The sequence below is a fragment of the Perca fluviatilis genome, chromosome 18 (assembly GCF_010015445.1).
Source record: "Perca fluviatilis chromosome 18, GENO_Pfluv_1.0, whole genome shotgun sequence".
Lineage (NCBI taxonomy): Eukaryota > Metazoa > Chordata > Actinopteri > Perciformes > Percidae > Perca > Perca fluviatilis.
Window position 1 is genome coordinate 22,872,295 of NC_053129.1, and position 144,179 is coordinate 23,016,473.

General features: G+C 38.5%; 9 protein-coding genes and 2 long non-coding RNA genes across 17 annotated transcripts in view; 4 read left to right on the forward strand and 7 right to left on the reverse strand.

Moving 5' to 3' along the window:
- The window catches only part of znf106b (zinc finger protein 106b), a 14,407-nt gene extending 11,487 nt beyond the window's left edge, over positions 1–2,920 (forward strand). For both annotated transcript variants that reach the window (XM_039781478.1, XM_039781479.1), the window contains exon 20: positions 637–2,920. In XM_039781478.1, the coding sequence (XP_039637412.1) occupies positions 637–693 (57 nt within the window). In that variant the 3' untranslated portion in view covers positions 694–2,920. The remainder of the gene's footprint in view (positions 1–636) is intronic.
- Positions 2,921–18,514, reverse strand: capn3b (calpain 3b). Of its 3 annotated transcripts, XM_039781480.1 has the most exons (23): positions 17,970–18,514; positions 15,676–15,745; positions 14,758–14,876; positions 13,764–13,897; positions 13,014–13,182; positions 12,512–12,595; positions 12,324–12,415; positions 12,112–12,189; positions 10,909–11,069; positions 10,596–10,765; positions 10,492–10,503; positions 9,841–10,049; positions 9,662–9,698; positions 8,985–9,008; positions 8,655–8,741; positions 6,226–6,303; positions 6,067–6,124; positions 5,917–5,981; positions 5,033–5,101; positions 4,877–4,955; positions 4,451–4,567; positions 4,127–4,185; positions 2,921–3,546 (listed from the first exon to the last, which is right to left on the reverse strand). In XM_039781480.1, the coding sequence occupies exons 1-23, from the start codon at positions 18,276–18,278 to the stop codon at positions 3,520–3,522; spliced, it is 2,307 nt and encodes a 768-aa protein (XP_039637414.1). In that variant the 5' UTR covers positions 18,279–18,514; the 3' UTR covers positions 2,921–3,519. The 3 variants fall into 3 exon arrangements, with proteins under 3 accessions (XP_039637414.1, XP_039637415.1, XP_039637416.1); XM_039781481.1 differs by lacking the exon at positions 8,985–9,008; XM_039781482.1 differs by lacking the exons at positions 9,662–9,698; positions 9,841–10,049; positions 10,492–10,503; ... (8 more) ...; positions 15,676–15,745; positions 17,970–18,514 and having other exon boundaries at positions 8,655–8,722; positions 8,985–9,003.
- A 1,363-nt stretch (positions 18,515–19,877) lies between these two features.
- nrbp1 (nuclear receptor binding protein 1) lies at positions 19,878–30,195 on the forward strand. 2 transcript variants are annotated; one of them, XM_039782422.1, is made up of 18 exons: positions 19,878–20,293; positions 20,793–21,051; positions 21,143–21,265; positions 22,266–22,367; positions 22,475–22,564; positions 22,720–22,760; positions 23,001–23,095; positions 23,254–23,337; positions 23,661–23,719; positions 24,114–24,212; positions 24,294–24,426; positions 24,742–24,832; positions 25,490–25,540; positions 26,555–26,690; positions 27,109–27,162; positions 27,298–27,361; positions 28,342–28,397; positions 28,508–30,195. In XM_039782422.1, exons 2-18 carry the CDS (start codon positions 20,821–20,823, stop codon positions 28,601–28,603), a joined length of 1,605 nt encoding a protein of 534 aa, XP_039638356.1. In that variant the 5' UTR covers positions 19,878–20,293; positions 20,793–20,820; the 3' UTR covers positions 28,604–30,195. The 2 variants fall into 2 exon arrangements, with proteins under 2 accessions (XP_039638356.1, XP_039638355.1); XM_039782421.1 differs by lacking the exon at positions 19,878–20,293 and adding an exon at positions 20,569–20,685.
- An 11,056-nt stretch (positions 30,196–41,251) lies between these two features.
- On the reverse strand, positions 41,252–53,400 carry si:dkey-12h9.6 (macoilin-1). Its single transcript, XM_039782727.1, has 11 exons — positions 53,071–53,400; positions 51,415–51,556; positions 51,175–51,301; positions 50,382–50,505; positions 49,918–50,096; positions 48,545–49,007; positions 48,278–48,436; positions 47,015–47,185; positions 46,255–46,381; positions 45,293–45,467; positions 41,252–43,400 (listed from the first exon to the last, which is right to left on the reverse strand). Exons 1-11 carry the CDS (start codon positions 53,145–53,147, stop codon positions 43,210–43,212), a joined length of 1,935 nt encoding a protein of 644 aa, XP_039638661.1. The 5' UTR covers positions 53,148–53,400; the 3' UTR covers positions 41,252–43,209.
- Positions 53,401–73,214: 19,814 nt separating this feature from the next.
- On the forward strand, positions 73,215–86,965 carry rhag (Rh associated glycoprotein). Its single transcript, XM_039781441.1, has 10 exons — positions 73,215–73,471; positions 80,536–80,719; positions 80,972–81,122; positions 81,232–81,379; positions 81,661–81,827; positions 81,923–82,060; positions 83,949–84,070; positions 84,228–84,301; positions 84,449–84,522; positions 84,889–86,965. Exons 1-10 carry the CDS (start codon positions 73,294–73,296, stop codon positions 84,961–84,963), a joined length of 1,311 nt encoding a protein of 436 aa, XP_039637375.1. The 5' UTR covers positions 73,215–73,293; the 3' UTR covers positions 84,964–86,965.
- On the reverse strand, positions 86,626–90,335 carry LOC120546504. Of its 2 annotated transcripts, none has more exons than XR_005636878.1 (4): positions 90,097–90,335; positions 89,088–89,185; positions 88,329–88,481; positions 86,626–87,089 (listed from the first exon to the last, which is right to left on the reverse strand). It is a non-coding gene; the product is annotated as an uncharacterized LOC120546504 (long non-coding RNA). The 2 variants fall into 2 exon arrangements; XR_005636879.1 differs by having other exon boundaries at positions 89,088–89,188.
- On the forward strand, positions 89,739–93,702 carry si:ch211-22i13.2 (uncharacterized protein LOC553945 homolog). The gene is made up of 7 exons (XM_039781445.1): positions 89,739–89,899; positions 90,257–90,329; positions 91,258–91,410; positions 91,576–91,637; positions 91,734–91,826; positions 92,165–92,254; positions 92,348–93,702. Exons 1-7 carry the CDS (start codon positions 89,897–89,899, stop codon positions 92,396–92,398), a joined length of 525 nt encoding a protein of 174 aa, XP_039637379.1. The 5' UTR covers positions 89,739–89,896; the 3' UTR covers positions 92,399–93,702.
- rd3 (retinal degeneration 3, GUCY2D regulator) lies at positions 93,679–101,463 on the reverse strand. Of its 2 annotated transcripts, XM_039781444.1 has the most exons (4): positions 101,346–101,463; positions 99,721–99,832; positions 97,221–97,528; positions 93,679–94,713 (listed from the first exon to the last, which is right to left on the reverse strand). In XM_039781444.1, the coding sequence occupies exons 3-4, from the start codon at positions 97,508–97,510 to the stop codon at positions 94,359–94,361; spliced, it is 645 nt and encodes a 214-aa protein (XP_039637378.1). In that variant the 5' UTR covers positions 97,511–97,528; positions 99,721–99,832; positions 101,346–101,463; the 3' UTR covers positions 93,679–94,358. The 2 variants fall into 2 exon arrangements, with proteins under 2 accessions (XP_039637378.1, XP_039637376.1); XM_039781442.1 differs by lacking the exon at positions 101,346–101,463 and having other exon boundaries at positions 99,721–99,931.
- Positions 101,464–104,433: 2,970 nt separating this feature from the next.
- LOC120546503 lies at positions 104,434–105,245 on the reverse strand. Its single transcript, XR_005636877.1, has 2 exons — positions 105,071–105,245; positions 104,434–104,865 (listed from the first exon to the last, which is right to left on the reverse strand). It is a non-coding gene; the product is annotated as an uncharacterized LOC120546503 (long non-coding RNA).
- Positions 105,246–127,624: 22,379 nt separating this feature from the next.
- Positions 127,625–133,300, reverse strand: slc30a1a (solute carrier family 30 member 1a). Its single transcript, XM_039782449.1, has 2 exons — positions 132,338–133,300; positions 127,625–130,652 (listed from the first exon to the last, which is right to left on the reverse strand). The coding sequence occupies exons 1-2, from the start codon at positions 132,909–132,911 to the stop codon at positions 129,745–129,747; spliced, it is 1,482 nt and encodes a 493-aa protein (XP_039638383.1). The 5' UTR covers positions 132,912–133,300; the 3' UTR covers positions 127,625–129,744.
- A 454-nt stretch (positions 133,301–133,754) lies between these two features.
- Positions 133,755–139,379, reverse strand: nek2 (NIMA-related kinase 2). Its single transcript, XM_039781255.1, has 9 exons — positions 139,098–139,379; positions 137,870–138,087; positions 137,517–137,757; positions 136,254–136,336; positions 136,033–136,159; positions 135,697–135,931; positions 135,144–135,198; positions 134,954–135,030; positions 133,755–134,671 (listed from the first exon to the last, which is right to left on the reverse strand). The coding sequence occupies exons 1-9, from the start codon at positions 139,191–139,193 to the stop codon at positions 134,460–134,462; spliced, it is 1,344 nt and encodes a 447-aa protein (XP_039637189.1). The 5' UTR covers positions 139,194–139,379; the 3' UTR covers positions 133,755–134,459.
- Positions 139,380–144,179: the final 4,800 nt, after the last annotated feature.

The window sequence follows — 144,179 nt, forward strand, 5'->3', positions numbered from 1 at the left end:
TACATTGCATACATGACATATTTATACACAGACACATATTTATATGATGACAGACATATGTGACATATTTTACAAGTATTGCATGCACAAAAAGCACACACATATTTGCACATACACATACACAAGAGACATGCACATGCATGTGCATTATTACACAGACATTATTATTATTTATTATTATTATTATTGACATGACATGCACATTATTGCATTACACAGTATTACACATTATTATTATTGCAGACAGTATTGAAGACACATACATGCAAAAAATACATATTATATTTATTATGGCATACATACCATTATTACATGCATTACGCAGGACATTGACACACATATTATACATACATGTGATGACATGGCCATGCATTACACATTGCATACACAGACACATTTATTACATATATATATATATATATATATATATATATATATATATATATATATATTATATTGCTATATGTGTATATATATGTGTATATATATATGTGTATATATATATATGTATATATATAAGAACATCTACTTTTAATCCCAGGTGTTTTGTTGAATCCTTTTAATATAATATGTGCTGCTCTCAGCAGTAAACAGGATGAGAACAGTTGCTTAGTCTTGTTTGTATTTTTCCTGCAGAAATTGCCTGAACACATGCAGAGACACGTGGAGAATGACAGTACAATACAGCCTTGACAGCAGGGGTGGTGAAGTGATGCAGCAGATTAAGTTGGAGTCGTGTTCATTATAATACATCAGCTGATTTCTTTTTGTTTCAAAGTTCTTTTCAGGGTGTTGTTTTCCGTTAGGAGATCATTCATTTATTTTCTAGCTATTGAGGTGCTGATTACATCTCGTTGGTCTCGTGCATATTGTATAGTCTCTGTGATGGTGAGACGAGACAAGCTACTGAAGCTGTTGTGACATGACTGAGACATTCAATCTTACACACTCAATCAGTCCTGCTCTATATATCTATTTATATATATATATATATATATATATATATATATATATATATATATATATATATATATATATATATATATATATAATTTTTGTTGTCACAGTGAATGCATGCCATGGCTGTATACACCATCAAATATATTATACAGTAACCCTCTTCAGATATGTCATAAGTATATGTGAAACTAATTATTCAGAACATTTCTACAACGATGCTGCACTGGCATACACAGCTCGGAGTAGCTTTTGTGTTAACTGCCTTCAGAATCGATCTTGTTTAAATTTGTTTTGGCTATTGACTCTGAAGTGGAGGTAACAGGTTTTAATAATGTTTAAATCTGTCAAAGAAGAGCAAAGTAGAAATGTCAGTGTCTAAACCTAAACAAAATTAACTTGGTTATACATCAAATCTTAACACCCAGTTTGCTTGTCCTGCTGCACTCAATAGTTATTTCATATATTTAAGATTTAGCATTACGCTCCTGTCACTGTCACGTTGTCGGACTCACGATGGACAATTCCATCAGTCGTCAAAATCGATGCAGCAGATGCAGAGATATTCTCTTTATTCCATCCGTTGGTCTTCCTCGTAAAAACCTGGTACCTACAATACCCATAATGCAACTCAACCACCGCAGATTTAGGTGTGTTGTGCTAGTAGTGGCTAATGTAGCCTCGAGGCGCTAGCCTCATGCAGAGATGAGGAGCTGCTACAGAGGTCTGGTAAGCTCACCTTTTTCTAGTCTCGCATTGCGAGACCTATCTCCACAGCGCTGTGTCAGAGCTGGAGTATGGTCTGGCTATACGCTTATCTATTCTGGGATAGGGGGAAAAATGCTCTGCCTTGTTTGTATTGTTTTAAACCAATCACAACCTTCCTGGGCAGCACTAAGCCCCGGGTGCAGTGACGGTGTCCTTGCAAAATAGATAGCAGAGATCGGGAAAGGGAAGGACGTCAGGCTTTATCCCAGCACTGTACATCCGGTGAGCCAGACTAACCTCTAACTCCTCACCCTTTCCACCCCCAGCTAAAACCGACTCAAGTGACATCACTTTCACGCAGCTCTCTGGAGACATACACGTTTTATGCAACTTGTCTTTACATAAACAGGAGTACACCCCAAGACCTGTAAACAGACTGATGTACATTGGTGGAGTTCGCCTTTCAAAGATGATGTAAAAGTTTCTGAAATTTCCATAACCTCAGACATTAAGGATCATTCTTGGTAATTTTAGAAGGGGTGGGCTCTGAGGATTTTCAAATCCTTTCTAGTTTTTCAAAAGTTTTGTTCTAAGATTGTCCTCACTTCAGTGTGGAAAGGGACGATGGCTCAGATGTAAAAATAAACAAGCTTAACTTGCTTGTATACTATATTATTTATAGAAGGTGCAGTTTGGGAAGTAACTGCAGGGTTTAAAAGCCATAGGCTAATATTTAGCAATCTGTACCTTCCGTATAAAGAATAAAATTTGTATCTTTACCCGCCTGCTTTTAAGTCAGATTTTATTTTTTTTTTATTGGAAAATAGTTATTTTTCCTGATATCACAGTGTAAAGACAATGTATCTTCAATTACGTCCTGGCTTTGTTACACTTGATAACTATAAAATGAATTCTTTATGTCGACAGAGGTTTGGTTATAAAAGGAGTACGTTTTGCATCATTACATATATAAACCATCTGTTAAATTATAACTTTTACATTTTCACATTTCCCAGAGAGTTATTCTCGGCAATGTGCTTTCCCCCTGTACAACATGTATTTGAGAAAACTTATTTTGTTCAATGGATAAAGTACTGTAGTAGTGAAAGTTGTCAGATCAAACTGGCCAGAGAGTAACTTCTAAGAGTGCTGTATTTAAGTCATGCCTTAATTTTTGTATGTTCTACTGTACAGTGTGCATTTGATTTGTGTTTAATACCTACTGTATGTGTACAGCAATAAAAAATACAAATAATTACATTATTCACCTCTGCTATATTTAAAAAACAATATGTAGTACATTCAGTATCTCTCTGAAGATTTGTCAAACAAAATGTTCATTCATGCAGTTCTCATATTTAAACATTTCTCTTTTAACACTGATACTTCCAGCTTTGTATTACTAGGTACAAATTCTTTGTAACGTATGAACTTAGCAAGAAAGGTCAACTCTCTACGTGCCTGCTAGCATTACCGCCTATCACTGCTTCATGCCAAACACTGATGTAACATGATTATCAGGTTACACTGACTTCAGCATGCATCAAATGTTGCTCTCGTCAGCACTGCAGAGTCTAGAAAACTGATGACATTTCAGGAAAATGCTTAATACTGATATGTTATTTAAAAATAAGCTAAGAACTTAAATCTAACCCATCATAGTTTGAATGATGAGAGAAATCTAAATTCCACATAAAAACTGGCGAAATCATCGAACCTGACACTAAGACTTAGATCTTGTTGTAATCACAAAATCTGTGCAAAAATATTCCAATTAAGAGGCTTTCGGGGAGAGTTGAGTCATGAACGTGAGCTCCAACTGTCTGCAGCTACATCAGTGGTCAAGAAGGAGACTTAAGAATACAGGGTCAGCTGAAGCCACTGAAAGAGGGACAAAAAAACCAAAATGAGCATAAAGGGATTTATTTTGAAAGTATACTTACAGTACACACTGAGTGACCAGAAAACTTCAAGACACAGTAATACTTAAGGCTGTAGTTTGTGCCGCTGTATTAGAATGCACCATATAGTGAGTTTTTTTCTGATATTTTTTGGTCGATATATAAAGATTAAGTGGCAAAAATATTGGAAACACCTGTCAGTGTAATGTAATCCAACATAGCAGTACTTCGAAATGCAATCTCAAAAAAGCAAAATAAAAAATAATCAAGTAAGGTAGTGAGAAGCAACTGGTGTTTCTCTTTTTTTGGTTACTCAGACTGTAAGCAAGTTTGAAGCTCTGGACAAACTTGGTAAATTGGGAATGTTTAGCCAAACTACTACTTTCAAACTCTTATAATTTCTAAGGTGAAGAATGAATTTTAATGCCCTTTATCACAATCATGTCTTAATAGTCTTCTCACAAAGACAATGTAGGTAATACTGTTTGCGACAACATATATACAGTATAGCAAAAGGCTTAGAATATCATATTGTGAAAACAATGTTAAAAGGGGCTTACCTCCAGGACATTGAGCTTGATTATTCCATCTCCATCTTTGTCAAAGGCATTAAAAGCTCCTGCAAGAGACACAATAAATGAGTCTTCATCCATGTCTATATAAATCTTGAACTGGTGCAGGGCAAGGCTGCAATTAGTGGGCCCTCCAGGTAAACGTTGGCCCCTTGAAAGATTTATAAAAAGTGTTAAACATTCTGTATTTGTATTAGCAGTGATTCTTTTAAAAACAGTAGGTAAAAGCATGAGGTAAATCAATAAAAAAAAGCTCAGGTAAAAGCATGAGGTAAATCAATAAAAAAAAGCTCAGGCGTGGTGTGTACTTACTGAACATGCCCTCTAGTCTCACAAAACAGCAGATATAACTGTCAAAATCGATGTTTAGGTGTTCGTCTGCGTAGCGCATGGCTATGATGTCATACAGCTGTCTGTTGAGTTGAAACCCTTCATGTGAAGAAGACACAGATTAGGTTCATGGTCGACAGTTTATATCACGTTACAGGTTTCTAACAACAGGCTGGAAAGTATGGGATGTGATTTCTGACAAAACTGGGAATTTAACCCTCATATGATTTTATTATAATGTATTGTGACTGTAGTCTATTACAAATAACATTTAATGTATGCTTTATTAGAGTTTTAAATGATCAGCTCTGGAAAAGCATTCAATCTAAAACTTGAAATATAAATTATGCATGGAGAAACATCCTGTGAGTGGTTAATTCTCGCTGGTGTTTCTTTCCTGCTGCTCACCTGCATCATTAACAGCGTTCCTCATCTCAAAACTACTGATGGAGCTGGATTTGTCTTTATCGTATTGTTTGAAGATCCGCTGCAAACACATGAGATGAACAGTCAGATGTTTGTTAAACATGAGCAGAAGCTCTAGAGTGGTTACAATGGTCATACCTGCCACTCCTTTATCTTTTTCCACAAGTGTTTGAACTCCTGTAGGTTCAGCTTTCCTGTCCCATCAGTCTGAGAGACAGTCAGTCAGTTATGGAAATCAACACAGCCAGTGAAGCCATTTTTAAAGGTGCATTTGATTTTTTTGTATTACTTTCCTTCATGGTTTATTTCATTAATATTAAGTGATTTAAATATAGTAGCACAGTCCATAAAAATAATACACTTGTTTTGTAAGTAATATTGGAATTGCTAATGAAATAAAAGATGCGTTACCCCTTTAACTTTGGGTTGCAACAGTAGAGTATTTAGGAAAAATAGTTTTAGTGCCCATTCAATTGCCTCAGTCACTGGAGGGACAATATTGGAACCCATTGGCCTTCGATTTGACGACGATTTAGACTCTGGGGGCAACAGCAAATGTTTCGGGGGTTATGGTGTAACCAGCCGATATCTTCCTGAGATGCGACAATAGAGTTGGAGTTGAGAGACTGCGTCTCTATAAGCAGATATGTGCATATGAATGCAGATACGTTTTTTAAAAAGCTAAATTGTCATAGATGATTACTGATGAGTTCTGAGATTGCATTTCAACCAATGCATTCTTCCTCTTTTGATCTCCACACAGACTGCATGCAACCAAAGCCAACTCAAACATGATTGGTCAATACTGCTCGGACTACAAATAGATACCAGAACGCTTCCAATACCAAAATCTTGTCCCATTGCCTACAGAATCTGCACTCATATGCAGATACCTGTTTATAGAGATTTCTAGAGGGATTGAAACTAACAACCTGCTGATGCCACCTTCCTAGGCAACATGAGGCTTCTCTCTTGTCATCTCCATATAAACTCCTGTAATTTTAAGCTTACTGAAAGGATACATCCATCAAGGCGATCATACTCCGACATGTCTCAAGGCTGAAACCCTCTGTCTTTATTTCATTATCTGTGGAAAGGGACAGCTCTGTATGATTGATCACATCATGGCACCAACTGTATCATGATGATCTAAATCTTTCCAGTGTACTCACGTTTGGCAAGTACGTTCTTCATGATCATCATGAGTTCGTTAGCACAGATCTGCATGTCCTGATGGAGGGAGGAACAATTTGTTGCATATACTGTATATTACATTCAGACATCCACACCTGTCCTATGTTGTCCTCATCCTCTCCTCTCTGTGTACTCACCTCACCAGCAATCTGTTTGTAAATGGCTCTGAACTGTTTTTCCTCTTCAGTCTCCTCCTCAGGTTGGAGTTGTTTTTTCTGGACAACACGTAAGAAAGAAGTCATTTATAAAAAATAAAATGTGTGACAGCTTTAAGTTGTAAAACCTTAATTTTATGTATTTTAGGAGTATTATTTTATGTTTGGACAAGGTAAGAGACATCTTAGCTTCACTAGTAGATCTTACTTCACTGATAATGAAATGTTTTTAGCTATAGTTCAAGCAATTCTTGATAGATAAAGTGCAAAACCAGCTTGACCTGATGCAATTTGCTTATCGGCCATTTAGATGAGTGGATTATACTACCACTCCTCCACTGAACTTGAATCTTTACAAGCATTTGGGTACGAAAACCCATGCTAGACTCTTATTTGTTGAATTCTCCTTAGCTTTTAATACAATCCAGCCTCCCATTTTATCCAGTAAAATATTGTCAAATTTCAATCTTGATGTTGGCATGGTGAAATGGCTTATGGATTTTTTAACATGCAGGCCCCAGTCAGGGCAAATTGCACCACAAGGGTGTGTAGTGTCCTTGTGTTGTGAACAACTGTAGGAGTTGCCACACAAAGAGGCATCTCTTTAAATTTGCCGACGACACGGTTATATGCGGTCTGCTCCAGGATTGAGAGGTCGATCATGGGCCAGTCTTTACATATTTTGTGGAGTGGTGGGTCAGCCATTTACTTAAGTGAAATGTTCAAAAAACTAAGGACATGGTTATTGATTTTAGAAAAAAACTATATCCACCTCTCCCTACCACAATTAAGGGCACAATTAAGGGCACAGTGGTGGAGATTCTCAAGTCATATAGGTACATGGGAACAGTGATTGATAAAAACTTGATCCATCAATGTATCCAAAATCTGCAAAAACGCCTGCAGAGATTGTATTTCCTGCGCAGACTAAACTCTTTTAATGTAGATAAGATTTTGATGGTTTTATTCTACAGATCTTATTTTGAGTCCATTTTAACTTTCTATTTGATTTCATTTTATGGGAACCTTACAATACAAAACAAAAGTTGAAGATAATTGGCAGGCAGCGGTTCTCTCTAACAAAGATCATTGACAGACAGGTTTTGCAAAAGACACGGCCAATCTTCCCACCCATTTTTGGAGGAATTTATTCCTCCTCCCTCTGGGTGGAGATATAGGCTACCTAGATCAAAAGCAAATTTTCTTTTGTTCCTTGTGCAATTAAAGCTGTTAACTTGCACAACTCTTGAATGCACAGTTTTTTTTATTGGTGTCACTTGGGCTTTCTCAGTGAGACTTTTAGTAATCACTTTTCCAGACAATCTCAAAGGATTTTATTTGACACTGTTCACTTTTTAAGTGCTGAAATTGTTCTTAATCAATCTGTTGATTGTGTGCTGCTAAGATGGACAATAAAGAACTCTGAACTGAATTGAACTCTGAACTAGCTTGCTTTAGCTTTTAGCTTGTCTGATGTTTTTTTGTCAATTATAATTACATTTAGCGTAATGTTATATAATAAACTAAATTACTAAGATGTTAGTAATTAGAGGAAACAAGTAGAATAAGTTGGTAAATTAGCTTAAGCCAAGGCTAGCTGTGACTGCACACCAGCTTAAAGTGCAGTCACTGTGGATGGTTCAATTACCAGCCGCGATAGACCACTGGTATTATTGTTGTTGTCACAAAACTTTACAGGCGTGTAGTTGAGATCAGAATGAAGGCTGAGTTGGAAGATGGGTGTGATCCGAGCAAGCCCAGTTTAAGCTCCTGGCCCGAGAACATTGCAAAATTCAGTCACAAACTTTAAAGGTGTGTAGTTAAGATTAAAATGAAGGCCGAGGAAGTTGGGAGTGGGACATTGGTCCCCCAACTTTACAACCCTGGCCCAATTTGGCGTCAAGACTGGTGTGATCCCATCACAAGATGATCTCTAGTTGTGTCTGTTTTACATGTTGCTGGTTTATTGTTTTGTTTAAAATCATGTTTGCGTGATAAAATTGCACAAATGAGAGGGTGTGACTGCTTTTCTTATCAATAAATCTTTATTTGGTGATCAGGGATCAAAATATTAGAATTGTTCTCTTGTTCTCTTCTTTGTTCCTGCTGCACTATACTGTATATAACACTATATTAGTGATTGATGCATTTCCTTATAGTACCACAGGAGAGCAGCACATTAGAGAAACACAAACAACTAGGCTTGTATACACTGAGGCTTTACAGAAAAACAGGTGCAGCTGAGACACTTGAGATCAGTTGGCTTCAAACTCAATTGTTTTATTCCCAGCGGTGTTATTTGACCTGGTCAAGATTGCATTTTAGAGCCGTCAGTGTCCAGAAATGATGACAGGTCAAAGGTCACTATGAACTATTTGCTGCAGTGTCAGAGTTTGTCATAGAAAGATTACCTTTGGTTTCTTCCTCTTTTCCCCCTGAATCCCGTCATGCTCGATTTCTTTGTTGGCCCGTGCTCTGTCTGACACAAATACAATAGGCTGGCATGTGGGTAATGGCAGTTAGTAAGAGGAGAGACGGGTTATAAAAGACAAACAGAAAAAGAGAGTTCATTTATAGTCATTCCACTGATCATAAATAATCTATATATGCAATGATGTGGAATGATGACACAAACTATAACTGCCAACACTGATAACAGCTGACATATAATGTAGAGAAGCAGTGGGAAAAGCAGAGTTTAAAAGCAATCTAACGATGCTACTGACACATGCACTTATTACCTTTTCTTTCTTTTTCTTGTCTTGCTGATGGCCAATAAGACAAGGAAGGACAGAAGGATGAAATGAGATGAAAAGGAGGCAAACACTTTTCAAGTCTGTTAGTTACTATTGTGGGAAAAACAGTACAGTATGAATTAAGACAAGACAATGAGATTTCAAAAACAAGGTTGATGTATGTGACACAATCAGGGTTTTACAAAAAATCAAATCCCAACTGATATTGCAGTGCGAAAGAAGGTTGCAGTATGCAGGTAAATGTATATTCAGCCTCTTAAAAAGGGAGTGGGAAGCCTAATGTCAAGCATACTTGATATTACTATTAATGTCTTATGTCTCTCTGTATATTGGGTGTGCCTAAATGTTTGTGTAAATGTATAATCTACTTCCTGAGGAGTGTTATGGTTGAAAGACTATCCTGGCTTTAAAGAAATGTCCCTTTTTATAGACAAGGGTGAAAAATACTTGATAAAAATGAATGATCTTAGTCATAATGTTTTTGTTTTACATCCCAGTATGTCTGTTTAATCTGAAATGTTATAAAATAACTTTTTGAATACCTTGTTTGAGAAATAATGTTGTAGACATAAAAAGTAAACCTCTGTTTTAGTCATTTCACCACTGAAATATCTGTCATAAATATATTTTGGTCCCATTTCTTCTTTTAATATGTTGCAAACCTGCATTTGGTCAGATCCAATCGTGTTCTCTGCCTCCCTGCGAGGAAAAACAGACCCATTAGGATTCCTGCTATTCATTGATAATGGCCTTTGCTATATTTTGCAATTTTACTGTCAACAGTCCCCAAAATAACTTCACCACCAAATATGGCCGGTGCCCAACCCCCAGTGATCCTTACTCAGACATGTTCTGCTTCTCAGAGAAGACCCTGAGAATGAACTCTCCCTCTTGATGAGCTTCAAAGGTCGTTGGGATGATGACGTACTCTCCTGGAGGCAGCTGGAAACGCTCCGTCACCTCCCGCAGGTTAATGTAGGTCTTGCATTTAGCTTTGGAGGCTGTGTACAGGAAGAAGTCCTTCTGCATGTGTTGATCCTGTCCGCACATCTATGGGTGGAAAGAAATCAGTTGGTGAGATGGGAATGATCTCTTCAAATAAAGAAAGTAGTCTATAAAGAAAAAAAGTATTGAAAGCAAAGGAATAGTTCAAAATTGGGACTCTCTTGCAGTGTGATGTGTGAGGATTTGCCAGTTTTCTCTGCATTATATGAGTGGAAATGAAATATCTTTGGGTTTTACACTGTTGATGGGATGAAACAAGCATTTTGGCTTGTGTTGTAAGTTGTAGATAGAGGTTTCACAAGAGCATGAACCACTACACTACTACTACTACTACTACTACTACTACTACTACTACTACTACTACTACCACATGTACTGCTAAATCAAACACAACACACAAACATGACTCATTGGAGATAGGCTTCAGGTCAATACTGTGGAAACGCTGACTTCATCAAATTAACATCCTTCTCCAAGACTGGCATACCTCCTTCGGCACCTGCCGAGACAAAGAGGAAGGTAAAGAAGAAGGTCAACTCCAGTGAATGTACATTAGCCTATCCAGTGATTTAGCTTTCCTGTGATCGGTACCTCGTAGATGGAAAATCCGATGGTGAGGAATTTGGCCCCTTGATGGCGCTGCATCCTTCGCCCTTTCTGCATCAGAGCCACGACAACAGTGCAGGTCGCCTGCCCGTCCTCTGGGTCGTCATCCTCCTCGTACAGTTTCAGCCGATACTGTGGGTTCGTCCAGAATGTGTCTGTAAAACACAAAAGAGAAATCTGCAACAAAGGGTACATCATAGCAGTGAAGACACATGAACCATGTGGGACTTAAATAATTTGATTACTATTGGCTTTAAGAGGAATAAAAGCTGATATAAAAAAAGAATCCAAGGCCTACGTGGGAAGTTCCTGCAGCCGCCAGCAGAGCTGCCTCTCACCCAGCGACCCTCATTGACCGACACTGTCCAACTGTGCCTTTCATCACCCTGCAGGGTGTCGGGGGTCAAGTTACACATCTCCAACTTTGTGAAGTTCCTCTGGAAATCATCAAAAGACATCCTGGAGGGGAACATCAAACAAGAAGTTCTTTACTGTTAATTTGGTGAGACAACTTTGCTCTTTTTTTTTTTACCATTAATGGGGCAAAAAATGTAAAGCGGCTGAGGGTGAGCCGCAGATGTATGGGTTCAGCTGTACTTTAAGCTAAATGCTTACATGCTGTGGTGGAATTTCCAAAAACACCATGTTGTGGTATGATGAGACCAAGGGAAAGCTTACATGACATCATCAGGTCATTCAGGTCAAGGGACGAGAACGTTCGGCCAGTCTCTAATAACCAAACCTGTACATGTATAATTATGTTTGTCTCTACAGATTCAGGGAGTCTAGGCAGTTGTATGATAAGGGAATGTTTTGTCTCAAGACTGTCTCCTTTTGGAGGTCGGTGGGCCAGCCACACTTTAGCATACTTCCCAGAGAGAGAGCTAGGCTGAACTAGGCTTTAGCATCTGTGTTTAGGCAACTGCAATATCTTTGTTTACCTTAAAGGTTCAGCTAAACGTAACGCCTCCAGCATGAGTTTAAATACACCTTCAGGAAGACAGGAACTTCAGAGAGTTGGGACGGCACTGCACAATAACACATTGTGGTTAAACCGTACTGCCTGTTTAATTGTCTCCTCAATTTGGTGTTCATTAAATGCTTCTGTGTAAGTCATAAGTCTCCTGAACCTTTGTCACGTACGTGAAATGAGTTGTGCTGCTCCTGAGTTTTTCCTTAACACATGCTAATGGTAACCACAATTAACACATTAATTTATTTCCACATGTAAAGTTATGATGTTAACATACATTTGAATACCGTGGCAGAAACGTTTGTGCTACCTTTTGCTTGAAGGTTACACTGGATCAAGAAACAAATCACCTCTTGGGCAGCTTTACAATTTTGTGCCTATGTAGTATCAAGTACAGTACGTCATCAGAAGAGACCATTGAGTCTTAAGCAAAAACAGAGCTACAAAACTGGTGAAAATATAAAATTAATATTTAATTTTATGAACAAGCCAAAATAATACATTTGATGCAGAGTATGTTTTACTCACCAGAACTCACTCTCCTCTACAGTCTGTTTTTTTAGGTTGTCCTTGTCTGCTGTGGAAATGGTCGACCATTCCTTTGAACTACGGAAAGACCAAATCATATTAATACAAGACATCAAGAAAGAATTAGCCATAGTACAGCACCTGGCTCATATAAGCAGAATTATTGTAAATGTTATCAATTTTATAATAATATAAAAGGTCTCAGATTTTACTTTGCACTCCATGGTCCCTTCCACAGCACCCAACCCCAGGGATTTCGCAGGCGAATCAGGCGAATTCTGGTGTCCTTTGCAACCTCGTCACACTAGAAACAACAACCAACCTGTCAGCATCACTTTAGCAGGCCCTCTTACAACGAATACCGAATATGCATTTATAGTAAGTGGACATTTTACTCTACCTCTGCCAGACCTATGATGGAGTAGGCATGACCCCTGACCAGCCCCTGTTCAGTCCGAGTCTCCACATCAGTGGCTGAAAGAATCTGAAAGATACAACCAACATTCATGCAACACACATGTCAACGCAAAAGACATACTGATCTTTGAGGCAATACATGTTGCTAAAACATCATTTTAATTCAGTAACTTTTTCTGGATTTGATGGTTAAAATCTAGTTTTTTTTAAGATGTAAAAGTGGGGATAATAAATCAAACTTTGCACATTAATTCAGCTTCTCAGAGTGTGACAAAAATTTTGAAACAGGCTGATTTGCATGAGGAAAAGAAATGTATTTCCTGTTTATTGATAGGGTTGTTGTTTTTTACAGTGTCCCTAATATCCACCTCCTCCTTAAAGTTGAATTTTACTTTCATATTCCAGGCAGTTGTGTTGCTGCATGGCTCATCTAATGTGCATTTCTCTTCTGTGCACTTCATTTCACTGCTTTCATCACCACTCACATCTATGGAGCAGCCCATTAGCGAGCCTCTCTCCAGCGCCTTCCTCATGATGTTATAGAGGTCTTTGGGCGCCTCAGACAACTCAAAGAATTCGGTAAGTCCTCCTGTGAAATCCTCCATGGCTTCCAAAGTGTTGCCCCCTTTAAGTGCCTCATAAGACCCGTGCAACCTGAGAGAGAGAGACAGAGAGAGAGAGAGGTCAATCATTCTGGTCAATGCGCTGACATGTGTGTTATCTCTGAGGCTTGGATTTTTCACAGTGTCTGCAGCCAATTTAGGAAACATGAGGAGTGGTGTGCCCATTTAGTGTCTCTACACTACAAAAGAAAATACACCTTAATAAGACATTTAGCTCAAAATTGGATTTTAAAACTTGTTTCACTTGAAATAAGTTGAAGTAATTAAATCTCAGCGAGGTGAGAGGTCAGTGGTTTCAGGTGTCAATCATCTTGTTTGACAGATTTTCTTAAATTATGTGGTATTACTTTAAAGCTAATGGAGTAATTGTCCCTTTTTCTCAAATACTGTCACTGATACTGATAAAAAAAAAACATTTAATAAAATTTGCATTTAAAAGACCCGAAATGATTTCATGATCCCCAGGCTTTAACTTCTTTAAGCGAGAAAACAAAAACTGAAGACTTTTTTCAGTAAATCTGAACTCTACTGAATGAATTAACATCATGGAGGTGACGATGTGGAGATCTGCACGACTTCAATTTGCAGTGAACATTGATAGACTGGGCTCACTTGGCATAAGCCTTTTCCAAAAGAGCACTCCAGAACTCGTTCTTTCTGAAAGATTTGGTGAAAACCAGCTGGTTCTTGCAGGTGGGGATGCGGTCGTCCACAACCACATCGATCCATTCGCCATAACGCCAGAACTGAGTGTAAGAAGACAGAAAAGATTTAAAACCGTAGTGAGAGAGAAAAATCATTTATAGACGGGCAAAGAAAAGCTCATATCATCTTCTAGATTATTAGTAGATTCATATCTGTTAAACAAAGTGTCCATGTTTCAATCAATTACCTTTTTTTCTTTCTTAAAAATTATGAATGCCTGACCAATACTAGATTTTTGAGGCCATTATTGATATTGATATTTGAGAGTTCATGGCAATCTGATAATAATATATGTGCTGCTTTTAAAGTAATAGTTTGACATTTTGGAAAAAAACACTTTTTTTGCTTTCTTCCCAATGATTAGAAGTTTGCATGGCATTTACATGTTTCTTTAAGAATGATCAAATCCGTACAAAAACTAAAGTAAAAACTACAGTTTGCTAGTTTGCCACGTTGAAAAATAGACAGTGCTCTGTGGTGGACAAACTAAATTATGTGACACTGTTTCTAAATTACCTGTAACTTATCTTTATCTTCTGTACTGCATTTGTTAGTTCCTTATTTAAAACCAATAAATAACACCACCCCAAAAACATGGTTTAACGCCACTACACATATAGGCATGTCCATACATTTCACATGCATAGGTCTGGCAATGCGAGATTATCACAATTAAGAACTTATTTCACATGTGCTTTATCATGTGAAACTGTATTTCACATGTGATGAATTTGTATAAAAGCATCTTTCATATGTGAAATAGCATATTATACATGTAAAAACATGAACATAAAACATTTGGAGTGCCTTTGTAGCTGAATGGTTACAGCACATGCCACATAACCACAGCAAAAGAAAAAAAGTTGCTTATTGCACAATGTGCCCAATATCCATTTAAAACCTGGAAGTGGAAGATGCCTGCATAGTTGTCAGTGAAGCTCTGGTCCGGTGGAATCACTCTGTACAGCAGCTTCTCGTTCACTGTCAGACAGGCGATGGCAGCCAGCAGCCAGCAGTCACCTGTCAACAGCAGATTGATGAGCTATGAAAACACTCCAAACATACCACTTCATAAAGCAGTTGTCACAGATTGAAGTCACATTGCTGCAGGTGTCAGTCGCCAACATCAGTAAGGTAACTAAGTTAAGACTGATTCTCACGATCATTTCAGCTGCCAGGCATATTCCAGGCTCTGGTTTCTCCACCCCACGTCTTGGTTGTACTCTATGATGTTATATATGTTTTGTTTTATTGCCATATCCCCTACAAGGACTGTTTATGCTTGCACAGAATGTACACGCTGTCTTTAGCTGAGACACATTTGACTTTTTGCAACATCTATCCGGAACATCCATCCAGCACCAAAGAGTTTCTACACTTTATCATGCTCTTGCTGTCATATACTTTTTGTTTTTGTTGTTGTTGTATTTGCATATTGTAATTTGGCTATTGTTTTAGGATCACAATATTTATTGGACTGTAATTTCTTGAGATTGTTTTTATTTTATTTTATTTGTGCTGTAATCAGCACAAATAAAAAAAAGAGCTTGCTCTCAATGGCCCTCCCTTAATATAAATTAAAAAAATAAAGGTTATATACTTATTTGTTTTATTATAGTTATGAACATGCAGACTTTAGTAAGACAAAACAAATACTAATGTAAAAAAAGGGTCTGTGTGTGCAAAGGTGGACATCAGTGAAAGTAGATTGGTATCAAGACACCAAATCATACTTAGTCCGTCAGTTCCTAGGCAGCATGGTGGACTTGAACCAGCTGTTGAACCACTTGTTTGAAAGCAGAAACGGTTTAAATGTTACCCAATTCTCCCTGACAGATGTCTGTCCTGTTGGCTCCATCTATGATGAACTGGGGGTTTTCACAAATTTCCTGTCAAAGAAAAAAAAGTGAGGAGGAGTTAGGAGGTTTTTCTGAGCATGCTGCGCAAATATCAGTGCCAGGGTTCAAATCTTTTTTTCTCATTATGAAATACCATGTAACATGCAATGATAGATGCATTATAAAACCCTACATTTTAAATAAATTAATCCAATACTTTTATTTAAGTATATTTTCAGTTTGAAGTCCTGCATGATAACATGTGTAAGTGTAATTTTTCAAAATGTTGCCAATTTTAGATATAATATAAGATAGATTTTTCTAGACATTTAAAAACTTCTTATGTTTAATGAAATATTTATATTTCACACATTTATATTTCTCAAAGTAAGGTAATAATCATATTGGTATTGGTCAACATTTTGCGACCCCTCAACAATTCAAAATATGTATTTACAAATCTACACCTGACATGATTGACAATATGACAACTAAACCCTGAAACTGTAAGCGAGTTGGAGAAATTTCTGCATTCACTACATATGAGGCATATGAGGCAGCAGCTGTTGGAAGTTGTCTGGTCATGACCCTTTAGTCATCTTTACAAGTGATAACGTTGTGCCGAATGCAGAGAATCCCATAGCTCATACGCAGCTTTGACATGGCAGAGTTGACTGTGTCTGTGATCCTACAGGAAAATTACCAATTATCATCTAGATTTTATGGTTTATCTTTCCTGATATTTGCCTCTGGTAAGGTATTAATGCGTTAATGCTCATGCTGTCGAGCACATATTGCTTGTTGTTGTGAAATAGGTTTTAAATTGAAGTATAGTGTGCATAAAAGTGGTTTACAACTTGTGGATTTGGACCCCCTAAAGCAGTGGTTCTCAACCTTTTTGGGACCAGCGCGCCAAGTAGTTTAAAGTGTAAACTCGTATTGTGGTGAACCGTTGGTGTAAACTCGCCTTAAAACAAATGCCCCCCAAAGGCACCTCAACGCCCCCCCCTTTACACAAAATTGCTTCCAGCGCCCCCCGTCATCCTCTGAACGCCCCCAGGGAGGCTGTACCACTCCCGTTGAGAAACACTTCCCTAAAGGGTCACAAGATAAAACTGACTGAGTCACAAGATGATGAAAGGAATAAGAATGAAAACATATATTTCTGTTATACAAATTATGTTTATTTTTTCAGATTTGTTTCTTGTGAAATATTGGAAAATTTGGGCCTTTACAAATCCTTTAAATAAAGTTATCAGATAAGAAGCCAACAAGTTTGGGATCCATTGCTTTTTAAAACCTTTTAAAACTGCTTTGGATAGACAAAAACATATTCAGGATAATCAAGAAAACAAGAACATCACATTCAAAATGCGCTTGGTTTAGAAAACAAGGATAACGATAGGATAAAAAATATCAGGAATCAAATTTTATTCAGGAGCTTTCCAGCAGTGACTCTGTTCCCCTCATCCCACGATTGACCATAACTAATAAATGCAACCTCATGTTCCAAATTTAGAGCGTGCTCAACTGCTGACCCCCTGCTGGGACTCATGTATCACTAATCTCAGCTGCGAGGCAAAAGTGACATTCATCATCAGCCATTAAGCAGCAATCAAGCTGCAGATTCATGTTACACTGGAGTTTGTTATACGAAGCAGAAATTTCAAATTAAAATAATCTCTATTTTCAGTTTGTCCTTTGTGTTTACTGGCAATGTATTAGAGAGATAATTATAAATAATAATTAATAATAATAATATATATAGCCTAATGTGTATATATATATTGTATGTATTGATAATATTGCTGGATAAGTGTTGGGTCTTAGTTGAAGGTTTGTGTCATTTGTCGTGTCTGCATTTATTTTAGTGTTTAGATGTGTCAGTGTCAGGACTTTTGGCAAAAGATAGGTTAATCTGAACCATTTGGTGTCAAAGGCAGGGCGTTGGAAGACTATCAAACCCTCTTGCATGTGTATATCAGAAAAATATGAAACTCTGAAGCCAACACTGAGTTGCCACTATGTTTCCCAGCACTGGCAGAGGGTGTCCTCCTGTGTGAGAGTCAGCTGTCTGTGATTGTAGAAGGTGATAACCCAGAGCTATGCATCCACAACCATGCAGCCACTTGACACCCCAGGAAGCCATGTGTTGTGTAGGAAGTGATGAGATACATGGGGATTTTAGAGAAGAGCTCTTGTAAACACGTTAGAGACACTTTTGCTTATGAGAAACTTGGCCTAAAGGATGTAATGGCTAAAGACTGGCACTCACCGAGGGACGTTTCCACTCAATCTTCATGGACGGTTTTTGACTGTAGAAGAGTGAGGAGTCATCTGCAGGGAACAGGGGGTCTTCAAACACCACCTTCTTCGTTACATATTTGTCTCGCAATTCCAAAAAAGTCTTAAGACGCTTGGCATCCTTGACAGTCTCGTTTCTGCTTAGAATCGCAGAGTAGATGGAGTTAGTCCCAGCAGGAGGGTAATCAGCTTTGTCAACGGGCCCAGATGCTTCAGTTTCATAAAGCACCCTCACCTTTGTATCCTCAACAAGAGGCACTTTACATTTCTTGTCCCCCATTTTATCAGTGAACGCCTCAGCCTTTGGTGTTCTTGTTTCAAAGTGCAAAATAAAGAAACACCTTATTTGCAGAAACAAAGCCTGAACTTGCAAAACAGCCCAAAGAAACTTCCTGTGTCCTCCCTGACAATAAGTACTTTTAGTTCCTTTATTTGCTGGAAATGCTGTCAGCGCCCATGGACAGTCACCAGCCAACAGCTTGTCACACCAGCACTCACACAGTCAGTGCTGTTTCCCTGCTGCTGGCTGCACCTAAATATAGGACTCTTTAGTGGAGGGGAGGAGGCTCCTCGAAGAGAGACCCTAACCCAGACAACATTTTCAGGTCCCTGCGTCCTGTTCATGGGGGACTGTCCAAGATCTGTGCATCTAACTGAAGATATGGCAGTTTATTACAGGAGAAATTTAACTGTGAAATATGCTGTAGGGTCAGGTCATGTACCCAGGGCATGTATACTATGCACTGTACAAAAAAGCCTATGGGATATAATGTATAAAGCTTATAAGTAGCACATATAATTAGCAACAAATCTGACATTTACTCATATCAGGTTAGTTTATCTTATTTTAATGCACAAAACAAGTACCACCATGTGACTGATTGGATTATAATTAATCCAAACCTCTGTTTAACATCCATATTACCTAGTTATATTGACACCTAGTGGCAAAGAAATTCCTGGACACTTTTCAATGGTCTGTTGTGGCTGACTAAACCCACCATTCATCATAATTCAGTATTCAGTTGGCCTGATTCTTTGTCAATCCATGCCCATATCAAATAAACAGAGGGAGGCTGTTGAGCGCAGGGTTGCCACGTTTGAGAGAATCCTGCAATGTTGTTTCAGTATAAACCAGGATGAATGGACCCCTTGACTTGACAAAATTGTGCAGTTAGACTAACAGTGTTTTATGTTACATGTTAATACTCACGGTATGGCTTCTTAAATCAAAATTATGAGATAATAAGATGAATCTCTATCTCACAATTGATTTGACTACCATGAATAATTATATTTTTGTCATTCCAAACATTTCTGCTATTTCTTTCCTGTCAGAAATGGGTTTCACTATTACCACAACGCAAAGTTATTTTCGATAAAAAAATTTTTGGGAGATTTCTCTCTGTATTATCTTTAATATATGCTTTTTTGGTTTAGTGCAAAATGTTTGACTTTAAAAAAATCTGTGTTTAAAAAATAAATGTGTTTAGATCATTTATGACCACGTTCGAGGACCTGGGAGAAAACGTGCTCTTGTGCCCCCACTGACAAACACACCCCACAAGTACTACCACTTGATGCCCATTAAGTACAGCGTGCACAGCGGCTATATCATATGCACAGAGACCCACCAATTAACCAGCACTCCTATGCTGGAATAATACGACCTGACTCCAGGTTGTCTGTTTGTCAACAAAATTGTGTCACCTATGTGTAGAATATAAACTACAATAATTAAGTTAATAGGATTAAACATATACTCCTGAGTTCTGTAACGTTAGATAATTTACCAAAGTAAGACAAAACTCTAATCAGTATTCTCAGTAATAAAACGTCTTATACACCCATGTCAGTGACGTATGACGCTTCGGGCGCCATGAGTCACGTGGTATTCCTCATTTGATACAAGCTCCGGCAATGTATTGAAACTGTGCGCGTCACAAGAGTGATACAAGCTTCGATATCATCCGCCCATCTCTACTGTGAACTGTTGTAATGTTATTAATCGGTGAACGCGTCTGGCGCTGTTGTAATATTGTGTAGTTAACTCACATTAGCAGAGGCTAATTTTAAGAGCACACATTAGCTGGAGTCTTGAGAAGCAGCAAGGGGCGGTGGGCTGCTAAAACTGCTGCTAGCTAGCAGCGTCACAAAGCTAGCTAGCTGCAACTCTGCTGAGAAACGAAGATTTGTAGCTAACAAAGCTAAATAAATTAGAAGCTGGGATTGGTCTACGACGGTGGGAGTCTGCTACACTGGAGCTGGCATCGTCACATTTTCCGTCTTTAAAACGTAAGCTGTGTGCTACTTCTACTCATATTTGTGATACGGTTTATTATGGCCTTTACTGTATGTAGGTGAGTATTTTTTAGCCAGGATGGCGAAGGCTTGTCCCGCCCCACTCTGCCTCTGATTGGCTTACCCTGACATTCTCCCTCTAACCCTAACCAACCCCACTCCTCTTGCCTAAACCTAACGAATCCAACCAGAGCAGGCAACGAGTAATAGCCAATCACAGGGAGAGTAGGGCGGGTCATGCCTTCGCCGTCCACGGAAAGAAAATTGGCTTCCTGTAGAGTGCTAGCTAAGCTAACTTCTTTTGCAAACTCTCAATAGCTGATGTTATTCTCTGCTGCAACTATGCTAGACAGCTCAGCCACCAAGTACATACCGGTGCTGTCAAGGTAGTTTGAAATGTGATATTATTGCCAGGTTTTGGATTTGACTTTCTCAACAGTGTTATGGAGTATGATGTTTTTATTGTGTTTGGGCATCTCTGTGTGTCTCACAGCTGGCTGTTGGGCCTGACAACCAAGACGATGTCTGAGGGAGAGAACAAGCAGGCCTCAGATACTGCCCAGGAAGTGAAAACGGAGTCCATGGCATCTGCACCCACAGGTCAAGCAGTGTCATCTGTTTCTCCCCCCGTGTCCATGGTGACCCAGCCTCCAGCCACTGCTGCCACAGAGGATGAGGAAGAGGAGAGCGAGGATGAGTCAGAGATTTTGGAGGAAAGCCCGTGTGGACGCTGGCAGAAACGCAGAGAAGAGGTATGGGATATGTCTTCGGCAGAGGGGTCAAGATTACCTTTTACTAAGGTATAACTAAAGCGTGATGTAATATTTTGTTTTCCTCCCGTAGGTGAATCAGCGCAACGTCCCCGGAATCGATAATGCTTACTTGGCCATGGACACTGAGGAAGGAGTTGAGGTGGTGTGGAATGAGGTCATGTTCTCAGAAAGGAAGAATTTCAAACTACAGGAGGTGGGTGCAGTGCTACTAGGTTGATGTAGTTAGTTGTGTGTGAAGAAGTTACGTGTTTTACAACATGAATGAAACGTTTTTAATAATGATCATTATAATGATTATGTCAGGAAGAGGACAACGTTTATACCTGCAAGGAATGAAATGTTTCGACAAGGTTTCAGGGATTATGTTTTTTTGTGTTAGGCTGCATTCTTTACTGTGATCTCAACAACAATGTAGAAGCCTTCTGGTTTTCATCCCCCCCCCCCACCCCTTTGGCTCTAAGCTCCTTTGGAAAGTGGTCAGATGTGTTGCTGCCAGCTCCATAGCAAAGTATGCAATGTACCTGAGTAGTTACAGAAACAATTTTCAGAAATTTGAAGGGGAGGGAGTAAGCCCACTAGAAGAAGTTGGATTTAAGGCTCTTGTTTGGTTTCATCAGGTCCAGTCTGTTGCTTACTTTTTAAAATAAAAACACAAAAATGAAATTCTGTGTTAGATAGCTACTGGGTGCCATTGAGCAAGGCTTGTAAGCAGCAACCAATTAGTGCAAGACTGTTTGCAACAGGCAGTTTTTAGTTTAATATGCAAATGACTGTGAGAAAATGGCATTTTCAGTCTAATTGAGCTTTTAATATATATTTGTTGTTAAAATGATAGTCTGATGAATAAATAAATAGTCTGCATGGAGTGAAGAGCAAAACCCAGAGCTGCTTGTAATGGATGCCCATTTACAGCTTTTGAGTTTGCATTTGACCTTGCACTCAACAGCAACAGCATTTGACCTCGGACTTACTGACCAGTAGTCCGACCTGCTGGCCAAGAGAAAGCCAGGCCATTAAAAATTAATATGAGCTTACTTGGCCTGAATTGTTAAAATATTCTTTGCAATTAAACAGTAAATCCAACTTAATTTGACAACATGGATGGAAGATGTAACATTCAGTGATATGCTGCAGTTAAGACTATCTGACATTATGTATACATTAAAATTGAATCTTTTCTATTTTTTCCACAGGAAAAAGTCAAAGCTGTTTTTGACAATTTGATCCAGCTGGAGCATTTGAACATTGTGAAATTTCACAAGTACTGGGCGGATGTCAAAGAAAACAGAGCGAGGGTAGGAGGTCATTTTAAAAAATCCCCTTTTTTTTATCAAATGTATAAAAAGTGTGAGCATAATGGCTTTTATGATGAACTGTTTGCATTTGTTTTCTTTGTATGCAGGTCATTTTTATCACCGAGTACATGTCCTCTGGAAGTCTCAAACAGTTTTTGAAAAAAACAAAGAAAAACCACAAGACCATGAATGAAAAGGTGTGAAAGGTCTTCTGTAACTCATCAACAGATTTGGAAAAGAAGTTACTTGGAAATGACGCTGACAAGTCAACAACAGTTGATTTAAAAAATTAAAAAAAACTGTTAAGTCGGGTTTTCTTTTTTTACAATAATTTAATTTTCTTGTTTGACAGGCCTGGAAGCGCTGGTGCACACAAATACTATCTGCTCTCAGGTAAGTAAAACAAAAAGGTTCATTTCTGTGAGACACTTAGTGTTAAAGAATAAATTGTGGTATGGGGCATTTACACAATTTACCGTCCAAATACAAAGGTATTTTTTACTACAACTGTACTTTGACTTGAAAGTGGCTTGTAAATTTTAGAATTCACCAACTGCAAACAAAAAAAGTAATTTGTTCCCTGGTGAGGTATCCGTTGTTTTCTTGACTTTACCCTCGTTCGAATGTCTCTAGCTACCTGCACTCCTGTGAACCTCCCATCATTCATGGCAACTTGACCTGTGACACAATCTTCATCCAGCACAATGGCCTCATCAAGATTGGCTCAGGTAAAGATAATTCAAAGCAACAGATCTTTTAGAAGATATCGGAACATTGTAAAGCCAGTGTTATGTCCATCTTTTGCCAAATCCTTTTCTATACTACAGATGCCCTCCACTATTATTTTTAGTACTATTACTATTAAGGCTTTTCTCCACTATTTCAGTTGCTCCAGACACCATCAATAACCATGTGAAAACCTGTCGGGAAGAGCAGAAGAGCCTTCACTTCTTTGCTCCAGAATATGGAGGTAAGATCTTGTCATTTGTCATCAAAGGTCCTGTAATTTCGGAGCGCCTGGTTACGGCGCATGCCACGTAGCCACAACGTATCAGGTTTTATTCCGGCTGTGGTACCTTTGTTGCATGTCATACCCATCTCTATCTCTCTGTTTCCAGTCTGCCTCTTACTTTCATCTGTCCAATAAAGGCAAAAAATGGCTAAAAAAAGATACTGTAATTTATCTCAGATAGCCCTGCATTGTGAAGTAGATTTTCTGTGATACAGGATTACGTTTCCCTGGAATTGTACCTTGATTGAGATTGATATTGACCACCTCATTTCTGCTTTCAGCTGTTGCCAATGTTACCACAGCCGTGGATATCTATTCCTTTGGAATGTGCGCCTTAGAGGTGAGAGGATACCTTGTTCTGCTCTGAGCTAGTGGCATACTGACAAGCCGATTCTTTTGTTTATGGAAAATGTGCTTGATTGATAATGCACTGATGTATCAAAGCATTCTTAACAAAAATGTCACCCCAGCTTTCACCATGCTTAGTGTTGTTTGCTTTGAAAGTTAGTGTTAGTGTGCTTTTTATGGCAGTCACAGAAATAAAAATCAGGATGTCAGTTGTTTAACAAAACTGTTTTTAATGATTTTTGTCTGTGAAATACATCAGGTCTTCATTGATGACCAATGTCTTCAAAATGAGTTATGTAACATGAGAGTGGCTGCTGTTGACCTTTGTGCTTTTATTTATGAATCATTTCCAATCAACACCCTTCTTTGTCCATTCACTTCCTTAGATGGCTGTGTTGGAAATCCAGAGTAATGGAGATTCATCTTATGTGTCCCAAGAAGCCATAAACAGTGCCATACAGTCCCTAGAGGACCCATTGCAACGGGTGAGTGAGGGAGAGACAACCATTTAAAGCCTATATGGTGGTTTGGAAGATAAATCCATAACATAAAGTCTGTTTTCTCAGGAATTTATACAGAAGTGTCTTGAGGTGGACCCCAGTAAGCGACCCACAGCTAAGGAGCTTTTGTTTCACCAGGCCTTGTTTGAGGTGCCCTTACTCAAGCTGCTGGCTGCACACTGCATCGTCAGCCACCAGCGTGAGTGAAAGTAAACACAATGTTTTGTATGAATGTATGATTACTGGTAATTAGTATCTTCAGTTTAAATATACAGTTATTGGACCATTGTTTAATCCAAATATACAGACACACAGCACACCTAAGACTGGAACTTACTCAGTTAGCCTAACATGTTTTCTTAAAAAGATCAAATTGGTGACTTTTCTTTATTTTACTTTTATAAGACTCTGACAAGAAGCCCCCGAACCCACCATGCACAACATTAATTGTGGAAAAATAACCATCAGGGGTGAATGCTCGTATCTGATTGCTGTCTCCTCTGTTTCTGTTTAGATATGATTCCAGAAAATGCTTTAGAAGAGATGACAAAGAACATGGACCCTAACTTGGTGATTGTTGAGGCCAAGGAGGGAGTTCAGATGAAGTAAGTCACACAACCACATCATACTGACATATAGAGATAATTGGATGAAAACCATGGAAAGGAAGGAAATCTTTGGTGGCATTCCTGTGGTTTTCTGTCTTCATATTATCACGCTCTGTTCATCCGCACCTTACTCATCTGTATATCTGTGTTTATATACTGTCTGTTTATATAAGGGTGTTTGTTGTGTAAATGTTTTATTACTATTATTATTATTATAACTAATTCTGTTTTTTCTATTTCTTATACTTTATGTATATTTTTTCTCCTATGTCTACTTAATGTTATTTGTGTTATTCTGATGTGTGTAAAAAAAAAAAAAATTCTTTGAGCTGCTGTAGCACAGGAATTTCTCCAGTGTGAGATTAATAAAGTCTATCTTATCTTATCTTAAACCAACAGAATATTTATATTTACATATGTTTATATTTCATATCACAAAACACAGAGATTTTGTCTGGACTTTTGGTTATCCTACTATTCTGATTAACTCTCAATGTTATTTTTTCCTGGTCCAAAGGGTTGCATTACAGTTAAATGATACAACACCTGAACTTACCTGCTAAATTGTTAGTAATTGAGTTGAAGATTTAGTCACACTCTTGTCCTGATTGGCTGAATATTCAGCATGAGTAACAGTTTTTCCTTCTGCTTTAGGCTCTCTCAGTTTCCTGCCCTTGAGCTGGACAAGTTCCTGGAAGATGTAAGGTAAGAAAGCAGTTATTACAGCTGGGAGCGTATTTGGGCACAAATATGATGTTGATTTGCCTATGATTTGATGATTCTGGCTTGGATGCCTGAATCTGCTAATAAGATTTGGTGGAGAAAATTAAATGAGAATTGCTCACTATGGCTGTCAAAATTGGCCAAAAATGACATTGAATCAATGAATATTCTTTCTAAAAAAATCAGAGGTTTGAATATATTCGAATATCTATTTTTGTGCATTATGTCCATAAGAGGGCAAACCAATACAACGGGAGACATAACTACTTGTGTAACGTTAGTCCTCTCTCCCTCCCTCTCTCTGGAGCGTGCAGGAGACAGGACATGCCGGGAATTACACCGCCGTCAGGAAGCCGTTCGAGTCTCTTGCCAGTCCATAAATTTGTCCGTCGAAATTGGCGTTTGCTCTTAACGAAAGAAGTATTTGTTGTCTCTGCGGTCAAAGATTTACGTTCGCTTCTTTGTACCGTCTTCTTCTTCACCCTCGTTGTTTGTTTACTTCCGGTACCAACAGCTTCATGATAAAATCAACACACCCACTCGCTGCTGTGAATTCTCTTCCAGACCAGCTGGGCTTCGTCCGCATCGCTGTGGAGATAGGTCTGGCAATGCAAGACTAGGCTGGGCTCAATCAGACAGGAAGCTGAACGTTTAGGCAGTAGCGGCCCAGTTCTTTACTCTCTTATAATATTCGAATACCGTATACATTTTCATATGCAAATGTCTGTTTCTTTTTACTATTTGAATATCGATTGAAATTTAGAATATTCGTTGACCGCCCTTTTGCTCACCCTCTACTGATTGTGGCCAAAAATGGGAAATTGCTGAGGTATTGCAGTTGAACCAAGTAGGATATCGTATGTACATTATATACATACATGGTCAGCAAAACCCTAGTGTTAAAGATGTCCTCTGGTGTTCAGGGCACACCTGCACAGCATGAACCATTTGCAGTTGTCCTGAGAGTATGCCTCTTCTTTTCCTCTGATGTACCAGGAATGGGATCTATCCTCTGACTGCGTTTGGGGTACCATGTCCACAACAACCTCAGCAGGAGGCGGTGAAGTCGCCCATAGTGCCCCCCTCAGTAAAAACCCCGACTCCTGAACCTGCAGAACTCGAGACAAGGAAGGTAAGAACTGACCTGCAGGAGTGCACAGACATGAGATCTCTGTCAAATGACATTAACAAATCCAAATCATGGTTTGTTTTCACAAGTAACTTAAAACTGTCACAATTCGGTGAATCACTATTAATACAATTTATTCATTATATTATTCCTCGTCCAAGACATCGTAGTATTTGAGGATATTTTGAATATAGAAATTGGATTTTTAGGGTAGGTGAATTGAGGGAGATGCAAAATACAGTGAAGAACACAAGTGATCATTTTATGGAAGCAAATGTACTCATTGTGTGCATGATAACAAGTTGGAGTCTACTCAGGATTTGCATTTGTTTTTTTAATTCTTCATTTGCATGTTGCACTATATTTTCTGATCATATTCTGCACCTCGATGTGTCATATATTAAGCTGTTTTCCTTCACAGGTCCTTCAGATGCAGTGCAATATTGAGCCTGTTGATGAGGGCACCAAGCATCATGTAAGTTTCAACACTGCCTGTCTGATGAGTGATAAACTAATGTTTCTGCTTCAAAGTATTGTATGTCATATTTGAAAGTGCTTTATGTTTTAAGACCTTGTGAAATGATTTTTTATTTTTTTATTCTCCTTTCAGCTGACCTTACTTTTGAAACTTGAGGATAAATTGAACAGGCACTTAAGCTGCGATTTGTTACCAAGTGAGTGCCTTTATGCTAAGTGCACACATTCCGACATCGACATGTTATTACCAAATACCCTCACCCTTAGTTATAATTATCACATAATCATCAGCCTCTATTTGATAGTTGAAATTAGAGAGATGATGCTGAAATGGTTGAAAAGAGAGATGAAGAAATGCAACGAAGTTGCCAAGCCAGATGCCAAACAGGAATATTGCGGTTCATAAGCCGCTTTCCGACCAGAGGGATTTTTGCAGTTCCTGGAACCCTTTTTTTCTCGTGTTCCGACTGGACCAATTTGGGGATTATTAAGTTCCTCTGGCCATAGTTCCTATAACTCTTTCAGCTCCTACTTCAGGGTCTTTTCCGCATAGTGGTGGTTAGATGGCTGTGTTATAATAAGAAAAGGTCAGTCCCTATGGCCACTTGGCCATTGTGAATGCAAATGGCAAAACCAGTTATGGGGAAGAGTAGTTAGTAGAACCGTTAGAAGTGGACTGTTTTTATAACTACGTTCCTGTAACTACTTGGTCGGAAAGAGGCTATAGTTGGCAGCTTAACCCCTAGACCACCACAGCGCCCTGTCACCCCCAGTTTTAGTAATCGCATGCACTTTAACGTCTGCCGCATGCACTTTAACGTCTGCCGCATGCACTTTAACGTCTGCCGCATGCACTTTAACGTCTGCCGCATGCACTTTAACGTCTGCCGCATGCACTTTAACGTCTGCTTGTGGATTTAATTTGTGGACGAGTTGATATGTTCTCTGTGGATGCTGGTAGAACATATGGGACATTTTTTATCAATTGTCAAAACTCCACGTTGCACTTTCAATTACTTGAATAACAAACTTGAATACTTTCAAGGCACATTATAATAGTTGATAATACTGGCATTATGCAGTTAAAAAAAAAAGAAGGAAAGACTAAGGTATCTTAACACATACACATACCCCCGTCGCCATGTATGATTCTGACTGCCTTGTGTTTCTTGTTCAGATGAGAACGTGCAGGAGCTGGCTGTGGAGCTTGTTCAGCTGGGATTCATCAGTGAGGTAAGTGGAGTTCATTATCATGACCCTGCTAACCTGAACACTCATGTTATTAGTAGAGAACCACAACAGCCTCTAAGATATTTGTTAACCTTGCTGTCTCTCCATTTCAGGGCGATCAGCCACGACTTGCATCCGTTCTTGAAGAGGCCTTCTCAAAATTCTACAGCCGGAACGGTTCTCTCAATCCGGTGACTGTTTCCTCGTAGCGGAGGACTCACTAGGTCTTCTTTCAGCCCTCCTCATCCTCTACAACAGGACTAGCTTTTTGCTCCACCTCTTAGTTGCAGAAAAGCTTTGCGAGGACAGAGGAGGAAGCCTTGGTCTGGTTGCAGATCCTGCAGCTTGTCGTCGTATCTTCTGGTGGGAAAAGCTGCCACTAAGTGGTTCTCGCTTTCTATCTTTGTTTTTGTTTTTTTCATCCCACCCAATACAGCCATCTGCTTCTCTTTTAAAAGAGGAAACCCTAGTCGCAACTTAAAGGAAAATACAAATGTTTTGACTATTTGTCTGATTTCTTTCAGTTCTTAGTTAAGAAAGACAGATAAGCACTAAAACTGGATTACAGCAGTATTTTCTTTAAGTCAGTATTAAAACTGTATTTTAAACATTTTTACATAAAACTGTTTGTCTGTGTAAAAAAAATCTTTGTCCCGGCATACCTAAGCGTTTGTATTATGTTGTTGTGAGGTTATGTCTGGTCCTTCAAACTTTCTCTTGAGCAGCAAGTCAGGCTTCCTACCTTTTTATCGGTTTTCAAAGACTCCAATGCATCAAGCTAGTAATGCAACAGATGCTATGTCACTTTTACTCAAAAATTCTGTAATTATACAACAATCTGAAGGACTGCAGCTAAAATATAAAAAAAAATTCTATTTTAAAATTTTTTTCTTGAGTGTGTATACTATAATTCACTTCCAGCACTAAGGCCGGTGGTTGTTTGAATGTCTGCTTTTACTTGCTCTCTTTCTTTAAATCACACTGTTATTTTCTATGAAATGGGGATGTTGTCACTTGACTATGGTCCAACTACTGCTGTAGCTTCTGTCTGTCGCCCATTGCACCATTTATCGATTAGGTTCTAGGTCAATAAAAAGTTGGCTGTAAGGGACATTTTAACATTTTACTGGAGAGGTTGGTTAGATCCAAGTGAAGATGCTTTCTTGTTTAAGCACACAATCTGACTGATGTTTGTCAACAGGTTTGGGAAACGCATGTATGCTTTTCTATGTCTAAATGGAAACTGATGCATGCAACACGCTTGCTGCTGGAGTTGGTTCAGTTCTCATTTTAACAGTGATGGTGATAGAATCATCAAGTAATTTATAATGCAGAGAAGGTTTTGTCAGCTTAGTCCTGTCAACATTTAGATTTTGCGTCTCTAAATTATTAGTTTTTGTTTTCATGGCTGAGGTATTCTACGTGACCGCAGAGATAAAACTTTGCCTTCGCCATGTAGATATTCACTTATTGGCTCAGACCACCCTTATATGTTAACTGTTTGCACTGCTGTACACTTTATATCCTGTTGGAAATGTCCTGTGGCCTCTGGCTCCTTCGCAACAACAGGAAGAACTTAGAGAAATTGGAAATGGTGTCATAAAAAATTTATTCAACGCTCCAGTGTACTCTATGCTGGGACTACCTTCTGACAGGGTCTGTAGATACTTTGAGATACGAGTGTGGAACTGCCTGGCATGCTTGTAACCATCTTGTACACTGTATGCTGGACACTGCTCTGTTTCTGCAATGCATTTACCCCGTTTTTTTCACTTCCTGAAATAAAATTGTACACAATCTTTGTTTAGTGTTGTACTTTCATGATGAAGGATTAGTATTAGTTTGAAAAATATTGAAGGCTTTGTGCGTCACGAGACATTTTTGGGTTTTTAATGCTAGTTTAGTGTTAATGCACATGGAATACATTTTGGTAAGGGTGTCTTTTATTTTGGAATTTCAACCTCAAGCTTCTATAATAAACTGTGGAGCTGAAATAGAGACACTCAGACCCTTAAGGACCAAAATGCCCTAATTGAAACCCATGGTCATTACAGCATAAAGTCATGTTGCTAATCATGTACATATCCCAGACTGTGAAATTAATTCCCCCTTATATACATAAAATGATTAGGGCCTGAGCGACGACAGCGGCGAAGGCCCTATTGAAACTGAAGGAATTATTGTTTCTTTCTATTCTTTTTCCCGTCAAATGAATTGGCTTTTTGAGGGGCTTAACATATTCAAAAACTCACCAAATTTGGCGGTCGCATCAAGTCTGGTGAAAAATTACGTATTTTAAGGGTTTCGCGAATAGGCGCACAAAAATGGCTCGCTAGCGCCCCCTAGAAAGTTAAGAAAATTGAGCCCCTGCAGTGCGTTTAACGTAGACTCACGAAACTTGTAACATGTCAAGATGTACAAAAAACTTCATTAGAGCCATACCCTAAACCCAACAGGAAGTCCGCCATTTTCATTTCAAAGTTCGAAATTAGTGCGATTTTGGCCATTTCCACATGTCGTACTTTAACGAACTCCTCATAGAGATTTCATCCGATCAACTTCAAACTCGGTCTGTGCAATCTTAAGACGTTAAAGATGAAAAGTTGTTAAAAGAAAAACTTTTCGTCATAGGGCGTGGCCGTGGCGGGGCGGCCATTTTGTGCGTTTCGCCGCCGAAACAGGAAGTGGGTGTAACTCGAGTGTACATTGTCCAACTGGCTCGAAACTTTTCAGGATTCATAAGAGTCCAACCCTGAGGACAAATAAAGGCCGATATTTACTTAAAGTCATAGCGCCCCCTAGTGGCAACAGGAAGTAGGCCTAAAAGTCAAGGTGCTATACTTTAACGAACTCCTCCTAGAGATTTCATCGGATGGACTTCAAACTTGGTCTGTACCATCCCAACACCTTAACGATGAAAAGTTATTAAAAGAAAAACTTTTCGTCAGATGGCGTGGTGTGGCGGCCATTTTGAGTGTTTAGCGATGAACAAAGAAGTTGTTGTAACTTGAGTGTACGTTGTCGTATCTGACCGAAATTTCTCACAATTGACAAGGGTCCAGGCCTGAGGACACCTACAGGCCAAAATTGACTTTTGGTCATAGTGCCCCCTGCTGGCATCAGGAAATCTGCCTTATATGACAAACATCATCCGATTTACATGAAACTCAGAATGTGTGGTCTACATGTGATACTGATCCGCCCCCTATAATATGACCACGCCCACTTACTCAGGCCCCACCCCCTTTCATAACATTTGAACCGTTTAAGGTAGAGTCTTGTGTGAGGTGTCATTGAACTCAGCAGAGACTTCATTCTTCATTGGTGATGGTTTGGCCCGCCCCCTAAGCTTTAGCCACGCCCCCTTTTATAACTAATGACCCGTTTGATGCAGACCCTTGTGTGAGGTATCATTGAACTCAGCACAGACTTCCTTTTTAATTGGTGATGGTTTGACCCGCCCCCTAAGCTTAAGCCACGCCCCCTTTCATAACATTTGAACCATTTAAGGTTGACCCTTGTGTGAGGTATCAATGAACTCAGCAGAGAGTTCCTTCTTCATTGGTGATGGTTTTGCCCACCCCCTTTTCTTTAGACACGCCCCCTTTTATAACTAATGATCCATTTCATGTAGACCCTTGTGTGAGATATCATTGAACTCAGCACAGACTTCCTTATTCATTGGTGATGGTTTGGCCCCCTATGCTTAAGCCACCCCCCCCCTTTCATAAAACCTTACACATCTAAGGTAGAGTCTTGTGTGAGGTATAATTGAACTCAGCAGAGAGTTCCTTTTTGATTGGTGATGGTTTGACCCGCCCCCTATGGTTAAGCCACGCCCCCTTTCATAACTTTTGACCCGTTTAAGGTAGAGTCTTATGTGAGGTATCATTGAACTCAGCACAGCTTCCTTTTTAATTGGTGATGGTTTGACCCGCCCCCTACGCTTTTGCCACGTAGAGACGTAGAGTCTTGTGTGAGCTATCGTTGAACTCGGCAGGGAGTTCCCTTTTCATTGTTGACGCAAGGAGCGGCGTCCGCCGGTAACCCCGACGCGCGCAGAGGCGCGAGGGCCCGTCCATCGCTGCTCGCAGCTTTAATTATTATTGTAATTATTCATGACAACTATCATTATGTAAATATACTAACATTTGAAGAGTTAAAATTCTGAAAATAAATACTTGATACTTATAATTACAACTGTAGTTGGTTAAAAGATTCAACTGTGACTTGTTACGACATACAATAACATTAAGATTTTTCATGACATACAATACTATGACTTTTTCATTACTTTTTATGATACTATGTTTACATTACTTTTATTGACATGCTATATGACTTTTGTTGACATATAATACCGTGACTTTTTATGATTCTTTTATGACATACAATACTGACTTTTATGACTTTTTATGACATACAATACTATGATTTTTTCATGCCTTTTCATGACATGCTATACTATAACTTTTTATGACATACAATATTAGTTTGTATGACATACTATACTATGGCGTTTTTGAGTTTATATGACATATTATACTATGTTTTTATGACTTTTTATGACAGCCTATACTATGACTTTTTATGACATAATATACTATGATTTTTCATGACTTTTTATGACATAATATACTATGATTTTTCATGAGTTTTTTATGACATACTATACTATGACTTTTTTATGACATACAATACTATGACTTTTTACGACATGCTATACTATGACTTTTTTATGAGCTGCTATACTATGATTTTTTCATTACTTTTTATGAGATGTTATACTATGATGTTATCATTACTTTTCATGACATACTATAACTTTTTATGTCATGCAATATTACTTTGTATGACATACTATACTATGACGTTTTTTTTGTTTTTATGACATACTATACTATGATTTTTCATGACTTTTTTATGACATACTATACTATGACTTTTTATGAAATGCTATACTATGACTTTTTTTAACATACTATACTATGACTTTTTTAACATACTATACTATGACTTTTTTTAACATACTATACTATGACTTTTTATGACATACTATACTATGACTTTTTATGACATACTATACTATGACTTTTTTTAACATACTATACTATGACTTTTTATGACTTTTTATGACATACTATACTATGACTTTTTATGACTATTTTTATGGCATACAATACTATGACTTTTTATGACATACTATACTATGACTTTTTATGGCATACAATACTATGACTTTTTATGACATACTATACTATGACTTTTTATGACATACTATACTATGACTTTTTTAACATACTATACTATGACTTTTTTTGAACATACTATACTATGACTTTTTATGACATACTATACTATGACTTTTTATGACATACTATACTATGACTTTTTTTTAACATACTATACTATGACTTTTTATGACTTTTTATGACATACTATACTATGACTTTTTATGACTATTTTTATGGCATACAATACTATGACTTTTTATGACATACTATACTATGACTTTTTATGACTATTTTTATGGCATACAATACTATGACTTTTTATGACATACTATACTATGACTTTTTATGGCATACAATACTATGACTTTTTATGACATACTATACTATGACTTTTTATGACATACTATACTATGACTTTTTATGATATACTATACTATGACTTTTTATGACTATTTTTATGACATACTATACTATGACTTTTTATGACATACTATACTATGACCTTTTATGACATACTATACTATGACTTTTTATGAGCTTGTGTGCTTATGTGCTGAGGTGTTTTTTCCTGTTCCCACACTGTTCTTATCTTTATGAGGATAGTCTGAGAGCGGCTTTTTTTATTTCCCTCTCCTCTCCCAATGTCATGCTGTATCTGTTGCGAGAGTTAGGAGAGAGTTGAGATGGCGCCGCATATGGCGACTCGGTGTGTTTGTGCATGTTGCTTTAATGTTTTAATGTGATTTGCACTTACGATACCAAGACACATCCCTCGTGTGTGTAAACATACTTGGCAATAAAGCTTTTCTGATTCTGATTCTGATTCTATACTATGACTTTTTATGACTTTTTAATGACATGCTATACTATGACTTTTTATGACTTTTTATGACATACTATACTATGACTTTTTATGACTTTTTATGACATACTATACTATGACTTTTTATGACAATTTTTATGGGATACAATACTATGACTTTTATGACATACTATACTATGACTTTTTATGACTATTTTTATGGCATACAATACTATGACTTTTTATGACATACTATACTATGACTTTTTATGGCATACAATACTATGACTTTTATGACATACTATACTATGACTTTTTTATGACATGCTATACTATGACTTTTTATGACTTTTTTATGACATACTATACTATGACTTTTTATGACTTTTTTATGACATACTATACTATGACTTTTTATGACATACTATACTATGACTTTTTATGACATACAATACTATGACTTTTTATGAGCTTGTGTGCTTATGTGCTGAGGTGTTTTTTCCTGTTCCCACACTGTTCTTATCTTTATGAGGATAGTCTGAGCGGGCTTTTTTATTTCCCTCCTCCCAATGTCATGCTGTATCTGTTGCGAGTTAGAGAGAGTTGAGATGGCGCCCGCGATATGGCATCACTGTGTTTGTGCATGTTGCTTTAATGTTTTAATGTGGATTTGCACCTTACGCATACCAAGACACATCCCTCGTGTGTAAACATACTTGGCAATAAAGCTTTTCTGATTCTGATTCTGATTCTATACTATGACTTTTTATGACTTTATATGACATGCTATACTATGATTTTTTATGACATACTATACTATGACTTTTTATGGCATACAATACTATGACTTTTTATGACATACTATACTATGATTTTTTATGACATACTATACTATGACTTTTTATGGCATACAATAATATGACTTTTTATGACATACTATACTATGACTTTTTTATGACATGCTATACTATGACTTTTTTATGACATACTATACTATGACTTTTTACAACATGCTTATACTATAACCTTTTATGAAATACTATACTATGACTTTTTATGACTATTTTTATGGCATACTATACTATGACTTTTTCTGACTATTTTATGGCATACAATACTATGACTTTTTATGACATACTATACTATGACTTTTTATGACATACAATACTATGACTTTTATGACATACAATACTATGACTTTTTATGACATACTATACTATGACTTTTTATGACTTTTTTATGATATACTACACTATGACTTTTTATGACTTTTTATGACATACTATACTATGACTTTTTATGACTATTTTTATGACATACTATACTATGACTTTTTATGACTATTTTTATGGCATACAATACTATGACTTTTTATGACATACTATACTATGACTTTTTATGGCATACTATACTATGACTTTTTGTGACATACTATACTATGACTTTTTATGACTATTTTTATGACATACTATACTATGACTTTTTATGACTATTTTTATGACATACAATACTATGACTTTTTATGACATACTATACTATGACTTTTTATGACTTTTTTATGACATGCTATACTATGACTTTTTATGACATACTGTACTATGACTTTTTATGGCATACAATACTATGACTTTTTATGACATACTATACTATGACTTTTTATGACTATTTTTATGGCATACAATACTATGACTTTTTAATGACATACTATACTATAACTTTTTATGGCATACAATACTATGACTTTTTATGACATACTATACTATGACTTTTTATGACATACTATACTATGACTTTTTATGACTGTTTTTATGGCATACAATACTATGACTTTTTATGACTTTTTTATGACATACTATGCTATGACATTTTATGACTATTTTTATGACATGCTATACTATGACTTTTTATGACATACTATACTATGATTTTTTATGACATACTATACTATGACTTTTTATGACATACTATACTATGACTTTTTATGACTATTTTTATGACATACTATACTATGACTTTTTATGACATACTATACTATGACTTTTTATGACTATTTTTATGCTATACTATACTATGACTTTTTATGACATACTATACTATGACTTTTTATGACTATTTTTATGACATACTATACTATGACTTTTTATGACATACTATACTATGACTTTTTATGACTATTTTTATGGCATGCTATACTATGACTTTTTATGACATACTATACTATGACGTTTTATGACTATTTTTATGACATACTATACTATGACTTTTTATGACATACTATACTATGACTTTTTTAACATACTATACTATGACTTTTTATGACATACTATACTTATTACTTTTATGACTATTTTTATGACATACTAACTATATTTATTTTTATAACATACACTATGATTGGATTTTTTAAGATACTATACTATGACTTTTTATGACATACTATAATTACACTTTTATGACTATTTTATGACATACTATATCACACTTTATGATTTTTATGATTACAATTATACATTTTATGACTATTTTATACTCATGACTTTTTATGACATACTATACTATGACTTTTTATGACATACTATACTATGACTTTTTATGACTATTTTTTATGACATACTACATATTATGACTTTTATGACATACTTACACACTTTTTTATGACTATTTTTATGACATAATATACTATGACTTTTATGACTATTTTTATGGCATACATCATATGACTTTTTATGACATACAATACTATGACTTTTAAGATATACAATTTTACTATGACTTTTTATAATTATTTTTATAGACATACTATACTATGACTTTTTATGACATAATTATACTCATGACTTTTATGACTATTTTTATGACATACATTATACTATGACTTTTTATTATGAACTATGACTTTTATGACTATTTTATGATATACTATACTATTAATTTTTTACATACACAATACTATGACTTTTATGACTATTTTATGACATACTTACACAATGACTTTTGATGATTATACTATAATATGACTATTTTTTATGACACATACTATACTATGACTTTTATGACTTTTTATGACATGTTAACAATATATGACTTTTTATGACATACTTGTAATTATGACTTTTTATGACTATTTTATAATACAATACTATAATTTTTATGACATAATTATACTATACTTTTTATGACATACTATACTATGACTTTTATGACATACAATTTCATGACTTTTTATGACATACTATACTATGACTTTTATGACTATTTTATGACATAATTATACTATGACTTTTTATGACTATTTTATACATACTACATTTATGACTTTTTATGACATACTCATACTATGACTTTTATGACATACTATACTATGACTTTTATGACATTATACTATAATTTTTATCACATTTTTATGACATACTATACTTATGACTTTTTATGATTTTTACATACAATACTATGACTTTTTATGATATATACTATTATACTTTTTTTATGAACATACTACATGACTTTTATGACATACCAATACTATGACTTTTATGACAATTATACTATGACTTTTTATGACTATTTTTGTTATACTTATACTATGACTTTTATGACTATTTTTATGGCATACAATACTATGACTTTTTATGACATACCATACTTATGACTTTTTGACATATACTATAATTATGACTTTTTATGACATAATTATACTTATGACTTTTATGACTATTATGACATACTATACTATGACTTTTTATGACTATTTTATGGCATACTATACTATGACTTTTATGACATACCAATTTTTATGACATACTATACTATGAACTTTTAGCAATTATTTTGTGACATACAATACTATTTTTATGACTACATACTATGACTTTTATGTTTATATATTATTATTACATAACTATTACTATGACTTTTTATGATATACAATACTATGACTTTTTGCTATAATACTATGACTTTTTTAAACTATTTTTAATGGCATACAATACTATGACTTTTAATGAATACTATACTATGACTTTTTATGGCATACAATACTATGAATTTTTATGACATACTATACTATATTTTATGACATATTTTTTTATGTTAATACTATACGACTTTTTATGACATCTATACTATATTTTATGATTTTTTATAATATCCAATACTATGACTTTTTATGACATACTATATACTTTTTATGACACTATGTTTTATGATATACTAATACTATGACTTTTATTACATACTATATTTTATGACTCTACTATGACTTTATGACTTTTTTATCATACTATGATTTTTATGACATACTATACTATGACTTTTTATGACATACTATACTATGACTTTTTATGACATATCTACCATGTCTTTTATGACATACTAATATGACTTTTTTATGATATACTATACTATGTTTTATGACTATTTTATGACATACTAATACTATGATTTTATGACATACTAATACTATGACTTTTTATACATACTATTATACTATGACTTTTATGACATACTATACTATGACTTTTTATGACTATTTTTATGACATACTATCTTAAGTTTTTATGACTTTTTATGACATACTAATACTATGACTTTTATGACTATGCTTTATGACATACTATACTATGACTTTTTATGACATACAATACTATGACTTTTTTGAACATACTATACTATGACTTTTTATGATAATTTTATATGACATACTATACTATGACTTTTTATGACATACTATACTATGACTTTTTATGTTATTTTATGACATACTATACTATGACTTTTATGTCATACTATTTTTATGTATATGATACATTGACTTTTAATGACATACTATACTTATGGACTTTTGCTATTGCCACAATACTATGACTTTATGACATACTATACTATGACTTTTGTGATAATTATACTATGACTTTTATGACTATTTTATGACAATACGCTATGACTTTTATGACATGGTATACTATGCTTTTTATGACTATTTATGGCGATATGCTACTAAGTGACTTTTATGACATACTATACTATGATTTTTTATGACATAACTATACTATGACTTTATTATACTATACTATGACTTTTTATGACTATTTTATGACATACCATACTATGACTTTTATGACATACTTATACTATGAATTTTATGAATTCTTTTATGATATACTATACTATGATTTTTATGACATACTCATACTATATCGATGACTTTTTTATGACATAATTATACTATGACTTTTTATGACATACTATACTAGATTTTTTAACATACTATACTATGACTTTTATGACATACTATACTATGACTTTTTATGACATTTTACATACATTATACTATGACTTTTTAAACATACTATACTATGACTTTATACATACATACTTTATGACTCTTTTATAACATACTATACTATGACTTTTATGACTATTTTTATGACATACAATACTATGACTTTTATGACATTCTATTTACTATGACTTTTTATGACTATTTTATGACATACTATACTATGACCTTTTTATGACATACTATACTATGACTTTTTTATGACATACTATACTATGACTCTTTTATGACTTATTTTTATGACATACAATACTATGACTTTTTATGACATACTATATATGACTTTTATGACTATTTTTATGGCATACAATACTATGACTTTTTATAACCCTTTTATAACTTTTATGACATACAATACTATGACTTTTTATGACATAATCATACTATGACTTTTATGGTATACAATAGACTTTTATGATATAATTATACTATAATTTTTTTATAAGTCATAGAATATAAAAGTCATAGAAAGTATGTCATAAAAAGTCATAGTATAGTATGTATAGTATAGACTTTTTATGACATACTATACTATGACTTTTTATGACATACTATACTATGACTTTTTATGACTATTTTTATGACATACTATACTATGACTTTTTATGACATGCTATACTATGACTTTTTTTAACATACTATACTATGACGTTTTATGACATACTATACTATGACTTTTTATGACTATTTTTATGACATACTATACTATGACTTTTTATGGCACACAATACTATGACTTTTTATGACATACTATACTATGACTTTTTATGACTATTTTTATGACATACTATACTATGACTTTTTATGACATACTATACTATGACGTTTTATGACATACAATATTACTTTGTATGACTCTTTTGTTGCATACAATACTATGACGTTTTATGACTTTTTATGACATATAATACTATGACTTTTTGTGACTTTATATGACTTTCATGACCTTTTACGACATCTTTGAGTTTTTTGACATACTATACTATGACATTTTTATGACATACAATACTACAACTTGTTATGACATGCTATATTACGATGTTTTCATGACTTTTACTTTTACTATAGTAGAACTATTTTTGGCAAACTATACTATGACATATTTTAAATTTAAAAACGTTTAAATGATGGGTCCTCTTCTTTATGGAGACATATCATGAAAAACTCTTTTTATATGGAGTGCCACAGGGTTCTATCCTTTGTCCAGCAGCAAGGTTTTTGTAGCTCTTACACTCTGTAAACAGCATGGTTGTTTCAAATACTTGGTTTATAATTTTTTGTATATAACATATACTGTACACCTCTCAGGGTTTTTGGCTCAGTAGTTCAGGATGCATGTGGGGAACAATGTAGAAAAGAAGAAAAAACTACAGAAAATTTCTTTAAAAAAAAAAAGTTCTTTTCTGGAGAGTTTCACCTTTTCGGGAATATGATGTAAGTTCTAAAAAAATAATGTACACACAGACACTCAAATGAGACAAAATTCAATTGTTTAAATTATTTATACAAAAAAAACATCCTGGTGTATCAGGAGCGTGTTCTCTACCCTCAGAGCATCACTGTTTGAATTATTTGTTCAAAAATTTAAGAAACTGTAGCCCTTGTACAATTATATTCATGTACATACTTAAAGTCACAATGTGTGCTCAAATAACAGTTGAATAAAACACATTTCATGCGGACAAACACATTGCTGTACAAAATTACAGCAGTATAATAAAAGTACAGCAGGACTAAAAAATATTTCTGATATAAAACACCCTAGAAACACACTCTAAATAAAAAGCTACCAAAATGGAGACATCCAGTTCATGAGTGTTTTTCAGCTGCATGGGTATTTTCAATTCTGTACATTGTGAGTAAAAAAAAGAAAAATTAAACAAAAAACCCTACAAAACAGTACATAGCACTTCAATTCAAACACATAACTCTTTCACATTTAATTTGTGTTTTCCTTCCCAGTTTGAAAGTAATATATATATAGGCACAGTAATTAAATTCATGAACCATGTTTGGTCAACACCATTCCTTGTTATTCACAACTCCACTTTAATTCATGAACAAAGTTTAATTCTGGCAAACAAAGGGGAAACCTTTCAGTTCACTTTTTCACACTTTCTCTCTTTCAAGGGGTTTGCTATGGTGGAGCCAAGAGCTGCCAAAATGTAGTTGTTAGTTGTCAGTTGGAACAAAGAGAGATAATCGCTACTTACTATGAACTGTTTTTACTGCTCCTCCTCAACTTTATCTGCTCATGCAGACAATTGAAACATCGCTGTTCTCAAGAAACTCCCGGATTGAAGGCGGGGAGCTTCACACAAAAACGACACCTGTTAAATCGAAATATCTGCAACTCTGAAGGGTCTCATTCCAAAACACGTTTTAGATTTTAAAAAGTGGTAATTTGATCATAATTTCAGCACAATTTAAATATTCTTAATCCACTATTTACAGGCACAGACATACTTTTCTTAAAGATTGAGCATAATGATGTTGTTGGTTAATAATTAAATTTATGCTCTGAGAGAAAAGTAAATAGAATATTGTCTCGACCTAATATTAATAATTGTTTATTTTAGTCTTAAAATTCAAAGTCCATAAACACAACTAACTAGGGTTTGGGGATAATTCAATATTATCATGTATCATCTCTCTATATTCATATTAAGACATTAATATATTGGTATTAAGTCTGAACATATTTTTCCAAAATCTGTTGCAGCATGAAATCTTATTTTTATAACATTTTGACATGTCACAGTAGGAAAAAAACCCGGCGTAAATAATGAAAGTAATGATAGCTGAATTCCATTTAGCTGCTTCAGTTAGAGGGTCCTGGTATTGTGCATGCTGGCTCACTGTCATGTCTACCTTGGCCACTTCACTAAAACAAAGGTTATTATAGTCCCTAAAATCTTACAACTTTGTAAGTGTAATACTTTTGATAACATTATAAATAATATTGAGTGTGTAGTTTTACGGTCATGCCAGAAAATATATAATACAGAGTTAATCTGTCTTTTAAAGCTACAGTATGTAAACAATGTTTATCTACTTATCCAGAAATCATTCATTTAGACAAATTTATAGGGTCTGAATTTGAAGAAATGTTGTGCTTTTCTCAGTTGCATCCCAACTAGATGGTTTATGCTGTATCTTTACATAGAAATTGTGTCTAAAGCAGCTCTGCATATCAGATATATTGTTTTCGAATAAAAAAAACTTCAACCCTTGCTGTTGGAGGAAACAGGAAATATAATAATGTAAAGGTAGCACCATCAGTGCAGCAAAAAGGCATTTGACTTGTTGAGGTTCATTCTGGTTCCACTCATGGCTGGAAGTAGATGACTTCATGGTGTCATTTAGCTCTGTAATAAAAATCCATTAGCTCCTTCCCCTGCCGTTTTATGTAGAGGGATCAAAAAAAGGCGATGACATCCTTTATTTCTTCAGACACTGGTACATCAGTGCTCGTGGATTCAGCATGTAACGCTCAGAGTTGAGTAGCTTGGTGAGATACTGCGGCACCGGAGGCCGAGGAGCCATGTAGGATAAGCCTGGACTGACGGCCATCACCTCCGCAATCTTCTGCTTCATCTCCTTTATTTCCCGGTCCTGCCTCATCACTTTATCTGAAGGACAAACAAAAGGTCAAACAAGCATATCATAATATTCAAAGTCATTATTGAACTCTAATGTGTGAAAAGCTATAAAAACTACCCTTATGTGAAGTCCAAATGGCATTTGTCTCTGAGACCAAAAACCTTTACCAAGACTACACAATGTTCTACATTTGTTATTTAAAACGTGTATTTGCGGAAATTCTTCTTCCTACATTGAAATCTGCCTATCCATGCATAAAAAAGTCACCACACATTGGTCCTAGTCTGGCTATCACCAGACCAAGCTTGATCTTTTAAGATTGAACATTAGCCTGGGGAGTCTTCTCTGTATTTTCTACTGCACAATAGGCGTGATCAACGGGCATAGTTCAAATGACTCTGTACGCAATTGGATAGTCCTTCAACCAATCAGACCAATGATCCGGGTGACGTAGCAGTGACAGCGGCATCAACGGGTTGCTGCCATGGAGTGCTGCGCTTCGGTGACCGGTTTGTTGGAATGTAAACAAAAAGCTGCTTGGTCATTTCTCCATCGTCATCGTGTTAAACCCGCCAATAGCGCGCCAGGTGGATAAGCTAGTTTGTGATTGGTTCCCGCAAATGTGTAATGGAAGCAGGATAGATAAACGTACAGGTTTCCAGCCTGAGCTGCAGGGCGAAATCAAATCGCCGGCAGATCGGGCTGGGTTTACCCGGTCTACATTGGTCCAGTCCTATGCTAAACTTCCTCAACTGGCTTTGTGGGCTAATAGTCCCGATGATGGCGCTATAGCAACTGTCTAAAGTTGAAAACTTTGACAATTCATAAAAAATCAGTCGTACATGCTTGTACTTTGCAACTGTCACCAACATTTAGGCCCAACTGAGCAGAAATGTTCATATGCTTCGACCTTCTCAAAAACTGTAAAACTAATTATACCCTACTCCTGCCACAGTTTATGCTCAAATGACACCGAAATTGCTCCACTGCATCTTTAGACCGTCCTCTACAAACGATCCAGCCAGATTTTTGAAGCAGTAAGTCGAAGAAGTCGCACACCACAGGCACTAAGAATCTACTTTAAAAAAGTAATTAGTTACAGTTACAAATTACTTCTCCCAAAAAGTAATTGAGTTAGTAACTCAGTTACCACATTGTAAAAGTAATTAGTTACTCAGCAAAGTAACTGTGACATTATTTTTTATGTTCCATAACGTTATTACATTCTATAACATCTTTAACATCAAAGATGTTTACATTAACTGATTGATGTGTTCAGCTCGGCCTTGGTCAGCTGTTGCTGACCCGAAAAATCGAGCGTTACTTGTTTTAACAGAGTGGCTCCGTCTCCTTCGCTGGAGCTCACGCTAACTGCATTTGGGCTTGGGATGGGGTTAGCAGCAGCAACTGCTGTGTCGTGTTAGCATGTGTTGATGTGAGGTGCTTCATAAGATTCGAGTTGCTTGAGGCAGAGGTGGATAAAGTTTTTTTTCCTGGGCATAGCGTGCATGTTACATAAACATTCTTGCCTTTAATTTCAATGAGCGAGAAGTAGTGCCGGTACTTCCAGTTCGAGAACGCTACCTTTGAATTTCCCTGGCTCGTCGCTGTCTTGTGTTTAGTAGTAGTCAGTGCGTGCAGTCATATGCAACGGTGTCATCATCCCCACCCCTGCTCTCTCCAGGCAGCTGATGTCACCTCGCGCTTCATTCAACCAAATTGTAGTAACGCGCCACTTTACATTCTCAGTAACGATAACGGCGTTGCAACGATGGGAAAAGTAATTAATTAGATTACTCCGTTACTGAAAAAATAACGCCGTTAGTAACGCCGTTACTCCCAACACTGCTAAGAATACACTCAAATTGAAAATTAAGTTGCACAATAAGACAATACAAATGCTAAGAGAAAGAGTGGGAACCTTGAGCGATTTCCAGCTGTCGGCGGGCGTCTCCTAGAGCCGAGAACAGGTCCAGTTTGATGCGAGTCTCTGCGCTCAGATTGTACTCCAGATGTTGAGCTTTCTCCTGCATGGCTGACAGAGTGGACAGCAGCATGTCCGTCTCTTTCTCCACACAGCGGTATTTTCCCAGAGCCTGAGTCCACAAACACATTGACAGTAAGAACACAGTAAAATGACAAAACATCAATCAACCTTGTGCGATGACCACCTGAGGGATTCTAGTGCTTTGGTTTCCTAAGTATTTTTGCCTTTTTAAAATGCCATAGTCAGAGCGTCACTGTGTTTCTTTTGCCTTCATTAGCATGTGTTGAGGTTAATTCACTTAGGAAACCAATGGACCACAGAGGGAAAACAGTTCCATGATGAATTGGCCAGCCATTCAAAAAACATGAAAGCTGCACATTATATTAGATACTCTGAGGGATGATTATTTCTGTGTTAACACTGACTTTTAACATTTTGAGGGAGGTGACCCATACTCTGAAATGTATTTATTAAAGCAGTGCAATGTTGTTGTTTTTTTTATGAAAGACCTGGCTTTTGTTTCAGCATGCTTCATGGAGAGTATGTCACTAAAATGAAATCAAATACCACACAGTACATCAATGTACACACCTGATGTCAAGACAACAAACACAACCATACAATATTACTGCATACTGATAGGATGACAAAGTGCAATGTGTTGACTGCAGTCCAACATAAAATAGATTATTTTTTTTTAAATACTAAATGATCCCAATGAACGATTCAGTTTTCTAAGAGATTTTACAATCACAAAGAATTACAGACATAAAAATCAGAACTCAAACAGCAAAACGTCTACATGACCAAACTGAGGACAACCAAGTACTGGAACACTTGAGACTCACAGACACTTAAACTCACAAGTTCATTCCCAAATAGTGTAAAAAAGATACCTCCACATCACTCTCTAGATCTACCACACGACTCTCTTTCACTTGACACTCCAGCTGTAGTTGTTTGTACTCTGTCTCTAGATCTTTAACTCTTTTCCTTAACATTTGGGTCTCACAGTGTTCCTGCCTGGTGTAGGAGACGGAGAAAATAACAGTTTTGAACGGTAAGAGAGGGGTTTCATTGAAAATAAAGACCAGTTTACACAGAAAGAAAATTTTTTTTTAAATATTCCACACATGTAATGAAGACAGATACATAAAATGCAAAGAAATATATTACAATCTATGAAAAACGTCAAGTGTGGAATTAAGGAATAGTTCGACATTTTGGCTTATTCACTTTCTTGCCGAGACTTAGATAACAAAACATGCCACTAAGAAATAGTCCCAAACATAACTCCTGTGAAACCACAAGTGGTGTTTTTTTCACTCTTCGGTTTGTGCACAAATTAAACAAATGAGATATAATGTTTCAATTAGTGAGCTTTAGGGGGTTTGTAGGTAGCTAAGCTAATCAGCTGCTGGTTCCAGCTTCATACTGAACACGCATACATGAGAGCGGCATCGATCTCCTCATCTAACTTTCAGCAAGAAAGCGAAAAAGCATTATTCAAACTATTTCATCGCATGTGTTTGGACATACACTCACAGCAGCATTTAATTATACTGAGTAGCATACAAATGCAGATTCAGCTTTACTTTCCAGGTACAAAGCCACGTCAGTAACAGGAATTTTAAAGGTTTAAGAGGTGTGATTTACCTGTTCGTTAGACTCCGTGCTGTGCTGGCTGCTTCTTCCAGTTTCTGAGCCTGAAGCTCAGCCAACTGTTTTTCAACAGAGAGTCTGGCCTCCGTCTCTGATCTGGTCTTCTTCTCCAGCATCGCACTGCTCTGTTTGTCCCTCTGCTTGGTTTTAGTCAGACACAGAATCCTGAAGGAAAAGCATTAATCTCACTTTAGATAATGTTGAAAATAAGACCATAAAAAAGTGGTTTACTGCCACATCTAAATAGACTTGTTTGAGACTGACTTCACAGTGTCTTGCAAAAAGACAGAATCCTTGTGGTTGCTGGAGAGCACCTTGTTTTAAAAAGTCTCATCAGAAGCGCTGATCAAAGCTATGCATAATGTGCTCATCTAAGACAATGATGTGGGTTTGAAATAGTTAATCTGTGATCGGATGGACTAAGTTACAAAGTAAATCTTTTAGAGCGCCGTTTTTTTCAGTTTGCAGTGTGCGTATTATTAGAGTTTTTCCAGACATTTCTACTATTGTGTACACAAGAGAAATGCACTAATTACACAGGACATTAAATAGCATGACCAAGACTTCAATTTATGCTCATCACATTGATTCAAGGGGTCAGATTGTGTTTTAGTAGCCCCACACCATATCAATTATTATTATTTTTATACATTCTCGTGAATTTAAGATCTCATGCTGTGAAAGATTTCATAAGTTGTGACGGCCTGGCTCACATGTATTTAAGATGGCTGCAGGCCATGCTCTGGTCTCTCTCTTCACCATGCACCACCCTGGGGACACTCCACCTCTACCCTTATCCATTATATTGTGACTTTTCCTTTTACACTTACCTCATGATACACTCACCCATACACTAATGGCACAATTGATATTACTGACTTCCATGTGTTCCTTGAAGTTTATATTCATTTGTAGTTTGGCCAAATAAAGGCTTTGAGTTGACGTTTGTGTAAGCTTCCTCTTTTGTTACAAGAGCCACCGTGTAACATTCATTTATGGATGAGAATTGTGAGCCTCAATCCACTTAACACGAACTATGACTTCATATTACAATAATTTCGTCTTTAAAAGAGATCCATAAATCATTTTGAGGATAAAAACATCATTCCACAAATGGTTTGCTTTCACACAGATTGCCATAGTCCGAGCAGCATTTCATCCATGTCTTACTTTTTATTTATAGACTGATGTAATGTGTAAAACGGCCCACAGAAGGAGCCAAAGAGCTTTTAGCAGTGGATCTAGTGGATGACTCACTTGCTCTGGAGCAGCATGTTGGACTGTCTGAGCAGGGAAACCTCTGGTCTCAGGCTCCTCTCGCTGTTGGTCAAGTTGCAGATGTGACTTCGCAGCTCCTGCTCGCTCTGCCTGCTCACCTGCAGCTCGCCCTTCAGCCTCCTCAGCTCCTGCTCCAGCCTGAAAGATAATAAAGGTGGAGTTACAGGGAAAGAGAGATTTTCTTTGGCTCTAATTGTACCTTCACATGCCTAATATCGAACTAAACTGAAGTTAATGGTGGCATACTTGGTCATCTGTTCAGCGTGGTGATTCTGAGCTGCTGCAGCACTCTTCTCTGTTACGTCACGGTTGGGGCTGAGTGTTTTTGAGCTGGATCTCTGCTTCTTCTCAGTCCTCCCTGCAGGTGGTGAAGGAGTGTTCGTGCTGCCTCTGCGGGCTTTTGGCGAGGAGCTTTTAGCCGCCCGTGTGGCTTTGCTTCCTTGCTCATCTTGAGGTAGATTTTCCAGGGTTGGAGAGGATTCCGGTCCTCTTGCCCCACAGTGGAGCAGCTCTCTGGACTCACTAGGTTTGGATGATAACGGACGCCGGTTTGATTCAGCTGACCTCACCTCCTGTGTTCCTTTCTCAGACACTTTCTCCTCACTGCGGATCTGGAGGCAGTCCACAGAGTGCACCTCATCATGGGCCACTACAGCGCCGTTCTGACACTGATACTGAGTCGACTCAGGCTTTATTTTCCACTTTGAGCCTGCAAGAACAGGCAGATAAAAAACAAAATGTCAATATCATCTTTCTAATATGATCTTAATTCTGCAGTTGGGATATGAACGGTGCAAATACATTTGCAGTCTGCTGTCTTAGGTGTGAACAACAGTGGAGAAAGTTCAGTTTGTTGCATTTAGGTGTTATAAAGATTTGCTGCAGTCAAAAGGATTACCCTAAGTAGGATGGACTCATCTGTACTCCTTTCCTCACTGACCTTTTCTGGTACGCATACCAGCAAACAATGCATAAACAAGTACGTAAATGAGCAGCAGGACACTTATAAACATTGTGCTACCACATATCAACAATAGTGCTGCCCCCTATTAGTTGATTAGTCGACTAATCGGTTGTTTTGGTCTTAGTCGACTCAGATTTCTTTAGTGGATTAGTAATTTTTATGCTATTTCATGCTGGATGACTTATTTCCGAGAAACTTGTGAGCACATCTCTGCTAAACACAAGATTTAAAGTGGTGCTTTTGCATGATACATGATACAGATCTGTCTATTAAATCAACTAATCGATTAGTCGACAAGTTTCTTTAGTCGATGACAGCCTTAATCAACAACACCCTTGCAGACACTTGCAATTTGGAAAAGAAACGGTGGTTGTCTCTGTGCAATATTTGCTGCCACTTGAGTTATGTTGTCATCATTTTCACTTGGGTGACAAAAGGGGGAAAAAGGGAGTAATTGCATTATGTAAGAATGTCCTCATTTGCTGAAAAGGATGACTTCCTGGTAGGTCTTTTTCAATGTTTATTGGAATAAACAGTATAGGACTGAGTGGTTACTTTGAGTGCCGAACCTCTTATCTGATAAATTAGGAACATCCTGCAGATTGTAAAAATGGTAGATAGAAGTGTGTATTAATAAATGGTGCAAAAGACTTACTGCTGCTGCCATCTGTGCCAGTCTTGGGGTAAACCTGCAGGCCAGGAGGGAGCGAGTGCTGCAGCAGGTGCATGTGGAAATCATTCTCACTCTGCACAGCTTTCTGTATGCGCAGCTTGAAGATGTTGGTGAAGTAGCAGGTGGCATCAAACCCCAGATACACTACAGGATATCCAATGCTGAATGTGAATACAACAGGGGAAAACACAGTTAGAATGTGTGTGCCACATTAAAAAGCTATAAACTGGCTAACCAATTTCTATAATTATTTGTTAGTCTATTTATAGATGTATGCATAATACGCACGAACATCTAAGCCGATTCATAATATCACACAGGGGATTAATAAACGTTTGTTGCTGTTTTTATTACAGATCAATTAATCTTAAGTAAGAAATCCTAAAAAAACAATTCTGAAAATTCTTCTAAGGGCAGAAAGGGTGATTTGTGTTAAATCAACATACCAGTGTGCAGCAAAAAGATGAGACAGATTGGCATGAGAGGTTTTAAGGTCTCTGAGTCGAAGTGAAGCTTCTGTGTACACAAGCAGAATCCACAAGGACACCGTCGATATACAGATGCCTTTCTCTGCAGAAGAATATAACATAATAAGATAAGATAAGATAAGATAGACTTTATTAATCCCACACTGGGGAAATTCCTGTGCTACAGCAGCTCAAAAGAAAAAAAATGTACACACATCAGAATAACACAAATACACATTAAATAGACATAGGAGAGAAATATATAGAAAGTATTATAAGAAATAGAAAAAATTGAATCAGTTATAATAATAGTAATAATACATAATAAAAACATATTTAACCAATAAACACCCTTATATAAATAGACAGTATACTGTATATACACAGATATACAGATGAGTAAGGTGTGGATGAATAGAAAAGACATATTGCACAGTAGGCGGTGAAACAGAGTAATAAATAAATAAATATGCATAGTGCAGAATATTGTCCAGTGATGGCTCATATTGCAGAAACAGCTAGCAGTGCTACATTATGATGTTGCATTCAAGAGTCTGACTGCTGCTGGAATGAAGTATCAGATGTGAAGAGATGAAAAGAGTACTTATTCTAATAAAATTCCTGCTAATTCAATTAAATGAAATACTTCACTAAATAGGCTGCATATCCATTACAAACAACGCTTAGTTTGTATGAGAGGAACAGAGTTTGGCATATTTTGGCATATGTGCGGTGAAAAACAGAACAAAACAAACCACATCCACCTACTCACCTGTGTGCCATATGTAATTAAATAACACGTAGGTGCTTGCCACAAAGAACAGCCAGTGCAAAGGAACAAAAATTAAACAAAAGATGTCCAGAGTGAAGGCAGCACAAACAAAAACAACACAGATAACCTGCAAGCAAAAAAACAACAACATTAATTTCAGTAAAAAGCACTGGATTCATTTTGTAGGATTATCATTGTCTGGGCACATGAAATATGAAATCACACAGGAGGGGTTCTCACCAGCCCGTGGCAGTGGAAAGTGGTGTATACGCTCCCAAAGAAGAGCCAGCACGGCCACAAGTACTCCAGTCTGAATTCAAGGATGAAATCTGCCAGCAGCACCAGCGTCCACATCATCATAAACTTCAGGAAGGTGTACGCACTGCAAACACACAGATGAAGTCTATCACTTTTATTATTATACATAAACCATCAGCAGAGGGGTGTATTCAGTGTGTACAAATGTGAAACTATTTAATTCAAAAAGTATTCTAGGCTCTGATTCCAGTAAATAAACACATTTCAGATACAGCAAAGCCTCTTAAGCCAAAGCATTGAACACACAGAAGCCAATACAAGACTGGGAATCGCATACATGTTGCTAAACCTATAATTGAGCAGCTGCATCTTAAAATTGCAGTCCGTCCTTTTAAGTAGCGGCACTGAAGAACAATGACTGTTCCCTCATTCATTTGATCAGGCGACCACGAGCAAAACAGGAGCTGTGGTTTTCTCCTTTGTTCTGCTCGTCCATAGACTGTTATCACATCACCCCTTCTTTGTTTGGTAACCATGGCAATATTTCAGCTGGAGGAGAGAGGGAGCACCACAGCACACTATTGCACATCCAAGTTTTAAATCTCCCTTTTGATGTCACTGATATAAAATGTATTTTAATTTATCTTACATGTATTTTATACTAAAGAAAATACTAAATATGCAACAACAAAAAGCAATATTTTATTGAAAGAGTAAGGGACAGCAGCCTAAATTCTTCATACATTCAAATTAGCCTTATCATTTTAGCCTACTTAAAGAGCATATTTTAATTGATCTCATTTGTATTTTAGATATAACTGCCAAATATTCAAGTTATTCCACAAAAAAAAAACATTTACTCTTCAAGACTTAGAAAGGAGAGAAATGGAGGATTACAGCATCTTAAATTCTTCAAAGAAGCTAAGATACATCTTGTAATATTTACAATAGAGAAATTTAATTTTCATCATAGCTGCCAAATACGCAATAAAAATGAGCAAGAATTGTAAAGGCTATTTGATTGCAAATTCATAAAAACAAAATAAGACAGTGTGTGTTTTCAAAATACTGTAGGCTATATTAAAATGTTTTTTATTTACTGTCTCTCTCATGTGAAACAATGCACAATTAAAACAAGTGGTTTCTTTCTCCTGAGGCAGTCTTTTCTTGTCTGGACTGTGTCTGGACGCTTTCAATGCTTATTTATGTGCAAAATGATCTGCTTTCCTTTGGGCTATTTCATTTTCAGTTAATACAAATATAATGCATTAACCGTAAGCATAATCTGGCCTAATTGAGGACACAGGACAGTGTAAAAGCAGATGTAACAACCCTGAGGAGAAGCAGGCCGACGTTAACTTGCCCTGCTGCTGATTTCTGTCTTTCTGTAAGCAATGTCGGGTGAAGTAACTCGCACAACATGTCTACGCTTCTGCCTGCGCAATCAAACTGCAATGGAGCGTATTAAAGCTCCAGACTCGTTCATATAAAATGGGAGACACGAGATGAAGTGATGTGGGATGTGAGGCAGACAGGTGAGCAGGATGACGACGGCTGAAATTTACACAAAGACGAGGCACCATAACAAAAGCAGCCTCCGTCAGCCGTCAGGGCGACGCGGCTCGCAGCGCTAGCTACCTTTCAGACAGCTTCTCCGTTATTTTCAGTTTTTTCATTTTCCGTAGTCTGCTCGCGTCCACATAACGTTTCTTCATCTTATGGCTTCTACCCCCTCCGTGCTGTTTGTTTTTACACCGCAGAAGCAGCGGCAGCGGAGACAGAAAAATGGCACAAATAAATGATGAAGATCCCTCCTTGTGGAAGAGGATGTTCAGCTCAACCTGTGATGATGTCTAGGAACAGATACAGGCTCACTAGTTATGCGCATGCTCAGTGGATGTTGTACCTACAAGTGTTCATCGCAGGAGGGAAGCAGAACAACACACTGTACAGACTGTACTTAATATATATTAATTAACAATATAATATAGTAACAATTATAATATTGCCAGCAGCTTTACAAATACACACTTTAAAATAATGCCAAGTAGCCCTATAATAAATGCAACAATAAAACAATAATAATAATATAATAACAAATAATAATAACAATGTATAATATAGTTTAAATATGAAGTTTTTAACATGTAGGCCTACATATCATCATCAAATACTCTAGGTATAGGCCTATCTAAGCACGCTGCATACAATATACACACAGATATTGTGGATATAACAAGATACAAAACAAGCTACAAACAAGTACAAACATGTAGTGCAAAAAAATAGAGTAGTAAAAATATTAATATAAATGAGAATATATAAATATAAATTTAAGTTTAGAATACTGTAAGTGTTAAGTGTAAGTTGTGCAACAGCAGCAGTAGAATTGTGTGGTGTGGATATTTGTCTATAGGATTAAGATGCAAATAAGCAGACAGGGTATATTGACCATTAAAGTAAGGTATGTCATCACTTGATGTACACAGTGTATGTGTTCACATTAGCATAACTTTTACATATTTTTATTTGATTTTTCATGTATTTTATTGTTTTACTATGTTAAACATTGTACATGTTCTGTGTTTCCACTGACTGCTAAACAAATTTCACCTTGAGGAGAATAAATCAAGATAATAAACACTATTTACAAGCGTGAGCGGGGCAAAAGGCAATGGACCCAAATACAGACAACCCAGACAAAGATACTTAGCATTGAAGCTTGTGTCCCTCTGCTGATTACTGAACAGGTCAAATAGCCTGAAGTATTAAAAAAGAGATTAGAAAGGAAATTTACTTTGGCGCAATGCCTCTCTGGACAAACACCGCCTGCAGGGGCAGGTGCCCTTTGACTGTATGTAAGGTGTAAACTCACAAAGAGGAAGAACGCATTTGAATGGGTGGATTTGGCAGGAGTGGGGAGGAAACGTTAATTCCATATGGACTTCCTAAAGCTGAGCCAAGAAACAGTTGTCGACCTCACCTGCTTACTGTGTCAAGACTACTAATAATGTGTCATCCTTTTTTCATAAATCTTTAATATCTTTAAAGCTTTAAGCTATTTCGATCTAAACTTTATTTAAACTTGGAAAAATGACAGGAACAATGGGGGGGGGGGGGTAAGTGTCTTGAACTGCAATGAAATTAGTTGTGGCATCATGGTCTTTAAAATTATGACATATTTACAAAACCTTTGGGAAATGTAAAACGTATTTAAATATGGAGTTACCATTTATATAATTAATTGTTGCTGGGGAGCGAAACATTAGGCCTTGGACATCCAGAGTAGATTTTAAAGGTGCCGTAGGTAGGATTGCGAAGATCCAGGACTTACCATGGATTTACACCAGATGCGGAACGGCTGCAGAACGGCTCCGAAACGGCGGCGGAGTCATTAGGTTTCCATTAAAGTCAGTGTGTGCATTTCCACCGGTTGCATAACGGCTGCATTCCGACTCCAGCACAGCTCCGGCGGTCCGCAGCCTTCCGCAGCAGATACGCAGAGCTTCTATTTTTGCCGGACGCCGGAGAGCTCCGCAGAAATTCAGCACATGGCAGATAGTGCGGGACAGGAAGTCGAGCACAGAAACAAAATAAATATCCCGTTAATTTTCAAAATAAAATACACCGTGCTCACGGCAGATCATATTTCCCTGAACTACACCTTGAAAACACAGCACAGAGTTGTTTACCCTGTACTCCTCTGGATGGAAACTAACTGTTGTTGGTTTTGTGGTTATATTCTACGTGAATTCACGAGAACTTGTGGGTCCTCGTGACTACAGCTGTCAGTCATGGTCGCAGCCGTTCCGCAACAAATCCAGACCTGGTGGGTATTGACATTTGAACATCGACAACTTCTCAGTCCCTCCCCCCTTTCAGGTAAGCCCCAAAATGGTCTCCTAAGCCCCTCCCCCCACAAGGGAGAATGAATGCGTGTGCATGAGCAGTGATTGACACGTAGTTAGACACCCCCCCCCCCTGGCCCTGATTGGTGCATCTGAACAGGGAGCTGTGGATTTTTGCAAATCACTACTGCCAGAGGAGCGGGATCTTTTTTTAAATTAACTGCTTCATGTAGTTCTACTCGAACATAGGGTCAGTTTCAGCAAATATGACAGAAAGTTATAAGTCTTACCTACTGCACCTTTAAAGTTGTTTAAAGTTGTCATTATTGGTGGCATAATGAGCCCTCCATAACAAGGATATCCTTAGTCAAGTCAGGCAGGCTGCAACTTTTCTTTCAAAATGCTAGATTTTACTTTAAACAAAATATACAAAACGATACAAATACTTACCCACATCTGAGGCTAAGACAGTGTGCCTCTCCTCAGGGGTCAGCCACACACATTCTGGCTACACAGCAGGCTCCTGGTTCAAATAAGGCTGTGTTTGTATAACGCACGCAGTCTACATTAGAGAAGCACAGATGGATCTACAGGCTCGGCTTGTTGGAATTTATCCAGACTGGAGTTTTTTTTTTGTTATGAGTCATTTCTGGGTTTCCACTCTGCACTTTAAGAAGAGGTTGTTTTCATTTTGGTTAATTAAATAATCCACTCTAACTTCAACATTAGATTTCCTATCACCACATTTTTTACACACACACTGCTATTGTGTTTAAATTAGCGCCGCTTCATGCGAAACGTCTTGCTTTTAAAATAAACACTTGGGCTGAATTTCTGTAGTCTTGTCTGCATGCAAAGAGAGCCTCACTCTTCATACCACAACATAAAAAAGTCATACAAAAGTAAGCACATGTTTCTGATCTGTTACTAGTGCAATCCCCATGAGGTTAACTAAGAAGACAGATGAGAGCACTACCTGAAGGGAGCGGACAGGGGGAGGGGTGTTATTCACCCAGCAGAGGCGAGATAACAGGATGAGTTTTTCCTCTGCCACTTTGTCCAGCGATAGCAGAGGTCTTCTGGCTTGGCCGAGCTCGATAACCCCAGCGGTGTCATCCTGTGGGGCTTATCAACTCCAGCAGCGAGCCTCAACAGTTGGCCCCAAGGCCAGACAATGTTTATGACTTTGGCGTCAGTTTGTCGTACTTAAAATTAGACTGTGTAATATAGCTAAAATAATGACTTTTCACATGATCTGCATTGTTGTAGATTTTATATAAATGTGACTTGGTGAATCTTGCAAGTTGAAGTTTCTGCAGCAATGATTGGCCAGCTTTGCAGATACGTCATGGCTGAGTTAAAATCTGATATGTTAACACAGTTTACTACAGCTCTTGCTATTTCTTTCAACTAAATAGTATTAAGAAAGAGATAGACAAGAACAGAGAGAAGTAAATAAGTTAGCAGAAACAGAAAAAGTAAATTTTTATAGGCAGGAAGACACTGGTAGATCAGTTACATCAGTCTGTCCAGGCTGTAGACAGCTCATTTAGTCTGAGCTGTTATCTCGCCACATCACAGTCACTTTGGATTAGAAACAGGATGCTGAAAAAAAAAAAGAGCTCACTCCATTTAAATCTGACCAAAGATCTCAGCGGTCAGTGCAAAGTGATTTACTATGTTCAACTGACTTTAAAACCAAGATTAAACACTCCATTACACTGGGTCAGCTAGCCTATGAAAATAATAGTCAATTTTGTTTTAAACAGGATTTTGCCCTGTACCAGGACCAATCAGAAGGTGTTTCTGAATCACTTGTGATTGTTGTTTATTCGTGTCTCTTACCTGGTGTAAACACATCAGGCACAGATGTTGACTACAAGAAAGCATATTTTACACAAAGGTTAAATAGGTCTTGTCACTCTCACAAAACATGTGCATTTTAGTTAATGTGTATTATCATCAACGGGCATACGTAGTTCAAATGACTCTGTACGCAATTGGATAGTCCTTCAACCAATCAGACCAACGACCCGGGTGACGTAGCAGCGACAGCGGCATCAACGGGTTGCTGTGCTTTGGTGGCCGGTTTGTTGAATGTAAACAAGAAGCTGCTTGGTCGCTTCTCTATCGTCATCGTGTTAAACCCGCCAATAGCGCGCCAGGTGGATAAGCCAGTTTGTGATTGGGTCCTGCAAATTTGTAACGGAAGCAGGATAGATAAACGTACAGGTTTCTAGCCTGAGCTGCAGAGAAATCAAATCACCAGCCGATCGGGCTGGGTTTAAAAGCAGTTTGCATTAAAATATGGCAAACTTATTCTGACTCTTATCTACATCAAACCTTCATTCGTAAAAATAAAAAAAAAGGTAAAATTTTGTAATGTAAAATAAAAATTTCTTTACCCTTTGATATGGTCTCAAAGGGTTGTGTGGGTGTAAAACACTTGTATTTGACTTTCCCTGTCCTGTTCATAGGCCTGATTTTACTACCAGTTTCTTTTCTTTTTTGAAGTTTTACAGTTTTGTCCAATGTTAATGTCCTTGACTGGTGATAGGGTTGGATTAAAATGTATATTCCAGTAACCCATGCCAGCACAGCACACAGTCAGCCACCTTTGATTTTACATGGTTTGTGTTGACTGTAATGGATCAGGTTTTAGTTACTTTACACCCACCTAACATTGATATTTTTGCTTCACTTAAAAGTCACTTAAAAGATTGCCTACTATTATCAGGCATCCTAATGCCTGCGTGACTGAAACGACGGTCCTGGATCAAGGCTATAGGTCTCATACTCCACACTTTTGAAGTGTCACCTGTGAGAAGTGGGCTCCTGCCCACTGAGGCTACAAAAACCTTCAGACCACCCTCTAATGAAAGGAGAGCAGCTTCCTTCCTTTCATTGAGTGCTTTAAGATGCAGCAAAACAAAACTTGGTAAAAGGCTTGTCAGCTCGCCTCTTAAGCTTTCATCACAAATACAGGAACATCGCAGCCCCACCGTCAAACCAAAGCCCACTAAAAACAGATCTACTCTGCCACATGCCAAAGCACTGACAGATCACTTTCAATGATAAAGGCCTGAAGGAAGGAGGATTGTAGTCATGGCAAACACTTTATTTCTAATCTGTATGTGGTAGCTGGTTCTATAGTAACCACATACTTCCCTATATTGTCCTGAGAAGCTAATAACATATGGACTGGGTGTACAGTACTGTGTGCCCTGTGCTTCCTAGTGCCTCTTAGAGGGGTAATTGTTTCATGAGTTACCGTGATGGCTGAGAGTTCAACCAGTGGCCAAAGACTGAGCTCTCCCAGCACACCCAGCTAACTAAAACAGGCCTGGTTCACGTCAGCCATCAGCAGACGGGTGTTGTTCTTTCTCCAAGCCGCTGCCTGTTTGATAGCTATTCTCACTCAATATCCCTCCAGCAAAAATTCACATTACGCAAACATTTGGAGAGGGGTCCCAAGGCAGCAGTGGAGGAAATGGTTAAAGTGGGTGTGGTTGTATCCCAAACACAATGTAGTGCAAAAGATTCATTCACACACAACTACAACTGTGAAAAAAATTAAAATCAATTGACTTAAGAACTCAAGAAATAGTTTGCAGTTGTGAAGCAGCATCTAATCTATTTTTTGGGGGGATGGCAGAGATGTAATGATACAGTCAAGGGTTTGTTACAGTAGGGTTAATGCACAATTCAGGGCTCATGGATTGATACACATGATATTTTTGATTAAGTTGGAAGGAAAACAAAAATGAATACAATTGTGGGTTTTTTTCTTTACAAAGTGCTACTTTCTAATATGCTACCTTTATTTACCTTTACCTTTATATTATTATTATTTAATTAATACTGTTATTTGGGCAATATCATCATTACCATGCCAACAGAGAATGCAGACTTCAACAATATATTGTGCCATGATATATTGTTATACCCGTACAGGATGCCATTCTTCAACTTCAAGGCAACCACATCTTGTGCCGTGCTTAGAATCACATTTCTGCTCAGAAACTCAACGTGTTCTTCTCAGAGACACCTTCTGTTTTTTTTCAAAGATTGGTTCTGTGATTGTGCGATTTATGGTGCAAATTTTTTTTTTTTGGAATTTTCCATTGCAATAAGTGTATCACCTAGTGTATTATTACCCGAGGAGGCCCAACGCCCTGACAAATATTGCATGTGAGCATGCTATTTTCTCCAGAGCACTGCTCTCTGCAGTCTTCTGGCTATTTTTTCCACTCTTTGCCTGAATAATAAATACGCCCCACGGGTCTTTACATCTGCTTATCGCTGCTGCCACAGTAATCTGACACAGACGTTTGCCGGGCCTGACATTTTCACTGAAGATGGGGAGAACATTCCTTTTTCTCATCCTGTTAAATCTGTTTTCCATTAGCCGTGTCAGACAGATGCATCGACACAATCCATAAGCTTCACTCAGGAATGGCTTGGTCATGCAAGGGTCAATAGCTCACAGTTCATTATTTAAGTGGCAGCCAATGCACTCATGGTACAGCAGTTATGTGACATGGGAGAAGAGGTTTGAAAGGACAAAGTTCAGGACTGGGTTGCATCAGCTTTTTGTTGATTCATAAATGCCCCATTTTCACTGCATAGTACGTCGCAGCTCTACCTGTACTCAACTCGTTCCGCTCTTTTTTGGTTATCCATTTGCAAAAGTTGTGGATTGTGCCTGTTATTTTTTTTTAGAACCACCTCGGTCGAGGTTCCAAGCAGTGATGCCAGTAACGCGTTACTTAGTAACTTAGTAACTTAGTAACGCGTTACTCTAATCTGGCCACTTTTTTCAGTAACGAGTAATCTAACGCGTTACTATTTCCAAACCAGTAATCAGATTAATGGTGCGTTCTTTTTGTCTTGTAATCGCGACTAGTAGCTCGAGCGTGACGTCACATCCGTGTCGAAAAACGAATAACCGCGGGTTGTTGCATTCTTTTGTCACACAATACTACGAGTTGGAGAAAAGATGGATTTTTGTAACATTTTTAGTAACATTTAGGATTCTATTCACCCAGTTATTGACATATTACACACATATATTTCACAGTTTGATACATGAAAATTACGTTTTGATTAACGTTAACGTTAGGCTACTACTCTGCTTTCTGCTCAAGACTCGGCTTAAAGCCATTGTTGTCATATAGCAACCGAGCGTCTCTAGCCAATTTCAGCTGCACAAGCTACAAAATAACTAATCAGGCGGTATTTAACTCCTAATAAGACATGCCTATAGGTAGCAGTATACAGCGCTATGTGTACGACTTCTTCATTTGGTTACAACAAAGACAAAAGTGCTTAAAATTGTAGATAACCACAATGTTTACTACGTGTGATGCACGACGCAGCCATCTTTGAAAGTGAGCTCGGGGTCCTCTGAGTTCAGACGACTTGACGAGTCGTAAATACGACCTCGGGGGCGTTCTTTTTGCAACTTCCGGGTCGTAACTCCGGAAAACAACTCGTAAAACGACTTCGGTGGACAAAAAGAACGCACCATAAAGTTACTTATCCAAGTCACTGTGTGTTACTATTTTTGTCATTTTCCTTAGTAAAAATATATATTTTAGCTTTCTTCTTGCGTCTCGGGGAGTGCAGTCACATATGCGACTAGTCACGTTTTCAACATGAGGACAGGTCACGTTTTCAGCATGAGGACACATGCAGCGACACAAACGTAAACAACAATGGAGGGAGGAGAGAGATGCACGTTTTCTTGCTGGAAATACAGTCACTATTTTTAGTTTGTGTCAGCTAAAGACGGCAATATTAAGGTTCGTTGTACACTCTGTGCTGGTGGCAAAGTGCTATATAGCTACAAAAACACTACATCAAATTTGAAGAAACATTTGGAGTCGTAGCACTGCACGGTCAAATTTACAGAGCAAGTCCCACCAGGTGGTGCGAAGCAGAGAGCAGGAGGCCCCCCACCACCCAAACAACAAAAGCTGGACTTCGGTGTAAAACCAGTAAATGGGGGAGAGTTGAAGAAGTTGGTCGGGCAGTAGGCCTATGTTGTAGCGGAAATGCTGCCCTTAAACACGGTTGACTACTACTACTGGCAATGCCGAGCTGCCTCACAGTAAACCAGTTGTCATTTTTATGTTGAGGCTGTGGGGGGGGGTTGTCGGCAGTTGCTGAATGTAACTAATAAAGTAACTTGTAATCTAACTTTGTTACTTTTAAAATCAAGTAATCTGTAAAGTAACTAAATTACTTTTAAAATCAAGTAATCTGTAAAGTAACTAAGTTACTTTTTCAAAGTACCTGTGGCAACACTGGTTCCAAGTTAAAAGTGAAAAACGAAATATAGAGAAGCACCAGATACCAAACGTGAGTTGTGTCGAGTCGAGCTGAACCATGTGATGAAAATTAGGCATTAGTTTGTGTGTAAAGTTCTTAGACACTGTACTAGTTGGTTTGAAACTCTTGATTCACTATATCAGGTTGCACCAATAAAACGTAAGGAATGTCCTAGATAGTAAAGACTTTAGTAATGTGTAAATCTGATCTCTTCAATTAAAAGCTCAACTATGTAAACAGGAAGTCACTGTAGCATAACGAACTGTCATATAACCTTCAAAAATAAAATTTTTAGTAAGCCTTATTATTTTTATAATAAACCTAACTACCAATCTTTTGTAAATGTGGATAAAAAAAATTCTTTATATCTGTATACATGTAGAAATCTGTGTAGAAACAGCATAGGTAAGATATTGGTCAACAATATTTACCTCTTTAATTCCTCATTCTAAAGGGGTATTGGCATGCTTACGTTCTGTCAGTTATCTTATCCAGTTAACTAACTGTATGTTAAACTAACAGTTAAACATATGTATACATATTAGTAAAAACTCATCTCCACTAGTTTGTGTGGTGCAATAAAAGTGAAATAGATTTTGTGTATTCATACATTTATCTCAACTGTATTCTTCAACTGATCATTTGTTTTACAGTTGCTAACATATCCAAATGAGAAAATGCATTTATTCCTATGGATTCCTCAGATGTTTTGTTTTATTATATTCTACACGGGTACACATCTGCATCTGGTTGAGGGAGATCATTTATATTTTCATTGTGACAGGTCAAACTTTCGTAGGGAATATAACTCACTGAGCTGGAGAGTAATTACTTTTATAGTTATAGTTATAGCACAATCGAAGGTCTGTGAATGCTTTACAGGCATAAACAACAGGGAGCACTGAGCTTGGTAAACAACTTATAATTAAATTAAGTGTCATAATAATCTGCTAATTTATGGTTGTCATGACCAACTACAGCTGTTTGACGTGTTCTACTGCAGACATCCAAAGTATTCTCATTGTTCTCTATAGATGGATGTATGTAATTAAAAAGTGTTGGTTGGTAATACTGCAAATCTCTGATTACCTTCAGTAATAATGTTTTTGAAATAATTTCTTTCTACAATAAACAATAGGGAAAACTGATGGTTATGATTATTAGACTCAAGGTTCACTGACTAGCTTTCTTTGTTTACTTACTAGTAACTTACTTACATTTTCCTTTTGTCTCTGAATGTTTATGTAGCAGATTCATAAAGCTCCGGTGTTAACGCATATTTTTCTTTTTAACTCATGTAGTCGGAAATATGCATCTAGTCATGTTGTTGTATGTAAAATTTGCCTCGAATTCTGTCTGTACTCATAATAAACCCAGCCATCACATCCTGCAAAACTAAGTTAGCAGATTAGTTTTTTGATGATTCGTATTTTTTTTTATTACTATATATTTTTGGTACATAGTAGCAAGTAGATCTCAATGTCATTTTAGCTCAACAAGAATAAGCATTACTCAACAGGTCATCATGACTTTGCGTAAACATACACGCCACTTTCCTAAAGCCAAATGGCGTGTTATCTGTACGCATTTTGAGCTTTGAGGGTTGAGGGTTTAGGAAAAGAACATTGGGAAAGGCTTTAGTAAAACAAAAAATGACAAAAACATGACGGTGACCAATGTCACATGCTTAGGAAAACAATAACGGTTGGGTTTAGGAAAGAAACATTGGGGAAGGCTTAAAAATATAAATAATTAAGAAAAAAAAAAAACGGTTGACAAACGCCACACGATCCCGGCTCTCCTGAGTGAAAGTCCTGTGTTTTACCCATCCGCGGACTTACATCCTTTCATACTACTCGCTAGGGCGAAAATTCACACGTTATGTAGGTCAATGACGGCCAAATAAACAATAAATAAAGGCGTTGATAAACACGCTGAAAAGCGATTATGCGTCTTGATAACACGCAAAAACGGCATACGAATTGGCGTGTCATACATACGCCACTTTATGAGATCAGTCTGCATTACTACAAAACATGGTGCAGAAAATGTATAAATACTGTAGAAATAAAGGACACAGAAAAGTGTGAGATCCAGTCAACAAAAACATCTTTACATCATATATACAACATAATATGGTAATATAATATAGTTTTAATGTGCTTCACTGGGAACAGTGAACTTAAACTAACATTGCATGCACACACGCATATACAACTGCATACCAAAATTGCAAATATTATCACAGCTGTTTGTATAACCTAAACATGGCTTGTTACATTTGAAGTTGAACCATGTCCTTCCAAATGTATGGTGTTTCTATCACTGATTTGGCTTGAGGTGTTAAACTGTCATGAGAAAAGCATTAAGATGAGAGAACAAACATATGGTCTCCCACGTACAGTAAATGGACCCTATACTGTACATCTATAGCCCTTATGTAATCAACATTCCTCCTATAATAACTAACATGTGGGGAAACATTTAAACAACCAGATGATTATACAAAAGGAATATTCAACATCACATTCAACATGTGCCTGCTGGAAATTCTTTGAATAATTAGTTATTTGCTTTAAATCAATATTTCCAAGAAAGATTTCATTACACAGCTGAAACTTGCATGACTGCTCTGTGTTTCTACTGGATGCCAACCATTTTTTCAGTGTGAAATGTTTTAAATACTGTGGTTATTAATCATATAACATACACAAAGCTCCTCCCAGCTGTGTGGTCTGCTCTGTCGTTTGCGTGACAAGTCATTTTCCCTTTTTTTACTCCCTTTTCTTCCTCCCCCGAAATGCCCCAAACCACCAATCTCTCTACATCCTGTGCATTGAAAGCCCACTCCCCATGTCGTTTAAGTCGGGATGTTTTTTTCGGTTGCTTTTTTAACCCTCCTCCCTCCTCCTTCGTTTTCCTATTTCTATGGGAAGTCCTGGGTTGTGGTCCAATCATTTTAGTTTTTATTAAGATGTGGTGATAACATGGCAGGTTGATTGCCGCATGGAGCCACATGAGGAAAGGGTGTGGTGAAGGCCCTCAATTAGGCGTCATTTAAAGAAGCCAGCGCTAAATAAAGCAATTACAACATCAATACAGGAAAGCTCTGTGTTTAAAAGGCAGCATGACATCAGGATGTACTACTGCGGAAGCTGGTTGCCAACCAAAGACTTTTCATCCAACAATAATAAGACAATTCCTTTCAGGCTGGGTGGATTTCAAAGTGTAAGGATAAAGACTGTGAGACATCAAAAGCAAAAAAACAACAGACGCTCTATTATGTGTCCTTTAACACATCTCATGTTGTTACTGTGTTGTGCATACAACTAGATTGACATTTATATGGCTTTGCTTGTCACACGTCGCCACTGTTGTTTTTTAATGCATTTCTCTCGCTACCAGAAGACGTAAGAATTGAAATTTAATACAGTGTTATCATAAATTTCGTACTTGCTGTGGCCTGGGACCATAACTTGCTTGTGTTATCTTTGTAATTGAGGAAACAAGAAAGTAAAGCAAAGATTTATCTATGTTTGCGAGCAAATAGAAGTCCCATGACACTACAAAGTAACCAAACTAACCCCTTCCCCCTGCAAACACGCCATATAGTACTGGATCTGTAAACATAATAGGTCTTCATGGAGCCATTACGTAATGCTCATAATGTGATGCCATACGGCAGAATGTTGGACTTATTTAAATATTTTAACCTTCCAGGATTTAAACTAGACACCATCCAGTCCCAACCACACCTCTTTAAAGAGCACGAACAGGCTTCAGAGGGTCAGTGACTGTACATCTTCCTGCTGTCACGGAAAAACACATAACTGCAATTTCTGCGTATCACGTTTTGCACGTGGTTTTGGTCCCACGGCATTCATACTGTACTCACGCTCCTCTGTCTGCACTCCGTATTGACTGATGCTTGTTGCACATCCCACTGTAACTCGATAGGCATGGCACTAAATCCTCAACACACCTGTTAACCATTTAATGCTCTTGGCCTTCTTCAAACAGTGCTGCCTATCAGCATCTGCAGTTGTGTGCAAAGCCTTTTTAGAACATACGTTGCTGTTGTAAGAGGGAATGTGCATGTTATAAAGATGCAACGTTTGACTGACAGAAAGGCATTTCTCTTATCAAAACCTTGACAATTTACTCAAGGCTCTAAGGTGTCTATTTGGCTTCTAATTTATTTCCATCTCACCTGAAATTGACAAATTCTACCAGATGTGTGTCCTCTTAAACGTGTGACATGAAACACCACTGGATGCTATACAATTGCCCTTCACTTAAATAGCATAAAAGGGCCACCGCAACATAAACATGATGAGAGCTTGTGATTGTTCTTGATTGCTAGCATCTAACATGCTGATTACCCGCCTGCATAGGCTTCCCTCCGAGCGGGCTTATCAGGGTGTGCAACTGTTCCCCTCAGCCCCAGCCACAGGAAACGAGGGGTGGGGTACGTTCAGGGGGGACTGTGGTGAGAGAGGTGGAGTGTCTACGCACTATCATCCTTTCCATTCCAGTTCACACCCCCATAATGCATCAGGGGTCTGGGGAATTAAATGTGAAGGCCAAGAACCTCACAGCAAACATCTACAGTGGTAAAATAAAGTTTGTGGTACAGGTAGTGACATTTTTGCAAGAGGAACGCAATGTTTGTCACTTTGGTTCAGAGACAGATTTCTTAACACCTGCAAACCAGAATTCAATTTAAGTTAGGGACACCTAAGTCTGGTTTGGTTTATTCGGGCCTCGTCTGAAATAAGAACCGATATGCTTCATATTCAGCTTCAACAGCAGTCACCCACTGAGCATCTGAAGTGGATTACTTCTTTGACTAATGTAAGCACACTGACCCCTGATCCTGCTGTCACATTACACCAAGCTTAAAAGGCTGCAGTTGCACATATAGATAATGGCATGTGTAAAGCAGGGACAAGATTACTTGGTCTCAAAGCAAACAGCTCAAACCTTTGCACAGAAAATAAGCAGCACAAGTGTATTGGGATCATGTATTGGGAACTCTTTCCATTTGTTTCCACAGGAGTTTCAACACCATTCGAAAAAGACCTGCTGGCTCGACGAAGACAAGAATTCTGCAGCCGCAAACGTAAAATATGTACCGCACATAGGAATACGATCACATCCATGTCTAATCCCAACATATGTGTTCATTCTCCAAGAGGTTCCTTACTTGTTTTTTCAGGTGAAATACTTGGCTGTATATATCTATCAGACACTAGAGAGTCTGGAACTCACTAATAGTGGGGACAGCTGCTGTTTGTAACTACACCTGTCAACGTGTCCTTGAGCAAAACACTGAACCTTTATCAATCAGCTCTATGATCCAAGCTGGCCCTGACCTATGTGGTGACATGCACACAGTATTTCACTCTGTCCAAAACATCCAGCTAATTTGGTTCTTCGAAAGCAATTTGAGGATTGATTTGTTGATCATATAATGATGTAACACACATTGGTGCATTTTCACAACCTATGAGTAGGGATTCACATTGAGGTTTGATTGGCAATAATATGATCCAGGGAGTTATATCAGCAAAGTGCTCTTATCATTCAAAACTTTAGAAATTAAATTATTGATCTTCAGTGGACATTTAGATAGTTGTTCTCTCACCAATTTGCCTGCAAACTCACAGCTCCTGCTCCATAGACACTGTTTACATCTACAGATATATGGTATCTTATTCAAACATGCAGTATCTTTACATTCCAGGCATTCTGAGCTCCACAGGCAGGACAAACCTGCACTGCTGCTCTGCAACAGAAACCGTACAACAAAAGTTCCCAGCGGTTGCACCGGCTTCATAGAAGACTTCAAAGTATCTTCACAACCTCACTTTGAGTCGAGGTCAACATTCACTCAAAGAACTCTGCTGCATTTATTTATCAGGCTTCATAAATCAGTCGGGACTACTGATGATATTGCACATGAAAATCTCTCTAGAGCTCACGCACATTTACAGTATATAGAAAGCTATATGTGATGTTATCAACCCAAGACTGATTGCTTTACAGTTTTGATTAACTAGAAGAAAAGACCTGGGTTTTGTCCGTCACACCAACTGGCCGCTGTTTCCAATCAGCCACATACATGCTGTATCTCTATATAGAAGAATCCTCCAAACTGAGGAATGTGGTGTCGATCCCATGAGTATCCCACAAGGCATGTACATAGCTTCACAGAAATGCAGAGGCCTGTACCATGTAGTGTAAAAGGAGGACTCTTCGTGAGGACATACTGGTCATTATTACAAGTGATAAGAAGTGAATACTTAAGGGGTTGGGGCACCAAATAACAATGAACGTGGAGTTGACCTTTGCATGAGAAAGAGCTGAACAAACACAACCTCACAGAGGAATGAAAAATATCAGCTGCGAGGTGGTGTCCCCTTCATGAGACAAGAGGCAAAACACTGAGTGAATGTACTGAGAAAAATGTTATTTGATAAATTTAAATGAGTTGCATTCAAAATTTCTATCCATTGTACATTTCAATAAATAAAATAAACTTTATTCATCATAAATGTCAAATAAATCTACAGTATCTGCTTGTTTAAACGTTTTTTCTGGATGTTTCATTAAAAAGCAATTATTAGCACTGACCTTTACATTTGGCAGACTAAAGCCTGTCCAGGTATGTCCTGACGCTAAAAACAAAAGAGAACAAAAGTAGGCTTCCATCATCCGTCCATCAATCTTTGATCCCAAAGTCATTGATTGACAAAGTATGGAGTACATTAAGGCTGATGGCTTGTTTATTTTCCCCAAATCTGCGCTTTGCGCTTGGGGTTGTGAGGGAGCAGAGATAAATCGCTTAATGGTTTTCCTGGAATGTTCCTAGAGGTTCACAAGAAGGCCACTGTAGATTAAAACTAATTTGAGCTGATAAACGAAGTAGCTATTTAGCTTGGCTGTTTTTACTCCGTTTTGTTCCTTTGATGTTCAAACTTTCTCAGATTGTGTGAACCTAAACAAGCCAACACATTTATTTCCAGAAGCGATAATAGGGATTGTTTGATGAAATTGCCAAATCTTTTAATATAAGAATCTACAAAACTGAAAAGGAGCCAGCATTTGACGCAATACAACGTTCCAGGCTCGATTATAAACTCCCACCTTAAAACTGCCTAAATTACAACCACTTTCCTGTGTTCACAGCACTAACAAAAAGAAACAAATAAAAAGTAAAACGAAGCAGGTATTTATTCAGACTACTTGCATGGCTAGCTCCTCGACAGCTAGCAAGCTAACCAACCACTTACATGCTAGCAAGCCAGTAATATGCTAGCGCTAGTCAGTCACAATAGTTTTATTAGCCTATTAATAAGGCTATGTACCACCTCCAACTCCACAGGACTCTGGAGACTATGAGGGACTGAGGGAAGTAGCGACCAGATGTGACTCGTCGTGGTTTGACATTACTTAACGGTAGTTTTCTCCTAATAAGCAACAAATGACACAAGGCTATGCCCAATACGCGGTGTCTATTTAGAGTGTAATTTGGTATAACAGTATAGTATATATGTTTGGTTTTTTTAAGATTATTGTTTTGGGCTTTTATGGCCTTTAATCAACAGGACAGCTTGAAGAGAGGAAGGGGGAGAGAAAAGGGGGGCAACATGCAGCAAAGGGCCACGGGTCGGACTCAAACCCGGGCCGCTGCCAAGGACTCAGCCTACATGGGGCGCACACTCTACAGGGTGAGCTAGAGGTCACCCCAATATATTTTGTTTTTAATATGGCAATACATGCAGTTTTTAATTACAGCATAATTTAGGTGTATGGTGTCTACAGGGTATAACTGTGTTAGCTTTCTGTCTAATAAAGACCACATTATTTCTATGTGTCTAATTTGATACAAAGTATGGCTTATTACGTTTTATTAACATACCATAAAATAAAGTGCGACCACAATTTGCATTGATTTACTAAGCATGCATGATCTAATGTACAAATTCCTTTGTAATTACTTAATTTTGCTGTATCCCCGTCTCAGTCTTTATGCTAAGATAGAATAATTGTCTTCTGCCTCTAGCTACATACTTAACAGGCATGAGTCTTATCAATCTTCTCACCTTTTCTCAGAAAGAAAGCAACTAAGTACATTTTCCCAAATTCCTGCAGAAATTCCTGTTTATTTGTGATATTTGGGAGATTATAGCATGTTATCACCATCAGTCTCTCGGTCTAATCAAGACACGAGAAGAAATGTTTACAAAAGCAACAACCTAAAAGCACTGGTACCTCTGGGATACCCCGCTAAGAAATGTGAGACTCAGAGCGTTGACTGTTGTTGAACAGTCTTGACTATATAAACAGTTCTCATGCTCTCTGTCAAAACCCTGACAAGATTACAGCTGTGCGGAGAAAAGTTGATCGCAAAACTACAGACATAATAATTGGTTAAATAATTGCAGATTGAAGTGTCACAATTATACAAACATTTCTCAGGGTTAGAGCTACTCTGGAGGCAAAAGTAATCAGTTAGTTACATGTGAGGAATCAAACAGCCACATTCTTTTGTGATGTATAGACTGAAATCCAATAAAAAAAAGAAAGCGCTAAAAGAAGAAAAGGCTTATGTGAGGGAGTATCTGTGACCGTCATGAATGAATGACTGTGGTAGTTGAACCACAAATCCTCCCATGCTGTTTGTGGGTTAGCTCACTTGTCTGTGAAAAACAAACACGTGGCTCAGCCCATTAAAAAAGCCTCCAATGTCTGCCAAAGAGAAAAACTCTGTAGTGCACATGTTCAGCACAAGTAGATTAGTTCTAGCAGTGCTGCAGTTTTTGATATCGCTCAACATTTGGAAGTAATTTCCCAAAGGGTCTGGGAAAACAGTCACTGCGCTCAGGTCCAACACAAACAGAAATGTGTTGCTGGCAGTGATTAACTACTCTGCTCATTCATAAAGCTCTTGAACCCAAATAAAGGAGTTCTAGCCTGAGGTAATTTGGCGAGAGGCCTCAGATTGTCACTACACTCACTGTGGGAGCCACTTACTGGATCAGAACCTACAGGTTAATCAGAGGAGTCCTCTTGGAAAGTTTCCAGTGGGAAAGGAAGCACAGACATGTGTATGTTAACAGTTGATGGTAAAGGACTTGAACTATGAAGTAACCTGATCACAGTTACACACACTGTATGTAGAGGGCATGGGTGGAATGACAGTGTGCAGCATTTGTTGAAGCAACATGAGACAACTAACAGAGCTAGTAAGAGGCAACATCTGCTACGCCTGGATTGAATGGTGAAAAATGACTTCAACTTGAATGTTTCAATTCTATGCTACTTTATATTTAAACTCACATTTCTGGGGAAAATAATTTACATTTTACTCCACTACATTTATTTGATTTATATTTATCCTGGTGTGTTTGGACAAGGTTTTTACTTGGGGAAACTGTACATATTGTCTTCCTATTACACTGTACATATTATGTATGTGCTTGCTGTTAGTACTGTATATAACAGAACCTGATTCATTATGCTTAAAATACTATTTTAATAAACACTTACATCTATTTATAACTTAATTAAAGTGTGTTATAAACCATTTATCAATTTAGGATTTTACATACAAAACATATGATACATTTACAAAATGTACAGCCTTATTATAGATTTGAGTATATAAAGTAGACAGTGAGCTCCACCTCACCCAGCTACAACAATAAAACACTGCTTATTACAGTGGCCCTGAGAGGCCACTGCACTGCAACTTAAGAAAATGCACGCAAATAAACCACAACCAGCAACAATAAGAAAACGCACACAAATATGAAATGCATGCAAATAAGAAACGCACGCAAATAAACCCCAACAAGCAACGATAAGAAAATGCATGAAAATAAGAAAATGCACGCAAATAAACCACAAGCAACAATAAGAAAACGAGCGTAAATAAGAAAACGCACGCAAATAAGAAAACACACGCAAATAAACCACAACACACAACAATGTCTTCTGTCTTATGATGTTCAACAACACCCACTGATTCAGCCTGGTTTCTTCACCTAAAGAACATTTATTGTTTTATTTATTGTAATATGTCTTTAGATTCTAGTGTGTTGTAGCTAATCATTTAAAGAAACAACTCAGCACATCTTCTAGGTGTAAAAACGTGTCCTGACTGACCCAGCAGCCCTTGAGTGACTTATAAGGCTTAAACGGGTATTTTAAATGTTACTGTGATGATCAAGATGTTTTTTTAAATCAATATATTAAATACACTGTCTCATTCCCATTAAAATATGAACATTAAATGAAGGTTATAATATGTCATGACTTAATATTTATGACTCTGTCAGTCAAATAGATGGAGGAGAAAATCTAACGAAACCTCCGATTCACAGCAGACATGTTGACTTGTCGCAGTCAATTGTAAGATAAGTTCAACGTTTGTAACGTTACCACCACACAATGGTTTTAACCTACCGTTACATACTGTTGTTATGGTGCAGTGGGAATCTAGTCCATCCCACTAGCCAGATAATATAGCACATGGCAATTGTGTGTATATCGGCATTGAATTAGCAGACAATGCACAAGCAAATTCAGAAATTATCTTGATATTTAAAAACGTCAAAACGTTAGATAGCAAAAGGCTAACTAGAGTAGGCAAAAGATTATCGCTAGTTTAACAGCAGCTATCTGCAATAGTTAATATCAGAATCATATAATGTCAATAAAATTAAGAGTTAAGATGTCAAACTGCAGCAAGCAAGCCAAATGTGTGCATCACTTAAAAGTGTGCCCTGGAAACACTTCCGTTGTGTTGTGGTTTAATTGCGTGTGTTTTCTTAAGTTGCAGTGCAGTGGCGTCTCAGGGCCACCGTAGCTTATACATTAATGGGTTAGTTATAAAGGGTTTATTCACCATAACATAACATAACCATAAGTACTTTGATACTTTAAGTACATTTTGCTGCTACTGCTGTACTTTTACCTATATATAAAATGTCAAATGCAAGACCTTTACTTGTAATTTAGTATTATTTACAGTGTTGTATTGTTACTTTTACCTAAGTTATGTATCTGAATCAGCCGGTGCATAAAAAAACTGCAAAAGGGTTTAATCTCAAGGGAACAGTGTCTGAAGTCTTTTGCACTAAGAAAGAGGAACAGTGTTTAATAGAGCAGATAAAAAAGGAATCTAAAAAACTGTAATTGTATGACAGCTACTGTATATTTTCTTGAGCAAAATAGTTATAAACAGCAAATATCTCTTTATAGAGACTTTTTTTTCACATTGTCTAAGACTTTTTGTCTTCTAATAAAAAAGCACCAGTCCCAAAATTTAAGTTAAGACAATAAGTCAACAAACAAACTTGACAGTGAAAAATTAGTGGAACGGAGCAGTCATTAAGTATTTCTTTCATGTCCACTCACTGGCCAAGTGTCATTACATTTGTGTTTTGTGTTGTCCCTTGTGACGTCCAGAGAGGAAACCCATCCCCATGAGCAAAGTACATGAGGGGGGTGTTCACCACCCAGGCCCCAGTCTTCTGTCCTGTCATTGGTCACAACAAAACCTGCATCAGTTTAAAACCAGACACCACTTGTTCCCTCCCTTTACACAGCACAACTCCTAAAAAAGAGTGTCAGTGAGTGTGTGTCAGAGATAACCAGAGTTGGTCTCAGGATGCCTGCGTACGCCACCAATATGAGGATGAAGTTTCCCATCGTGGCCTTGGCTTTGGAGATTATCACCATCATCCTGTTTGGTGTGTTTGTGGTCTATGATGATGGAAAAAGTCACGGGCACGAGCCACACTCCAATGAGACTCACCATGAAGTGAAGCCCATGGATCTCTACCCCAGTAAGTCTACCTGTGGCTGCTCGCTGAGGGATGCTCTCCTACTGGATGCCTTAATGTTTGGTCTCTACACTGTTTTTGAAGAGGTTAAAAATTATGGATTATGGCCTTTGTTGCAGCTTTGATGTTAACAGAGAAAAAAAGTTCTTGTTCTGCTGACTCAGTGTGATTTAGTGTGTCTTAGAAAAAAGTTGAAATGAAGCTTATTTCTATTTATAAAAGGAATAAGTCTACAAATCTTCCATATTTCTAAGCTTTGGTTCTCTAGTCTTGAACTTTAAAGTGTTGAGTGACCTGAAAAAGGCCTCCTTTCCTTCATTGGAATAATGTGACTTGTGTTTTAAGGATTTGATTTTCCAATTACTTGCAAACAGAAATAGAAGAATTTGGAGGCTGGTCTGCTGAAAGAAATAAGAGGAGTCATGGGGTCACATTCTCGTCCCTCACAAAGTTTCTTCATGCACATGCAACTGAGCAGTCAAATAGGATCCTGCAGGGAAAGTGTCAGGTATCATACAGTGGAGATCACATGGGATTTAAAAAACACACAGATAATAAAGACAGAAGATAGATAGGGCAGAAGAATGCTGTGTATTTGTTTAAACCTTTGTACTTATTGAGCATTGAGCAGTTCCTGCAGTTGAGAGGGTCATCATGACAACTTATCTGCATTAAGATAGTTGCAACTACAAGCGGCTGTTTTACTGTATGAATGTCTACTCATGATTGGGTGGGGCAGGTGTGACCCATAGAGATTAGCTCAATGGTGAGCATTAAGGCTGAGCATATTTTCTACTACAGATAAAATAAACTAGAACATGTCTAGCAATATAGTCTTCTTCAGAATTTCTACGATTATTTTGGATTTTTCTTTATTTTTTATCACACTGAGTTAAGATCTTCTCCAGACATTTTTAAATACATAAAAAACAATTTTTGTTTTCAATAATAACGTGTGTCTGATACAGTTTTCCCACAAAAAAGTAGATGTTGCCTCGTTAAAAATTCTTAAAATCACATCTACTCATTTTCCCTCATTGAAAAGTCCATAATCTATGAATGTGCAAATTTAGTTTGGTTAAGTTTAACTGCTAGACACAAGACGTCTCTTGCATCACAAGATGTCTCTTAGATCACTGAAAGGTCCATTATCAGTGTAGTTTCCACATTACACTTGTGTAAGTAGCATATTGGACCATAATTTGCTTCAAAACTAGCTGTGATATAATATAATAATCTCGTGTACACTGAGATTTAAGGTGAGTACAGAGAAACTTTCCATCCTTCAGCAGATAGATGTGAAAACAGCCTTCTAGAGTCAAACTCTGCACATACAAACATCCATGTACAGTAAGGTAACAATAAGCAGTTTAAAAAAAGAGGTTCATAGACGTGCCAACAATCAAATAATGCCATGATAAGATGTTAAAGAACATATCTGCAAATGCCTCTTAAATAAATCTTATATTTTATTTATACTGTATCAGTTAAAACCATGACCATTTAAAATGCGATTGGATAACATGAAGGATTGTGGATGGGTGCAGAGAGATCCTCTATGCAATACATGCCAGACATCTGTTAGAATCAAAAGAAGACAAATAAGCAGAGAAATGGAGCGAGTAAAAGCTATCCCAGCTCCAATCAATTCACTTTTAAAATAATGTAAATGACAGACAGAATTTCTGTTTGTATGGTTTGACAAAACACTACATAGGTTTCTAATAAAGACTCTTGGAAAGTCATTTTTATCTAAATGTTGATTTGCAAAATGGAAACATCAAATGCAAGGAAATCTATTGCTCCAGAATTTAAAAAAAATAATAATGTATGTGTTTGCATAGGTTTTGGTTGCATCACTCCTCTGCAATTGGTCCTGAGGGGATTCTCTCTCTTGTCTTGGCTCACCCACATTACTGAGCCTAACATCTGGGCGTGGTGCAAGTCACTGTGGCTGCTTTCCAATTTTATCTCCTCCCCATCCTGAAACTACTGTTCACTACAAGCTCCTACACAGGTGTGGCCAAAACTATGGCCTGCCCATTTTTAAATGGCCTGCAGTGAATTTTAGAAAAAATAAACCAGAGCATATTTCTAATAAATTGCACTTTATGTGCATTGCATTTCTTACTTGCAAAGATGTTGGAGCCATTATATGAGGGTCAAGTCAAACCCACTTTTTAAAAAATTATTAGTATTAGTGTGTTTTGTCGAAAACACATTAAGAACATTGGTCATTCCACTTGGCGCTCTTAAGAGTGTTGTGTCAGTGTGTCAGTATTAAATCCATTCCGCTTTCTTATTGAGAGAATGCCCAACTCAATGAAACTCCATACCACATTTTCACTGCTACCTTGTACCCAGGCAGATCTCTCATAAGCAAACATGCAATATTGCAATTGCATGCAAGCATATAAGTTGAAATAAACAACGAGTGGTTATTATTAGAGATGATTCTGAATTAGTCATCAAATCAATTTCTGTACTTTTTAATATAAAAGTGATCACGGGCCAACCACTTCCTCTAGGTGTAATTACAAATTATACCCATTTTTTTCTCATGCTAGTATAGATAGAGAGCCGAAGTCACGCCCCTTCCGGTGGACCTCATGGGACCTTAACTCGGAAAAAATATGAATGGTAGTGAACGGGGAGTGGCAAATTATGTTTTGATCCCGTTTGAATTGAGCCATGGATTACAAATATCAATTTAAAAGATAATTTTTCAACCGAAGAAAGTCTCAGTTAGCCCAGTAGTCTTTCTAATTACGTATTTTCACAGTCTTATACTTCAATAGTTTAACAATAAACTGAGACTTTCTTCGGTTGAAAAATAATGTTTTAAATTGACGAACATCATATTTGTAATCCATGGCTCAATTCAAACGGGATAAAAAAATTATTATTATCTCTCCAATTGACTCTCGTTCATATTTTTTCCAAATTAATGTCCCATGGACCGGAGGTAGAAGGGTGTGACTTCAGCTCTCTATAGAGACAAGTATCAAACCACCTGTTAAAAGGCACCAGAATACAGGAAATGACATCTTTGGTTTAAAAAAAAATGTCAGGATCAAAGAATTTTCTATGCCACATGGGGTTTTCGGGATTAGAGACACTGATTTTCTGGCAGTGCAACTGGTTGAAAAGAATGGGAGGGGGGTGTCTTCTGCCTGTTTGTTTATCAGTGAGTGTGTGTCAGACTGTAAGAGATAACCTTGGTCTCAGGATGCCCGCTTACGGCAAGGAAATGAGGATGCAGTTCCCCACCGTGACCTTGGCTTTGGAGATTATCACCATCATCCTGTTTGCTGTTTGCGGTCTATGATTATGGAAAAAGTCACGGGCATGACAAGGGCTGCACAATTAGTCGCAATTTAATCGAAATCGCAATATGGACTACTGCAATATCCAAATCGCAGGGGGCGTAATATTTGTTAAAAGGCAAAATATGTGTCAAACCATCCTAAATTAAGTTTTGTGGTGCTGCAGAAACATCCCAGCCAACAAATCGTATCCTACAGACTAACGAAAAAATCTTTGTTTGGTAGAGATTCTCGCAAAAATCACACTAGAATCAATAAAAAAAAATTATTTTAATATTTTTCAATGAAAATGAGAATTATGATACAAAAATTATCATTGATCAGTCTGATTTAGTTGTGAACATACAAACATCCAAGTAAAGTAAGAATAAGCATTTTTTTAAAGAAGTTTGCCTACATGCGCAAACAACCCAAAATTGCTATTATACCATATCTGCAAATGCCTCTAAAAAAAAGTATTTTCAATTATGCTGAATGAGCTAAAACCATGACCATTGACCTACCTGAGACTGGGAGGGGGTCAAAGCACAAGTTGAAGGGGCAGCCAGTTTCTGTTCAAAAGAGCTCTTTGAATGTGAGCCAAATCAATATTTCACCTTGACACACTGCTGATGGCATCAGTGCAGCACTACACAAACACACATCAGGATTGTTTTTTTGACTGTTTTCTTGTGAAATCACAGACTATTCAGAGGTGGTTTGACAATTGAGTAAAGAATGCCGTTTCAAAAGGATGATATTCACATGATATCTCAACTGTTTGTAAAGTGATTAAATTGGTTAATTAATTATTTACCAAGCAGGAGAGAACATAAATGTTAGGTTAGTCTCGCTTTGCCAGACCATCCACACGCTGAGGAGCGGAGGAGGGTCTGGCTACTCCACACAGCATTCCGGGATGGGTGAAAAATGTGCTCTGTTTTATTGGTATTTCTTTAAACCAATAACAATCGTCATGGGCGATTAAAATTATTTTGAAACATTAATCTGTTTCAACTACTCATTAACCCCACTAAAAGCTATATTGTCAATATGGAGCAGCTAGACAACCGCTCTGAGTAGATTTGAGCAGCTCTATTTTTATCAGATTGGTTACTGATTAAAGCAGCCTACAGTATAACATCTGTTTAAGTACACTGTTTTTGAGCATGTATAAAAACCCAGTAAAACACAGATTCTTCCTTACCATAGACGTTCTCACTTTATACCAAAAGACATTTTGAAAATGTCCTGATATACTCTATATGTTTTAAGGGAAATTATGTTTGATCATGTAACCATGCTAACTTCCCTTGTGTTTGATCATGCGGAATCCCGTACAATGTAACCTTTGACTGAATGAATCTTGGCCTGGTTGCCTAAACTAAGGCATTGTTGCCCACATGGATGTCATAAGCAGATCCTGAACTTTGCCTTATAAGCCTTTTGTTATGAGAACAAAGTCATGCTAGATACTAACTGAAAGAATCAACCTAAACCAGAGGATTGAACACAGCTTTCTATCGGTGTGCATATTACAAACTAACCTTGGTCTTGTGCACCATAATCTGAGCAATAAAAAGTCTGACAGTATTATAAGAGATTTTTGTTTCATTCCTCGTTGTCAGAGTTAAACAATGTAAATATTAATAGGTGTGGATGACCAGTTTTGCATGATTTTCTGTTTCTGTAAATAGTTTAATACATCTAAATGGAGCATGTGTTCATGTTTTCCTCATATCTACTGTATGTGTGTAATATTAATTTGCTTTTTAGATAAGTGGAGTTAAAGGTCCCATGGCATGAAAACTTCCCTTGATGAGGTTTTTTAAAATATGAGTTCCCCCAGCCTGCCTATGGTGCCCCAGTGGCTAGAAATGGCGATAAGTGTAAACCGAGCCCTGGGTATCCTGCTCTGCCTTTGAGAAAATGAAAGCTCAGATGGGCCAATCTGGAATCTGCTCCTTATGAGGTCATAACCTCGCCTTTCTGTGCTTTGCCCGCCCAGAGAATTTGGCCTGCCCATGAGAAAGAGAGAGACATCATGGCTTGCAAACAAGTGGCAGATGGTCAAGGCCACACCCCCACCCTCCACCTTTCCCCCCTCTCTCCTCCTCAATAGCATTTAAAGTCACAGACACAAAAATGGCACATCCTAAGGAAAGCTCATTGTGGGACTAGCTCTAGTGGCTGTAATTCTGCACCAAGGCTGAATTTCAGGAAAGAGACTTCAGATACAGTATTAGGGGACCACTAAGGCCGATATAAAAGCATCCAAAAAGCAGCATGTCATAGGAGTGGAAACTGGAATTTTTGTGTTTTAGTGTTAGGTAGCCTATTGTAATATTTTTAAATAATTTGAAGACACTAATGCCTGTTAGGGGTTTCTCAATTAGGGCCACAAATAAACAAAACATGTACTCATACTATTATAATGTGAAATGGATAAAAAAAATGGGATATTTAATGTAAGTATAGTTTTGTGAAATAGTCCCTTCCTTGACGAGAGTTAGATGAGAAGTTGATACACTTACAGTTGTTTGCTAAACATAAAAGTACAGCAAGCAGCTGGTTAGCTTAGCTTAGCACAAAGTATGGAATCAGGGGAAAACCACTAGTCTACCTCTGTCCACAGGTAACAAAATCCACTTACCAGCACCCTTTAAACAGACTTGAATGAACATGTCATAAACATTATAAACAAGTCATAAACATTCATGACATAACGCTTCTTTTAGTAAGTGTCATTCGGTTTTTGTCATGACAAGTTATGATTAGGGTTAGGGTTAGAGTTATGACAGTGACATGACACTCTGTACAAAAATGTAAGAATAAAAACACCATGTTGTGGTTTAACGATTATGTGCCGGACTGTTTCCTGGCTGGGTGCAGTGACTTCACCTAGTCTCCGCTGGTTGTCTGGCAAACCTCACGGTGACTACAAGACTCAAGAAATGAAACAATGATGATGAATCTGAGACTGCAAAGCAGTAAATGCCTGCCTTTTGAAAGACGAAAGTAAGTGTGTACTGTCCAGATAACAGTAGCTACATTCACGCTCATTCCACTCTGAGGAAATGAAGCATTGTTTCTGAACCTGCGCACACCTCCACCTTGATGTATTTTCCACAAGGGGCTCATCATATCATATCAAGCTTAAAGACTTTTGGGAAACAGGAGTCCCACACCCCTGTCAGGATGTTGACACAAATCCCCCGAAAATTACCTGGCCTTAACCCAGATTTATCTCCTCTTAAAGAGCTTATCTTTTTGTGTATAAAAATAATATAAATAAATAAATAATATAGTAAAACTAAATGCACTGATAATTAAAACATGGGATGTGGTCGAAACAGACTAGATAAGGGTGTGCTAATCAATTAAGACCATATGCACTTCATACAAACAGTGCAAGGCCACAAACTCAACAGGAACATCAGGAGCATTTCCCAGAATCCCATTCATAGTCTGATTGAATTGCTTTTCCAACCAACAGGTCACGGCAGACAATACAGCCCCTGTGGAAAGGAAATGACTCCTGCTCACTAAATCATTTAAACTACAAAGTCAAAAGAATACCACCGTGGAAGGCAAAGTCTTAGCAAATGGCTTATTTCTAATTGTAGGCAGCGTATCACAAGTGTTTCATCTGATTCGATTTAATGTCCACATTTAGCCAAGGCTAAAGTGGGACTCGCACAACAAAGAAGGGCCCTGTCATTGAATCAACAGCAGAACTGACCTCTTTTCTCATGTCTTCAGTGTTTCAGGATGTCCACGTCATGATCTTCATCGGCTTCGGGTTCCTGATGACCTTCCTGAAGCGATACGGGTTCAGCAGCGTGGGCGTCAACTTACTGCTGGCTGCCTTCGGCCTGCAGTGGGGCCTTCTCACGCAGGGCATCTGGCACCTGGAAGATGGCAAGATCAAAGTCAGCATATTCAAGTATGAATGTCTTTTTCTGCACGTGTCGCTTATCAGTAACCCCTTGATTAACATTTAAGCAGTAAAATATGCATCACAAACTAAGTAGCTGCTCAATAAACCATTGACCTGTCCTGTTGGCTGCTGAGTTGCTCTAACAGATCATTTTAGGTTCGGTAAATGAAGGTTAAACTGTGCTGGTCTGGGGACTTTTTCTGTTCCACCTATTCTCCTCATTATCCTATAATTTCTGTTTTCTTCTCTATTTTACAGGATAATCAATGCAGACTTCAGCACAGCTACAGTCCTGATCTCCTTCGGAGCCGTTCTGGGTAAAACCAGCCCTGTGCAACTCCTCATCATGACCATCCTGGAGATCACCATCTTCTCCATCAATGAACATCTGGTGGCCACAGTCCTCGAAGTAAGTACGCAATGACATAGGCATGTGTTGATAAACTACATTAGCAAAATACGACCAGGAACATTCACTGTGTAAACTGGATTTTACAGTATCACCTCTTCTTTCACAGGCGAATGATGTTGGAGCATCCATGATCATCCATGCTTATGGAGCCTACTTTGGCCTGGCAGTGGCTCGAGTACTTTACCGACCAGGTTTAAGAAACGGACATGAGAACGACGGATCTGTTTATCACTCTGATCTGTTTGCTATGATTGGTAAGAGACAGTCACACCTTAAACTAATGAAATTTACAGCAATGATGTGTTTTATTTGGCTGTAATCTTCCCTCACTGGTTTATCACAGGCCTGCACATACACAATGTATGCCTGCCACCTAGTGGTCATAAATAACCATGCAGTATGTACAGTGGTAAATAGATAGCGACCTCAACTGTGTATCAATCCTGGTCAGCAAGAATGAATATAAATCCTTGAATCTATACATTTCTAACTTGCAGTGTGAAATGCTGTTTCATTCTTCCCCCCTCTTCTACAGGAACCGTCTTCCTGTGGATGTTCTGGCCCAGTTTTAACTCGGCCATCGCTGATCCGGGCTTCACTCAGCTCACAGCAGTGATCAACACCTACCTCTCCCTGGCTGCCTGTGTGCTCTCTGCCTACGCCATCTCCAGCCTTGTGGAGCACAAAGGAAAACTGGACATGGTCAGATAACTTTCCTTTATTATTCACAATAACACTTATTCAAGAATAAAAAACAAAACAAATTCAGTTATATACTCGTTTTTATATCTACCTAGGTACATATTCAGAATGCCACCTTGGCTGGTGGCGTCGCTGTGGGAACATGTGCTGACATGAACATCGGGCCATTTGGGGCAATGCTGATTGGATTAGTGGCTGGCATCATCTCTACCCTGGGCTTCAAGTACCTAACTGTGAGTTGAAAGTCAAAGCAAAGGTGCAAAACGATGAGTTTCCTAAAAAGGTTTTGGTGGAAACTATTAGTTAATTAACAGATTAGTCAGTTTCCAGAAAATGTCCAACAATTTTAATAAGAGATTAATCGTTTAAAGGGGTGATAGAATGCAAAACCGATTTCACCCTGTTATAGTTGAATAACGACAGTTTGAAGGGTAAATAGGACATAAATAGAACCTCAAAATCCCATTGACACCCCTTTCCTCTGCAAATCTCACAATTTGAAACTGCCTCTGAAAACGGGCGAATCTGAACAAAGCTGGAAGTTGACGTCAACTTACATTACATGTCATTTAGCTGATGCTTTTATCCAAAGCAACTTACAACTGCTATACATCAGAGGTTGCACGCCTCTGGAGCAACTACGGGTTAAGTGTCTTGCTCAGGGACACATTGGTTGATGTATCGCAGTGGGAATCGAACCCGGATCTCCCACACGTGTCATATCCACTGCGCCATCACCACCGCTTCCCAAATCCTCTTCATTTGGCTCAACCTTCTATCTTTGTAATGCCCCAAAATTTACATAGGGCACTAACTGATCTGAGGTCAGTTAGTCTTCTAAATCTAGGTCGTGCAGATCTCTGCTATTCCATTACAAAATTCACTTCTGAGACTTTTTTATGCGAGAAATCAACTATGTAAAGCTCAAATATGGGCCGTTTTATGAAAATTGATGGCTAATTGCAAATTTGGTAAATCAGTGTCGGACTTCACAAACTCCACAATCTGCCAAGACAGGCAGCGGCTGCTGGCCCGGTTTGCTGCCTTCCCTGTCGGCCTCTCCCCCTTCACAGACCCGCTGAGCTGGAGCTGTGTCAGGATCTCCCACACGAGCTGCGCAGTGTACTTTAGAAAAGAAGAAGGTTTGGAGGTTTTGCAAGGATATTGAAAAAGAACCACGTTCGTAAATGCAGTGTTGCAGACTGTACAACGGAATAGCCTACTGGCCCAGAGAAAAGTGTTTAGAACGAGTATATCGGACGAGAGGGAGTCATGGATCTAACGCAGCGCTGCAGAGGCACTGGCAGAGGACAGGCTTGCAGGGGTTCACTCTCCTCTCCCCTTACTAGCTAAAAAGGTGAGTTAATTCTTTGGTGGAGGTTTTTTTATGTCGCAAGAGTAACGTTAGAACAACACTAGTTATAATGAAAGTGTCGAAACTTTTTAATTTTGTCTCACAGCCGCTGCGGCTCTCGCCTGGGCATGTCTGGGCATGTAACAGACAGTGTGCCTGTGTTAGTGTGTTTGTGCGCTGTGCAGTGGTGTATGTGTGTGTGTGTCAGTGTGTGTGTGTGTGTGTGTGCGTGTGTCTGTGTTTGTGTGTGTGCGCAGGGCAGCAGTGTGTGTGTGTGTGTGTGTTGGGATTCGCTCAATCAGCGCACGTCTCTAATGTGTGTGTATTGGGATTCTCCTCAACCAATCAGCGCGCAGCTCATCTAAATATTCATGAGCATACCATATTTGGAAGAAAAGCTGTCGTTCCAAATAGGGCCAAAACACAGGGATGCATAAGGGCCAAAGAAAATAGCACCTGGGCCATTTTCAGCCCAACCAATGTTACATACCCCAATAGGAGACAGTGTGAAACACCCTATATAATCATTCTATCACCCCTTTCAAAAACAATTTAAGCAAACATGAGGGAAAAAATCCCTGGTTTCAGCTTCTGAAATGTCATTATTTTATGGTTTTATTACTCTTCTATGATAGTAAATTGAATATTTTGGGGTTTTGGACTATTGGTCGGAAGAAAACAAACTATTTTAAAATCAAAATGCATATTTAACCTTTTAAAAAGACACTCCTTTGGTTGCAACAAGATACATTTTTTCTCCTCTGTAGCCCATCCTGGCATCCAACCTGGGCATCCAGGATACCTGCGGAGTCCACAATCTGCACGGCATGCCTGGCATCCTGGGCGGGTTGGCTGGTATTGTGGCTGTGGCTTTGGGGAAAAAAGAGGGGTAAGGGTAATTTTACTCACCAGAAATCGTATATATATACATATACATATAATAATATATATTCACACACATAACTGTATTGTAGCTTTGAAGTAACTTCATGGTTCAGTTAATTGTCAACTCTTACATTCCTGTCTTCTCTTTTCCTCCTCTTCAGAGGTAATGCTGCCATGCAAGCTGCTGCCTTGGCTTCATCCCTGGGTTTCGCTTTGGTTGGAGGTGCTATTACAGGTAGGTGAAGATGAAACATGAATCCATAAATATGTCATAATGGTTAAATTCCTGGGCACATGGTTTGTCACTCAAAGGAAAAAGGTCAGGGTTATTATGATTTAGCAAAAAGCCTGAGTGATCAAACAATTAATTTTCTTCTTCAAGGTTTAATAATGAAGTTGCCGTTCTGGGGACAGCCTCCAGACCAGAACTGCTTTGATGACTCTATTTACTGGGAGGTAAGAAATCCCTTTCCTCATAAATATTATTTCTAGTTTTTGACTGTCGAGCATCACAAGTGATTGATGCAGTACCCCAATATTTTTAAGCTATTAAATTAGTGGTTTTGGGATCATATTAGCTGGATGTGGTTCACTGCATCATTTATTACAATCAAGATTTCATCTGACAGGCTTCTATTAAAAGAAAAGAGTTCTTCCTGTGCTCATTCCAACTCTCTGGTGCTGCTTGTTTTATCCTCTGCTGGTAAACTCCACCCAGGTGGTACAGCATATAAGCCAATGATTGCATCTTTTTTTTAAATGTCTTATTTAGGTATCTTTCATTAAGCTACAGACACATAATTTGGACTGCATGTTTTCCAGGTTCCTGAGGAGGAGGAGGAGAATGAGGAGAGCTTGGCTCACGCCGATCACTCAAAGAACAAAGCAGAGGTTTAAATATCTGCCAGAAATGAAGAAGTAAATGATTATTAATCAGCTACACTATGTCCGCGGATGTGTAATGTGATTTTAAAAAACTAGACGATTTGCTCTACTCACCAACACAAGTCAATTTTTGAAACTTGTTTGTGAGCAAAGATCTACAGCATTGTATTTTTCCATCATAGTACAATTTAAATTTGTAATCAGGATGGGCAGTGAATGTTTTACACAACAGAGTCTTCAAAATACACATAATAAAAATGGTCAACATAAATATTCAGTTAATCCTTTTACACTCACACATTCAGGGATTTCTTTTGCATTGAAAATTGTGATCAATAACCTTGAAAACCCAGTGGGTCAAACCATAAATTCACTGCTGATACACAACTACTTACATAAGCTTTTTTATTTTATTTTTATATTATGAAAAACATTAAAGCATGTTTTTAGTATAGTGTGTATTTTTCTTCATATAATCTTTTATATTTCCATACACCTGGCATATGTATTTCTGCTGAGGCTTAGGTCAAAGAGAAGAGGAGTTAGGCTATGTCCACACACACACTCAGGCGGTCCAGCAAAAACGCAAGTCTCCCCATTCATTTTGACTGGGGGTAGTGCGTTGAAGCTGTGGCGGTGGGGGCCGCAGGGGGGTGCCGAAAAAAACTGCAACGGCCTGCAGCGTGGTGATCAGACTTGTCAGTGTGTTTTGAGGCAGTGTGAGAGTCTTTTTAAATGATAGGGTGGCCTAGACCTACTCTATCTGTAAAGTGTCTTGAGATAACTCTTGTTATGATTTGATACTATAAATAAAATTGAATGGAATTAAGAGTCCCTTAGAGTAAACATCCCTGTATCTATCGCTGCCACAACAAAGTTAAAAAAAAAGTTTTCTGCACCAATAAAGCACAATGCTCCATCTCTTTTCTTTCTCTCTTTCTATATGAAATAAAGCTGCCTTCAAGTTCTATGAACGATCTGACGGAAAATTGTAAAATATAAAGTCCACTTGTGCTGCTTTGGGGGCTTAAAGAACGCAACAGGACGTCACACGGATGGGCCTTTTTAGTGATATTTCCACAGCCGCAAAACACTGCGGATCGCTGGCTTTGGTCTAAACGTGCCCTTAAACCTGCTTTGATCTGCTGCTTCACATCACCTCACTGGAGCCCAGTCCTTCTGCAAGGAGTCAGAGTCATACTGTGTGAATCCAGCAGTGAGGCTCTGACATGGGCAGGGATAGTCGCATGATATGTTGTAACTAATAAACCTTATGGTTGCTTATTTCTCACTGCTTACAATAATGTTCTATCTATCTGAGGGCAGCTGTACAATTTCTTTAATGCAATGAGTGCATTTAGCGTTAGACTGGCTGTCAATGGGCAAGCTGAAGTTCATTTTTGTGTCCGCTTTCTATTTACATCCAGGGTATTCTGACATGTACATACAGTTTAGCTTTTAGATATATTGACATGGTCAGTTTTATCAAAGTCCTGCAATGTTAAAAAAGTGCAACTGGTACTGAATATTTTTTAGATGCCTTTAAAATAATTCAACAGGAACTTACATACTGAGACATAAGAATTGCTTACCATTTTCTTTATACCATTATATGCATCAGTTGGAATCAGTTTTTCTACCAGTTTTCTCTATAGGTGACTTCCTGTTGGATTATTTTTCATTCTGAGTTGTGAACAGTCACACCTGCAACTGTGTATATCACAGGATTAGAGAGCAGCCATTTCTTGTTTCGCAAAATCTTTTTAAGCTGAATGGTGTCTGAGTGCCTGAGTGGACAGTTTGTTTTGTGTTTAACATTAAAACATAGGACTGCAGGGCTAGATGGAACTGACTATACAGTAGTGTTAATCAATTTTGGTTTGTCAAATGGTTTATGATGCCCAGAACACTGAAGCACATCAAGATTTTGTATTTTTATACTACGTGTCCTTAGATGTGCTCGTATTTGTATAATATACTAATACTGTCATAATAAATGTGTTTTTGTACAATAGCAGTGGTTATGTGTGTTTTTGTGGTAGCAGGTTCAGACATTCAGGTCCTCCTCAGGATGAATTGCATTACATTTGGTGATCCCTTGACTTTTTCTCTACCACCACCACCAGCAGGACAAATACCTGCAAAACGAACGACATATAAAGATAAGCATCATCTTTACTTTGGGTTTATGACCAATTAAGTTAAAGCTCTATGCATCACAGCCATCAATAGATCATCACAGACGTTATATTGGTATCAGCATATATGTGTAGCTAGTAACTAGAAAGATATATTTGAGGTAATTTAGATACAGGTGACCATTACACATTTTGTCCACCAGAAAGAAAGAACAACTTTATCTTTTAACTGTAAAATGTCCCTTATCTTGGCCAGAACAAGAACCACAAATTTAAGGGATCTTTATCAAACATGTCTGCTTATTATGTTATGTGTTTATGTTTAAAACACTAATATTGGTCAATATATCCTTAGCAAATTTTCAAACATGATTAGCATGCTGATGTTAGCTTTTATCCCTATCCTTTTATATTAGCGTGTAGACACTGAAAACACACCTCCAAAATAGTAATATCCAGTCCATAAAGTTGAACTCTCTACAGCACTTTTAACTGTTGTGTTTTGAGTAGAGATGCTGGGGTGATGTGTGGAGAGGAAATCCGCTTGACACTGTACTTGATCATAAAGGTTTTATTACATCAAGTTTCCAGCATCAATGACGAGTCCTCCAGAACCCGGAGAGCACAAAGCCAATATGCACTCTGTCTTGCTGCAGCAAGAACATGGTTTATAAGGGGTACGTTTAGGTAACATGTTAGATAGAGTAAACCGTTTGTGAGTTGGCAAGTAAAGGTCTGAGTCCTTTTGAGGGCGGGCTCCAACACTACTCATAAAATCACTGATCTCACTCAGTCACCTAATCACAGAATCAAATAGGACATCCTCTTCAACCCATCACTCTGCTGAGAGGAAAATCATTCAACTTACATCCCTAACATAGTGCTCATGATTTCTCAGCATATTTGAGCTTTATACAGACTTTAAACTTATAGGGCCAGATACCACATATTAAATCCTGAACATCATAACTTTTACGAATGTGTAATTCATTGCAGAGCTGCTGTATTACAATGCATTCATTTTAACTAGGTATAACGTTACCTAGCTAGCATAACGTTAATAAACTAACAACTGTAACCTTAACGTTAATCCTTATACTCCTGAAAGTGAAGAAACATGACAGGTAACGCTATACAACTTCTTCCCAAGTGGTTTGTGGTTAATTGCAGGCAGCTAAAGATTACAATTCTTCAGCAGAAATAAAATGTATTTGGTTTTAGTTACCAGCTTAAACTCACCTGTTTAAAATGCACACAGCAGCACTTTACAGAGCGGCATGTTATTTTACGCCTTCACCGCTGGGGGCGCTGCGCTAACTTCTTCTTCTTCTTCTTCTTCTTTGTGTTTTACGTCTGTTGGCATCCAGCTCATTGGTGCATTACCGCCGCCTTCTGTTCCGGAGTGTGGGTCAGACCACAAATTATAATAAATAAATAAATAAATAAATTATTATTAATAATAATAATAATAATAATAATAATAAAAACTATCACCCACACACGCACCCTAACTTACATTGTATGCAAGGTTATACTCAGCACTGGTCCCAGTAGACCACATGGACAAAACGTACACACCAGGACTGATAACCGTGACAGTGCAATACTAACTGTTTTCTATTCTTTCCGCGTTGGAGGATTTTGAATCTTGAATATCCCCCACGCTTTATATCCTGCCATGATCTTACCCATTATTTCCTTTAAAAAAAAAAAGAAAGCTGTGTTCCTTAAGAATGCTATCAGTAGCCTACCCTGGCCTGTGCTTTCTCACCTATGTACAGTAATCCTTTTAATGTGAATTCCTGCTCCACTAATTCCCCCAAATTACTCCTCATCACCTCTCTGCGTCACATACCAGGTGCTCTGACTCCCTTTTCTGACATGGCAACACATACATGCCTCATATATTATGTTCAGTTTTTTGTTTAATGCACAGTGCCCTATAACCTCAACCCTTGTCAACACAGTTTCTTATCGCATAGTGTCCAGTATACCTACCCTAGAAACGTTTACACTCCTTGTTTCCCCTCTCTGTCTGTCCCATTTTCTTGCCACATTTGGTACGGTACTTCAGCGCGGACAGCAGTGTGTCGGAGCTGCTGACAGATAGAAGCATGTCGGGAATTAACGTTTAGGCTTGCTACACTACACATATCAATATAATAATAATAATAATAATAATAATAATAATAATAATATCATATAATTTCATTTTATCAGCCATAGGCCTACAACTGTACTTTAATTGAGTAATTTCATTTTCTCCTATACTTGCCTATTGTAGGCTAAGTTTTAGCCTACTTCTCTTTTGTCTTTAGTTAATTTGCATAGTCATATTAATTATACATGATCTGGTGGTCAAATTCACAAGCTGCCAAGTTACATTTATGCTGTTATTTTGGGGAAAGTAACTGAAAAGTAATGCAAAAGTAGTGTACAGCATTACAATTCAGAGACAGCAATATTGTAATACAACAAATTACTTTCAAATGACAGTAACTAGTAATCTATAATGTATTACATTTTGGAAGTAGCTAGCTTGCCCAACACTGTTCTTGTAATCTTGTAACCATTGACATTTATATAAGCTTGTGACTGAAGGACTTTTATAGAGCTGTCGGTCGTTTTCTCTCCCCTTGTTTTGAAGCACCGGTGCATCATGGGATACAAAATGTCTCCTAAGAGTGCTGGCTAATGCTAATTTACGAGCGATAACTGCGAATAGATATACATTTTACCCCTTTTCCAGCTGTCAAATTGTCATAATAAATAAATATATGATACATTAACTGTATTCTGCTTTCGAAATGGTGAGTACCGAACTTCTTCTTTAGCCAGCATTTATTATTCAATAGCTTAAAGTATTTTAGCTTTAGCTTAGTGAACGTAAACGTAGCCCTGTTAACATTAGGAAAAGAGAAAGGACAATTAAGGTAAGCGTAATTATTTTTCTGAGTCTGTAGCTAGACGTTTCTTAACTAAGCAACGATTGTATGTATTGGGTTACCTGTTGTAAACGGTTAACGTTAGATTGAACTCTGCGGTGTGTAACTTTATCAGCTAGCGTCTTCAGATCAAAGTTCAATAAAAAAATAAACTGTCTCACATCCAGCAGGACACAGTCTCACTCAAATACATTTGGCATACATGTTTGTCCTTGTTTCTAGTCAACGAAAGCGGAGTCCAGAGTGTCAAGCTCCAGCTCCCGAGCAGATGAAAGGAGGAGATCAACGAGCTCAGGCAAGACCGCTTATAAAGCCGATACATGAAACTCCCCGTCACATTTAATACTTAACTAGTGTACAGTCACATCCACTGTGTTAACCGATACTGTTGTTTTTCTCACTTTCACTTCTGTGCCAAGTGAAATGTTGTGTCCATGTAACGTTAGACCAGTTTTAGACAGCACGCCACTCTTTTTTTAATTTATTTATTTATTTCTTTTTTTTGTCCTGTGCGTCTTTTATTTATTTTTCTGATTATCTTTTTTTAGTCTTCTTTTAAATATCACTCTCCAACCTGGTTTTAGTTGTATTGTTGTATTTATATAGTGGGACCAAGGGTGATTAGTTGTTACTTGAGTTACAACTAATGGCATCCAAAAGCTGAGGTCCTCAGTCTTTTTTCAGCCAAGGATCCCATACAGGATAGAGAACATACCAGGGAAACCCTTATTTATGTCCCTTGGAATAATTTCTATATTTCTATAGTCTTAGTTATGTGAAAGAACAAGACATTAGACATGTATTAAACATATTTCCAGATTCTAAGAGTTATAGATTTATTAGATTAGAACATAATCTATAAACTATTATAGTTTAAAAAATGTGGATATATGTTGAACTGTGAAGCCTTTTGTAAAATAGTGTTTTAAAAAAAAAAAAAGTTTTTATATCATGATTATTTAAATGAATGAATCTGAAAAGTTTGTGTCACAGACCCCACTGTCCAAAAGAACTCAATAATATTATCAGTGCACCAGGTCACAGTGGGTAGTTCATCCCCCAAATCTCCAGCTATTTAGACATTTTTAAATAGTTCAGTTGTTTCTTACCAAGATGACACATAGTGAAGTTTTTTCTTATTTCTTGCTCTTAATAAGAATCAAGTGTCATCTTCTGTGCAATTCTACAAGGTTTCTTTATATTTCTGTCTTCTGTTTATTCAGGTCGAGAAAAAACTAAGCGTAAACGCAGCCGTAGTAGATCTTCCTCGTCGTCCTCTTCCAGGTCATCTTCGTCATCTTCATCATCGTCGTCCTCTTCTTCATCGGGTTCATCCCACTCATCCAGCCACAGTCAGAGTAGCTCTAGCAGTAGCGGTAAGTTTATCATTAAAGTATGCAGTACGTCTGAGAATCTTTGGCTGGTTTTCATCAGTGTTGAATTGTATTAATGTAATTTTGTGAATTATAGATCCACATATTGTGTAAATTTTTATCATAAAAGTACCAATATCCATAAATTGATTCAATATGTCTTTTCAGACTCCCGCAGTAAATCCAGAAAGCAGTCTAAGAAAAGGAAAAAGGATAAACAACCAAAAAAAGTATTTTTTTATATTTTATCTCAAGTATTTATAATGTGAACTGACTGAAATGTTTTATAACTGAACATAACTGAAAACTTATTTTGTATCCTTCAGCCGAAAGGGAAGAAAGAGAAGCGACACAAACGTAAAAAAGACAAGAAAGTAAAAGGAGGAGAAGAAAACGTGGGACCTGTACAAATCTCCAAGGTAACTGCCCATTAAGGTCCCATAAAATGAAGAAATCCCTAGTCCCTACCGTTTTCTGTTGCATGTCACCAGTTTCTAATTGGCTTCCGTTCATTGTATTCCACTCACCAAGTCCACCTCGACATTAAGCTTTGCCCAAACATGCTCCAGACCACACAGGGTGTCTTTTTTTTTTTTTTTTTTTTTTTGTCTCAAAGCAATTTGTACTAGCAACATGTGCTGGTATGATATGCACATACCTAGTTACATTTGTAATTGTAATGTAATTTTGTCAGACAACTTAATAAACAAAAAATGTATTTATTTTATAAACTTACTTACATTTGTTTGTCTTTCAGTATTTGAATGACAAGAAAAAGGGCAAGTACAGCATGATTTCAGGGAAGAAGATAAAGATGAAAGTAAAAAAGTCAAAGAAAGATAAACAGGTAATCTCACCTTTTTGCTGTCAAGTAAGCTAACCAGTGTACCTTTTTATAGTTTCTGAATGGATTGTTATTTGCCTTTTTTTTGTGTGACAGCGGGATAAAAACCGAGCACAACTTCTTGAGTTCTTGAACTCTACCCTGTGATGCCATTGTCGACGGCAGTGGTGGTGGTGCTCGGAAATGTCAGCAGAACTCAGGAAATAACCTTCCAGGACAACAACAATGAAGAGTTTTCTGAGAAAAAATGATGAATATGACTTGCATTGACGCACAAGGGCAGCACACGGCATGATGGAGTAAAGGAGCTGTATCTCTTGCAATGAAGAGATGCGTTCAGACCACCAGCTTCATTTTCATGGCACTGCCCAGGTGGCCAATTCTTCATCTTAGTCTGATAGCTTTTGTGATATGAGAAGTGTTTATGTTGAGCAGTGTCATCCAAAAATGTTATCTGTAATCAACTACATCAGATGAAGGCCAGTGACTGCCAGCGATCGGCTTCTCAACTTTGTTTGTGGTCACCCCTTTAAAAGTGTACTCCACCGATTGAGCATTTTACCCCTATAACATTGTCAGACTCAGAATGGACCAGAAATATTGTCTTTTTTATTCCACGTATTTTTCTTCCTTGTCGAAAACCAGGCGTCTACATTACCCACAATGAAGTGTGAGTGCCGACAGTTCGGCCGGACATTCGGGTGTGTTACGGTAGTAGCGGCTAATATAGCCTCGAGCCGCTATCCTCAAACAGAGCTGAGGAGCGGACTACAGAGGTCTGGTAAGCTCACTTCTTTCTAACTCAACACCCCCATAATTTAAAATTTTCAAACTTGTAACAAACTTGTAGTCTTCCACGTTGACTCAAAATAGACATCACTTGAGGCAATTTAACAGACTTAAGTAGCTCCCTCTGGAGCCACAAAAGGCTTTACACTAAACTATCACTCTCAAATATTCAGTAGTCTGTTTACAGTAGTAACCTGTAAACAGACTTTGATGTGTAAAATTGATTCCCCTTTAAAGTTTGAAATATGTATCTACCTGCTGGTTCTGTCAATCATTTATGTCAACTACATGTAGGACCACCCATACTTTTTATTTTTTTGTAGATATCTAACTGTTATGTTTCCACAGTTAATGTTGGCTGTGGTAGCCACGGCATTATCAGTGTGTACTGATGTTTAATTGTTTATATTAATTTGTTTAAAATTATATGAAAATTAGCTCTGCATTTTTTGACAGTATTCTTTTCTCCAAATTCAGGTATGAATATTATACAATTTAATTAAACTGAAATACAAAATACAATTACTGTTCATCCCCCTGTATCAATCCAGTTTAAAGCTTTTTATGGATGATGGCGTAAACCTGTTGTGTACTGCTGAATTTTGATGTGTGACAAACAAAGAAAAGAAACGGCAATAAACTGCTGGAAAGACTTTACTTCACTCAAAAAGGTCTGGTAACATTTTGTGATAATTTCTTTTTTGACAGCCTTACACAAATGAAAAACAGAAGGAAAGTTTTCAGTGCGCGGACCTTGAATAATGAATTATTGTGCCGACTCCTTGTGTGCTGTTGGGAGAAAACGAGTAGTCAGTAGAGGGAGAGCATGGCTCACCCTCTGAATTAAGTTAATTTTTAGCATAGACTATTAGCGATAATTTGATTATACAATTTATCCATCAATCTCAAGCAAAATATTCAGTCATAAAAGATCATTCTCCTCTGCAGTCATTTTGTGTTGTGTGATGAAATAACACCAACACGTTTTTCCTTTGTTCCTTCAACATTAAGGAGTCAAGAATGTATTTAAATTACATAAAAAATCCCTACATGTCTACAAAATATAAGACGCATTACTGCAAGAGGCGATAATCTTATGCAAAGTGAAACCAGTTTCAAGTCTAAAAGATGTGACTTCAAGTTCTTGACCTTTCAGGTGTGAAGGTAAATCAGTAAATAGATCAAATGCTGATTGGTCTCATACTGAAAAGAAAAGGAGGATTGTGGGATTCGTTCCTGCCTCGCCTGGTGTGCAAAGTGGACATACTGCAGCAGAGGGTCCTGGAGATCAACATTCGTCACACGGAAACGCCCCATATCAGACAACCTTACTGCTACTGCTTCCTTTATATCGGAAGTCGGGCATGCTCCACACCCTCTGCGACCTCTCCGTCCCTCTCTCCACATCCTCTGACACGGTTTTGAGGTCGCTCAACCCCGCCCCGTCGGCCACAGAGGTCAGGCCCACTGTGCTTCCAAACGGGTTGATCTTGATCCGGGACCTGAAATTCACGAGGGACATGCTCACGGCACGTCTGTTGTTCCACTGGTGGGTGAGCCGCTGCGCCTCCTGCTCTTCCTTCAGCTGATCCAGAGCTTCCAAGAGGATGGAGCGGAACAGGGCGGACACCTCCTGCACCTCAGGTTCATTGAGCTGCATTGCCTCCCTGAACCTGTGCAGAATAAAAAACGGCAGTGAGCTGATGGTCAGTTTAATTTCTGCCATACTGGAAGAGCAGAAGTACAACATTGTCAGACTCACAATGGACCAGATGTATTGTCTTTTTTAATCCACACATTTTTCCTTGCCAAAACCTGCCGCCTACATTAACCACAATGCAACATGACTGCTGATTGTGTTATGCTCGTAGCAGCTAATGTAGCATCAAGCCAAGCATTTTCAAACTTGTAGTTCTTCAGACGCTGACTCAAATGACATCACTTAAGTACAAAAAATATAAACACGAAGAATAACAATAATTTGTCTGCCTCCATCACTGTCCACACACTCAACTAAGAGCAAGACAACTCCAGTTACACTAATAACAATCTTTAACACATGATTAGGAATAAGTATAACACAAACAAATACAAAAGTAAAGTCAAAATGTGACAATAAAATATATGAAACAATATTAAGTAATATAAAGAGGGAACAAAAAACATGAATATAGTGCACTACAACTGTATCAATGCATGGATATCAATATCTTTCTAATTTTTATCAGAATATACCCATGCAGATCAATTGAAGAGAGAACCTCAAGGCTAGGGGGAAAAAAAAAAATTGTACCAGGGTTTTAAATCTGGCCTTTGAGCAAAAGAACATCCACCAAATGGCAAATGTTTAAAAAGGCAACCTGGACAGTTATCTTCCCCCCACCTATGTGACCAGTACACTCCTGCTAACCCCCCAATTACTCCTCCTACTAATGAGGTGTTGAGGTCTTAACAAGCCTTTAATTAGATGGCTGTTTGGGAACCTGCTTCCCAGTAAGTGCTTCCATGTAACTGATGATTGGCCTGTTTTACTCTGACACACACCCATGTTAGCTCTGAAGACACATCCAGGGCCAGAATCATATTTATTATAGTTTATCTACTTAAACCTTTTAAATAGAACCATCACTGGCATTGTTACCAAAGGGCTATAATGTGAAATATTCAAATGTTATTATATGAAAGTGAAACAGGGTTTTATTAAACGCACAATTCATGATTCAAATATAAATGAAAATGTAGCCCCACTGTTGACATTCAAAATACAGGACTTAACCTGCTGTCAGTCTTAAATTAATAGATTGTTTAACCTTTAGTAGGATTTACACTAGATAATGACTAGATCAAAGTTATTGATTGAGCATGAAAGGTCATTCTTCACCTTGGAAACAGCTCACTAGAAAACTTGTCTCCTCTGTTATAGGTCTATAATTTAATCACACTTTAAAGTCATCATGTCTTTAAAGACCCAGTCCTTAATTTTCCAACATATTACTTAAAGTTGCACTTCTATATTCACATATACAATTGGTTATAATCATATATAGTAATTACAAATATTAGCCAGTTTTACAAATGTAAACCAACATTTTACATCATCAGAAACCATAACTTCATTTGACAAAAAGAAATCTTAATTTAATGTCCACTTACAAGCTTTTTCTGGAGCTTTTCACTGCATCTGTGCATCTTCCTTATTTTTTCTCATAAGCGATGCCATCTTTGACATTGAACTTTTTTATTTATTTTTTAACAATAATTGTCTCAAAAGAAAAGAACATTATAGGTGTGGAATAAGAGAAAGTTTTAAGACATTTCCCTCCCTTGTGAGTGTGGACTGCTTGGCTTACTATGGCTGCAAACAATTTCCCCTATTGGGACAATAAAGCTGAACTGAACTAAACTCTCTGCAGCCAAAAGAAAAAATATATAACCCTATTTTCATTTTATGTGTACCTTGTGAAAGATGATGGAGTTCCAAATATAGAATAAGTATAAGAGAGCTTAAGGTCAGGCTGGCATTTGGGAAAACCCAGATGTACCTTATTTAATTACACTTCAAATGACAACTCCTCTGTGTAGCTAATTAAAACACAAACATGCTGCAGTTGGTCGTGCGTGTGCGTGTGTGTGTGTGTGTGTGTGTGTGTGTGTGTGTGTGTGTGTGTGTGTGTGTGTGTGTGTATGTGTGTGTGTGTGTGTGTGTGTGTGTGTGTGTGTGTGTGATTTCCACTCAGCGTTTAGCACCTGGCTGCTAACTCACATTAACACCAGCAGTCAAACTGCTTCCCTAAAACCTGTCAACCCCTAACAAGACACCTGAGACCTCCGCAGCTTTCTGTGAACAGATGCTCAAACCAGCTCAGGACGTCTCTGCTGCAGATTAAGGGACGAAGACGCCAAAGAATTATAGATTGATGTAAGGGGCGAACAGAGGAGTTGGCCAGCTGACATCCATGGATTTTAAAGGGCACTTTGGACTTGAGCCAAGGAACAAATAATTATGTTTTGGCGGTGATCTGGATCTGATATTTCTTCCATTAAATTATTTCTTTTTTGGCCATAACTATAACATCAAGGGAGATTATTGTTCCTAAAAGTGGACTTTCATGGTCAAGAAATTGTTGTAATATCCTGTAATATTCGTCAAGCTACATGCTCAGTTTTTGTGTCTCCTTACTTGAGTATGACCAGGCCGCAGCAGGTGGGCGGCACCTTGGAGCAGAGGTCCTCCAGGCCGAGCCTCTCCCCGGTGCAGATGTTGTAAGACGACCGAGGCGTGCTGGCCAGCCAGCTGTAGTCCACCCCAGTCTTGAGGCGCCGGTACTCATTCTCCCTCTCTCTCTGCTGCCTCTCAGTCTCCTTCAGCTGCCAGCTGAACTCCAGCATCAGGGTCTCGGTGACCACGTCAGCTGGGTCCCGCCGGGGGCTCCGGCAGTACGGCTCATTCCAGCTAAACCAAGAGGCCATGTCCTCCTTCACAGCCCCCTGATGAGACAAAGCCAATCAGAGGTAGTCATCACACTGAAATGATTAGATAAGATCACACAAAATATTGCCATGCTGTTGAAATGTTTATTCAGATTCATTTATTTCAGAGCAGTGTGTGACTGGAGTATAAAAGAAGAATGCATGCTGTGGTTTTTTTTCCCCAACATGTTATAGGCCAGGATTAGATTTATTAAAAGTAATGAGTTGACAATGAGACATTTTGGAAAGTCGTACAGTAACTGAAATATCTTTGCAGAGTTTGAAATGTGAAATCAATAAAACAAAACAATACAGAACTGCAGCTGTTGCTGTTATATTAAACATGTTATTGATTGTCTAGTACGCTTGATTACAAGGCTGTCTGAAAATGCAGCAATTGTGGAGAAGACATTATATCCTTTTTGGTTTTTATACAGTTGTTAACACACAAAGAGATTGTATTTGCATAATTTCAATCACCACATCTGAGTGCTGTTTCAACATCTGGACAAAATCCCCCCCATCCACTGGCTCTTTGTTCTACAGGTGTCATATCCGCTCCCACAGATGCTGTATTCAGTCTTTTGTTTGCATTGCTTTTTGTGATGAAAGTTCAAAAACATAACAGAAGAGGCCACCGATGAAGGTGTTTAGTCATTAACTCAGAATAAAATGTTGTAAGAAGTCTACTTAAAGACATGACTACAATGATTAGTGCTGAAATGACGCACTGATCGAAAGAAAATGAATCAGCAACAATTTCGATGTTCAAATAATCGTTTGTCATTTTTAGAGTATAAATGCTAAACATTCTGCACCTTGTTAAATGTGAAGATTTTTCTTTGTCATATAAGATTGTACACCGAATATCTCTAGACATTTCAAGATGTCACCCTGGGCTCTGGGAAGTTGCGATTGTCATTTTTTTTCACATTCGATCACTTGATAAAAAGATAAAAGGCAAATTAATCTATAATGAAAATAATCGTTGCTGTAAACTGAATAACTTTGAACTGGTCAGACAAAACAAGCAATTTGAAGAATTGAGCCTTGAGTTTTAGGAATTTCTTTCACTTTTCTGACATTTGACTGATCAATTCATTGAGAAAATAATAGGAAAGTTAATCGATACTGAAAATATTTGTTATTCGCAGGCCTAGGCGTGATCCTTCAAAAGTGCTTCAGTTCTTACACGGTGTATCTCTTAACAGCAGTACACATGATTTCATGTGTACATCCATTTAGTTTGTCCTCTTTTAGTCTTGGGTTAATCTGTTCACATGCTGAGATTGTCCTCTGAACCACAGCTGCTGTAAATGCTTTATACGACACTGCTGCACTGTAGAGGGGCAGTTCTTGGCTTTATAGGTGAGATTATCAACATGTGCAGAAAAAAGCTTTCACAACAAAGCAACAACGTGAGATTAGTCGCAGCCTTTACCTACTCTTACCTCTGGACCCAATACTTTCACTGAGCTGAGTAACCCTTCAAAATGGAGTCAAACACATGCAGCCAAAACAGTCTTTTCAAACAATGTTCATATGTTAGACCAGCGACTGTCTTGTAGATGTTGTTCCATGTGTTTAAATCGTTTTAATGATGATTCTTTTACAGGAGAAATAAACATGATTCTTTTTTTTGATTATAGATTAATTAGCCTATTATTTTGTCTTTTAATCTATGAAACAGCAGAAATCAATGAAAAAAATATCCTCAATATCCTAGAGTCCAAAGTGTCTCGTTTTGTCTGGCCAACATCCAAAACCCTCAAAATATTCAATTTACTATAAAGCAAGCAAAGAAAATTAGCTAATTCTCACATTTGAGAATCAGATTTTGGAGGTATTTTTGGTTGAAAAATTTGTTAAACGATAATGAAACTAGTTGCTGATTAATTTTCTGTTGATCGACTAATTGTTGCAGCTCTAAATAGGAGATAGGTCAGCCATTTTTCTCTCTCGTGATCACCAGCTTTACATTTGAATTTGACTTATTTCACATGAAAAATAGAAAATTGGTGGCTTGGACTTTCTTTCTTTCCCAGGAATATCCCAACTGCTGAGTTTTACAACTAACAATTTTCATGCTTGGACTGCTGCCTACTTTTGACAGATACATGCACAACTTCTGAATATGTTAAAACATCACATCATTTGGTCTAATTTAAAGCTGTTTTAAATGCAGACTTGACAATGAACAGTTTTCTTACCTCTTCTTCTTTTGAAGTTTTTCTTGGTCTCCACAAGAAACAAAATCACTGAAAAGCAGAATAAAAAATGTCCTCAGACATCAGATGGGTAGATGGAAGCTGAGGAGACTGGCTGAATGAAAAGCAGAGAGAGAGAAGAGAAATGGATTATCTCGTCCTCTCACAGTCTCACAGTATTATCTTCACCTCTCTCTCTCTCTCTCTCTCTCTCTCTCTCGTCTCCCCCCTCTTCCTCCTCCCATGAGCCTCTCTGGCCTGCCTTTACTTGTTGCAGGAGGTTGGGGGCACCATCTCCAGCGGGAGCCATTGGATCACCGCCCCTGATGAAGTGCTTATGTAGCTTTTTACGATTCGCTGTTGCCATAGTGATGCTCCTAAGCCTATTTGTCCACAATAATCTCCATCAGCTGAAAGGGAGCTAGAGAGCTATGAAGAGGCAGATAAAGAGGATGCAGTGGGTTGAGCGGCGAGATGGAAAGAGGGAGATAAATCAAACAATGTGTTGAGGATAGGGTTAGTGCAGTGTGGGCTCACCGTGCAGCGATGGCAGCTCAGTTAAGTAGTGAGCGGTGAAACATCTGCAAGAGGTCAGCCTGTGTAAATTAACTTCCAGAAAATGAGTCCCACTGGCCCCGGACAGGCGTGCATGAATTATAAGAGGAAGTGTACTAATCGCAGGAAGAACTGTTTGTGCGTGCGATGCAGCTGATAGAGAAGCAGAGAGGCAAAGAGTCCAGATTGAATGTGCAGTCGTTGTGTAGGTGGATATCAAGGTCTGTTGGCTTATTCTGTGTGTGTAGGTGTGAGCAGCTAACCTCAGACGGTTTCCTTCAGCGCATATTCACAGTAACCCTGAAATCCCTGTCACACTACAACACCACCACCATCCTCCTCCTCAGTGGTATACTGCTAAATAAAATGTCGGGTGAACTATGAACTCTGTTAAGTCAGTGCAGAACCACCTCAAACATCCAACAGTATAAACTGAAAACCAGTGGGATTTCTTAAGAGTTTCAATTAATCTTTTGTGTTCTTGAAAAAAAATAAAATTATTTCAAGTTTTTTTTTATTATTTGTGTTTAAACCATCAAACCAACTTAAAGCAATTTATATAGTAGCTTATACAACAGGTCTGTTATATACTTCAACAACAATAGTAGAAGTAGTAAAAGACTCTTTTCATTGATGCTGCTTTCTAATCGCCTTTAATACTGCATTTAATACAGCTTTCTAGAGCACTAATAAGCCATTAATAAGGACATTATTGTAGGTTACCAGGTTGCCTCATTTGGCTGCTGCTGACTTTATAATGAAGACTCTTCAGATGGCAAGTTTGACCTTTTACCTTCTGAAAAGGGGCTACAGAGCGTATGCATAAGATTCATTAACCATAAAGATATAAGACTTTATTAACCTTTTGTAATGTATATCTAATTTGAAAGAGGCAAAGAACCGTATATCTGAATTTTGTTGTCTTAGCTGACATGAATAAGGAATCTATAGGGTGGGTTTTGGTGGGTTTACCCTTTATTACATGACGTTCCTCATCTCAAAGCCAGAGGCCCACTACGTAGTTCAGGCAGTGTGGAAGTACATGAAGTAAATAAAAGTTAAAATACACTCACAGCACAATCCAGACAGTGACACTGCTCCTGTTCGTGTTTTTAATCTGAATAAATGAACAACCAGAGTGAGAGTGAGACCTCCGACATCTAAAGACAGTGTGTCTACCCCATAGAAGGTAACAGATTGGAAGGTAAGATCTCTCTATAATCCAAATGACAACGTTAATCCTCTAAAGTGATTTCCTCCATCAACCCCATGTTATCCTCTCAGAGAGAGCAGCCGCAGGCTCTGATGTTTGTCTGGCAGGTTTTGGGAGGTCAGATTTGCTGTGAATGGTGGAGAGATATAGACACACACCTGTGTGTCCTGACGCATGACAAGAGCCCAGTGCTGTGCATATGTGTGACAACAGCGTCACACTGTGTTTGTATTGACAGTGGATTACCAGATAGATAAAGCGATACCAGTGAGTGTCACGTCTTTCTTGGAGAGAGGACCACCCAACCCTGTCATATAAATTACAATGATGTGTACAGACATGATGACCGGTTATAAATCTCAAGGCGAAGTGATAGACTGAGTCCAGAGATTTAAGTGTTGAAGAGGATGCAAGTCTATAAATCACATCACTGTAGTCTAAGACTGACAAGAAAACTGCCTCAACAACCCTGTATGCAGACACATAAGTACATCTTTCAGCATATTGTAATTCAAGTGGTCTGAGACAAAACTAGACTTCTGCGCCTCTTCTTGGTTCTGTTTTCAGGCTTTAGAAAATCTAGCCTGTGATGGGAGACTGGCCAATCACAAGTCATTTCAGAGAGAGAGAGAGAGAGAGAGAGAGAGCATTCCTATTGGCTGTACTATGCATTGCCCATGTGACAGAGGGGAGAGAGAGAGAGCTGAAAGAAGAGGTCTCACTCAACTTCAAATTCAGGCATTTTTTTGCTTTTACCCACTGCAGCTTTACAGTTCAATTCAAAATATGAAGGGAGTTACATTTGCTGTTAGATAGATACATTTTAACGACACTAAGATCGAGCATGAGTGCAATATTTTGAATCAGACCTTCCTATGTTATTGCTTTTTTTCACCTTTCTTGCCAGATATTTGTGATTAAATGGATATGACCCTCCTTCCTAATGGGTCGAACTGCTAAATAGGGAGACTAAAGTGGTCTGTTATCAAAGGTGATTTCATATGTGACTGAGAACTGCACTATGGGTCCTGTTCTGTTTTTAAACACATACACAGAAGCTGATCCTGATATATAAACCTTATAATCTCTAAGAAGTGATCAGAACATGACATATATAGACAGTGAGTCAGTATGACTCAAGTGAAGGCACAGATTAGTCACAAGAGCCTGAACAGCAACACTAATACTGATGTGAACAACAATCTACATCATGCTCCTGTAATGCAGATGGTTTTATATGGAAGTATGTTGAGTGAGCTGACACAACTGATACCCCTCCACCTAGTTTAATGATACATGTATTGTGGATTTGCTATTGTTTTATTATTGTTTGTGACAGAAATGACAATGAGACTTATTCATAAATGTTTTTCTTATAATGACTCTGATTTTCACAGTTATCAGTATTCATAATAACAACAGAAAAAGAAGACATAAGAAAACACTACATCTGGTTCAGAAATCTGGTGCTTTAAAAAATGCCACTGTCACTGCTTTAATTTGAAAGTAGAACAGGATGACCCTTCACTTCTAGGTCGAATTGAACAGGTGGCACGTTCAGGTGAGTCATACTGCCTGAAAGATTTGATTGATTCAGATTTGTTGCAACTTCTTACTGTAGTGCTGTACTTTAGGTCTATTGTAGTTTATAATATTTTAGCTTATTTTATTTATCTAATTTTAATTGCTTTTATTGTCGTTTCATCATGTTTTAAAATGTTATTGTTCTGCTTTTCTTCACTTCATGTACAGCACTTTGAATCGCCTCTGTGTTTGAAGGGTACTATACAAAAAAAAGTCTTGTCTTCACATGCTCAGTATCTGTAAATGCATATATAATGGTAAATAATAGATAAAACAAGACATCTATTTATGCCCTGGCCTCAATTTTTGACTTCTTTGACATATTTGTTGAAGATGAATGTAGCTTGTGTCAGCACTCAAACACACCACTAGAGGGTAGATTCTTACCATTTTAGCTGCAGAGAGGCTTCATACAAGCTGTTCTCTATCTTTGCTGTAACATCTCAGTTTGCTGGGATAATAATCATCACAGGTGGTGTTATATACAGTTTTGGGTGGAGAAAATGAGCTCCTTTTGTTTTGAGAACTCATACTTCGCATTCTTAAGATGAAAACCTACAAAGTTTGATCAAACAAACAGCATGCTACCACACCTCCTGCACAAATATTAATCCACGTACATGAACACATTCCTTACTGAGCTGCCATAACAACAAGAAACACAGGGAAGGGAGCTTTAAAAGAAGTTAGTTGGATAAAAAGTGTGGAGTGAATTGTGAATACATTTCAACCCACATAAAATGTTAGTGCTTGTTATGCGGCAAGGTTATTAACTAAAACTAAACTAAAACACTAAAAATAAGTACATTTAAGTTAACTGAAATAAAAATAAAAATGATGATGATGGTGTGACCTTACAACATTTAGGCATCGGTGCATATGTTTATTGAGACTGAGATGTCTGTGACTGTGAGTCAATTGCCTTCACAAAGTGTTTTTATTGTAATACCTATTCTGAACTTAAATCTTGCCCCTGACAAAACCACCTTATAATAAAAAATAAAAATAAAACCTTTAAACAATATAACCTAAACTGAAACGAGCAAACCCACTTTGGAAACTAACTGAAACTAAACTGAATTGAAAACAAATATTAAAAACAAAACAAAAAGTAATGAAAAAAACAACAACACAATAATAACTCTTTTGTGCAGCACATTAAAAGACATTTTGGCCTTTTGGCTCCTTCATTGAAGGAACAAGCAGTGAAGTGTTGAGGACAGACACAGACTCAGCTGAATGTGAGCTTTGTTTGATTGTCAGGCTGGTTAACACAGAGCCCCATACACATCTGTCATTTGTGCACTCCACACTGAAGTGAACTGAGCAACACTCACATGATGAGCCGAGCACAGCAACACAAATACTGACGTTAAAGGTTTATTCCACTCAATTTGCACTCTCAGAGATCACAAAAGATACAGTTTTAATGTGTTATTCCCTTTCATGATGCTAAATGCTATATATGAGCAATCTCACTGCTCTAACTACTAATAAATGTAACAATAAAATGTAAAGTTAGTGTACAAAGCTGTTTGTCTGGTATTGTGGATGAACAGCATGCTATATTTGGTGTTCCAACAGAGTTGCCTCTCACTTGGTCTTCCAGATGTTCATATTATAAATATCAAACACAAGAGGTTATTCGATTTATTGACTTTTGGACCAAGGATGCTGCTCCAAAAAAAAGGCGTGGCACAGTCTTATAATGGAGTGTATTCACAATTATGTCTCACATGGCCGGACCTATCTCCACAGTGCTGTGTAGGAAGGTCTGGCCACTCCACAGGTACATTCTGGGATGGGAGAAAAAACGGTGTCAACGCAGTGACGGTGGCTCTGCAAAATAGTCTCTGAAAGGAACTTGTTTTAGTGGAACATTTGCACCCGGCAAAAGAAAACTCCACATACAATATTAAACAAAGTTAACTGTTCACACAATACATTAATGTGAGCTATTTAAATTAGCCGGATACATTATTAAACTTAATTTGCTCTTACCAGTGTATCAGTGTGTATTTCGTCCATAGCAATCCCCACAAATCGATCCCAAAACTTCCCAGTTAGACAGTAAATGCTGTAAACATATTCTTTGTAAATCTTTACAATCATTCCCTGAAAGAAAAAAGCAGGCCTGCATTGTTGCATGATTCACATTTTCTTAAAACTTGCCAAAACTTGCCATTTTCAGCATGTAGCTTGCTTGCTCGAAGTTTGTTGTTGTTTCCCGAAGCCAACAGTTTTGAGAACAGCAACACACAGAGAGCGGAGGGTGAGGGACACGCTCACGCGTCGGATGTCAGGCAATTTATGCTGGAAATGTACTTATGTTGATCCACTTTTAGAAGAGGTGTGAGGAGAATGATAAGAAGAGGATTCCTGGGAACAGTGAGGAAGAAAAGAAAACAAGAAAAGTAAACAGAAGTAACGGACACCTGAGATTAATAACAGTATAATAGGACAATGTATAAATCTGTTGCTATTGTGACATTTCACTCACTGTTCTGTAACTTAATTGTTGTCTAAGTAGCCCAAGGGTTTCTTCTTTTATGTATCCAGCCTCTTCCTTAATTTTCTCGATAAACAGTCACTAAGAATTTCCCCTTGCTCAAACTTCATTATGTAATCTCAAAGCCATAAAATGACAGACATGTTCTTTAACATCTGACTGGAATTGAAATCGCCTCCCTGCACTCTGCTGTGACTAAAGGGAAGGAAGATCGGGGCAGATCACATGAGCGTGGTGGAAAAAAACCTTAGATTTGCTGACATCCCCTTTTTCATTGGCCTTTGTCCAGCGTTCCATTTTACTAGAAAAGCCTCTGTAGACTGCGTACTAAGGTCAGTGAATCTGTACTGGGAGCTGAATACTCTCAAGCTCACAATGGTCTGAGCTGTTGGATAAGCCAGCATAAAGACAAATGAAGCTCAACAACAGCCTGAAGGTTTAGCATTTACAGGTTCAAAGTAATTGAACCCATTTGATACTATTCATTTATGACCCACGAGTTGTTTTCCTAACAAAGATCCCTGCATATGATAAAAGATTTAAAGGAATAGTTTCACATTTTGGGTAATACGCTTATGCCGTTTGTAAAAACATTGGATATTATACCATCCCATATGTTGTGATTACAAGTGGGAAGCTCAGATTTACTTTTAAATTACAATATAGGCCTATCTAACTTGACACTTACTAATATGGAAGAGCCTAAAAAAACAAGCAAACATGGAAGTCCGTTGCTCAAGTTAATTACACCTAAATTTAACAGATATAGTGCTATTTTCAACCCTTATACAACCGAGTCATTAACATCGGAAAGAGTGCTTTATGTTTATGACTTGTGAGTTAGTTGTGTAAGGGTTGAAAATAGCACTATATCGGTTAAATTTAGGTGTAATTACCTTGAACAACGGACTTTGACTGACAGGTCAGGCCAGTGGGGCCGTAAAGTGTGTCGCAGGTTTCTAGGAATAGAGGCCGTAGCAGCGGGAAGTAAGGAGGAAGGACCCAACGGCAGTGGGCAGGGGCAGGGGGCAGTGGGTCAGCGGCCTGACCAAGCCCACTGTTTTTTCTATAACCAATGCAGCATGAAAGCATGGCAGAACTAGCAACCAGCTAGTAAGCTAGCTTGCAAACTCCGTTGTGTCCCCAAACCACGCCGGTCATAAAAAATGAGCCAAAAAGAGTAATCTGGCAATAGCAACGTGCTTTCCTACGCTGTGACAAGAGTGTGTGGATGAAGCATTAAGTTGTTTTTTAAGGTCGGTTTAAATGGAAGTCTATACGGAAGTTAGTCCGTTGGTAGTCTATATCCTTCACGTTCCACTTCCAGGATTGCTCAGGTGCTGTATTTTTTGTTTCCTTCCGCTTACTTTGTGTTGGAATTTTAAATTTGGTGGATATATGAGGACTATTGTTGACTGTTCCTCAGATCTCTGCATGGTAAATTCAGGCAATTCATGGCAAAGCGAGACTAGTCCGTTAGAATACACATAAAAATGATCGCCGCTCTGACCATTATGCTATGTTGACTTGAATGGTCCTTTCTATCCATTTCATTTCTATGGTGAAAAAGCAAAACATGAACAGCTAACAGCATGAACAGCTAAACAGGATTTACCTTTATAAAAAAGCTTATAGGAGTGAGGCCATGTAGGACATGTAAAAAGCAGGTGATTAACACAAAAGCACAATCAGTTACATTACAGAAGACAGGGAAATCTACCTCTACTGAAATTCAACTCCCTTTGACAAGTTCCGCCCCCTTTTCTTTCATCCAAGACTGCTGTGAAGACATGCCCAGACAATGCATTCCTCAGGCAGCCACCTTTTTACAAAGTAGTTTGAACTACTTTTTCTAAGTAGCTTTAGTTAACCAAAGTAGATTTCTCACTAAGGTAGCTTTGCTGTAGTTCCAGTGTGTAGTAATTGCTTAAGTGCAAAGCTTTCAAAGTAGCTTCTTCAACACTGTTTACGTTTAAAGAATGAAGATATAAAATGTTAGTTGTGAGTTAATTAGTGAGCTTTAGAGGCACTGGTAGGCGGATAATGTTATCTTTGGACCGAGCCAGACTAGCTGTTTCCCCTGTTTCCAGTCTAAAGTTTAAAGGAGACATATTATGCTTTTCCTAATTTTTTGTTATATAATATTACGATATTGGATGTTCATGTTAAAGGTGGTCAAAGCTTTAAAAAATGAGGTAATGTATGTAAAAGTAATCCCAGTGAGCAAAAACCTCAAACTTCACAACGTTTTGAACGCTCCACTTCTGACTGTTTTTTCTTCTCTCAGCTCGAAGTGATGTCAATCCGTGCCGGATTCTTTTTTAATATGGTCATCCAGGCACGTTATTGCAGTTTTTACATGACTAATGGCCTTTTTACAGTTGCCCACAGCCGACCTGCCGTGCGCCAATGTGACATCAAAATGATGTAGATCTCACTTGTGCGCCAGGATTTATTTTTTCAGCAGCGCACAACAAAGCGGAAACAGGAAGCATGGACGAGTTCAAAGGCAATCGGATGCCAGGACTCTCAGAGTGACTGCAAATCTCTCTTGTAAACTTACTGGGTTAAGATGAGTTCTTTTAAGGTGAATGAAAGGCTTGATCCAACGAAGTATATAGGTCATCAAATCAAATCGAAGCATTGACGTCAATGCTGCGGCCAGTTCTGCCATTGTTTACCTTTTTCTTTTTCTTCTTCTAGTCCTTAGAAATTGCAGTGTCTGTATCCTTTCCTCATTAGCGCCACCTCTTTTCAGGAGAAGACTGCAACTAGTGTCGGTTGCAGGTCGGCTGCGGGAGTATACCGGACGCTAACAGATAATTCTGTTGGTTTGTCACTATGAGAGACACCTTTCACATTGCACATAGTTATTTCTGGTCTTAATCAGAGCAGCTTGTGGCAACAACATCTTAAAGAGATGACATTCTTTGTAAAAACATGTTACACAATGTATCCCAGTTTCCCCTGCTCACCTGACAGCTTTCAGTCAGATAGTGAGTTTGACACAGACACCCCAAGGCCTGATTCTCTGCCTGTTTCATGGTCATATTGCAGGGCCAGATGGCAGGAAATGTGAAAAAATGAATGAACAGCCAATTGGAGTTCACTTTCTGTGTATGTTATCTTTTAAGTCCGGGAATTGCCAAATTATTGGCTTATCGATTTGGTCTGTATTTAAAATTCTGTGTGTTTTAGATAACACAGTAAACATTCCCAGCTTGACTCATCTGCAGTGTGAGTCAATGTTTGCTGTACAGTTGCCTCAGGATCTTCAGTTTTTTTTGCATCTTTTGTGACTTTGCAAGAGGAAGATCCAAAGATTTAACACAGGCCTTAACCCCAAAAACGTTCAGTCTACTATCATAGAAGACAGCAAATATTCTCCATCCATCGACTAATAGAGTGGTAAAGTAAGTAAGGAGGGGTCGAAGTGAAAGCCCCAAGCATGCTTGTAAAAAGAGGCTTTCTATATATTTATACAAATAAAACATTAACCAGGGGAGATTATCAAATTACTTTACAACATAGTAATTGTTCACTACATACAAAATTGTAACAAATGTCAAGTTATGGAGGTTTGAATGTGGAATTGGTCCCATGACCGCAAAAAGCTCACAAGTTTCCCTCACTTCATCTTTTCTGAATGATATTTGTGTGTTCACCTCCTCCGCCACACATTTCAAGTACATGCAAGTCAGGAGGCATGGAGAGTTTAAACTATATGTTGATGTATAGTACAGGCCAAAGGTTTGGACACACCTTCACATTCAATGCGTTTCCTTTATTTTCATGACTATTTACATTGTAGATTCTCACTGAAGGCATCAAAACTATGAATGAACACATATTGAATTATGTACTTAACAAAAAGTGTGAAATAACTGAAAACATGTCTTATATGTTAGATTCCTCAAAGTAGCCACCCTTTGCTTTTTTGATAGTGCTGCAAACCCTTGGTGTTCTCTCAATGAGCTTCATGAGGTAGTCACCTGAAATGGTTTTCACTTCACAGGTGTGCCTTGTCAGGGTTAATTAGTGGCATTTTTTCCCTTATTAATGGGGTTGGGACCATCAGTTGTGTTGTGCAGAAGTCAGGTTGATACACAGCCGACAGCCCTAATGGACAACTGTTAGAATTCATATTATGGCAAGAACCAATCAGCTAAGTAAAGAGAAATGAGTGGCCATCATTACTTTAACAAATGAAGGTCAGTCAGTCCGGAAAATTGCAAAAACTTTGAATTTGTCCCCAAGTGCAGTCACAAAAACCATCAAGCGCTACAACGAAACTGGCTCACATGAGGACCGCCCCAGGAAAGGAGGACCAAGAGTCACCTCTGCTGCTGAGGATAAGTTCATCCGAATCACCAGCCTCAGAAATCGCAAGTTAACAGCAGCTCAGATTAGAGACCAGATGAATGCCACACAGAGTTCTAGCAGCAGACACATCTCTAGAACAACTGTTAAGAGGAGACTGGGCGAATCAGGCCTTCATGGTCAAGTAGCTGATAGGAAACCACTGCTAAGGAGAGGCAACAAGCAGAAGAGATTTGTTTGGGCCAAGAAACACAAGGAATGGACATTAGACCAATGGAAATTTGTGCTTTGGTCTGATAAGTCCAAATTTTAGATCTTTGGTTCCAACCGCCGTGTCTTTGTGCGACGCAGAAAAGGTGAACGGATAGATTCTACATGCCTGGTTCCCACCGTGAAGCACGGAGGAGGAGGTGTGATGGTGTGGGGGTGTTTTGCTCGTGACACTGTAGGGGATTTATTCAAAATTGAAGGCATACTGAACCAGCATGGCTACCACAGCATCCTGCAGCGACATGCCATCCCATCCGGTTTGGGTTTAGTTGGACCATCATTTATTTTTCAACAGGACAATGACCCCAAACACACCTCCAGGCTGTGTAAGGGCTATTTGACCAAGAAGGAGAGTGATGGAGTGCTGCGCCAGATGACCTGGCCTCCACAGTCACCGGACCTGAACCCAATCGAGATGGTTTGGGGTGAGCTGGACCGCAGAGTGAAGGCAAAAGGGCCAACAAGTGCTAAGCATCTCTGGGAACTCCTTCAAGACTGTTGGAAAACCATTTCAGGTGACTACCTCTTGAAGCTCATCAAGAGAATACCAAGAGTGTGCAAAGCAGTAATCAGAGCAAAGGGTGGTTACTTTGAAGAAACTAGAATATAAGACATGTTTTCAGTTATTTCACAATTTTTTGTTAAGTACATAATTCCATGTGTTCATTCATAGTTTTGATGCCTTCAGTGAGAATCTACAATGTAAATAGTCATGAAAATAAAGGAAACTGTGAATGAGAAGGTGTGTCCAAACTTTTGGCCTGTACTGTATGTGTATTTTTCTTCAGATCTACAGTGCATTCAGCCCCCTTTAACCTTGTGTTGCACCCTTGAGCTAAAATAGTTTCAATATATTTTTGCTTCATCTAGACTCAATACCCCATAATGACAAGGCAAGGATTTTAGAGAAAGACGCAACTATTTAGAATGGAAGCCGAAGAGTTACATTTTGGTTTCGTCAGACCAGAGAATCTAGTTTCTCACGGTCTGAGTACTTTAGGTGCTTTTTGCAAACTCCAAGCAGGCTTTCGTGTGTTTTATGGAGGCCATTGTGCTCTTGAGAAGCTTCAATACAACAGAACATTATTTGTAGCCGTCCCCAGATGTGTGGTCTCGACACAATCCTGTCACTGAGCCCATTGTCAGCTGATACCTTATATACAGGTGTGTGCTTTTCCAACTCATGTCCAATCAACATAATTTACCACAGGTGGACTCCAATCAAGGTGTAGAAACATCAAGATGATCAAGAAAAATGTGAGGCACCTGAGCTAAATCTTATTTGTCACAACAAAGGGTCTGAATACTTTCCCTTTTGAATTAATTTGCAAAAATGTTGCTTTGTCATTATGGGGTATTGGGTGTAGATTGATGAAGGGAAAAACTAACCTAAAAGAGTTAAAAAAAAAAAAGAAAAAAAAAAGTGAAGAGGTCTTAATACCTTCTGAAAGCACTGTGTATGTAAAAAAAAATTTCAGGAACAGTGTGTTGTGGTTTGTTTGTTTTATCTAGAATGACTTTTCATGGATACAACACCACAAATTGTAACAATCTTCACCCAAAATGTTAAAAGGTCACCGACTTTCCTTAATGATTAATCTACTACTTAGACGGAAAGACTTTGACACTAACAAACACTTGTGCACCATATTAATAAACATTTTTAGGTTTAGAGCATGAATAAGCTGTGGTCAAACCATCAGAACGACTGAATAAACACAGAGGAGACCCAAAACATATTTGTTCAGCTCAGCCTTAAAGGAGCACTGCAGCGTTTTCTTGTTAACACACAAACGTTATATTTACATTTCTCGCCAAATTAATTGTGTTAAATAAATAAATAAAATTGTGTTAAATATTTTAAATCATGCATTTTTTACATCCATGTTGGCTTGCTAGCAGTCTTCTTCTTCCCTTGTTGCCACATTGCTACATTTCTTTGCGTGTTTCCATCAACAAACAACATACAAAAACTCCACTTTGTTTTCACATTTGATAAGTGTTTAGGTCATATTTTTTCAAAAGGTGTACAATGGCCAAAATCACTGTCTAATGTTAAAATTGAAAGTTCATTCTTGACCTCAAAAACCACAAGGTCCATTGAATAGCTGCTCTGGAGCTTTCGATCATATCACATGATCTTCATCAGCAGATGGAGTTAGCCAGTTGTCATTTAATTGTAGATTATAAACTTTCTATGCGCAATGTACTTCTTACCCATGTTGGCTTAAATGCTGAGATTGAAAATTATTGATCTTGGAACAAGACTAAAATTGTTTCACACAGAGAGCGGATGCTGCTCAATTGTTTTCAATGTAAACACAGCGGAACCTGTGCTGTATTATACACCTCTTAATCAGTAGAGAACAAGTCAATGAAGAGAAACGGTTTTGGAGCAACATCAGCTTCAAAGTTTGACTAGCCATCTGGGATAATAAACAACATTTATAATACATTTAAGTTAGCAAAGGTTGCTGTATTACAGGTTTTTTAGATTGATAAACAACATCGGTCACAACTGAAGCCACCTGTGCAAAACTCCAGTCTGCATTATCAACAGTCACCTGAGCTAAACAGTTCACATCACCTGCAAAAATTTCACACATTTCAAAACAGATTCAGTGCAGCAAAATAAAGAGCTTTCCCTATATATATATATATATATATATATATATATATATATATATATATATATATATATATATATTACCGGTCATAAGTTTTAGAACACCCCAATTTTTCCAGGTTTTTATTGAAATTCATGTCAATGTCTTATCGTACTCTGAAATGAAAGAATAGAACAAATGAAAAATTTAAGTTAAAAAAGAAATCATGGAATCAATTTATAAAACCAAAATGTATTCTAAATGTTTTACTCATCAAAGTAGCCCCCTTTGGCAGATATAACAGCTGAACACACTCGTGCCATTCTTTCTACAATGGAAATCAAATATTCTTCAGAAATTTCTTCCCAACTCCGTTGCAGAAGTTCCCATACATGTGTGGCACTTGTAGGTTGCTTTGCTTTCACTTTTCTGTCCAGTTCATCCCAAACCAGCTCAATGGGGTTTAAGTCTGGTGACTGTGCTGGCCACTCCATGTTTTTAAGCTTACCATCTTGTTCTTTTTTTGCTGAGGTAGTTCTGGCATAGCTTGGACTTATGTTTTGGGTCATTATCTTGCTGTAGGATGAACCCCTGACCAACTAGGCACATACCAGAGGGTACTGCATGGCGCTGCAATATACTGTGGTAGCCATTTTGGTTCAGGGTGCCTTTCACTCTGTACAAATCACCGACCGTGGATCCAGCAAAACAGCCCCAGACCATCATGCTGATGTTTGACAGTTGATGTCACACACTGAGGGACCATCTTTTCACCTACTTGACGGCATACAAAAATCCTGTGTGATGAACTGAAGATTCCGTAACACCTTCTTCCAGTCTTCAGTAGTCCATTGGCAGTGTTTCTTGGCCCAGGCAAGCCTCTTTTTCTTATTCGGACGTCTTAGCAATGGCTTTCTTGATGCAACTCGACCTATCAAACCTGCAGCTGGAAGTCTTCTCTTTACAGTTGAAACTGAGACTTGCTTATTACGACCACTATTAAGCTGTGCTTGAAGCGGTTGTCCTGGGGGGGCCCCCTCTCAGAAACAATTTGTCTTCTGATTCTGTTGTGGCTTTGGGTCTGCCAGACCTCTTCCTGTCAGAGTTTCCCCCAGTTTCTAAGTGCCTTTTGATGGTGAAGAATACTGTACTCACTGACACCTTGACTTTCTTCGCAATTTCTCTGTAAGAAAGACCAACATTCTTAAGTGTTATGATGGTCTGTCTCTCTTCCATTGTTAATTGCCTTTTTCCCACCATTTTTATAGCAACACACTACTTTCTGCAGTACAATACTGTTCAAATAATGCTCACGAGGGTAGGGTACCACAGTGTGTTCCAACAATACTTTTATACAAACAGAGGGGGTTGTAAGTAATCCAGACAAGTTGGAACACCTGTGGGAATTGGTAGCACCAACTTTCAAAGGTTGATCAACCTCCACTGCTGCAGAACAGCTTTACGTTGTTTACCCATTTCTTGTTCCCTGAAAAAGGCCTTTTTGTAAAATACTGAAAAGTACATTATTTTTCAGTTTTGGGTAACCTTACTTTTTTTTTTTAACCCCAGGCAGTTCACCACTTACCTTTGTACCATTTCAAGCTATTCATTGGACTTGAACTGCTAAAATAAATTCAATAAAAAACTAAAACAATTGGGGTGTTCTAAAACTTTTGACCGGTAGTGTGTACTGTACACAGTATGTGATCACTAACAAGTCTAAAACAACACATTTGCTTAGGCTTTCAGCTGGAATTGCAATGAGCAGTGTTTGAAATGCACCAGGCTGAAATACATTCTGTTTTGAATGTGTGGTTAACAGTTTTGACAGCAGTGTGTTAGCATTTGAACAAAGTGCCGTAAATCCACACTTGTGTAGGTTATGGTTGAAGCCATGGGATAAGTGTGTAGAGTTTTGAAAACTGTGTTCAAGAAATGAAAAACAAACTAGTTTGGTCCACATGAAATGCTGCAGTGCAGACTGTAGTTAGTTTTGCAAGTGTCTTCAGTTGAGCTCACTGTTGTTTAGCAATAAAAAAAAACTTTAATCACGTCATATTGTCTCATTACATTTGCGCAATACTATTAGATAAATGCATCACTTACTTTTACACAATCTTCATTTTCATATACGTATATGGTGCTATATTTTATTTATGTCATCCTATCTTATCTTACATGTTGTCATTTTATCTTGTTTTATCTTTTATATTACTAGTGCTCTTACTGCGGCGGCTAATACTTTTATTGCTGAGCTGACGTTCTCTCATCAAATACATTTCATTGTACCCCTTGACCTTGTGTTATCCTGCATATGACTAATAAAACTTAAACTTGAACAATATTGCTAACCATGTCCTCTTTTTTAAGCTACAACCTGCTCTATTTATCTTCATGATGAGATTACAGCAGGTGGATAGCAGCAGCCTGCGATGTAGCTTACAGGCTACACAGAGGGCAGAGAGACATGAGTGTGAGAGACATTTATATACACAGGTGTGTGTGTGTGTGTGTGTGTGTGTGTGTGTGTGTGTGTGTGTGTGTGTGTGTGTGTGTGTGTGTGTGTGTGTGTGTGTGTGTGTGTGTGTGTGTGTGTGTGTGTGTGTGTGTGTGGGAAGTGATGAGGTTTGTGCAACAGCAGCATTAGTTTGTTTCCAAATCTGTGAGCTGGAGGAGTACATCAGGAGAAAGGAAGAGCAGCAAACACAATTGTGTAACCGCCGGAATTAACTGCATTATGTACGACAGATTGGATCACAGCAGAGTAGTCACTGATCAGGACGGAGCAACTAATTATTTTAACATTATAAAATCATCATATTGATCACGTAATTTCTTTGTCTTTTGTTTAGTAAGTGTTTATTTATACATTGTTTTTATTTGCTAATCGAATCAGTTGTTTTATCCACTTGTCAAATGCTACACATTCATTTGACAAGACATAACAAATCCCTTGTCAATTTAATGTTTTTAGAGTATACAGGGAGTTCTTAAAATGTAAATGTAAAACCCATATATTAATATATGTACAGTACAGGCCAAAAGTTTGGACACACCTTCTCACTCAATGCGTTTTTTTATTTATTTTCATGACTATTTACATTGTAGATTCCCACTGAAGGCATCAAAACTATGAATGAACACATATGGAATTATGTACTTAACAAAAAAGTGTGAAATAACTGAAAACATGTCTTATATTTTAGATTCTTCAAAGTAGCCATCCTTTGCTTTTTTATTAATAAGGGACAAAATTCCACTAATTAACCCTGACAAAGCACACCTGTGAAGTGAAAACCATTTCAAGTGACTACCTCATGAAGCTCATTGAGAGAACAGCAAGGGTTTGCAGAGTTATCAAAAAAAGCAATCTAAAATATAAGACATGTTTTCAGTTATTTCACACTTTTTTGTTAAGTACATAATTCCATACGTGTTCATTCATAGTTTTGATGCCTTCAGTGAGAATCTACAATGTAAATAGTCATGAAAATAAAGAAACACATTGAATGAGAAGGTGTGTCCAAACTTTTGGCCTGTACTGTATATACAGTATATGTGCATACAATCCATGAAAAATTATAAATACTATACTTGTTTTTGCTGGCCAACTTCTACCCTTGCTGCAGTGATGAACAGAGGCCCATATATATGAAGCAAAGTCAGCAGCCCTGGATTTATTTCCTTTACCCAGCTTCACCAAACCTAACAACCGCAGTTCCACACAAGGTGTGACACGACGGTGGTTATCAACTTGTTCAATCAACCTAGATTTTTCCAATCTAGCATTCACATAAAAGGGGCGGTGTTTGCACCATATGACAATCGCAAACATGGACAAGCCTACCAGAGCCACATATTTTACACAAGAAGTGCAAATGATAATCCTACAGAAACATGAAGAAAACAGACATGTAATACAGGCAAAAAGCAATACAGTCACTGCTGCTAAATCCCGGAAGTAAAGCTAGCAAAAAATTGCAGACACTGTAAATGCGTAAGTTACAAGGCTTATCAATATCACTGCTCACTGATCAGTCAGGCACAACAAGATCTGACCATACTTACACTTTCATTCCATACATTTTTGTTGCTGTATTCTTTCACTTGCAACCCTGGCAGTGGTAAGCCACAGTTGGAGCAAATAAAAAATTAATATAAAAACATAATTCAAACCGATGTGTCACATTGACAAGATATGTAATTCCCTCCGCTGAAAATCAATATTTTTCATAAAGATACCCATCAGGGAATGTCAACGGGTTTTGTCAGTCTCTAAATGTTCTAGCTTTTCTGAGCGCACTTTTTACTATCCGCATACCGAGCTCCACCGGATCTTCTAAGAATGGTGACGTCATTATCAATCGTGTATTGATTGGTCAGTAGGCGGTGGTTTTACACCGGTTGATCTCTAATCTCAAACATAACCAGCTCCCAAGCAGGTTAGGTGTTCAGCATAAGTTACCATGACGATGTAACCCAGTAACAAGTAACCCACTGTCGTGATACACAAAAACCTGGGTTGAACCTGAAGTTACCTCAGTAACCCCAAATCTTGCTTCATAGTACAGGCCAGCCTGGTCTCACTGAATTCCGTAAAATGGGCACGGACTGGTAACAGCTCATTCCGTGGTGGTGGTACGGAATGTGTGAAAATTCCGTGTGGCCACCACGGAAAACAATACCAATGTAAAGTCAATGAGAAGATGACGTAGCACGGTAGTGAGTAGTATGTAAGGCCGGAATTCCGTGCAAGGAGGTTGGGGTGGTGGATGGGTAAAACACAGGACTTTCATCCAAGAGAGCGGAGTTTGTGTCCCGCGTGTGGCGTGCGTTTGTCAGTTGTTGTTGTTTTTTTTTTGTTTTTTTAAGCATGTCCCGCGTATGGCACGGAACCATAAGCCCACCCACGACCTTTTCCTGAACCCAACCGTCCCGTTCTTGTCGCGTGTCATTGAACCGTAAGCCCACCCACGACCTTTTCCTGAATCCAACCGCTCCGTTCTTCTCGCGTGTCACGTAAGCCCGTGTTTGTTTTATTCCGTGGCAGTTTAACGGGGTTTCTTTTTCGGCGATCCGTGTTCATTTCACGGAATTCTTCCGTGGGCCCATCACGGAATTTGGCGATCCGTTGGTGATCCGTGTTCATTTAACGGAATTATTCCGTGGCAGTTTCACGGATTTTGTTGCAAATCCGTGAAACTGCCACGGATTTTGGCAGCAGTGATAACCAGAGAGGGCAGCATAACACTGTTTTTCAGCCTGGTTTAGAGTTACTCTTATTATATTACAACCAATTACTTTATCCATATCATCCTCTTAAAGTCCACAAATGTATTATTATTTATAAAAGTAAATAATTAATTAGTGCCATAGAGCCACAATGATAGCATGGCTTAAAAAAAAGCAAAAGAAGTAATTGAAAAAAGTCTGAATATCTAAATTTATTTTTCTGTTTTGTATCCCTGTAATCATCTTGTGACCCCTCAGATTTATCTTGGGACCCAATGAGGGGTCCCGACCCCAAGGTTGAGAACCCCATAATCTCAAATAAAGACTCAGAAAGAATGGTTGACAATCTATTCTTGAGTTTCATTAGTTTCATGGTCATAATTCAGTCATTAGAGAAGTAGTGGAGTGTAACTAAATGAACCTGGACTCCCATTTGTCAATAATGTAATGTGATGAGCTGCTGCAGGCCTCCTCACAAGAGTGCTCAATAAGCCGGTAACGGCTGTTAAAAGATGCAATTTATCTTTACTGTATGCATATTGCATAATCATTGAAGGGTGGAGAGAGTGAGCGTGTTTGGTGCTGATCTTCTCTTCCCTCTTACTGGAGTTGTTAGCACTCTTTTTATCAGTGGGGAATTGATCATTGCTGGTTGAACCCACTCATACTCCATGATCAAAGTCTGAGCGGTTGGTGAGTGACATTACAGAAAGGGCCAATCAGTGAAACATTAACCCAAAGTCTTTCCCCCAACACCTTCATTCATTCAAAGCCCTGAGAAAACACAAGGTTTGATTTGTTTCTTGGTATTAATCATACAGAGAGGAAACAAAAACATTACACAGTAAAATATAAAGAATCCACCACCACCATCATCAAGGTGGGTATTTAATAAAGTAAGCCGACTATAATTACATGTAATTTTGAGGTACTTTAGCTGGAAAATTCTATTTTGGGTAACTTTCTATTTTCAATCCACTGCATGAAGATCATTATTTTCCATGCTCCACCCTACCTTTATAATTTATTACATTCTAAACCTCTTTTCAGATTAATATTTGACATTTAACATGGCACGGGATCATAAAGTATTGACGTTATCAGGGGGAAGGGTTGTAGCCAGAATATTAACAGTACTGAGGTCATGAGTTCATGAAGTCCCCCTCTCAACTCAAGGTATCAAAATGTGCACACACATATAAGCACATAAGCACTAATTAATAGAGGAGTCTCTGCTGGTTTTCTGGCAACTCCAGGAAGAAGGTAATCCCTGCCACAAAGTAGAAGGACATAATCCCATGTTGTAAAACCCCAAATTGCCATTTTACACTTTGGTTTTTGTACAGATATAACAAATAAGATTTAACATGCAATGAGCTTTAGAGGTGCTCATATTGTTTTTGTTTTTTTACTTTTTGACGGAGCCATGCTAGCTGTATGTTTCCCAAAATGTCAAATAGTTAAATCTTTGTCAAAATCTTTGTTTGTTTGGTGCTTTAAAGTCTACAATTACATGTCGGTGCATCAAACCATTCGAAACTGATACATTGTTTCAATAATTGTTGATTTTTACTTAAGTGGAACTTTTAATGCAAGGAATTTGAATGATCCATTGTTGCGTTTCTATTTTAGTAAAGTATATTTCTTCCACTGCTGATCATCATCATAATCATCTCCACCAGAGACCTGGTTAACATTCCAGCCCTCCTAATCTCTGTCAGAGACTGACATACCATGTGGTCAGATTAAGGGTTTCTGAGAGGAGTGTGGGAGAGGACGATCCTGTAACAGTCCAGGGAGAATTTTTTTTTTTTTTTTTTTTTAAACAGGGAGTTTGGAGTCTCCCTGTTTTAAACCGCATGCTCATCTACTCTATACTGTTGTGTGTGTGTGTGTGTGTGTGTGTGTGTGTGTGTGTGTGTGTGTGTGTGTGTGTGTGTGTGTGTGTGTGTGTGTGTGTGTGTGGATTAAACAAACAACACCTACCATTAATTAGTAAGCTATAGAGGTGTTGGTAAGGACATTTTGTTTCCTTTCAACAGAGCCAGGCCAGCTGTTTTCGTCTGTTTCAAGTCTAAGCTAACTGATTGATGGCTGTAGCCATCTATTTAACGTACTGACATGAGAGTGGTATCTATCTTCTCATCTAAATATCTGCCAGAAAGCGAATAAGCATATTTCCCAAAATGTTAAAAATTATTCCTTCAACAACTCTCATAACTATCTGGATGAACTTAAAAAAAAGTTGGACAGGTGGCAATCCCCCATAACAGTAAATAACTGACAATGTTGGATATTTTAAGTACTGTAGCAAGCCAATGTAGTGGTATAACCCAAATGTGTGTGTATGTGTCTGTGTGTGAGGGGAATCACTGTTTGCCAATTAGTGTTAAACAGTGTAATGATCGTTGTTTTGCATTTGGTCATCAACCAAAGTATTGGACACATTTTGACCTGAAGATGGCGCTAGATAAAAAAGTCAGAGGATCCCCAAAGTCAGTGGGATCCTTGGAGGAACATAAATATCTGTACACAATGAAAAAGTAAGAAAAAAAATAAAAAGGTAAAGTTTCAGGGCAGTTACTGTCGAGTAATAAAACACCCCAAATTCGCCAATTCGCCAAGGAAATACAACTACTGTTTAGAAAGTGCAGAACAAAGGAAGTGAAACAAGCTGTAAGATCTTCATTTAAATCCATGAATGTCATCGGAGTCATCTGATGACACACACACACACTGACTGACGCACACAAAACCAGGCTGTTCAACAGCATATATTCCATATTCACTGGTTTAAAAGGTCAAAGTTCTGCTTTTTGGCCACATGTCAGTGTTTCAGTTCAGTAATTCTGAATTTGTTTTATTGAAAGAAAAGCTGAAATGGAGCTGCCAGCATTTGGTCAGACCACAATGCTTACTGTCACATGTGAAGTTGACTGTGTAGCAAAATATAACAAGTGAAATCAATCAATCTGGTAAATTTACTGAAAGTAAGTAATGTTAAAAAAAAAAGAAGTGTATCAGGCCCTTAGGAGAAGAAATGTTTTGGTTCAAGTTTAGGCATCATTGCCAGACTCATCTCCACAGCGCTGTGGAGTAAAGACTGGCTATACATTCTGGCACAGGACAAAAAACGCTCTGGGTTGTTTGCATTTCTTTAAACCAATCACAATCATGTTGGGCGGCGCTATAGTCTGGAGGAAACGCCATATACAATATTAAACAAAGTTAACTGTTCACACAATACATTAATGTGAGCTATTTAAATTTGCTGGATACATGGTTAAACGTAATTTGCTCTTGCCAGTTTATCGCCGTGTGTATTTCTTCCATAGCAATCCCGCTAATCGGTCCCAAAACTTCCCAGTTAGATAGTTAATGCTGTAAAAATATTCTTTGTAAATCTTTAGAATCATTCCCTGCAAGAACCAAGCAGGCCTGCCATGTTGCACGATCCAGATTTTCTTCAAAACTTGCCATTTTTAGCGTGTAGCTTGCTAGCTTGAAGTTTGTTGTTGTTTCCCAAAGCCAACAGAGTTTGAAAACAACACACAGAGAGCGGAAGGTTATGGACGAAGCCTGACATCACGCGCCGGATGTCAGGCTTTATCCTGGAAATGTACTTCTTTTGATCCAGACTAGAGGATGGATACCCGAACCGAGCCCTTCGGGACCCGTCGGGACCTAGCGGTACCCGGCAGGCCGGGACGGGTTCGGACAGATATTTAGAAATGATGTTCGGGTCGGGCTTGGTCACATCAGCGCAATAAGGAATTTGAACATTTTAAACTAAATAGCTTATTAACGTGCGCGTGTTTCCCTGTGTGCGCTGATGCGCTCATCTGTTTACATTTCCAAATGCCTTCCTACAGTTTCTTAATAAAAGTGGGCTTTCCACACAAAAAAACGTACATGTGTCATTAGTATGAGAAAAAAATTTGATTTTAACTGTGTCGGTCATAAATATCTTAATGCCTGTCGGGCTCGGTTACTGCTCTGTCGGACAAGGGCCGGGCTCGGACAGAAAAATGAGGCCCGATCCGCTCTTATCCAGACTATACTCTTTCTCTCTTAAACAAAGCTCAGAGGCCGCTGACTGCAGCTACACGGTCAGTTTCATTCCCTTTTTTATTTCAACAAGTCAGCAGACAAACTGGGACTGTGTCTGAAATCACTCATACCTATATAGTGCACTATATTTATTTTTCAATTATTTTAGCATTCAAAATGTCCCCCAATGGAACAAAGAATGTCCAGTGTTGATGTCAGTGGTTAATGTAAGCAGACTGTGGTGCTAATCTCTGTTGAAACGTATTTATTTTAGTGACAAAATTGCATTGTGAAAAACCAATCGTCAACTTTTACTGAGAAAAGCAAAACAGCCCTAATGCATTTTTTCAATTTTCCAATGGTTTATTTTTAATGGACACATTTCTCAACTCACAAAGCAACACTTTTCTTTCAGTTTATCCAAAAAATGTCCAAAACTGGACAGGGAAGAAATATTTTAGCATTTGACGAAAGGACAAACCATATCAAGATTTACAGTACGTATATCATTACACAATGATAATAAATGTTACGGTGTGGCCTTAGGAAGTATCAGCTGATATTTTGAGGACATGGTATCTTTAAAGCTGTTTAACATTTTGGGGAAAAAGCTTATTCGCTTTCTTTTCGAGAGTTAGATGAGAACATTGAAACTACTCATCTTCTTATAAGTATAAAGCTACAGCCAGAAGCTGATTAGCTTAGCTTAGCACAAAGAGTGGAAATGGGTAGCCTGGCTCTGTCCAAAGATAACCACATCTACCTCCCAGCACTTACCAATTATCATGTTGTATCTTACGACCCTCTCACTTTTTCGAAGATCGCTTGATGACAATTTTTCAGAAAAATCAATGTATAGATTGGTGACGGCAATAAATTAGTAACACATTTGAGTCACATACTGGGGATAAGCTTCACGTATCATCAGGACACCTCTGTCTGGGTATTGTGTGTACAAACGCTGTGCTGGCAAAGGTGAATCTATTTAGCAGCAGTGAGTGACCTCTCACCCTCAAGTCCAGTGTCGTTCCCCCCCCCGCTCACCCGGTTTGAAAATCCCAGGGACAAAGCCAGGGAGACAGATGGCCTGGTGTGAAAACACACACACACACACACACACACACACACACACACACACACACACACACACACACACACACAGTTGGGTTATACCACTACATTGGCTTGCTATAGGACTTAAAATATCCAACATTGTCAGTCATTTACTGTTATGGGGTTCCTGCCTGTCCAACTGTCAAACCTAATCTGACATTACACTTTTTTTTTTAAGTTCATCCAGATAGTTATGAGAGTTGTTGAAGGAATAATTTTTAACATTTTGGGAAATATGCTTATTCGCTTTCTTGCAGATATTTAGATGAGAAGATAGATACCACTCTCATGTCAGTACGTTAAATATATGGCTACAGCCATCAATCAGTTAACTTAGCTTAGCACAAAGACTTGAAACAGAGGGAAACAGCTGGCCTGGCTCTGTTGAAAGGAAACTAAAGCTTACTGATTAATGGTATGAGTTGTTTGTTTAATCCATCCACAAAAACCAAAGTGTAAAAACGACAATTAGCTGTTTGACAGTGGGTAACGTGCCAGACTATTTCTTAGCTGGGGCCAGTAACTTAATGGAATCTCAGCTGCTTGCCAGGCAACCGTAATCAACCTACCAATCTTGAACACAAACTGGGGTCAACATTTACTGTCTGCATACAACGGGCTGCAGTAAAGGTGCAAACCACAACTGTCTTAAACAAAGAGCACAAAATTAAAGCTGCCCCATGCATGAACCTCTTTCTGTCCACATGAAAAGGGACAGAGAGGGAGGAGAGAGCGGCCCGGTAGCACTGAGGAATGCCGGGTAGAGCCCCGTGCTTGTTGCCTTTGGAATGCCCCTGGGCCCCTTACATAAGTCCCATCAGGCCGGTGGCGGCTGCTCCGTCAGCCACACATTCACAGTCGGCAGCCACATCAGACTCCCATTGAAACTCACATATTCAACCCAGTATCCACTTCTTTACACCATGGACAAGAGAGTGAAATGCTGTGATTATGGACTTATGTAATTGCAGCATGGCGCTCCCCAACTCACTCACACTTCAGATTTACTTGTAACCATTATTACTGTTTAGATAGTCTGAGGTTTTGTAGCTCGACAGAAGACATGAGCCACAAACATCCTGTAGGTCTTACAGATCAACATGTGTGTATCTCTACGTATATTTTGTTTGTTCATGTGGTTTTCAATAACAATTAAACTCCTACTGCAAGTTTGGTAGGCAGGCTATGTTGAGAATATTAGTTATTAATAAGTAAAAAGATGGCTTGAAACTCCCCATATTTTCTATGGGTTTTGATCCAGTTTAGTTTCACTGGCTGGTTTAAGGGAAGACACTGCAGGTGAACAGGAACAGAAAATTAACTAATAGATGAAACTTCCCTAGTTGATTACTTACATTAAGACAAATATCTTTTGTATTACAAGTTTTCTGGAATTTTATGTTTAAATATGGAAATGAAGCATTATCTTGTTAAATATGCGCAAATTTGCATACATTTCCAGAGCAGAAATCTTAATATTGGATAAAGCCAGGTTAAAAATTCGTTCGTTCGTTCCTTAAATCGAATCTTCGAATAGTAAATTTTTCGGGTCATCCCTACAATATATACCTATGAATATAGATATATTACTATAACTTCTTCTACCTAGTATGTTTGGGATGTTTGTGTAATCTGTGAGTTCTCAAAGTTTTGTGCTCACAAGATATGTTTTACAAAGGAAGCAATGCAAGCAAAATAAACACACAATTTCAGTTGGACTTTACAGGAAACCGGAATGTAGGCTGAGTGAGTGTAATAAATGATGCCGACCTGTGCAAAACCCCTGCTTAAAGTCAACTACATGGTATAATGCAATATTTAATATCTCCAGATCAATACAGCAGAGACTTACTTTTTGTGTGTTTAGAAGCAGAGGAATGCACCGTTTTAACGAGATCATCTAACAATTGTAGGCCATCCAGAAGCGTTTTTAATCCAGTGTGGAATTACAGTGTCTTTGTGACATAAATAAATAATTATGAATCCAAAAGTCAACTCACAAACCTCCTACTGCTCTGCGTCCTTTCAACCCAGCATCACATTCTCTGTTTAGCTGTGTAGCCTTTAGCTCCAGGCTTTCAGGAATATGTTTGGTGTCTTTGTAGCCCTTCCAGAAGTTTAGTAATCTGACCGCGAATATGTAAGGTGAGGGTTCGATATGTGGTGGTTGTATCACTCTAAATAAGAAGAAACAGCTGGATGGAGACTTTGTTGAGCAGCACTTTACTGTTCTTCCCACTTTATCAGCAAGGGGGTAAGCTTCGCTTCACAACTCGAACCTCCTATGGCGCCATTTTGATGCTACAAAAAGATCACCTGCCGTTAGCTTCCCATTGACTGCAATTCATTTTGACAGCGAATAAATTTACATATGAAGCATTTAAAGACTCTTCATTTAAAGTCCATTTTTTTATTTCTAAAGAAACACGACAATTCATAAAAGGCTCCATTACATTGTACCTCACGTGGCAGACGTTTTTATAAAAATACGATTGTGTCACATAGTAGAGGAATTACCGTATAGTACAGGAGAAGCTTGCAGGCAGTTTGGACTGTTAACTAGCATTTTAGTTAGCAATAATTAGTCTGTGTCTGTTATCTCCTTACATATACCTACGCTCTCCGTCTCTGTAAGATTGGGAATGATTGAGATTTCTCTTGGCACAGCTACCAGAAGACTTACAACTTTCAGACAGGTTGCTCACGTCACATTTACGTCGTCTCTCTCAGTTGGAGGCTGCGCAGTAAAGCTGGCCATCACCGGAAAAGTGCTTCTAATATCTTTCACTGGTTTCCGTCCAGAGCCAAGGGTCTGTTGGTCCATTCTATACATAGACAGTATGATAGATAGATTTTATACTGTCTATGCTTATCAGCTCCACAACAACAACACTTCCTCGTTTTACTCCATCACATGTAGCTGAACTAACCAATCAGACGCTAGCAGACTCAGGTAAATGTGAGAAAAACCACAGGCAGATTCTTAATTGCTGATGTAAATAATGAAACATGTAAATATGCAAGTACTGACTGTTTAAACACAAATATATAAATAGTAAACTGTATAAACATTGTAAATATATTTTTGTAATTACCTCAAATATATAAATAATTTGTAAATCTTACAGACCAATCACATGCAGTTTGTAAGCTAAATGTGGCGTTTAGTTAGCCAATAGAAACTCCTAGAAGGAGGGACTTGAATTCATTGAAAGTGTATTGGGAAATAGATACAGACAGGCCAGGAGGCACCCTGGAGGCCTGGAGGCTGAAATGAGTGTGATTTGGCCTTCTGATGTCTAATAGCAAGACAGAAAATGAATTAGAGAGGACACAACTAACATTTTGTGATTAAAGTGTATGAACTTTTCTGGAATAGAAACCTAAATATTTTTATATTTTTGTTAGTTACAGAGTTTGTTTTTTGATTCCCCTGACATTCAAGACTTGGGAGAACAATTTCAAAAGCCAAAAGTCGTAGGAAATACATTTCTGCGATTTGTCATTTCCGTTTAGTCTTTTCTTTTGTCTTTATAGTCATATAACAATTTATGCATTCATGTGGCATCCCTGCAGCATGCATATCCTGATAGCCCAGGTTCTCCTGAAATACATTATATATATATATATATATATATATATATATATATATATATATATATATATATATATATATAACTGTATTGTTGTAACAGGGTTGAGGTAATACAAGCATTATTACACAAGGAGACCAGGCAAGCTAAATATTGGAAAAACTGGCTTAGACCTCTAAATCTCCTCTTTAATCTCCTTCACACTTCTTTGGCTAAAGTGGATTTAATAGACAAAAGTCAACTACAGATCAAAGTAAGACGCGGTGAGAAACTGGTGCTTAAAGTCATTCAAGACTTTAAACTAAACATAGATCACAAGTTACACAAGTTTCAGTTTCTTGCTGTTGGCTCTTACGGATTCATTTCAAAATTTGACTTTGCATTGTCAGGCAACTCTGTATTTAAAGGAGTTGTGTCTGAATGTGTTAAAGGTCCCATATTATGATAATTTTCAGGTTCATACTTATATTTTGGATTTCTACAAGAACATGTTTAAATGCTTGAATGTTCAAAAAACATTTCAAATTTGTCTGAATACAACTGTATGAAACACTTTTTGAAACTCACTTTTAGCTCATGTCTCTTTAAGTCCCCCTCCCGAAAAAGTCCAGTCTGTTGTTATTAGTCAGCGTTTCCAGGTCTTCCGAAGCGGCACTCTTTAAATCCCTGCATCGTCACTGCAGCCAGGGAATCACTCAGCAAGACTGAAAGGGACACAAAATGACTACAAACATGACCATGTCGTTTGTAGTCATTTTACATCTTTTCGAAGTTGTTTTTTGTCTCTTTTAATTATATAAAAAAAATTAACTAATTTACTTTGACTGAAAAGGTTAAAGAAAGTAAAAATAAAAAGGACACATTTCAATTCATCAACTGTACCAAACAGTCATATTTTGTTTTTATTTCACAACGACACATTGGACAGGTACTGTAGATATATAGTATATCAAAAACACATCACTTGACATGCCATATCTAAAATAAAAAAAAAACACTCGGTTTAAATTTGCACATAGAGCTCAAGTCTTAAAAGATACAGAATAAAAGTGACCCAACATTACAAATGAAGGACCGCATCAAAATATTATCCCAGCACATATTTCTATATTGCATACACATTTATTTAGGAGTGGAAATCTGAAAACATATCGATGGATCACCTTTAAATTATATCTGTAGCCTGGGAAAACCCTGACGAACTTCCGGCAAATTTGAGATTTGCTCTGCCAGTCAGTCTGGCCAAGAGCCCATTCAAGCCCATTTCCAATTTTTCAAAATCAAGGCACCAATCACAACCGTTGAGCCAGGCTTTACACGATGACGATAGCGCAGCGACGTTGAAGCGTCATCTCCTTCATCGCTCTGATTGGTTTTAGGTCTATCCAATTGCGCCCAGAGGCATTTGAGCGGCGTCCGTTGGTGAGGCCCTTTGGAAATGGGCTGTGAATGAATCTTCCCCAGACCCACTCTCAGTTACAACTGAGAAGGGTCTGGTGTCAACCAGGCTAGGATATCTGTGGTGATGAGGGAAAATTCATCAGTTTTAAAGGCCACCATATGGACTTCAATTCAGCAAAAACAGCCTGCTCAGCTGTCCAAAGCAGAGGACAGAAAAGCTGTAAGATGAGTCATTCACTACACAGTTATGAGTTATGTAAGTAGATACCAGCAGGTACTGGTAAGCAGCAACTGGAGCTTCAGTGGAACTCCTGAAAGTCAAACTGGTCTCAGTTTGGTCATGCAAACATAGCAGAACATCTTGGAAATATAAAAACTCCCTCAGCGTGGATTGTGTCATGGTGCCAAACACATTCATGAGGATTTTAATCCTCAACAGCCATCATCGGAAAGCTTCCCAGTACAGATTCATACAGGGAATAGTTTAATTAATGGCATCCAGTGCTCATTTCTTCACAACAGATCCAACCCTCTGGCTTGCAAGGCATCAACTGTATGAATGAACATTTAATTAGGTGATTGTGCCAATGCAAGAGGTTCAGTTACACTGTGTCTACTATAATTAGTGCTAGAACAACCGCAGGTTTTTGCATTTAAAAGGCAAGGTGAGAGAGGTGTTGATACAGCTTCTGTATCCAACTGATGACTGCAAGTAAAACTGAGTCAAGGCCAGAGAAAAGTCTTGATAAACAAAATCATTATAAAACGTCACATTTGAAAAACGGACTACAGCATAGATGGTCTGTCAAAAAATTCAAGACAGAAAAATTGCAAATATGTTTCTAACATCCAAAGTAAATATTACAAACAGCATCTACAGAAAGAAATAGATCATTTCTAATAACTTAAAATACTTAAATTATTATGCCATACAATACTCTTTCATTTGGGGCCAGAGGGTAAGAAAATAGATCTGCTCAAAGCCTACGCCAAAAAAAAAAAAAAAGGTTGACTCTTTTCCAACAGGTCCAAAGGCTAAACATAACCTAGGGATGTGTGCTCCGACATGCTGTGTTGTGTGTGTCCTTTTATAGGCGAGGACGTCTCTCAGGTCCCTTCAGTCCTGCAGTGAGAAGCTTTGGCACAGAAACCCCATGGGACGAGATGACACATCACAACACGGTGCTAATGAGGGACACTCATGCAGGCCTCGCTCCAGTCCTGGAGAAGATAAGGTCAGAGAACCCCGACATGCATCGCCACCATACTGCCAGGGCAACAAGAGAGGGGCCGAGTGACAGAGGAGAGGCTGGGAGAGAGGGGATGGAAATAGGTATACAGAGAGAGGAAAGATGAAACGAAATGGCTCAAATGCATGAATACAGAGGGTTTTTGGGGGGATTTTTCAGCCATAACAGGGAGCAGTAACAGAGGGTAAAAGCTAAGGAAAAACATTTTTTTTTTGTCAGGACCACAACAGAGCCACGGGTCAAAAAGATAACAGCGTCCATGACAATAATGATTTTAGCCTGGTGTGCTGGTTTTCCAGCTTCTCCTCTGTTTCTATATATCCCCTCCATCTCACAGAGATGACTCCACCTCTCTAGTGATGGTAATCCCGGCCTCTGACTGAGGGCACACCTGAACGCCTGCTTCCTGCTCTGGGGTCTCACTGATCACCTCCAGGGCTGAAGCAGCGGCAGCCTTGCAGTCACTGCTCGCCTTCTTATCAGAGCCTGTGTTCGGTTTGTCTGCAGAGCCGCAGCACAGCTTGGGAGCACACTGAGTCCGACAGGAAAGCTCACAGAGGGAGTCTCGAGACTCTGAGTTGAACGTGACAAACTCTGGCTGGATGGTGGTGGCGTGGATGCCCTCGTCGTGGAAGAAGTCCTTGATGCGCTTGGCCACCTCCATGTAAGAAGTGGGGTCGTGGCACTTGATGTGTGCCGTGGCAATGATGCGACTGCCAGCCAGCTGCCAGATGTGCAGCTCGTGGATGGCCAGGACACCCTCTAGACCTAGCAGCCGCTCGTTGAGCCGGCTCATGTTGATCTGCTTGGGCACTGTCTGCAGCAGGATGAGGGCAGACTCTTTGAGCAGCGGATAGGTAGTATACAGCAGGATGGTCACCATGATGATGCAGAGTGTGGGATCCAGGTAGAGAACCCAGCAGGGGCCTGCAAACTTCATGGCTGACATAGTGGGACCTTCAAGCAGGTCAACCAGCGTGTGATTGACATGCTGGTGGTCTGTGGTGTGGCTGTTGATACACGGGTTCACGCACGTCTCACCGCTGATGCAGGGTTGCCACACAAAGGTAAATATTAAGGAATTGACCACCACAATGACAGAGCCAAGGGCGTCACCCAAAACGTGCAGGAAGACCCCGCGCATGTTGAGCTGCGACGATGCGTCGTGGTCATGGTCCATCTCCTCAAAGTGGGGGTTGCCATTCACCTGCACCTCTGTGCTGTCTTTACAGCTGATTTCTGAAGATAAAAACAACGGATTGTTTAGTTTCCCGGAACATAAAGTGAATATGGAGATAATTATACAGCATTCAAAATAGATATAAAAATATCGTTTTGAGAAATTACAGAAAAAACAGACAATTATTATTACGGTGCCAAAAAATAAGATGCAACAAAATCAACCAGCAGTAGGAGATTCCAAGAAGGTGTCAACAGTGGCAGCCACTTACTTAATCGCTCAGTTAGGCCTATATCATTTTGGGTAAAAGCTTATGTCCATTTGAAACTTGAAACAAAGCAGCCAGAACTCAGCCTGCGATATTATCAGGTGACACGTGTTGGAGCTGGTCAAGGGGAGGATGACTAAGGGCAATTTACAAAGACATTAAGTTGACATATTAGTGATTTTTATTTTCTTGCTAACAATGCTCTAGCTTTCACTGTGGAAGACGATGAATGATGAGTCTGTGCTATAACTACCCGGGGCTATAAACAAGAGAAACATACCAGACCGCCATGCTGGATTATATGAAAAATCTCAACATTTTGGATCCTAAACTCATATTTAATTAGTAATTACAGGCAGCATAGTAGCTTCAAAGCTCTGCGGGAATGGCACCTGAGCAATGGCTGCCCTCTGGGACGCCGTGGGACGCCACGGGTCATTCATCAACGGCTAATGGTGTGGCTGAGGCTGTCGACTTCACAGTTACACTGATGTATGACCCAGTACCAGTCATCAGTGCACGGAGGGGGTGGGGGGTATAGCCTCCACTTATTGAAACTGCCCAACTGTGTGGGGGGGTCTTCTGTAGGGTTTAACCCTCTAGTGGATGAGGACAAGCTTTTTGGGGGTAATCTGTTGCTTTATTTTCAACAAGCAGACATCAAACTCATATCTGAACACAACTAACAGACTAAATTATGAGTCGTTTCTGTTTATGCTTGTATGTTCTGGGTTATCACTATTGTATGAATCCACTACAGATTTTGATTGAGGACACTTTTACAAGTTTGAACTAGATCAAAGACAAGATTTTTCTTGACTGAGTCTGACAGCCACTTCTAGATATATATTTCATAACTGATTTGTCTACTTGCAACTGCACTGTCAACCGTTCATAGTCCCCCAACAGCTGTTTTGCTTGTAACTGTCTGTCTGTGCATATGTCTGTTTCTTGTCGCGTATTACTGGTGCCCAAAATCAAATTGCCTTCCTGGATTAATAAAGATGTATTGAATTATTTAGAAGCCATCTGATGTGATAGCGGTCATCTTACAAAGCCTGAAACTTTAGCCGTCTATGTCACGTTTCCTTTGATATAATAACCCAACAATGAATATCTGATATCAAAACACATTTGTCTAAATGGATGCTACTACCGCAGAAGAAAAACAAGGATTAGTCACTCAGACAGGGTGTCCTCAGGGTACACTGAAGATATACGTATGTACTGTTAGTAACAGCCTGTTACGCAATCTGGTCTGCTAACAATGGAGACAAAGTCTGGCACTTGCTGTCAGTTTCAACGTGGGACACACTGAGGCTGGACTTACAGGGTTTGGGCACTTTATACTGGCATGCACTACACACTTTAACATTAAATTACATAATTTAACGAAGACAAATATGACTCAATATTCTAAAACCACAATGACTAACGTCACAGTTCAGTGAAAATGCTCCAACTGTCCATACTTACCATTTCTTGGTCTGACATCTCCCGGGCTGTTGTGGTTTCCTACCAAGTTGTTGGTCTCCTCTCCTGAAGACCCATTCCCAGCCTTCTGGGACTTGCCGGTTTTACCCCTCTTGTTCTTATTTCCATGAGAGTGCCCTCCGTGGGAGTGTCCGTGGCCTCCGCCAGCGTGCCCGCGGAACAAGCAGAGCCCAAGCAGGTTGATTAGGAGTCCCGCGGCACCGACCCCGGCGACCACCAGCGGACTATCGATCTCATCGGGCTCGGTAAAACGCTCGACAGCCTCCAGGACGATGGTGAAGCACAGCGCCGTGAGGAAGACGGCGTTGACCAGAGCCCCCATCACCTCCGCCCGGATCCACCCGAAGGTGTTTTTGTTGGTCGCATGGGTTTTCTCAGCGAATCGCACCGCGACCAGAGCCACGACCAGCGCAATGACGTCCGACAGCATATGAAAGGAGTCCGACAGCATTGATAGAGATGAGGTGATCCGGCTTACAACCACTTCCACAATGAAAAACCCGAAAGTCAATGAGAGCATGCATAGCAGCCGGACACGATTTGGCTCAAAAGCCATTTTCCCTTCTTCACAGTCCTTCGTCGAGTCAAGTTTCGAGTTGACGTTAAATAAGGTTTCACAGCCGTTTAACGAGCTCACTAGGACATCAGCTAACGTTAGCTATCTCTCTGGTTTAACACCGCTCGAAGATAACGACTTACGTTACGCTAGCTGGCTCCCTGAGACAATACGATCGATGCTAACAGCGTCTTTACACATTGCTGTTTTCCAGCGACGGCAGCATCACTCGGCTAGATCTGAAGACAACCACAGATCAAATGAATTCGGCAAACGGTTTTTTTACCGTACAAATAGACCGTGGTCGACACCAGTATATTCCAGAAACGTTTGCCGACGAGCCCCGGTTTGCAGACGGCTGAAACTTTGCACCCGAGCCGGTAAACTTTCCACACGGAACACAGCACCATATGGACACGCCTTGGACGATTCCTATTGGTGGAGAGGGCACACGATTGAATCTGATTGGTCAAATTCTGCAACTCTCGCAATTAGGCGGAGCAAACAAGCCAGACAACAGCGGTTGCTACGCACGCTGACCACAACTATAATCTCGCGATGACTACCTTAATGTATCTGTAAATCTATGTAGTATCGGTACTTTAGTTCTAATCTATTAACATAATGTATGTAAATAGGACAACACTGGCACTTTGCGGTATTCACCTTTTTATTGATGAATTTAGTGTTTCTCATCACTGAAGATCTAATCAAAAAATAAAGGTGTTAAATGTGCCTCAGTATATCCTAATTTAACTGTCAATTATTTTTAATGGAATTAAACCAAATTTAGTTATGTCTTATATAATAATTATACATATTTCTAATCATTGAAAACCCATCTAAAAGTTTTTGTCTTTTTATTCATCAACTGTAACCTGGAATGGTCTGTTATTGTAAAGAAAAAACATAATACAAATGTCCTTTTAATTATATTCTCTAATCTGCTATAAATCAAGAACAAACGACGTTCAGGTGTGAAGGCCTATTGCTGTTGCCTGTAATTAATGGCATTAGTCTCTCAATCCAGTGGCTGACCTTTCATGGAAAACTGGTGACCCCTTGTGGTTATGTCTTGAAGGACTCTAGCTTGCATTTGTAGTATACTTAAAGGAAGTAGTTTTGAGTAATTGGTTTAACAAAATCTTAGAGTATATATAGATAGATAGATATCTATCTATCTCTATCTATATAAATCTCTATGTATGTTCTTAATATATACTATTATAACAAGTTTTTACATTTTGTTTTAGATACAAGTCATCATACAACTTGCCCATTTATGTCTGTTCCTAAGCAGTAATTTTGCAGTAAGCAAAATATACATACATTTAGCAAGAATACACAGTACATTCAAACTCAAAGTCATAAAATAAACACATCCACACATCAAACTTAAACAAAACTTACACTACAAAGCAATAACAATCATTTGGCTTAACTATCACAGCTACTGAATTATCATAAATAAAGCTTAATTTACATCCAGTTATTATGACTCCTAGTCTTCCCATATCAGTCACTAGTCAGACAGTGACATCTGTATGATCAGCGGATGCCGAGTATCTGCCTGCTCTTGAACTGACAAGTCTTCTCCACTTCATTCAGTGTTTGAGCACGCAGCTTGGCCGCCTGCAGCCTCCTCAAAATCAGCTCCTGGGACGTCACACTCGGACGACCATCAGGCCGCTGGTTCTCTTTGCTCTCACCAGAACCAGCAAAGTGGACCTTCTTTTTGCCGGGGGAGAGGTTTTCTCCATCTAGGACCAAATGGTAAGGATTCAATGATTAACAAAGAAACTTTATATCATCAGACAGACCTTTTAACACTCTTTGCAATCCAACATAACAGCTAGATTTGATTGTGGTGTGTACTAATTCTTTATTGGGTGTATAAAAACATAATTTACATGATTTAAAAAGTAATAAATAAACTTGATTTTAGTCATCCACATGGACAGCATGAACCCATAGAAAAAAAAACTTTGCTCAGTTCTGGTCTCGGTTCAGTAAGTCCAGAGGTCTTCGTCCAGTTCCCATACCTATGTCTTTGCCATAGAATGGTGCCAGGTCCCTCTGCTGCTGAAGACGGTTGTAATTCTTCAATAAACTCTCTGCCCTGTAACATTAGGATAAAGAGTTTACACCAACCAGTTGGTAAGATTGACATTGTAGAATGAGCAAAATAGGAGAAATGGCAAAGTATTGATTGTTTCATTTCTAGCCTTTTACCTCAAAAGCTTCTCATTTGACATTCGCTCACGAACACAAAGCTCCTGCTCTCTTTCTGCGGTGAAAGGACAAAATAAGACCTTTATTTTTGGAATTGGTAGCACTTACTTTCCATGTGACACTCCATTCTTTATTTGCAAATTTGAGAGGCATGCATATACAGTATATTATATTCACTGTCAGCCAGGTGCTGTAGATGTGGAAGAAACTGAAAGTAGGTTAACATTTCGCTGCAACACTTCTGCCACTGCAACACAAACTCCTGTTTTAGTTTACCTGCAGAATATTTATGTTTAGGCCTTAGTGCAAGTGGATAGTTTTAAAAATGTCAAACATACATGACTTCACTTATAGATCCCCTAATCACTTTAGAAAAAGGTATCATGCAATACTATTTACACCTGAAGAATGATACACAAAATGCATTTCACAAAAAAAACAAATAAATGTTTTTCGAGGTTGCGAAAAGCCCAGCTGCAGGTCAGCAGGGGTCATACTGTCTCACAGATGGGGGCCGGTGTGGCACAAAGGGGAGTAGAAATAAAAGCCTTACGCTCCAGCCTCTCCTCACGTTCCTTCAGTGCCTTTTCTCGGTCCCGTAGCGCCTGTTCCCTGAGTCTGAGCTCTGCGGCAGAGGTGGGCTTCGGTTCAGCCGGCTTGTTAAGGGGACAGTCGGAGTCCTCCGACCTCCTTCGGAGACGCACCTGTGCCCTCCTTTGCTCCTCAGCAACAGCATCAGCCAACAGGCTGCTCTGGAGAATAGACTCCACAGAGGGTCTCAGATAATCCTGACAACAAAGACCAGATTACTGAACCCTACCTACATGACAACAAACTGACTAACTGGTAGCACAAGTAAAGATTCGGAAAAAAATGATTCATTTCTAACCTTCAGGTTGAGCATTTTGCTGAGTAAGGTGTTTAGTTCCTCAGAGTATCGGTACGGGATTCTTCTGAACTTCCCCTCTCTGATCTTCTCTGCGAGCTGTTTTTGGTTGTAAGCAGTAAACGGGGGGCTAAACAGGAGGAATCCAGGGAAAATGTCAGATTCACGGTCAACAAACCACCTGCTGGGGAAATCAGCTCAAGCAGAGGAGTTGGAAAACTTACGACAATGCACAGAGTTCATACAGCAAACATCCCAGCGACCAAATATCTGATTTCTCGTTGTATGACATCCGGTCTATTTGTTCCTGAAGGAAAAATTGTGACAGTTAGTGGCAAATGTGGCTGATTAGCAGACCCAAACAGAATCTGCTGAAGTTTTTTCAGTTTTCAGCGGTGATGCAGAATGAAAATCTGCAGAATTTAGTGGACTGTGTTTTCTGCTTTGGGTAGAGATTAACATCAACATTCTGAGTTTAATTTTTAAATTCTGAATAGGCTACACCCTAAAGACATACTGGGTCAGGTTACTAACCCAGCTTCAGGGTATGTGGGCTTTGGGTCTTTTTTATTGGGTTGTTTTCTAATACAAAAGGAATAATGACCCAAATACTAGGTCATGTAATAAATAATAATAATAATAATAATAATAATAATAATAATAATAATAATAATAATAATAATAATAATAATACATTTTAACCACCACCGGGTTATTATTCTGTATACCCATTCAAGTGATGCAGCAACATTTCTGTCCCCATGAATTACTTCATATTTTCTTTAAAATGTGTCAAATATTTCAAAGAAATGGCTTAAAATAATAATAGTATTTTTATCACATACACACAAAACAATGCACATAACCAACTTCTACAATTATAAAATACTCAAACTATTCTATAGGCCATGCTTTTTTTTTTTTTTTACAGTTTTGGAAATAATCCAAATGTGCATGAATTTTTTAGGACGTTTCGGGACAGATTGGCGAGAATGCTGTGGAGGAAGTACACACCGCGATACACTGGTAAGAGCAAATTACATTTAACCATGTATCCAGCTAATTTAAATAGTTCACGTTACTGTATTGTGTGAAGAGTTAACTTTATTTAATATTTTATGTGCAGTTTTCTTTTGCGGGGTGGAAATGTTCCACCAAAACAAGTTCCTTCCCGAGTAAATATGATATTGTTACTGGGTCAAAATAACCACATATTAGTATGATTGAATAGCCTATTGGAAATAATATAAATAACACTTTTTTTTGGGTGCGATTGGTGACCCAGTGGTTTTTATGCTTGTGGCTACTGGGCAAACTTTACCCAGTCCTGGGTCAGTGCTAGATTGACACAAATTAGGTTAAAATTGACCCGGTATTTTTTTTTGTGTATGATCAGGAGGGCCAAGAAATCAGGTTAAATGTTTCAAATATTCCGTATGAAATTCTGGGAAGAAAAACCTCACAGACAGCAGAATTAAACAACTCACTGGTGACATGTAGTAAGGTGTCCCGACAAATGTCTTTGCAAAACTGGTGTCATGGTTCAGGATCCTCGCAAGGCCAAAGTCTCCAAGCTTGACATTCTGTCTGATGTCGAGGAAGATGTTGGCTGGTTTCAGGTCTCGATGAAGAACCGTTGCTCTGCCATCACTGCGTCTGTGGCACTCCTTCAGGGCTAATGTGAGCTGTGCCATGACTCGCAGGACGAACTGCTCCTCCAAATAACGCCTGCCATGGTAAAAACACACACTTAATTCTGCAGACAGTCAAGAAGCACAGAGGTAAAGTGGGGGAGCATAAAACCCATATATTTTACAATGCACACAAATATGCAACCTACCTTTCCTTGATGCATCGGGTGATGAGGCTGGACAGGTCCCCACCCTCGCAGTACTCCATGACAATGTACAGAGTGGCATTAGTCCGGTCTATGATGCGGTCGTAATACCTCACTATGTTTGGGTGCTTGAGCTCCCTCAGGAGGTTCACCTCTGACACCAGCATCTGCTTTTCACTCTCCGCCATGGTGCCATAGTCTAGCTCCTTCCACACAAGGATCTACAAAACAAAAGTGGTTTAATTACCCAGGCTAGAGCTTCAATTCATACTGTACATCCATTTATGATGTATTGTAATGCATGTAAATTATAGGATTACACTAAATGAGTAAATGTAGTGTAAAAAGGTGCACAAGAAGAGTAATTGAGTATGTGAACTGACTCAGTAAAGTCAGTTACATAACAATATCTATCTCAAGTTCACCAACAATAGCTACCATAGGCTACAGGTCATATCAAACAAAGTAATGAGGCTGTAGCTGAAAAACCCTTGAGCATACTGAATTGAGCACAGGTGTTATATTGCTTACAAGTTTATATTTTTATATGTATATATTTAGTAAGAGTGAGATGGTGCGATTTCTTGTTTCAAAGGTTGCATAGTCTTGCTTTAAACATATTCCACTGCAGCACATCAGCGGCTACATTTTTACTTGTTATACACAGAATTAATACATTTTAATTCCCTAGAACCCAAGGTGAAATATTAGACTAACCTTTGCAGCTGTAAATGGCAGCATTACATTCAGGTGTGTCAAAGCCAGAGGCTACTTGAACCCCTGAATGCAATGTTTACAGCTGAAACCCATAATGTATTTCATTAACTAACTAACGTTACACCTGTACTGCTGCTGACAAAAAGGTTTGACCTTTCTCAACAGTTTTATTTCTTCGTTTTACCAACGGAGCTGCCATCCAGTTGTGATGCCATTTGATAAACAGAACCTTTAACCCCTAAAATCTGGCTTTGACTGTTAACAATAGTGTCCAACACTTGACCATTTTGATTATCATCTTTCAGTTACTGGACGGAGTTGTTGCTCGACGGTTTTAGTGTGAGGTTCGTGCTGAAAACAATTCAAAACACAGATGTAATAATTTCTGCCTGAACACCGGTAATGTCAGTTTAACAAAGACTCCCCCGGGCAGGTTAACGTTACCGACAGGTAGCTGCTAGTTACCTAGCTAGTAATTGGTTTTGTGCAGACAAAATGTTTGAACGTCACTTACTTTCTCATCAGATTTACGTCTTATTTTCTGGCATTTTCCATATGAACCTGAGCCTATTGTGAACAACACCTCGTAATCCTCAACACGGGACGGCATCTTACTTTTTCAAGCGAAGCTAACGTTAAACGTTAGCTGACTTTTACTTTAGCGTTACAGTTAGGATCGATTCGTCTCTAATTTTACTCCTGTGCTGGGGATGTCTTTGTTTCCAATAAAGATGCTTAAACAGAGACCGAATGTTTGGCTTTTCTTTGGTCGTTTACTCGTGTGTATTGCAGTTAACAAAACAGGAAGCGTTTGCTCTCGGTTTAAATTGGTGCCCAAATCCTCAATCGTGATTGGCCTGCTCTCTCCGCACGGTGACTCCTGATTGGTCAGGACGAAGACGCAAGTTGCGAGGTTGCTAAGCGCCTAAAACCCGCGAGAGTAGAGCGGGTAGATGTTAGGAGCTCAACTCTCCATATATCTATGAACTCTCCACAGGTGGCGCCAGAAACTCACAGTCAGGTCAAAGCAGGATCAAAGTTATGTGCCTCCGCAGCGCTATGTCTAGATAGGTCTGGCTAGTGTCCTTTATTTAGATTTAGATTCTAAATAAAGGGCACTAGATCTGGCAAGACTACAGCAAATTAGAAAAAAAGATAACCAAAACGGATTGGGGATTTAAAAAAAAATCTTGAATAGATTTCTCAAGGTCTTACTGGAATTTAATATTTTGCTGTATTTGGACAGCTATCACACATTTGTAATGTTAATAAAACCAATGAGGTGTAGTCTTGTCTGACCACTGCCCTTAAACACCTTAAACAGAGTCAGCAGCTGACTCTAAATGCACATTTTGCATTTAGGGACTGAGTAAGATAAACACAACGTTTTATATTACTGAATTCATATTTTGATGTTTAGAAAGAAAAATATGTAATGCAAAAGTAAATACACCCCTTTTTTCATCAACGATTGCTATTGTGCTCTCTCTTGAGAATGAACCCGTTTCTCAATGAGATTACCTGTATAATTAAAGGTTAAAAAAGTGTGTATGCTTTGTACAGAGCCATACCTCGTTGGAATAGTCTGCTAAAACATGCACTTTTTATGTTTCTAGTTTAAAAAGGCTTCAAAAACCATTAAATAGGTTATTTTTCAAGACAGTCTTGCAGTCAGTAGCTAAGACTCAGTGGGGAAGCCTCAGTAACAGTTGTGTTCAAATGATCCTTTCAGCCCTCTTTCTGCTCTCTGCTGCCGGTACCACACACTGACACCACTCCCACCATCAAGAGAGTGAGCGCTCGAGCCGGTCTGTCAGTCTGCCTCTGCAAAGGTCACTCCTACAAAGAGCTGGAGGAGTTTGGACATCAGCCAGGAACTCTAGAGGGAGGGAGGAAGGGAGGAAGGGGGTAGAGCAAAAAATACTGACAGCAGAAACAACAGAGACAGTCAGGTGCCTGAGGCTGCTAACGTCAGCTGCCCCTGTTAAAGGCCAGGAGTTGAGAGGGAGCAACAGACAACTAAACTACACCATATCCTCTTCCTCTCTCTGCTTGGGGGGCGTGATGCTGTTATGGGGGTTACAGGAGGCCTGTGATACTCATGTCACCACTAACTTCCTTTTTTGGGTGCAGTTTCAATCAAGAAGCTTTCTCAACACAAGATAACACACATAAAAGGTGAACACATCTTTAATTACACTCACCTGGGTGCTTCCTTTTCTTTGGCCTTTCAGACCCCAGAATGATATGCTAATAATTAAGCTACTATTAGGAATATTTGGACATTTTGGGAAATACTTTTTTTCGCTTTCTTGCTGAGAGTTAGAAGAGAAGATTGATACCACTCTTAGTCTGGTAAATGGAGGCTACAGCCAGCAGGTGGAAAACGGCAACCTCCGGTGCTGAACATTAAAGGTCCTATGACATGCTGCTCTTTGGATGCTTTTATATAGACCTTAGTGGTCCCCTAATACTGTATCTGAAGTCTCTTTTATATAGACCTTAGTGATCCCCTAATACTGTATCTGAAGTCTCTTTTATATAGACCTTAGTGGTCCCCTAATACTGTATCTGAAGTCTCTTTTATATAGACCTTAGTGGTCCCCTAATACTGTATCTGAAGTCTCTTTCCCGAAATTCAGCCTTGGTGCAGAATTACAGCCACTAGAGCCAGTCCCACAATCAAGCTTTCCTTTTTTGTGGGGAAGAGAAAAAAAAAATAAGATTTTTTTTTGGGGGGGTTGGGGGGGGCGATTTTTTTTTTTATAAAAAAGAAAAAAAAAAAGGGAATGAGGGGAAGGATGGTGTGGCCTTGACCAACTGCCACTTTTCTCGTTTGAAAGCCATGATGTCTCTCTCTCATGGGTTGGCCAAATTCTCTGGGCGGGCAAAGCAGAGAAAGGGGAGGTAACCTTGCTCCTTATGACCTCATAACAAGCAAGATTCCAGAACGGCTCATCTGAGCTTTCATTTTCTCAAAGGCAGAGCAGGATACTCAGGACTCGGTTTACACCTATCACCATTTCAAGCCAATTGGGGACCATAGGCAGGCTGGGGGAACGCATATTAATGTTAAAAAACCTCATAAAATGAAATTTTCATGCCATGGGACCTTTAAGTCAATGCGGAAGTGCCCAAAATTGCAGTTCATCGAGTGGCCACTTGAGGCTGGCTCCAACAGTGGGTCAATCCCCATAGACCTCCACGTTAAAAACCACGTTTCGGTCTCTAAAGCTAAGTTCCCCCTTCATGACAACTGTGGTGGTGTTTATGACTCACTCGATTAAATTATATTCAGGCTTAAAGGTCCAATGTGTAGGAATTTCTCCCATCTAGCGTCAAGATCATATATCGCAATCAACTCTCTCGCGCCACGCAGTTCAAAGTATTACAGCTACGGTAGCCTTCACGCTTCAAAAAGCCGGTCTCTTGCTCTTTTCAGTATCCTTTTTCTTTTTCTGGGTGAAGAAGAAGACTCCTGTTCCTGAAATTTGGATTTTGAATATGTGTGGTCTTCCATGTCCATAACCGGCTAACTTATTTCAAGATGGCACATGAATATAGAGCGTCTACCCCAGTTCATTGCAAATGTAAAATTTCAAGCCAAAAGGAATACTTGGAATTGATGGTGGTGGTAAATATTCATGAAAAACACAGATTTTGATAATGAACAACTAAACACGTTGCACACTGTACCTTTAAAGTTCTGCATGATTAAGGGCGTGGTCTCTTTGAGTGACAAGTGGCTGTAGTGACTGGAGGCTAACCACTAGGCTGCATCTCTGCAGCCGGTTAGCTTAATTTAGCATAAAGATTGGAAACAAGGGGAAACAGCTAGCCTGGCTTTGTGTGAAGGAAATTAACACTTAACAATATCATTTCTTAATTTGCACAAAAACAAAGTGTAAGGACAACAATTAGACTATTACAATAAAGGTACATACATGCATAGTCTTTTTGACTCTGGCAAGACGTTTTCCAAATGCAATGCTTTGAGCACCACCAACGAAACGTCCCAAATTGTAAAAAGTGAGATTTTTCATTATAAAGACGGTCAAGGTACTGTATAAATACTGTGAAAGTATCAAAACGCTCAATCCACAGAGAAATGCGCACAGTCTGTATGCAGAAACTGTGCCTACAAGCCGTCAGGAGTTCTGTACAGTTGTGATGTCACAACTATACAGGTAGAAAGTGCCGTTACAGTCAGTCCCCTGCTGCAGAGATGCCGAGAGCACAGATGCAGAAGACCCGGAAACACTGATCAATCAGAGCAGACTGGGCTTTTCAGAATGGGGGCTTAAAGAAACAGGCGCTAAAACAAAGCGTTTCAGACAGATATATTCAGACAGACAGTAAAAGAAACATTATAGCATGTAAACATGTTCTAGTAGAAACACAAAATACAACCTGATAATGAGCATAATACGGGACCTCTAAATTCTGTTTACCTCCATTGTAGCCTATTGGGTTGAAGGCAGAAATTTCAGAGACTGAAACTGAAACCATCTGCATGGTTAGACACCAAAGGGGCAAAAGAGACAATGTATGCTTTTATGTTTGAATAAACTGACTGTTTAATCCACTTTCCTGCTATTGATATTAGTTTCATATTGTCCCTTTACAATAAAGTTCTTGTGTTCTGTCACAGTTGCACTCCTGAGACACATGTTGAGTTATGGGATGTGTTGACACAAGTGTTTGCATGAGGAACATGTGATCCTAACAACACTGAGGGTCCGACCAGCCGTCATCAGCAGCAGTAGGGGCCAGAGAGACTCTGTGATGCCCCGGCGGCTGCTGCAGTGACATTCAGCCCGACCCTTCTCTCCACAGCTGGATGTTTTAGTGCTTGCTGACTCAAGGGATGCTGTCACCACCGCACCACCAAGGAATTCATGAGGAAGCAGGCGTCAAAGCGTGACATTGGGGACCTTGGGGAGCAGTACCCGTGAAATAGTGCATTGCAGGTGTCTAGGAGGAACACTGGTGCTTCTGCAGAGGACACAAAAGTTCCTCTGTCTGTGTAATGTGGGTGACCTTAGGAGGAGCTGTACTGAGGAGTCTCCATGCAGGGTGATATTACTCTTTCTCCATCTGTACACCACGCTGAGCAACAGCCACCGTGGCTCATGACTGTTAGCCCTTTGATTGGTGAAGCTTCGTGCATATTTAATGCCATTTTCCAGCTCACTTCCTGCGGTTTTCCCCCTTAGAGGCCATTGGCTGCCTGAAGCATGTCACTCCAGCTGCTATAGAATTAGTCAATGGTGCTGATGGAAACTCATAAGCCAGCATGACAAGCAACAAAGGGTGGCGGGTTGGATTCGAACCCGGGCCGCTGCCAAGGGCTCAACCTACATGGGTCACACACTCTACTGGGTGAGACGAAGATCGCCCTGTGGAAAATACTCTTATTCGCAGTCCCGCCGAGGGTTAGACGAGAAGCTTGATACCACTGTCATGTCTGTAAGATAAAAATTAAGTTAGCTTAGCATAAAGACTGGAAACGGGGACAGTTAGCCTGGCTCTGTTCAAAAGTAACAAAATCTGCCAAACAGCACTTCCAAAGCTCACTAATGAACACGTATCTAGT

Coding starts and splice junctions, on each gene's coding strand:
- si:dkey-12h9.6 (XM_039782727.1), bottom strand. CDS start 53,147: ATGAAGAAACGTTATGTGGACGCGAGCAGACTACGGAAAATGAAAAAA. Junction 50,097..50,381: donor CATCTTTTTGCTGCACACTG/GTATGTTGATTT, acceptor ATTCACATTCAG/CATTGGATATCCTGTAGTGT. Junction 43,401..45,292: donor ACAGCTGGAAATCGCTCAAG/GTTCCCACTCTT, acceptor TTTGTCCTTCAG/ATAAAGTGATGAGGCAGGAC.
- si:ch211-22i13.2 (XM_039781445.1), top strand. Junction 91,411..91,575: donor GAGTAGCTCTAGCAGTAGCG/GTAAGTTTATCA, acceptor ATGTCTTTTCAG/ACTCCCGCAGTAAATCCAGA. Junction 91,827..92,164: donor GACCTGTACAAATCTCCAAG/GTAACTGCCCAT, acceptor TTTGTCTTTCAG/TATTTGAATGACAAGAAAAA.
- slc30a1a (XM_039782449.1), bottom strand. CDS start 132,911: ATGGCTTTTGAGCCAAATCGTGTCCGGCTGCTATGCATGCTCTCATTG. Junction 130,653..132,337: donor AGATGTCAGACCAAGAAATG/GTAAGTATGGAC, acceptor TTTTATCTTCAG/AAATCAGCTGTAAAGACAGC.
- rd3 (XM_039781444.1), bottom strand. CDS start 97,510: ATGGCCTCTTGGTTTAGCTGGAATGAGCCGTACTGCCGGAGCCCCCGG. Junction 94,714..97,220: donor TGCGGCCTGGTCATACTCAA/GTAAGGAGACAC, acceptor TATTCTGCACAG/GTTCAGGGAGGCAATGCAGC.
- nrbp1 (XM_039782421.1), top strand. CDS start 20,621: ATGTTATTCTCTGCTGCAACTATGCTAGACAGCTCAGCCACCAAGTAC. Junction 23,096..23,253: donor CCTCATCAAGATTGGCTCAG/GTAAAGATAATT, acceptor CCACTATTTCAG/TTGCTCCAGACACCATCAAT. Junction 27,362..28,341: donor AAGCTGCGATTTGTTACCAA/GTGAGTGCCTTT, acceptor TTTCTTGTTCAG/ATGAGAACGTGCAGGAGCTG.
- capn3b (XM_039781480.1), bottom strand. CDS start 18,278: ATGGGGGACAAGAAATGTAAAGTGCCTCTTGTTGAGGATACAAAGGTG. Junction 6,125..6,225: donor ACAAACAGATTGCTGGTGAG/GTGAGTACACAG, acceptor TCCCTCCATCAG/GACATGCAGATCTGTGCTAA. Junction 3,547..4,126: donor TCAAGCTCAATGTCCTGGAG/GTAAGCCCCTTT, acceptor TCCCTCTTTCAG/TGGCTTCAGCTGACCCTGTA.
- rhag (XM_039781441.1), top strand. CDS start 73,294: ATGCCTGCGTACGCCACCAATATGAGGATGAAGTTTCCCATCGTGGCC. Junction 81,123..81,231: donor TGGTGGCCACAGTCCTCGAA/GTAAGTACGCAA, acceptor CTTCTTTCACAG/GCGAATGATGTTGGAGCATC. Junction 82,061..83,948: donor TGGGCTTCAAGTACCTAACT/GTGAGTTGAAAG, acceptor TCTCCTCTGTAG/CCCATCCTGGCATCCAACCT.
- nek2 (XM_039781255.1), bottom strand. CDS start 139,193: ATGCCGTCCCGTGTTGAGGATTACGAGGTGTTGTTCACAATAGGCTCA. Junction 138,088..139,097: donor GACGTAAATCTGATGAGAAA/GTAAGTGACGTT, acceptor TTTGTTTTGTAG/ATCCTTGTGTGGAAGGAGCT. Junction 136,337..137,516: donor CACCTTACTACATGTCACCA/GTGAGTTGTTTA, acceptor TTTTTCCTTCAG/GAACAAATAGACCGGATGTC.